Source organism: Centruroides vittatus, unplaced genomic scaffold, assembly GCF_030686945.1.
Source record: "Centruroides vittatus isolate TY-2023 unplaced genomic scaffold, ASM3068694v2 contig_743, whole genome shotgun sequence".
NCBI classification, from domain to species: Eukaryota; Metazoa; Arthropoda; class Arachnida; order Scorpiones; family Buthidae; genus Centruroides; species Centruroides vittatus.
Window position 1 is genome coordinate 226,171 of NW_027122479.1, and position 131,042 is coordinate 357,212.

Here is a 131,042-nt window from a genome sequence, read left to right on the forward strand (position 1 = left end):
ATTAATTTCGTGAAATTTATTTTAATAACATTCTTTCCTTGTTGCTCTAACAATTAAAATGGATTTCATACGAAGTTTTTCAGCATTATAACGAATGACCATCGTTAACTTCCATCTAACAATACAGGCCTAGTTATACTATTGTACAGGTACTGTACAGTACCCCTACAGTGCACAGCTAGTCTACGATGTTATGTATAGCTCGAAACTCGAATAAAATCCATTTAAGTGTGAAATATAATTATTATATTTTTTATATTTTAAGCAAAATTTTCTAAGTGGTGTTTAGAATATGTAAAAAAACTTTTCTTATAAACCTAAATGCAACTGAAATATGTATTTTATACGCAGTTGCTAGTTAAACCCTATACCTGTATTTATTTATAACTGTGTTCTAAATGTCTTATGTTGTTATCATGCCTTATGTTAAATGTCATAGTTTGTTGCTCCCCTTTATATCTAATTTCGATAGGGTGAACTATCCGATGTCTAATGAGATAACGATTGCATACAAACGCATTTGAGCTTCCTTTCAATGGCATTAAACAAAGCAATTCGTACAAAACATGGAGTCAAAACATAATGTCGAAGGTATATTGAAAGAGGATCCGCAGCGGTAGGCAACAAAATAACCATTTATCCCCCTTACCAGATGACGTAACCGCCGGATTTATAACGGAGGTGCGGGTCACGTGACTAACCGGAGGGTATATTATAGCGCACGTGACCGAGAGGAAATTAAACGTCAAAAACCCTTCACGACGTAACCATAACGTAATACGCGGTAGAGGCATACATTTAGATATTATTACATTAATTTTTATCGAATTACATTATATTAATTATTCAAAGTGGAACTAATTCCGATTGTTTGATCACTTTGGATTCGAAAACTCCCGAGACATATAAATCTAACCGGAGTGCATAAATGTACGTTGCAATTGATTTACTTTCTCTTTCTATCCAGAGATTAATTATGTCACACCTCCAGGCGTGGAATCTGATGCTCCTCGAGGGAGAGAATGACCTCTCCGCTGCATAAAAAATGCCCTAGACTGATATATATCTCGTTCGATTGTATAAGCGATAGCCAACTTCGATTTGCTGCTTGCCAGACTTCCTTTTGTTAGTTGTGTGCACGATGCACGAGAGGATAACAAGTAGTTAGATCTGCAGCGATAAAGGACAGCAACTCGACACACTCCTACCGAATAGGCTCGAAAGATTAACTAATGGGCATTATCTACGAATTATACCGTTAAAAGAGATTAGTAGAAGAGGTGAATATGTCAATCACGTAATTAAACACGCCTAAGATAAACTTAATTTAAAACTAAATATAAGAAAATTATCAGAATTATATATTACTTTACGTAGGTTTCGTTAGACACGTACAGTACAGTACATTACAATAAAACAATTTCATTTAAACAAACTATTTTCGTGTTACGACAATCGGATTCACGTGTGCAAAAGAGAAATTGCCCATAATAACGATAAGTTCAAATATATACAAATGTACTACAACAAGAATAGTCGATTACAGTTATACAGAAATGTATGTGCATATTACAATCGGTTACACTTAAATAAATATTACATTAATACATCGCAATAATTGATTTCAAATAGTTACATTTCCGTATTACAGGACAGTTACGCGTAGACCTAACAATTAGATTCAAGTAAATACAAGAAATATTTGTACGTTAGAATAACGTAGATTCGTTTACACGTGAAACGTTGATAATTTTACACGTAATTATGAGTAAACGACTCGGTATCACGTGTGAATACCATCGGCGACACACACGCAGTACCCTAACTCGGTTATAAAACCGTACGAATTGTGTGTAATTCGTTAAGTTTAGCATAAAACTTCTAAAATAATTTAACATCCCAGAAAAACTTCTCGCGTCTATTAAACATATTGTATAAAAATAATTAAGTCGAAAATGTGACATAAGACTCGAGTATTGTGGAAAGATTAAATTTGCCAAAAGCAATATACTTGTTGATCTGGGTATAAAAGAGAATTACAAATTGGCTGTCAGATAATTCGCTGGCTAGTCACATTAACACAGATACTCTTTTGTTATTCGAGTAAAATTGATGCGGCACACTCCCAGTGGGACATCACCACCGTTAATCATATCCTCGAAAATTAACAATGGACGAGTATCTTCTTCGGATTGACTACTCTTCTATTCTAAAAAGTTTTCAATTTTCCGGCAAAACGAGAAGGGAACATAAGGTTCTTTTCCGTGTCGGGTGTTACGGACCACTGACCATGCGTGTAGCCCTGGGGGGGGGACGACCAAATCACTAGCCAATCTCGTATAATAGACTGTAATGTAACAATGGATGTCGACCACTGACGGCTAATCGCGTTACTTCTGTAATTACTATATAACCAGCGTGTCATCTCCCTCCAGCTTTTTTTGTTAGTCCTCCGGAGGATGCAGGATGCGAACTTTATGCACTTCGCACTCGGAAGTCGCTTGTTACCAATAGGAATAATGTTTTTATGGGAAAGCTTAGTTTCCAAGGGTGTCTTGCTAAGTTTTTTATGTTTCCCGAGCTTATTGGTTACTCGACTACGTCGTAAATTATAACGAATTTCTAATATGTCTGTCTGAACATTCTACAGCACAGTCGGAAGACAGTCTAGAGCAGGGGTGTCCAACCCGCGGCCCGCGGGGCCCCGCATGCGGCCCAATAAACGTGTAAACAAAACCGACAATTTTTTATATTTTTTTATTATTTATTTATTTCAACAGCATAAATTTAACAAAGAAGTTTCACAAAGCCGTAAACGTTTATACATATTTTATTTTTGAGTGGAAAAGAAATATTTTCAAATATTTGGAAATGTGTAAATGAGGAAGGAATACTAAATAAAGCTGGAGTTGTGACTGAAAGGATTATAGACCCCAAATCAAGGAAAAACAAAGAAAGGCCAAAAGATGAAAAGTAGTGAGAAAGGTTAAATAGATCTTCTGTTATGCAAATATTGACAAATATTAATTTTCCAACCTTCCTCACTTCTTTATCTTTTGTTTTTCCTCTCCTTTCCCTGCATTTGGGTCCATAATCCTTTGAGTCCCAACTCCAGCTTTATTTAGTATTCCGTCCAGTATTGCAAGATTTGGCTACTTTGCGCCAAATTTGGCTACCTTTTTCAGTTTGGCGTAAAAATATCATTTGGCGCATTGGCTACTTTTTGGGCTATATATTATTTACAAATATATTAGTCGAATAAAAATGCACTTTAAAAGGGTGTTTCGTCGTTTTTTATTAATTAGAGACCCAAATAAAACAAATATTTGTGTTTTTCAAATAAATTTTTGTTTGTCTCCTTTATAATAAATGAATTTATCTATTTCTAAGTAAAAATCGAAAGTGTCTGTAGAAGTAATTTTTTTAAATATTTTTTTTCCTGATAAAGTTTTAATACTTATTACTACAATCTAAATATGTTAATCCTTAAATGGCCCATAACTCCATGACTTCTTCCAATGCGGCCCAATGAAACAAAAAGGTTGGGCACCCCTGGTCTAGATCATTGCAAAACTAATTGCAGTAGTCCTACACTTTGATAATCATTATATAGGCCTAAGTGTGAGCTCTCGACGCGCACGAAAGAAAAAAATACGAAACAATATAATTATGTGTATTTGTGTGTATATATGACTTTATAAAATTATTATTTATTTGAATATCAAAACTAAAATATAATTTTTAAAATAAATACAGTGGTGTCTCGTACTTCGCATTTAATTCATTCCGGGAGGTCGTTCGAACTCCGAATCAATTTTTCCCATTAGAAATAACGGAAGGCGAATTAATATATTCCCAGATCCCGAACGATAGCCATTTTGATAAACAAAAACATGAAATACACGTAATTTAAGATAAAAAAAACAATTAAATGCCCTAATAATAACTTAAAACACGAAAGCAATAAATAAAATACGTAAATACTACGTATAAAATGAAAATTGCATTTATTGGTCGCACACCGTCGACTTCCGCATGTTAACATAAATGCGTGATTTAATTATAACAGATGTAAAATTGAGCATATTACAGTGTCAGATTTTATTTTTGTTTAGAATCTTTCTTTAAACTGTTTACTTCACATTTTGTTTGAATAAAATGAAGTAATGTCGGATAAAAAGCGTGTGGGGTATATTACACTTTACGAATTTCGAAAAGGCTATAACGCCGTACAAACAGTAACAAACATTTGCAATGTGTACGGGGAAGATGCTTCTAAACTTCGAACGGGCCAAATGCGGTTTAAAAAGTTCCGTTCGAGAAAATTTTCAACTAAAGGATACGAAACGTACGGGCTCCTAAAAGCGGTCGACAAAGAAAAATCGACGAGTAACACACAATACAGTAATATAGATCACCAAAGACGCCGAAAATAAAGCGATAAAAGCACGGAAAACATAGAAGCGTAACGTGAGAGAGAGACTAACAGATTGCGTATATGCTACTAATGCATTTTTCACTGCGCGCGCAGTTCGAACTTCGAAGCATCGTTCGAACTCCGAGGCAAACTTTTATCGAATTTTGCGTTCGAACTCTGAAGTTAGAGTGGTTCGAAGTACGAGGTACCACTGTACAGTACACGTAAATAAGAAATGTTTATATTACGGATCAACGTAACGCTCGTCAAAAAAATGTAAATTAATAGGCTTAATTTATTCTTACAAAATAAAAATATCTTCATTCAAATTACAGGTTCCCCCATTTTACAAGAAGTTGTGTCTACTGCAAGTTCGCGTCGCATCTCTGCGCGCAGCGGATGCGACGCGACGTGTTTGCTCGCAGTTATAAACAAAATGCAGCCAGAGCAAATGGAGCAAAGATAATTAAAAAGAATATTTTCCAAATTTTTACCTTTCGATTACGACTAGATAATTAACCAATAGCATTTTCGGACGAGTCGATTAATCGCGTTCGGTTGGTTGGATAATACATACTTTTACGTCAATTTAGCGTCGCGTACAATGAGAAATTCTAAAGGATGACGTCAAGTTTACGTCAAAACGGTGCTTTATCTCAACCGTTCGAACAGACACGGTGTGTCTGGATGAAATTATTAATGTCGTAGTTAAACCGTGGAAAAGAATAGAAAGAAGTACAAAAATTAGTGGTAACGAGGGAAGAAATATATAAGCTATTGTACGCAAAGGCATCATCATTACACTCCATAAACCTTTGTAGTGGAGTCATCAATCCAGAACGGTGTAGTGGCGTGTAATGCTTGTCAAACGTCCACTAATACTTCATTTTACCATTGCCGTGTTTATTCGTGTGAAAGTTACTTTTCATTGCAGCGAAGGGGAATAAATATTTATCAGTTCAGAGAAGTTGAGGAGTGCCAACTGGCCATGTATCAATCGGCAAGATAAATCCGATTACGAGAAGCGAGCGCCATTCGTCACTCCAGCTAACCTAATACACGGATGGACTCCTCCCAATCAATGAAGCACCCCACACGCCATAAACATTTCCCCGAAAGACATTAGTCCTCTTCTCTCGAGGTGTCGATATTCCTTCTCTCCCCTCTGTTGTGTACACACACACATCGAACAACACCTTCTACGAATTTATACAAGTTTTGACTCCGCCACTCCCGGGGGTGCCGTTCGTCATTTGAACTACACGCGTAGAACCCGGCGGCGGAAGAAAAAACGGGGGTTATTAAATTGTAATTATCCGGTGTGGAAAATAAAGCTTTGATTCTTCTCTGTGTACATTTAGAAAATTGAGCTGGGTTGTTCTCGATACCTTGATAACCGAAACGGCTAAAGAGGGGCTATCCATTATCGCTTCTGGTAAGCAGACGGCAGACAAATGCTGCACTATGACAGGCAATCTGTACAGACAACCAAAAACTTGACAGTTTCGCAGATAACCAAGTGTCGTCGTCAATTGCCGGGATTCTGACTAGGGTCGGGCGTGAGATAAATTGTATAAATCCCCCGCTGGATATCTTTCCCTCTTCGCTATCTTTAGTGATGCTCTCATCCGTCTCTGTCAGGCGTCATCCCTAATGTATCCTTGGAACAGATGAAACTACACTTCACTCTGCCAATCTGCGGAAGCCGGGGACTTAGATAGGATACTCTGTGGGTTGTCGCGATATGGAAGTGGATTTGTCATTTGATTCTTCCTTAACTAATTATTTGTTATGGAGTGTTGTCGCTGGAGTATATCTGTAATTAAATGCATTGTTTCGGATCATTAATTTATATTATAATTGTCTTTTCGGTTTTTACTGACAGATAATTGAATTCTTCCCGCCATTCCTCCTTTGCTGTCTCATTAAGTTTAAACAATATTTAAAAAACAACACTAACAAACAAGATAGTAATCGCAGTACGTGAGTAGGTCCAACGTTGGTATAAAATATTAATTAACGTTGTTAAATTATGCATAAGTTAATTATTTTCGTATTCTCTCGTTTTGAATGCCAAAATTTTACTTGCTATTCGATGCAGACAGATTGTTCCCGTAGATCGTCGAGGACGGACAAACACACTCCTTTGCGTATTAAAAAAACTAAACTTTATGCGCTAAACAGTGAATCGAATGTCACCACGGTTTCCGTTGGCAAAATTACCTTTTGACAAATATTACTAAAGTAGCACATTCGGTGGTGTGTAGCTCTACACGGGGGTTTAAACGTCACAAATGCTCTTCGCGTGACAGAATGAGATAAATATTGCTGCGAGATTGGTTGTTTTCAAAATAATATTGCTTTAATTGTAATAATTTGATATATTTGGTCCGGAGTAATGTGTTTATAGCATGAAAATTGTCCGGTAAAGGTTATTAAAATGTCTCATCTATCCGTATGCCACTATATCAAGTAGAAATCTTTGTTTTTTAATTATAGAAGTTTATCGATTGTTATGATTTCTACAAGGCTCGACAGTGATGACTTTCCTCCTATCAAAAATTCATGTAGAGTGGCGATTAATACGCAATCGTGCAACTTTTGGCATGTTTTATCTACAGATTATCAGATTTCTCGTTTATACTATATTACATTATTATTGTTTCTGATGTGCTATAGATTTCCTTGATCATTTTTCTGAAACTTTGCAAATTATAGTGTAAAACTGCATTTCCGTACGATGGTAAAATCCGGAAATTATCGCATTTCCTCGACTTTTTCATTAATTTCTTAATGGTTATTTAATCGCTTTGAATTTTCTCACGTTTTAAACGAAACACAAACTATACGGAATGAAATTCCAGTTCAGTAAGCCGAAAATTTATTTCGATGTATTAAAATGAATTTATAACTAATTTATTTCAATTGCGGTAACTTGTATATTTTGTAATATCGTGTTAAAACAGCGATAAACCAGATAATTTACACGAACTTTTGCCTTCAAAACTGATAATTTCTTAGAAAGCGCCCGCATCGCGTTCAAAAACTGCGTATTTTTGCAGATTGTCGCACTTCCGACACCCCGAAATGTGTTTTAAACACAAATTATCCGTGGTTTATAGCAATTAAATGCTAATCGCCACGTGCTTTAATTACTCGAAAATCAAGATTTATGATTTTAGATTTTAATTAAACTCTAAAGACAATTTATTTTCCTCCCGTCATCGTCATTTGAACATTACAATCATCGAAAACATTTTAATTTAAATCTTCTCGTTCGAAGAGACACATTCAATTAATCGTAAAGTAATTAATAAATTTATAAATTCATAAATTATTAAATATAATAACAATTTAAGTAAATTAAGCTTTAAAATCCTTCTTCTCCTTCTCCCGCTCCCTCCTTTCACCAGGGACCGGTCATTAGGACCCGTTTATAAAATAGAAAAAATCATTAATAAGTCATTAAGTTAACGTCATTTTGAAGAAAAGAAATTAAATTAATAAATTGAATTATTCAGAATTCATTTTAATTTAATAAAATTACTATTAAAGTTGATCTTAATAATTCATTTTTATTTTACTTGTCCGCGATTTAGAAATGCCCTTATAAAAAATTGAATGAATTCACCGAAATCTCCTGAATATTTATGAATTTTTTCAATCTTCATAATTGGGTTTTTAAAGTAATTTATTAATTAAATATTTGTAATATACATCAATAATTCACCTTAATAACCCTAAAAGTGGAAAAAATTAAGAGAAAAATAAAATAATTTTTCGTGAGGAATAAAAATTAAAATGAAGTTTTGCCGTTTATGAAATGAAAATCGTTTAATCCGAGCTTATAAAAGTGGCGTATGGAATTGCGAAAGCGAAATTAAAGCTAATCGTAGTGGAAATGCGGTTAAGTGGTAGGTTAAACCATCCTGCGGCGGAAGTAAACAACGGCTTAATTTAAATAAAGGTTTTAACGCCGAGGTACGGAGAGGAAAAAACCCTAATGGAGTGGCGATTTAAAGCATTTAAGACGGAGTAAAGAGTGAAATTCGAGAAGGAATTACAACTCGACTAATTAAGTAATACAAATTGAATGCCAGCAGGCGGAATACAATCTCGATAACATATCTAAGCGCCAAACTATCTTGTAAAAGCCAACTCGTCGTATCCGAAGTGGGAATTCCATTCAATGACCCATGGCATCATTATAGGCAGTGCTTAGCTGCGACGAAACGATTTCGTCCCTTAAGGATCAACGGTTCCTGCTGCGCGCGATATATCTTGCGCCGAATTACAGATGCGAGGAGGGAGCGAAGCGACGTGGTCCGCATTACGCACCGACTGTGGGAGTTTCTCGCAGATTTACGACACTCGTATCGACTAACGTTCATCTCGGCTAACTGTCTCATCACGATTCCAAACTGCTACCCATTTTAGACCAGAAGGGGAGAAGACGTGATTAACTGTGGCTACAGTTTTAGTAATTTGTATTGTATGCAGATTGGAAATTATACAATAGTCGACAGTTTTGAAACCCGGTCGCTTAATCGGTAATAACGAGACGTAACCTTATAACGCTATATAAGAGATGTCGTTTAGTTTAACCTAATGTCTGCACGGAGTATTTTTTTACCTCGCGCCTCCCGCAATCTAATTAATAAATACGTATACAAATAACGTATACGACTAAAAAAGGGCGTATTGCGATTTACGCTTTAATTGCCAGTTCGATCAACCGGGCTAACTTACCGACGTATTTATAGCTTCCTTGTAAAGCCCGTAATATAGTTTAATAACTGCATAATTTAGGATTATACAAGTATAGAGAGGAAGATAATTAGAGAATCCATCTCTTTGGTTGTATGCGGCTGTATATTTATTCACCCTGCGAGAGAAAAAAGAGTATGAGGAACTTTTACGATAAAAGTTAATTCGGCAAGTAATAGCAAAGTTTTGGAACAATTACATTAATTCCAGTGGAAAGATGATTTTCTACATAAAGCCAACGAGATAGGCATAAACAAGACAATCAATTAAGTTTTTTTGTCGGAGTCGAAGGCTGGACGTTGCCCGTATCGGCGTAGACTCGACAGACAGATAGGGGGATGATGTATGGTGATTAGTGGCACACGCTAACGGCTTTTCCCTCATTACAAACAAGCTCATATTGCTGTAAAATTTAAAGATGGCTCTTTGCGATTTTTGAGGCCGTCCACCCTACTAAAGGCATGCGCGTATCTACTTAATTGCTTTTATTCTTATCTGGTTACGTTCTTCTATCGAAATTTTTGGTGTAAACCGGTCGGAAGTTGATAAATGTCTTCATTAGTATTCATTAAATTGACCATTCGTCGATATTTCTCTATACTTTTTCTTTTAAATTTCAAATATTTTTAACTGTTTTAATGTAAAGATGCGATGGTTGGTCTCTAATTAAGTGTAATTCTTCTTGTAAAATAAACCTGCCACGGACCTTTTGTGTGTTTAAAAACTCAAGTAAAATTTCAGCTTTTTGGGTGTTCGAAAGATTTTCTAATATTAAGCGTAGTTAAAATGTTCTTATGCCAATTTTCATTAAGAATTTTTTTTTTTTAAATTTCAAAAATGACGATAATTTATAAAAATAACTAAAAATTAAGTTTTTTAGTGTTTTAAGAATTGAATTTCGGCCTTATCGAAATATTTTACAATTAACTCTTTCTACATTTTTGCCAAATTTCTATAATTTTCTAACAAAGTTAGACCTTAATTTAAATCGTTTGATTCAATGATTAAAAATAATTAATCTTTTATTAAACCTTTGGCAAAACGTTTCTTCTAATAAATTTCAATTTTATTTTCACAAACAGTTTTATCGTTTTTCAGATTTAGCTCCATTTATAAGCGTAGTGATCCACGCGAGTTTTCCGAGGCTTGTAGACAAATAAACCCGAGTTACTGATGATGCGGCAATTATCTTAAGTGTAATAGCTCGATGCAGCCTCAAACAAAGTTTTCTTCAAGTTTACATAAAAATCATCCATCATCTTATGTACCATTTCTACCCCCGAAAAAGCCTTTCCCATTGCTCCATTTCTGTCTGTAAGCATTAACAAAACACGCCAGCGGATGTACTCACGAATATTGTGTCAACAGTACGGATCCAATGGCGAGTAGACGTGGCCAAACTGTCATTGTCACGTCATTTTGTCCAACATTAGTTATTGTTTGGTCGTAGTACGTAGGCTGTCCCCCGTAGGTGAATAATGTTTAAACACCATAAAAGCATTTCAACGTCCTTCGAGGTAGTCGAATTCGCAAAAAATAAATAAAAAATATGGTTAAAAAAGTCGTGGGCGATGGATAAGTTTTTTTCGATATTTAAACAATGAGTTAAGTGAGAAAAAAACAGGAAAGTGGTGCGAAGAGGAAGCACGCAATAGGGATATCCATTATGGAAATAAATTTCTCGTGGAAAAAACATAATTTTGTGAATAAAATGTACTAAAAAGTTAGAAGACGTAATAAAAATTCGTTTAAAATACATTTTATTCCCAGAGTATTTACCGTTAAAGAATGGATCTAACTTATTAAATAATTACCGAAATTTTCGGCAGTGTGTCCAACTAATTACTTTATTATCCGAGGGAAATCGGTCAATTATAGGATATCACGTTAACGGTTTTAGTAATGGCTTACTGCGTATAGGATCTGCAATTTTCTACTTAATCTGTCCCCGATCTAATTCTGTATCCACATCAGGATCAAAACTCATCCCGGATAAATCCCCAGAGCATCTAGAGGAAGCGGACGTCACTTCTAGCCACTACTTTTTCTTTTTTTTCTTTTTTGGAAAGGGACTTCCCCTAGCAATTGTCACAAACTCTTAACGTAATTGAAGCTGTCCTCTGTTCCCCCTATCTACGCCACTTAATAGGTTCCCGCTATAGCCTCTACATCTAATGACAGTAGATCGATTCCCGTCAGAGATCTCGAGCTTAATGGAATAACTATTATGAAAATGCCAAGTTTTGAAGAGAACTGATATTATTATAGGCACAATGCAAAAGATGTGTGTTATCTCATTGTATTTTCTAGCATTAGAGAAACGGTTAATGCTACCGAAGTAATAATAAAAAATCGATTACGTCACGAATAAATGTATCTTTTTATACAGATTCGTGTCCGGAAATGCGGTTGGCTGGGTGAATTTCACTTCGAGAGCTTTTTGTTCAAAAAGTGAAGGGAAAACATTTTTTAAAATAGGAATTTCGGTGTTAACACGCCTGTTATTTCGCCAACCCCTGTAAAAATTTTCATTTTAAATCATAACTTTTCCATTTGAATTTTTTGACCGAATCGTGCGTACTTTTTTAAATAAATCTTAGTTTTAACATACGTCAAATTCGCATCACTACTAACAAACGGCTTAAAATTCATTCCGAAATAACTACAGTACGTCGGTACTCGAACAATTCGGTTTTGGACAAAATTAGGGAAAAAATCGACGAAACGATCACCACCCGCTGGAACAGATTTTCTATTAATAACAAATACAGAATATCCTTTTTGTTAAATTTCGCGACTTATTAAATCACGCCTATTTCTAACAGTAACGACGGTTGTTAAAAATATCCGAAAACTCTTCGTTGGACCCAACGAAATGACTTTAATAGGCGTTTTTTGCCGCTTAGTATTGCCTACGGATATTTTTTAGGATTCTTGCAGGATTTGTGCCCGCCAGGCTCGTAAGCTTCTTGTTAAATCTACGTTTAATCTTAGTTAAAATGCTTTTATGGGTGCGGGGCGGATTAATCTAATTTACGTTATACCTTAAGGGAAAAATTCGTTGGGCACTCCGACGGTTTTCCGGAGCGAATTAATTTGGTTCTCAGATACCACCGTGATTTCAAAATTTATTAAATAATTTTTATGATTTAATTTTATAAATTTTGAAATGACAATGGTACCTGGGTACTCCAACTTAGGCCTGACGTTAAGAAGGGCCTTACGACGTACAGTACAGTACCTTCGTAAAGCTGTAGTTTATTTACTTAGGTGTAAATTTGACTCTAGTGTCAGAAAAATTACCAACGAGATAGCGACGATTTACGGGAGAAATTTCTTATTTTATATTGAAAAACTATAATTTTTAATACAAAAACGTAGACAAACAACGTAGAGTATCTTTAAACCCGTTTTACTTTACGCGTAAAGCGCTATCTTATCGAGAAAATTAACGTTAACGAAGATTCTTATCTTCCGTATTGGACAAATAACGAAGGTCATTTATTAGAAAACAAGGGTTTTAATCGTATTCCCGAAATCCAATGCTCGTCTTCTGTGATTTCCGGGAATAAAGTTATTTTCGACAATAAAGAGAGATGATTATCGAATCGTGATCGTTCGGTATGGGAATCTTCTTTCGTGAGTCCGGTAATGCTATATAATTATCTGCCATTGTAACGCTACTGTTTAGATTACAGTTTTATATTAAATTTATTACTTTTTCGATTAGTCGGGACGTTACCGAAGCGCATAACTTTTCCCCTGTAAATAAGAGCGGAATGATCTACCGTTTAAATTGCCCGTTTCTAACGACATAAATTTACAAGAATTTCGCTCAATTTTACCGGCACAAATCCGAATAAAATATCTCAATTTTAATAGCATAAATTTATTATAAATTCAATTTTAAAACGACTACATACCGAATATTAACAAAGAATTTTATGGAAAATTTCGTCGGTTTTTTTAATAAATTTAATTAAGTTTGTGATAAAAATAATAACAATTAGGTCGATAACATAATTACGCTTAGGCTAAAAGAAAATATTCTTATTTATAGGCGGAAGTTAAGGAAATTATCGTAATCTTTGCTCTCTCTACTTTTCAATATATAGTACGCTTATAAATTATTTAATTATAGGCCCATACATTATAAATTCTTTAAATATTTTATATTCTTTATATAAAAGTGATATCGAAGTAGCGTATTAAATGAATAAGCTATTTGTATAGAACCCAAAGTTACTGCCTCGTCGACAAATGGACATTCGAGGCCATTCATCAGGATATACGTCAAAACTACTCGTTTTATAAGCTGCAAAATGAGACTTTATGTATACGAAACTATCAGAAATTCTCGGTATCGGATTAGTCTGTTTGCAAAATTTATTAAAAGATAAATAAGGAGTCGTAATTTAATGTTAGTATCCGTTGTAAGAATATAACCACTCGAATATAAATTGGTTAATAGTAAACATCGATTTAAGTATCGATATTTTCCTAGTAAAAAGGGGATGAGAATATCGCACGCGACTTTTTAATCCTTCAACTTCAATGTTACCGATACAAAGACTTGATTTATTACTGTATTTGTAGATCTGGATTATATTAATCGTGTATAAACTGGAGTACGATGCGTTTTAATATTTAATGGTTTATTAAAATACATACAAAAGCGGATGAGTTTATTTAAAAATAGTCGATAGCTGCGATAAATTACGTCTAAAAAATTTACAAATTTAAAAGAAAATGTAACAGTGAGATTTCTTTCGCGTTATAAGTAAATAAATATCTTTAGTTGGGGATTGAACCCGCATCATCGAAAGTCGGTTGAATTCCTAGTTTTTGAAATCGAATTTAAATCACCGAAAGAGGGTTCTTTCCCTACATTCGTATCAGCTGAGGGTCGAACCAATATTATTCATATCGAGTTCGGTTCCTATCTACATATCACTCTTATATGTGTGTGTTTTATGAAGAGGAATGGTGTGATAGAAAGAAGAGAAAGTACAGTACGCTTTACCTCCATTCTTTCATTTATACTTGAGAATTCCGCAAATTAAACAGTAAAAGTAATATTTAAAAACCGAAAATAGGAAGAAAATATCGTCTAAGAACTTTAAACGGGTTCGTAAACAAGAATATTAGAACGTTATCCGAGAAGCTACGCTTAATTAAGAAAGTTATCTTATACACTTGTAAACGGGAATAGAAGTTGTACGATAATTGACTGAGTTTTTCACCTCTCTGGAGTTCTCGAGTCGCTCCTTTCTCCGATCAAATGAGTTTGTTTTGTCCGTATTTAGGCTAATTCGTGTCCAATCTAAAAAAGAATATAAAAACAATTTAAGAATTCGATCAATATTGCTTTCGAATCATCAATAGATTCTTCCATTATTAACTAATTTATTAAAACAATAGCTATTTGATATTTGTTAGCGGCATATCTGATAGATATAAATAAGCTCTAATCTCTTTCGAAATCTCAGTCATTATTGTTTATATGGGTTAAAATTAGTGATCAAAACGGTGAGTCATTCGACAAAAACTGCTAACGTTACTAAATAATCGGTCTGTGTTTAAATTGATACTGCTGTATTATATGCCGGGTCAGCCCAGACGTCGGTTTTTCGGGCCTTAGACAGAGGCCAGCACTTTCAAATTTATACCAGGGACGTTCAAAAATTTCCTGGAAAATATGAACAAAACGACGAGAGTGATTCCAAACCGATATAACACCACGCGTAAGTATCGTGTGGCGGCAAATATTTTGGGACCCCACTAATAACTTTTTCCGGAGGTCCCGAAAAACCTGCGGCCGATCCCGATTTTACGTTTAACAAAGCATCTAAGATAACTTTTTACGACGGATTCGTGCCACCTCTTTAACCAACGATACTAAAATAACGTGACTAAGTTGGGCGTTTATGGGCAACTAAAGTGTCGAGAAATAGATTACGTTACGTCATTTCTATATTTAAGTTATATACGCCCTTAATTTAGTCTATGTGGGCATATACTTACAAAGTTAACCGTTACAACCCACTTCTAAATAGTAAGGTCATTCGACAGTAAGAGATGCTCGGACGAGGCCGGATTAACGCTTGTTACGGTACCTAATCGATAGTACGTAAGAAGCTGTACCCTGGCCAAGTGATAAATTTGTGCCAGGCCCTAAACTTTACACGCTTAGCGCCAGGCTTTAAGATGTAGATTTTTAGCTTATATATAAATCTGGCACTAGGCAATTCGACAAAAAAGACGAGAATTTGTTTCTCATAATACACAAGAAATGCATCGAATAAATAATTTTTGAGGCCTTCGCCGTAATGGGGCCTACTCTACAGCGGACTAATCATCTCGCAGACACGTTTTTCTGTGGATTTAAAGCGTGCCGAGTATCGATCCATAACACAAAATACTTCTATCTGCATCTTCCGAACGTTACATACTCTTTACAATTTTTTTTTTTTTATCAGTCACGTTAACATAAATTATGCACGTATGTAAGCAACCGTAGTCATATATAAGTGCTCGGTTAATACACGTGTAGGCTTTCTCACGAACTACAACCCAACTTCTGCCCCCTAACTCTCTCGTAACGCCCCTACAGTGGAACGTTGCAATTACATCTATTCGTGGAAAGCCACCTTCCTGTACCGATTTCCACCGAATCTCATTCTCTATTATACGTATGCAGTTGGGGGCTTTTACTGAGAAAGCCTGCCTATCACGTGACTGAAAGTTTGGCTTTTTCTGTTACAGAAGTACCTGTTACTATATTCTGTTTACATTCGTTGGCTGCGGGAGGATAATTCGCTTCCACTCTTATCTCTGTTTTTATACTCGATTGGGATCAAACTTTTCTTTTATGTACGATATCCCCTTCCCACGACCTCCCAAAATATAAGTTAAAAGCCTATTTTTGTCCGGCTCCGTCTATAGAAAGTTGGCCTATTTTTATGAGAAATTCTCATAATATTTTAGGAAACTTTTGGAATTTTTAATTAAAAATCTTTATTATTTCCATCTTAAGTCAATTCATTCCTATATAATTTTACTTCAAATTTTTATTATATCTAATAAAATTTAACGCATTACGTATGACACGTTCGCCGGATTATTTAATTATCTGGCAAAATTAGTTAATTAGCTCATTAGCTTAAGTTTATTTCTTCATAAAAAATTGTTTTCTATGACCAAAATCGAGAGATTTTTAAAATTACTGTTATAAAGTTATAAAGTAAGATTAATTGATCTTATTTTATTGTAATTAATTATATGTATTTTTTATTTAATTTATAAAAATTATTTATTAGTAAATTTTAAAAGAAATTTTATAATTTTTAAACAGTTTTCTGCCGGAAGAAATCACGAAATGCTTGGTTTTAAAATATTTGGTATCAAGTTCTCCATCGCGTGGACTGGTTACGTCTTCATGACTACCTGAAGGCTCTGAACCGAAATGTCCAACAGTAATTCATTCCTATCAATATTCAAAAGGAGAGGAGTTAAAATACTTTTAAAAAATAAGAATATATCGAATCAAAGTGGAAGAAAAAATCCGTTAAACAGGGTATAATGTCGTGTCTGCAATTTAAGCATCGAATAAATGAAGAATTTAAAAAAGGGGGAAAAGTGTTCGTGTAGGCCTTAGTTTATACAAAAAAATGAACAAATAATATTAATAATTAAAAAAATTCCGGAAAAACTAATCGAAGGCCCGAGAATTCTGTAAAATTCTTCAGAAAAATGGCTGTAAATTATGCTATAATTGTTGTTATACATATTTTTTACCGATTTATTATTTAATCGCCTTATTGTGATTTTAAGTAACGTGTTACCTTTTATATTATATTTAAAAATAATTAAAAAAATATAATAATACAAATTATATCTATATTAATCGTGCAATTTATTATGATATATATAAATTATATGTTTTATTTTTATTTATTTATATTGATTAAATAAAAAAAATTTCTCAGAAATACTTCGAATTATTTAATGTTTTTGTAATTTTTATTAGTTTAATAAAGCAACTTTTTTAATGGAAAAGGAAAGTATAGTAGGCCTATAGCCAAGGCCCTCGAGAGGAGAGATCGGGAGATTTTCCCCGGACCTGGGTTCGTAGTGGTTCCTTTCCCTAGAAATTAATGCTCTTTTTTACTAACAAAAAAAATTGTTTAAGACTGCGTTTTATTAAATAAAGAAACACGTTCTTCTAAAACAATGGCCAAAGAGACCCGCTGTATCCTACCCGTATGAGCCCACCGTGGCCCCAGGACGACTCGAGTCGGTTAACCGCCGTAAGGTTTAAATTGCTGCCGCTTTATTTCGTAACTACTTGTATCAAAATTGATACATTATTCGTATTCACAAACGTACTGTACTGTACTCGGGAGAAATAAAGCGCGGTTCACCGATTTTGGAGCCCATCCTTAGTTTTTAACTCTACCAGTATTTATAAGTAGGCCTATGGAATCCGAGAAATAACATTATAATAATGTTTGAACATAAAATAGAAACGAATGCGGGCAACACGCTGTTGTTTGACATTAACACGAGAAGGCCAACTGTTTTATAGCCTTATGCCGAGAGGAAATTGTCCGTATCCTATTATTGTCCCGTCGTTACTCGATAGATTCTATATCGCACGTAACTTAACAATGCATCGAGCGATCGGACTTTTATCGGTTTTATTGCGTAGTAATACGTACGTAACATCGGTCGACACGGTGATAAATTTCCGTTTTAGCGTCGAAAACCTTATTTTTTAAGCAAGGAAACGGGTAAGTTAACTTAACAATAAATGCGTTATATTATCTATAATATTTGTCTATATTTAATTAACGAATTGGTAGATTTTATAAAATAGGCCCTAATCTAAGTGTAAATATTGATAGTCTTTTCTTCTTTGTTCGTCTATATTCGTGGAATTTCGCTCCGTTTCTTGGTTTTTTATCCACGTTTAGGCTACTGTTACATATAAATGTAAACAAACAGGGAATATGTATGTAAATGAGTTTAAACAATTATTATCTGTTTATTTTTTCGGCGTGCGCCGTTTCATTAACAATTTAGAAGAAAAAACGTATATAAATTATTAAAGTGTTTAATTTATATTATATAAATTAAAATAAATACCTTTATAATTTAAGCGTTTATTTGAATAATAAATTAATTAGGCCTATTTTAAGTTTTTTCTCATAATTTTCTTCATCGTATATTTTTAAATTTTTATATTCATAAAATTTAAAAATACATACAAAAAATTAAAAAAATATGAGACAAAATGAAGAGAAGCGTTTCTTCAAGTAGTCCTCTAAAGTCTTCCTTAAAAATCCAGCAATCGGTTGCTTAACTTTCCCGGTAACATTTATAACCGCGTATGTGTCGCCATCCGTTACAATATTTTTTTTATTAAAAACTTTTTATGTTTTTATTATTATGAAATGGCAAAAAGCTTACTTTTGAGAGTACAAACGGGTTTTATAAATGTAAATGCTAATAACGAGTAGAATCGTCATTAATTCCCACCCCTCGACTTTTAACCACAAAATTTAATAGCATCGACCCCCGCATACGTAACTCCCTGCAAACTCTAAGAAATTTTCCACAAAACGCGCAGGAGTTATTAAGCTACAAAGAGGGGAGCGGAATACTGTAGCTCCTGTGAGCTTTTTGCGCGTCAAACATTGAGAAATGCGAAAAAAGAAAAAACAAAGATTTTGTGTCTCACGAGGTTTCGAGGCCCCCGAGATCAAAAATGGAAAAATCTTTGGGCGTCATTTTTTGACCGATCGTAATACTGTCCCTCTGTTAAATATATGACACAGCCGGGGAAAGTATAAGGAGTGGCGGAGAAATTCCAAATTTTTTTACCCGATCGCCCGTCGAGATCACCGTGTCTTCGGCTAATCTTCGAGAATAATGTATATTACGTTTAAAACTTTTCTAATAAATTCTACAAAGGATCTTCTATGATTTCAATGTTAAAAAAATGAATAATAAAGACAATTAAGTGAAAAGAATACTTTTGTATTAGAATTTCTATCAGGTTATTTAACGGAAGCTTCTGAAAAGTTTCCAAATAATTCGACTAAATTAATGAATTCTCTATCGATTTTAAAACAAATTTAACTCGTTCCAATTTTTGGTATACAATATTGAAGAAATCGTTACGATTATTTGCAGGGGGGAGTAGAAAGTAACGTTCGAAATTTAACGATTTATATCTATTAGAAAAAAGACAATAAATCAACAGTTAGACCCGGACGGTGGTAGTTTGCTTAACCGATTTATGCAAAAATCTACGGAAACTTTAGAGGATGATATGCAAAGTTGCGGCTTTGTAAATATTCTAATCGCTCGAAAACCATTCATTTTACTTCGTATTGAACTGTTCAATGTCTATTTTTGACAACCTTAACCGGTAATTTATGTTTTTAGATATTTAAATCGGCGACAGTTAGACTCCTCCTGATCAAACCGGGATGACTAATGTCATTTTTTCCATATTTTTATTTGCTTAATTTCTTTAAAATTGTTTTCTACGCGGAAATAATGATTTATTTAATTATTTATTTTGAATTTTCCAGGCATTTTGATAAAATTAAACTTTAGGTCATAAAATGCTCTTATGAATTTTTAAAATAATTTATTGCATTTTAATTATTACGGTATAATATTTTTTTTTTTTTTGTGTCTAAAATCTAATTGTTTAACAATTATCAATTTACCTTTATCGTTCTTCGATTCTTGACAAACTAAAATAAAGTTTACCTATTCTGAAATTACGTATTACTCCTACTAACTTCCTGCCAAACTACCTGTTCGACCGAGTTAAAATTGCTTTCTTTTATAAGTCTCCAGACACACGGACGGACCGACCGAATAAATTGCTTTAATGTCTCGAGACGAAAGATTTGATGAAAAAATCTGTACAGTTAATAGACGAGCCATTTTCGTCGATGTGGTGTTAAATTTACATCGTATTACTACTATTTTTGGTTATTTAGTTTATTTTAATCTTACGTATTGCCACTTTTAATGTCTCGACTTACCACTTTCGTTCCTTCTAACGCTACAATTTATCTTTTTTTTTTTTTTCATTTTTAATGCCCTTCCCTATTAAATTTACGATTTTGATATTGCCCACGATTAGATGTATAATACTTTCCTACGGATAATTTAAAGAACTTATAGACATTTCGACGATAATAACAATTTTCAAACGTAACCTACGGGAAATGCGCCACACAGAATTTCCCATATAAACTAAACTTATTCGCGTTTAAAATTGCTTCAAACTAACACTAGATACACTTATGCCTATTAAGGTTTTGCTCTACGGCTTCAATTTTTCAAATATAGAATATTTGTCACAAAAATGTACCATTATGCATCAGATTGGAAAGTTTCGTGACAGCATTATCTACGTCAAAAACTCGACTTCCCAACGTTATCGATTCGCGATGTTACACATAACCAACTCCTTTTCAACAGTAAGTATTGTCAATTCGCAACGGAAATTTCGAACGGTATTTTGGACAAAAATTTATTGTTTGTCCATTGAAGAGATTGATCGAATGCGTACGAATTAAGCTACACGAGTTATCATTTTATTGTTACACCCTAAAAAGATATTTACGAAAGCGTAGCCCGAAACTGTCGTACAACGTTCTGAAAATTTCGATCACAATATTGTGTAGTTGACACGACCAGAAACTTTTTGTTATCCCCAAAAAAAAATCTAGCAACGAGTTGCTTAACTTTCCCGGCAACGTTTGGTAGCGCCATCCGTTATATTTCGTTTAACAACTTTTTATATTTTTAACTGCTATAAAATGGCAAAAACATTAATTTTGAGGGTACGGATGGGATTTATTTGTTGTAAATGCTAATAATCAGCAAAATCGTCATTAAGTCCGACCCTTCACGACTTCCATTATTTCTCCATTCCCTCGACCTTAAACTACCAAAATTTAATAGCATCAATCCCGCTTATACACAAACCTCCCGGCAAAATTTCAAAAATTTTCGTCAAAAATTACAGGAGTTATTAAGCTTCAAACCGAGTGAACAAAATCGTGCCCACATCATACATACAGAAATTATCTCCGATTTTTTTTGTTTTTGTTTTGCATTTCTCGATATTTCCTGAATCTAAAAAAGCAAAAAACTTGGGGGTTTTTTTCGACCGACGGGCAGACTTTTTCTTTGTTACACATAACAGTCGGGAGAGTAAAAATCCGTTCCGGAATATGTATTTTTCTACAGTTTGCTTAAGCCCTGGTCACACTATGCGATTTCCTATTTTACAAAATCGAGATTGATCGAGTTTATTCGGGCTCACAAATGCCTGTGGGATTTTAATTGTTCGTTTTATCGAAGATTTTATTTTTCTGTGTATTTTCGCCAGCTATATCAAAATAATTGCCTTTTTTTATTTTATTTATTCCAGAAAAGGAACTGTTTGCCATTTTAATAAGAAAAGTGGATAAAATTCCGTAAATACTCTGAAGTAGAACGTAAAATGTCGGTAAACTCACGAAAGTAGACAAAAACGAGCTACTGTAATTTTATTGGTTTATTTTAGGGTCACGTGTTCCGAGTTGCAACGTCAACGAACAATGCGTGACCACGAGAAGACGCGCGCGACTCGCGCTTGTCGCGGTTGCAGTCGCCTGCGCGGCCCGAAATCGCATAGTGTGACCAGGGCTTTACAAAACTTGGAAACTTCTTACACGATTCAGAGATCGCGTTATCGTGAGGAAGTTTACGGAGTCACTATTATAAATCATTCGTCGATTTGAGTTAAAAGCTGTTCGTAACGCAGCAAATACCTTTCAAAACTTGCAAAAATTTCTCAATAAATCAACCTATGGAAAGATTTATCTTAAATCTTAACGCTAGTCGATGTATCGAATATCTCCGTGAATAGTCTCTTCGCAAAAACGCCCTCCAGATTATTTCCCGACTGTGGGCTAACTTTTGGGGCTAAAATCTCGGAGACGACGTCATCGTCCGCCAACATTCTCCCGGGAAAAGAACAGACGGCGCAAACATTTCGCAAACGACAACTTAATTCAGTGTTACCGTTACAACGAATATCCCAAACTCTCGGTTTGGGATATTCGTTGTAACGGTATTTACAGAAAATTGTCGAAATTTACAGAAAAGTCGTCTCTCCTTATATCTGTAGAGGCGATTTCGATCCAAAACGTTGCGGATCGTGGTCGTTTCTAACGAGTCCTCGGTACGAATCGGACCCGCTCTACAGTACACCACGAGCAAACTTGCGGTCTACCTGAGCCCGAATCTGCAACGTACAGTGTTTCACCTACGTTAATAGATTATCGTATTTCCCTACACGTCATTCGCAAGTTTTTCGTGTTTAAAAGGCAAGACGAAAGATCAGTGCGGGTTTTACACTTATTTTGGATTTCTATTACAAAACTCGCGCTTATGGAACAATGGCTACAGTTCGGTCACAACCGAACCCCCGCGCCCCAAACAAATTCCTACAAAGTCAGAATTCTACCGAGACAAAATTGTTCCACCTAAAGAAAAAAATATACGGGATGTTCACTTTAACATTAATCTAGATCTTTCCACCATTTCGCGTACTGCGTAGACGCATTAGTACCACCGCTATCGACGGTGGGATGACCGAGCGGTCGTGGTGGCCGCCTATCGCTCTGGGGATCCGGGATCGAATTCGGAAGGGTCAAAAAATCCCCAAAAATTTTTCGGGATGGTTCGTCCGGATACGTCCGGTCCCGGCCGTCCCGTCGCGGCCTGGCCGGACCCATAATGGGCTGGCTTAAAGAGTTTAGTGCCCGTAGGGCGAAAAAAGTTTTCAGAAAAGTACCACTGCTACGTTTACGCTAGAATAAACTAAATATGTTCGAAGAAGGAATGGCGCGGTAGACACGTAGAATAGATTTTTCCCGTCTCTGCTAAGCACGATGGCGGAATGAAATCATTTTAATCAAGAAGATTAATCATAACGTACTAAGAATAAAATCCAAGATTGCGTAAATGAATGAGAAAACAGCTTTATTTTGCTATAGCATACATTTAAAGCGATCCGCTCAGAGTGCGGCTGGAAAGCGCTGGTGGAATATACGCGCTTGTTTCCGAAGCATTTCTTCTCGTTTTCCCATAAAATATAATAATTACTGTAAAATAAGCGCAAAGTATTCTCCGGGCGCTCTACCGATTAGTAGAATGCTCGACGTTAGCTCTTTTATAAGGACACCGGCGCCGCGCGTGCCGCCTCATTTGTCCGCATTTCATTTTTAATTTAAATCCGTCTGGCGTAGGTGGAAAATTTACGTATTGTCGCCAAACTTTCATCGTACGCTTTTACGTTTTTCCCCGTCAATAAATTGCGCTGTCTTACACATCATCGTTTTCAACAGCCGAGTAATTGGGATTCCAATGTAATCTAATTTTGTCAATTTGTCGTAATAGTTTTAATCCAGTTATAATTTTTACCACTTTGATTGTAATGGATAAAACTCGAGTACGTATCTCTTGGCCTTCGTCTTAACGAGTTAAGTTTAACTCCGATATTTTCGGTAGCACCTGAAAAATTTTAACACGCTGATAATACAAGAGTAATCGGCATTTAAGGCTTCTTCGTCGAGTTTGAATTACTTCCTTTGATATCTTTGTTAATAATTAATTAATCGAAACAAATGTAAAATGTGTTATAAGCGACATTCTACCATAAACTTTTCTTTAATCGGTAAAAGTGCTGTTGGAGTACTCTGATAATAGATTTAAGATATAATACTTTTTGACAACAACATATTTTTGTATTCTTTTAGATAGAATAGTATCAGCCGACCGTTAACATTCTTCGTCGATAACTTTCTTTTAAATTAATAATAAACCGAATGTCGAGTCCCGTCCCTCACACCCGGCCAGTCCCACCGTGGGGCGGGAACCGAGAGGGTCTTTCCGGCCAACCGCAACGGGTCGGCTATAAGATCCTCCGAGTGTCCCCGGCGCAGAAAAACAAAAAAAAAAAAATGATCATATTCTCTTATTTTAAATGTACCGTACGATATTTTTCCACACATTATAAAATCTGTTTAGGCCCGCGACGGAGCCGAATGGGTCATTCCATCGGCAGTTATACTAGTTTAATATTTTTAAAAACTTCGTAGGGTAGACTCTGGCTAATCCGTCCTCTTAATTATTCGACGTACTCTTCGGTGCGATTGCCTAGGTATTTCCGCTTAGTCGCGTTACAAATACCGTTTTCCTGTTTTATTTCTTTCCGCAGAATCGTGAGTCGGCGCGCCGTATTACACACCAGCTGGCCCGCAAAAAGCATCGGTAGCGAAGGGTCTCCACCTTTGCCTTCCCTTTAGGCCTATAAACTTTTAGTAATCCGGCCTTCGACCAGTGACCCCACGAGCGTAGGTAGGCATAAACACCAAAATGTAACAAATAACGTGTTTTGTTAACGCTATCATTTAGAAACTTTTAAAACTGAATTTATTATTTTTGATTTTTCTATAGCGAATCCGAAAGTTTCCTTTCGGTTTTCGATACTCGCCACAAAAATTAAAAAATTTTTCTAAAATATTTAAAAAACAACATAATTTTTTTATATCAATAAAATACCATTTACAAATAAAAGATATTTATTTTTAATCAATACAAATGTATCATTTCTTTTAATTTACTCATTTGGCCAAGCGTCAATCATTGAAAAAAAAAACAAATTCAATCTGGCAGCATCAATTCACTCTCGCGCCATCTATTACCAAAATGGAAAACTAATCACCGCACGTTCCCTCCCGGAGGAAAATGGTGTTGTTGGAGAACGAAGCGGTAGGTTTTTGTCGATATTACTTATTGTAAATTAGCTGTAATTTAAGTAAGACGGTTTTCGTAAATTCCAGTTTCTCAGCGAACTGACCAGGCTATTTCAAAAAGGCAGAAACAGCGGCAGCATGTATTTGACCATGAAAAGATGTAAGTGTTGACATTGCACGAGGTGTGTTGATGAAAAGTACAAATGATTATGTCCGTTGCGCAGATGATGGAAGAACCAAGCCCAAGCCCAAGCCGTCGAATGTGCCGGTTTCTCCGTCTATGCAAGTAAACGAATTCAAATGTCTGATAAAAGCCAAGCTGGGAAACAAAAAGTTAACTACCGTGGTGAGACACTTCTCTATTCGACATTATAATTGTTTATCTCTTCCTTGAAACCGTGTTTGCTGATTTGTTGGACTATGAACCCAAAGTTGAGTTTTAAAATAAACACTTGGCTTTATTTTAAAACTCAACTTTGGGTTCAGAGTCCAATTATAATTGTTGTTAATAATGAAATTCGTAAAGAATCTCTCTTGACTTCAAAATTTATCTCGTATACTAGTACTCATATACTAGTATAGTATCGTATATTATAGTCTCTAAATATCTGCATCCATAATTCCAGTATAATAAGTCCTGTTAATTGATAAGAAAGTACTAGTATGTGAGATAAATTTTAAATTACGATAGAGGACGCAAAGGCATAATAATTAATCTCTCTTGACGTTTGCTGCCGTTGCGTGATATTTCGTGGGCGATCCGCCCGCCGTCGACGTTGCCGGATGCGGCAAAACGGCCGTTTGCCCGATTTTGATACGGGTTGTTTTTACGAAAACGACCCGGGTTGCGTCGTCGCGGCTAGAGTGGCGAAGGCTCGATTCCGTCGGAGTGCCGGTGCAATCGCCCGCGTTCCGACGCCTTCCGTCTTTCTTAAATGTCGAAAAATTAAATGTGTGACGTTCGAGTACGGTAATTCGAACGGAACGTTTTCGGTACGATATTTATGCGGAGACTTATTGCCGAAGTAGTGTCGATCCGAATTAATCGCGTGGACGGACCGGACCGTGACCGTTTTCGAATCGGAGACGGCGGTGGCGAATGCCGCGACGGTCGATCTAAGGAAAGTTTCTTTGCCGACGGGAGCGTCGTCTTCGTCGGATACGAACGAAGATTCTAACGAGAACATAAAGAAAAACAAACACTGGATCTTGGGATTTGACGGGATGCGACCGTGCACCGACTGGCAATCTACCCGGGGAGATGCCTCCCGGGAGGACTTTGGGTAAAGGGTCCCTATTTAGAAGTTACGAATGCGAAAAACTCGGAAATTCTGCTCGGTCGTTCCCGGACCCGCGGCGAATTGCTGGTGTTCGTTAGTTCCGTCTAGAATGTCTTACAAAATTTGTGCGGATGTGTCGAACGATATAGAAGCCTTTAGCTGGCTTACGTACGTATTTTGACTGTTATACGTATAGAGATAAAATATATATAGTTGGCCGAAGGGCGACGTCCTCGACCCGCCGCTTTGGGTGATTCGGGATCGAATTCGGGCAAAGAATCTCGGGAATTCTTTGCGAACGGACGTGTGTGGCCTCGTCTCTTGCTGCTCCTCCGTCCCTTTGTCGGCCCGGACGGTACCGCGACGGGCTCGGAAGAGACTCGATAGTCTGCGATGCGAAAAAGTCAAAAATGAAAATTGCGTATAATTTTTAAATGTTTTTGAAGTTTGATTTTACTTCTAGACGTAGAATTTTTTTCGAAGTATATTACCGTATTTACTCGAATATAAGACGATCTTGCACGTAGGACGAGGCGTGACTTTCGAGATCAAAATAAAGAAAATTACATTTATTAATACAATTCTAATTTTATTTCGTTTAATTGCAAATTAAATATCAAATGCACGTAATTGCACGCATTGTCCCACAAAAATCACTGGCATTTTAAATGTGTAAAATCGATTACGTAATTTGTTCACATAAAGCTGGACTATCGGGAACCTTTTTTGCCAGTTCTTAACGGTCGAATTCGCTTTTTGTCGATTACGCTTACGAGTTTCTTCGAATTCCGATTTCCAAATGATCGTCTGTTTTCACGTAGGTACGAATTAAAACTTATATCGTGTTTCCGTGTAATTTGGAATTCGATTCAAAAGCTTTGCTTTTCTTATTGCTATTCGTCTTTACTCCCGACAATACACAAGAACGATTCGAACGACCCGGATAAAATACTTTTTCTTTTATACACCGGAAGGTGAGAATCTGGTAAAAAAATGCAAATACGCGGTTTACAAAAATTATACAAAAATGAAAAGAATCCTTTGCTCGTGCGTATAGGACGTCCTAGGTTTTCGAAGCAATGAAAAATGGAAAAAACCTCGTCTTATGTGCGAGTAAATACGGTATGTAGAAATAGGTTTCCGCCTAATCTTTTGACATTTCAAATTCAGAATGTGCAAAATATAATTCGGAAAATTTCTCCACGACTCTGCTAATTAATCAAAGTACCACGACTTTTTCATTGAAAATGTTCTAAAATTTAATGTTTTAAAATTAGTTATACAAGACAGAATGCATGTACTTTTAACAAGTAAGAAAACACAGCATTAAAAGAAATAATTAGATAACCATTGAAGGCAGAGCTTTTATCCTCCTGTTGATGACCTGTCGGAATTGTGATAGCAGCAGTTGCATCATTTATCCATTTTATTTCATTCTGCAGCATTTATTATAGAATATGTTTTAAGGAAAACAAGTCATAACACTGAAATGTATTATTTATTTATTTAAATATTATACTGCACTCTTAGAACCTATAACTGGTGTGATATAAAAAAATAAAAATTAAAGGATGTTAATCACCACAAACGTTTGTGATGATTAACATCCTTTAATTTTTATTTTTTTATATCACACCGGTTATAGGTTCTGAGAGTGCAGTATTTTACACATCCCGGTGTTCTCTAGTGCAGTTTAGTGTATTTAAATATTGAAAATCTTTTCAAGCAAATTGAAATTTAAGTAGAATTTGAACCTGAGATTGCAAGGAAGAGCACATTGATAATCTCTCCACAGTGTAAATTATTTATAGTAATTTGTTGTTTTGGGTACATTAGACTCCCACTTTTATAACCTAATTGATTTCTGGAAAACTATCGTACCGTATGTCGGCACGTTTCCCGTAATTATCTTGGCGATAACGTTTGCAGAAATATAGTTTTAATTCTGTAATTTTTTCCAAGTGGTGTATTTGAGCATTGTGTTATTTTGTTGGCCATTAACAAAATAGCACAATGCTCAAATACACCATTCCATACAATCATTACAGAAAATTTATACGTTTACAAAAATGGACGACGACGTAACTAGTGGTTTTAAAGTAGGGATCCATCGTGTCATTTTTTTATAGTTTTGAAATTAACGACATGATATATAAATGTAACTGTTAGTGTACTGTACATTGTTTGGTATAGTACTGTAATAATAAAATAGATAATTAAACAAGTTTTTGCTAGTTTATCTTAAATTTAATTTAGAATGTGTATTTAAATGTTTGTTCCATTCTGTTATTGAATAGACCCAAAGACAATATATAATTGGATCAAAAACAAAAGGCATCAGGGTCCAAATCTACAAAAGGAAACGTTTAGTTTACCGTCGAGTTTATACGGCTCCTTTGGACTCGTTTATGTCCTTTCCAGAAATCCCACGTAATTGCCGATTCCAAATCTAACGAGGTTCATTTATTACACAAAATTGGATTTTTTGGAATGTTCCGCGGCGGTAACGGATAGATCGATTTGACGGAGACGTACCGAGTAAATTTTTGCCAGTCGACACGGTTAGCTATACATATAATACGTTAAATTAACATAATTAACATAACTATACATTAAATTAATATAATTTGTCAATTTTTTTTTAAATTCTAGTATGTTACACGTATTTTATAATATATTATTGCATAATTTTATTTTCGAGGACAAGAAACAAAAATCGGTATATTTAATCTATTAAACTGTCCGTAGTTGCCGATTCTAGCAGTAGATTAGTTTTAATTCTTAATCATTTTCGTGCAGTGTTAATTATTACTTTTCTATTTCTGTATTTAATATAATTAACTGTAATTCTATTCTAAGAATATTATTAATTATTTTTGTTTAGGTCAGTGCCAAAGATGTTAATAAATTTCAATTAGTAAGTAGTCATAATATTATTATAATAATTTAAATAACCAAAAGATGTTGTTGTTAGTATTTAAGATAATAAATTAAGAATCTTAAGAATGAAATTTGGAATAAACCAGAATTTGAAAGAAAAATGGTAGATTTGATGGGAGAAACTTATAATCTTTTGTCTCTCAATAAATTAGAGAGGTTATAAAAATTCATAATCTAACTGGATGGATAGATCACAAAAATCACACCTTTAAAAATCCAGCAATGAAGTTAATAAAACAATAACATTTTCGATCGGCTTTGCGGTTTCGCCGCTCGACTACATTTCCGTTATTTATTTTAGAATTCTTGTTCTCGTTTTTAAATTTTTGTATTCACGTTCTACTTTTTCGTTCTGTTGTAACCGAAGGTCGTTGGCGAAGCCATTCAAAAATGTTATTATTTCGTTAAATTCGTTGCTGGATTTTTAAAGGTTATTTTTGTGTTCGTAATGTGACTTTGGTAATTCCAATTTCTTTTTGAACAAAGTAAAAAGATAAATAGCTTGACAAGATGGAATTATGAACTTGCCCAAAAAATGGCAAAGGTAGGGGAACAAAACAGTAAATACTTCGTTCAATCAGGTTATTGCCGAAAATGAAAAATGTCTTATTTTTATTTGAAAACCAAAACAAACCTTTCGACCAACCCAAAAGTAGCCAATGTACAGTACATTAGATACAGTGGAACATCAGATAAAACTTGACTAGGGTACATGTACCAGTTTTGGCCAGTGTACCAGTTCTGGCCAGAAAACAAATTTAACTTAAAAATATAATCACAAATGAAACAAAACTTTTATTGTTAACTGTTCACACAGTTAACAATAAAAGTTTGTTTCATTGGACAGATTTGAATATGTGGTGATTATATTTTTAAGTTAAATTTGTTTTCTGGCCAGAACTGGTACATCTACCCTACTTTTGTTGCATATGTAAAGAAATCAACTTAAATGCGTATATTTTGACACAAATATTTAATGAAATTTGCTTACGTTAACTGTGAGTATAACACAAATTTCAACACTGGATGATAATCCTTTGGTGATTAATATGCACATAAAATAATGTTATATACCCGGTAGATCGTCCGAGACGTTGCCTCGTTTTATTTTTCTCTATTTTTCGTCACTACTTTAATCCATTACTACGTGAATTTTACCACAGTATTATATAACCGGTTGCATTATTTTTTACAGGCTTACGCAAATCTCTTGAAAGGCAACATGGACGGTCTGAAGAAGAAAGATAAAAAGAAAATAATATCAAAATCTAAAGCTACTCAATAAATTCTGTTCTCGTAAATGAATTTTGTAACGATTAAAAACTCATTTTGTAAACAAATATTTTCTACATTCTTAATTCTCATCACACTTAAACTGATCGTTGGTATTTATTTGCGTGTTTGAATGTTATGAAAATTTTAGATTTTCAATTTTGTACCTGAAGAAAACATAAATAAAATTAATTATCACGAAATGTTTGCTGGCAATCCACTTTTATTTTAAATAATATTTAATAAATTACCGATTCCACGTCTGTGTGCTCGGCAACAATTAACGTACGGGTACTTGCCAAATTATTAGACCCGCTTACTAAAATCATACTTTTTGTCCTATTTCCTTCTCTGTTTCATAATATTGTTTAAGGAATGAGTATTTTTTTACTATATTCTCTATACCGGTCAATAGCCCGACGAAGACCGCGATAACGATCGAAAACGTTAGTTTCGTTTAAATCTGTTTGTACTGGGATATAAAAATGATTTTATTTTGTTGATAAATTTTTTATATGGCAATGTTAAATAGACAAATCATCTTTCTACTGCAAAGAGAGAAATTGAAAGTTCTTACTTAAGGCATGGCACCATAGTCCATTGATAACAAAAATAAAAAAAATATATAAAGTGTATTCATTGTCATGTAGAAGTAACTGGCTGTTAAGGGTGGTCATACAAAATGAACCATTGTGGGGCAAGTCCATTTTATGCTATTGCTAGATATTTAATGGTTTGCATTTGAATAAATTTAAAAATATTTGTAAGCAGTAATAGACTTATTTTATATTTTTTTGGCCTTTGTAAATTTAATATACAATAACGATTATCCGTGTCGGGTGAAAAAAATCACGATTTTGGTATGCGCCAGTGGACTTGCCTCACTTTCAAAAGCAACGATTTGTCGAAAACGTCGATTTTCTTCGAATGAAATGTAATTATAATAACAAAAAATTAAATATTTTATTTCTACATTTCGTACTTCTTTCGAAAAGCTACAATAAAAAAAAATAAATTTATTTTTATAGGAAAAAATGGATAAAGTAAGAAAAAATATTCGATAATAAGTTGCATGCATATGATTATATTTGTTAGTTTAGACGGTGCAGATTTTTAAAGTATTCGTGATGAATGCGTAATACACAGGGAAATAAATCCATCATTATATTTTTCTTTAGAGTGGACTTTCCCCACCTTTCAAAATCAACAGCTCAAATAATGATTTTCATTTCTAATTTTTCAATTATAAAATTTTTATAACCAAAAAGCTACTTTTTATTATAAAACACATAATAAACACATTTTAAATAATTCTTCCAAATAGTACGGTTACGAACTAATGGGATTTTGAACCGTCTGAGTTCGAATAAACGAGAATTTCCTTTATCGATTTTTTACGTGGATCTAATAATTTGGCAAGGTGCACCGGAAGTTTTTTCGAAACTTTGTGTTATTTATCGGTCGTGCTTTTAATTTGGTAATTCCTAATCTTTTAATGCATTCGTAGGCAAATGTTTGAGAATTTCTTTTAGTGATATTGCTTTCAAATTATAATAATTTTTGTCTTTGAGAATTTTCCACCTTTGTATAGCAAATCTTAATTCTTTGAAGCAGAATTGTAATTAATGAAAAATTTTGAAATTTTTTTCAAAAGTAAATTAAATGTAGTCTATGTACTGTGGTTTTAAAAGTTATATGTAAGTATACATTAAAAAAAAAAATAAGGCATGGGACATATTTGTTCAAATCTGTGTCGACGGTATAAAAGCATATATTGTGAAGATCCATACCAGAAGATGAATTTATTACTTAGAAAGTCTAAGGAACCTTTAAAATTCGGTAACAAAATTTTAATAAAAACATCCAATGAATGTTTTATTTAAAAAACACACGGTATCGGTTTCACGTATAGTTCGAAGCAGTTTCTGTCACCGGTCGAACACAAACGAACTTGGCAAGTCGTGCAGATGACATTTGTTTGGTTGTCAATGTTTCTCTGGGTGCATTTTTTGCAGAATTTTTTCATGCATGTAGTATCTGGTAAGTGATGACTCTTTTCCTGTCCCTCCCTCCCATTTTTTGAGGTTAAGCGTGGAGAGCATGCTTCTTTTTTGAACAGGTCTAAGTCCTCGTGCAAGAGATATCCAGAAGTTGACGGACTTCGTTTTTGAATTCGGATCGAGTCTTTGCCAAACAATGAAAACGTTGTTCGCAGAAATATCAAGATCATTGAAAGGTCAAAAATAATACTTTATTTTGGATTTCCTGTCTATCAGGTCCATTCCACCCATAAGTTCATTGTAGATCTGCGCAATGTTTGGACACTTTAGTTTCTTCTCTTTTTCCTTTCTCCCTTTTGATGTCTTTCTCATCCAAATCATATTCTTCATAGCTCTGATCAACACACAACAATTCATCAACTTCTCTAATAAAAGTTTGAATTGTCTACTGCACTATTTACCTATCATGGTTTCATTTTTCAATGTTTCATGTAAAAAACACTAACACTAAAATTTAATAAACCATAATAAACATTGACAAATCTTACAGACAGAAACTTTAATCCTTCTGTAGTAATACGTAACAACCTTTCACGCAGAATGGTACGGCCGTGTACCAATTAGTTACTCCGGTGATAAATCCTGCATTTCAATATTTCAAGAATAAAGAACCCACTGGGACTGTCCCCTCAATTCTAAAGATAACAACTTCCATGATTATTACAATAGAAAAACAATATTTAATTTTAAAGAAATGGGACATTATCTGCTTCAAAAGGTTAAAACAGGTATCTGTTAGATGCTCTCTACTATTTTGTTGCATATATAGATTCACTTTTTCCCAAACTACGAGGTGTGTCCAGAAAGTAAGTACCGTTTTGGAAAAACTCCATAAAAAATCTTTTTTCGAAACAAAAGTTATTTTTACATGAAAGAGCATGTCAGAAACTATTTTTCTACATAGTTACCACCATTGTTCAGACATTTGTCATATTCGGGAAACCAACTTGTCTATATCCTCTTCAAAGAAAGATGCTGCCAGCGAAGACAGCCACTGCTGTTTTGATTCTGGAGTGACACGACTAACCCGAGTTTCATCACCGGTAACAATTTTGTTTAGGAAATCGTTACCCTCTTCACTGTATCGGGTAACAAATGTCAAAGCACTTCCAAGTCGCTTCGTTTTGTGCACATTCGTAAGCATTTTGGGGACTCGACGGGAACACAATTTGCTATAATTAAAGCAATTTGTGACAATCTCGTGCAAAAAAGTTTTTGAAATTTGTGGAAACTCATCACAAAGCAATCTTATTGTGAACTGTCTGTTTTCACGAATTTTCTCGTTCACTTTTGCAACCAAACCGTCGTTGACAACAGAAGGCCACCCACTCGGTGCTTAGTCACGAATATTGGTGCGTCCATCATTGAATTGTCGAACCCGCTTTCTCACCATTCCATCACTCATTACATTTTCACCATAAATCTCTACAAGTTGACGACAAATTTCAACTGGCTTAACATTCTTTGTGTTCAAAAACCGTATTACAGAACGCACTTCACAGTCGGCGGGATCGGCAATCGTCTTAAACATTTTGAACGCTAAACACGTGGAAAAACAACACAATCTGGCCGTAATGGCATCACTGGACCGACAATCGACCAGAAACACGTACGCACAGGCGCCGCTGCGGTGGCGATAGAACAAAACCGTACTTACTTTCCGGACACGCCTCGTATATTCTATAGTCAGAGAAATGCCGAAGACATTTTCTCTCTCTCTCCAATGAAAATTAACCTAAAACGACGACCTAATGAAATGTCGACGTGACCGAACAAAATCTCACAATTTGTACATTAACTATTTTAAAACTGCAGATAAATGTTAACAAATAACTTGCCATTTTCTACACCCTTCAAATTTCTATGTAGATTTGATAAGTGGCTTTGAAATTATCTTTGTCTGCAAGTTTTATGTTGGACACTAAATAGACTGCATCGTAGAGGGTCTCGCAATTCAACAACACCCGATCTGCAGACATTGCTATCGAGCTTAAATAATATTTTTTCTTTGTAAATCTTCAATCCCCGATAGCCCTAAACGGGGGAGCAATAATCTATATTATAATTTAATATCTTATTAAATACATTTTTAACATTACAAAGTTGTTCTGTTAATTTTAAGAGGTTGTGTTGTAAAGGAAATTCTAGACTATTTTGTGTATTAATAGGCATTTAATAGTACTTTGTCTTCTGGTGAATGTTCTCTTTAAAGGAGGGTATGCAGTGCCTCTAGCAGAGAAAAATCACAAAACTAGCGACAACGAATGGAGAGTAACAGGAAGGCTTGTTTATTCTTTGTAGACTACGGTCTGTATACTCTATTCTATGGGTCGTGCAACTCCCCATCCCCGCCAAGTTCAAATTTTACTAACTCCTCTAGTTCCCGACGAGCCCCGAGACGGCCGCTCGATTACTTTTCTGCTAGATTTTGACAGCCGTTTACATAAATAAGGACTTTAATATGTAAATATTTAAATAAATTTATTGTTTTGTAATTTTTTTCAAATGCAATAATGGTTCTTAACCGATTTCTCGAAGATAGCAATTTTTTCTGCAAATTAACTATAAACAATATACATATATAGTAGGATATATACAGTGTATATATATATTATATAAATAAATTGTTCATCCTGCAACAGAACCCGATAGTAAGGGTATTTAAAATAAGTGGCTCAGAAATAATAAAAACAGGCTACTACATTAAAACAAATGAAGTGGGATATTTAGTTGTTTGTTTTGACATAATTCCCACATTCTCCACTTTTGTAAAAAAATGCAGTCCGATTATAACATACAAATGAATAACTTTTGCCGCAAGTGCACTTCTACAACCGTCGGCAGAACGTCCAACCTCACTAACCACGGGTCGGCTAGGACAGAATTCACAATGTTCAAAAAATATTTTAATCACAAATTATTTCGGTCGTATATTTAACTATTACATCAATATACATATTTTTGTATATTATATAACTTAAATAAATATAAAATGATTCAAGTTATAATTACTGCATAATGTAATTATTTAAAATATTTAAATGATAAATTATCATTTAACATTTAAAATTTTTATACTCATTTTAATACTTAATTTTATTTGTGTAACAAATAATTTATTGTACATAAAAATTTATTTTTAGAGTAAAAGAGAGAATGTTTGTTGTTTTGGTTTTCACATTTTGAATAATTCATGATTAGATAGGTAACATTTTCATATCTTTTCTTAAAATATATACAGATTTTATTTTATTATTATTTTGGCGTATTTAGTTCGGTGTTTTCGACGAGAAAGATTATTATTTATTCTCTTAACATTTTAACTATAATTTAGAATTTTGTTAAATCTTCAATCCAAAATAATGTAAATTTCCCCCGAGAAAAAGCGGGAGTCGATTCCGTAAAATTTTAAGTTCTCGAACTTGGACGAAAAATAAATTGAAAGAACAGACAAAATTACAAATATCGATCGTATTGCAATATTTATTAAGAGTTCGGCAACTTATCTCAAAATAAAAGAATCTCGTTCGTTAATTTATCGACCGATAGAAACAACTATTAATATTACAATTAAGAATTTAATAATGTAATAATAAAATAATATATTTAGAAATCTAAAATGAAAAATTGTTTTAAAAATATAGAAACAAAAATGCATTAATACAAATATAATTTTTATGTTAAGACAAAAATGAGTTTGCTTATGTTTATAGTGAATGTATATCAGTTATATGTATCTTCACAGACTACAAGAATGTTTAATTAGTACACTTTTCATAACTTTATATATTATTAGCCCAACAGAAAGTATGGGTAGAATAGTACCAAAAGTTTTCACATAATGCGATTATCTTTTGAGATTTGGAAGTTAATTTATCATCTAGTTTTGTCAGATTTCCCAGTGTTAATCATAGACACTTGTAATTATTGTCAAATTCATCAAAAAATTAGTTTGAAAGGTTAGTATATTTTGTATTTAATCAATCATTTTTCTGTTAAGAAAAGTTTCATTCACACTTAATTTTTTTATGGATTGTTTATCTAGAAAAATAATACATCTTTAGTTAATTGGCAATAAAGGCATCATATATAACACTATTGCATTAATTATGTGTGAAAAAATTAAATTACATTATAAAAAAGTTGATTTATATAAAGTCAATATCGATTGAAATATTAAAAGCATTTTTAAACATCAGACTTTGATAAGTGCTTATCTGAATATTTGTGATCTTAACATTAGATCTGAACGGGGATATTTAATTAAGGGCACCTGGTTAAAACCAGCGTAAACCAGTTCTGGTTTCGATTACCTTTGGATTTCTTTCTATGGATTGTTACATGTTTTGTTGGTAACTTTTGTTATTTTGTAAGTGTTTATTGCATCTTCCTGTGAATTGATTATTTTTAATTCTGAATTTGTGAATATACAGACCGTGGTACGACCGAATAGGGCCAAACTAGTAGTTTGGCTGAAATGTACGTTGTAAGATGTTAATAAATAAAACATTTCTAGACTCAAAAATTAATTTTTACATTAGCAAATACAAAATTAAATTTTGTATTTACTACCGTACGAGGCTCTCCTCTTGGAGCAATCGTCGACTGCAGTGCCACCCACCTAACGGGAACAACTGTCGTCGGTAACTTTTTCGTGGAGTTGCACGACCGGCAGAATATACGGACCGTGATGTAAGTCGCATATGTAGATAGTAACATTTTAAGTCACGAAATCGATCAAATAACGTCGTCACACCCTATATTTCCTACTTTAAATTTTTAGGCCGTCCCATGTTGAAGTTCAGAAAATTTGGCCACTTTATTTTAACCGAATAGTTGTTGGATGTTGACTAGCTAAAACTAACATGATTATTGTGTAATTTGATATCAATTTGTTGTTGTTATGAAATATTTTCGAGTTGTTAACGAACGGTTTAGAACGGGCCCGGCCGACCCACGGGCCGCGTGTGGCCCGTCACGTTAAATTGCGTGGCCCGCTAAGCGATATTATATATCTATTAAAACCTTTGTTTCCTGTTGTGTATACCAAAACAATTAAATAAATGAAAATTTGTGTGTCATTATTATAATGCGCAAGTGCCAGTATGAACTCTTGGTATAACAATAAAATCTTATTCATTTTGTATTTGTTTTACTTTTTCAAAGGCGTGTTTGCCTAAATTGTGGCCCACCGTAATGTTACGTGTGATCAAAGTGGCCCGCGAAACAATTTGGGTTGGCCAGGCCCGGTTTAGAATGTACAACTATTAATACTAACACAAGGAGTTATGATTCATATTCTACTTGGAACAGATTTAAAATTAGATAATTTTGAAATACCTATTAAACTTGTACAATGCTAATTGTTATTGTCTCTTGTCACAAATTCTCTGAATATTAATTTCAATAAACAGCATAAAAACAGCTTGGTAAAATCTAGCAATTTAATTTATTGTTTGGCTAGCATAGAACTGAACTATGTACCTATTCTACATCACTATTCTAAATTACAATTTCATTATTATTATTCTATGTTTGTTCATTTTTCCAATGGTCTTATTATTACACTATAAAATTGCAGCATACTAATGTATAGATTTATACATAAGAAATATTATTTAAATTAATGCCAAATGATTGGTAAATTTACACCAGGCTATATTAATGCTGCTGATTACTATATTGAGTAACCAATATGATTATATCTAAATTAATAATTCTGGAAAGTGGAGATCAGACAGAGGTCCGGATGGCTTAACTGGCGATGCATCCGTGGGAGTTGCGGGTTTGAGTCCCGCTTCTTCTAGAATCTTCCGAATTAATTATTAAGTTTATCAAAAAATGGCACATAACACATCTAGGCCAAGTTACTTGTCATTTAATTAGTAATTAGTAGTATTAATATAACCTGATGTAATCAGGCAATTGTTTGGCATTAATCTAAAAATCAAGCTTAGATATTTATATTAGCAATATTTAAATAAAGGAACACGAGAAAATGAAGAAATTTTATGTAAATTTTATTTATTTCCACTTAAATGGAAGACTTGAGCACATCATCTATTCACATATTCAGAGAAAATACATTGTATTGATATATAGTGAGAATTAGCAGTCTCAAATCAATACATAATGAAACAGGTAATTTGATGAAATGTACTCTTTCATTAGAATTTAATACATGAATTCAAACCACCATTTAAAATCTTTTAAAGCTCGTATATATTTTATTTAAAATATCAATGGATCATTATATAAATTATTTTGAACCAAAGTATACTAAATTGGCATTAAAACAGGTAAATGTGTACAGTACATTACAAATGTATGCAATCACTTCAGAAAACAAACTTTATTTAAAAATGATTACAATATTGTGTATATTTATGCATATAATACAACAGATTCTGAACAAAAGATCTCACAAAAATTTGCATGTTTTAACAATTCTAAATATGTATAACATATAGTGATTTCCAATAAAAACTTAACAAATAAAGCTTAAATTGTGCATTTTCGGGACACGTTAATGGTCATTATGTTACAGTTATGTAAAATATCTTAAAGATAAAAATATATTAATTCATAGCAATGGTAAAGTAATGATTCTTTTTCTGTTAGCATACTGTTTTAATTAAAGTATAAAAAGTTTATAAACACAGAAATGCTTAAAAATATAAAAATTATAAAACAAGAATTTAGTAACAACAAATTAACATTCTATGAAAATAGTAAGGATTTAAGTTCTGACGTAACTTACTTTGACGTATCGAAAATATATTGGTATGCTAATTTGTCTCGTCGAGAGTAACGATCCCAATTATTAATTAACGGATCGAATCGCTTTTCTATTAATTACCTTTTTAAATCGTGTATCATAAATATAATTCTTTAACCCGTTTCGGATACCAAGGTCATTTTGACCCCAGGCACTTTTAAAAGTGCTATAAAAATGGAAGTGGTTAATTTTCCAAGTTTATTGCATTATGTATTTTCTTTCTGCCACTTCAGTACATATACTAATGGAGACTTACATTGCTTTATCAGTTTAAGATATTTTATGGTTTTTATACTTTTGAGGTCACACAGATCTCAAGATGCTTTTTCTGTTACATAGCATTTAAACTAGACATAATTCCTTGCACGACTCATTAGTTATCGCAATGTAGAACTATGTTTTTGTTCTGATACAACCTTATTGTAAAATCTTTTCACTTGACGAATGGATTTCTATATCATCAAGCAATGTCGGATACACGTCACCGAAGAATGTGTCTTATTACAGAATTAAAACAAATAAGTTTTGGCGGGTATGATAACCGTAGAAAAAAAATAAGTGCTCCAGATATCACCTATTGGTATGTTTCGACAATAAAGACAGAAAGACAAATAGTCAATGCAACAAATTAAATAACTACATTTACAGTAATTGCATTAAAATCATCTGTAAGAATCAATTAATAAATAGGTTTTATACTTATAAATATTTGTAAGTGATAAAATGTTAAAAGTAAACAACATCAATGTAAATTATGTAAGAATGTAAACGATAATTGCTATTTATTTTTGTGGGGTCGGTATGACCCTAAATTACCGAGATTTGTAACCTTTTTATGGTACCCGCAGGGCCGGCCGTCTGGGGGTGCGGCGGATACTATGCACCGGGGCCCCGTGATCAAGGGGGCCCCAACGTTATCGAGAACTAAACAAATGTACTCTTGCACATGAAAACTCGACAATATTCCTATCATCAGTATGACAAAAAGTACATTTTATCGAAAACATTATTATTGTAAATCTCTGAATTTCTACAATCTTCAAACTAATCCTTGATGATGCGTGTGTTTAGGTTTTGTTATTTGATTTGGGGAACTCCCGAGGATCCCCACCTAAACTGGACTTTTTAGAAAAAATCACAATACCATATAGCCCGTGTTAAGAAATGAAAATAACGCCATGACCGTCGGCCATATAAAATTATATGTATATTTGTATATAGTCATAGTTTTAATGTTTCTTTTATAATTTCTTCTATCTCTTTTTGTCTGTCTTATTTCTGGAACTTTTGGTGGTGACTGTTATTGCCTCTGGGTAGGATTAGTCGTTCCAAGAATCAAAGAGAATAGGTGATGGGGTGACTTGGGAAAAGCAACGAGCAAAACTGGCACCTTTTGGACCCGATGCCGAAGGAATTGGATGTGCCAGGGAAGAGATTAGAGTGAAATCTCGGTAAGAAAGACGAGATAGGAGAGTTCGTTCAGAAAAAGGACAGAAGGGACGATGTCCTAAGAAGGAGTCCTAAGGAGCCTCCAAGAAGCTGTGAGAGTTCAAGAGTTCAGCACAAGAAAGAAAGATGTGTCTACTCATAGAGTTGGAGAGGAAGGCTGATATTCGAAGAAGCCTGAGAACAGAAAGAGAAAATAATAAAAATCGTGAGTACAGGAGCGACCATCGCCAAGAACACATCCTACCCAAGGCACACACCGACCGAGTATAAAGAAATCCCGGGTGACTCAATTCTGTTTTTCCAACTTACCCTTCTATCCCTCTTCTTATTTCCCTAGATATAAGTTAGTTTTAAGATAGATGTAAGTTAGGTATCAAGTACGTGGCTAGATCAAATTGGTTGTTATGCGCCTTTCTTGAATAATATATCCGTTGTTTGCGAAAGAATTAAGTGTGGTTTTGTACGGTACACTCCATATTGTATAATATTACAAACAGTTGGGATCCAGCATATAGTATTTTGATAATTCATACTATAAAATGTTTAATATTGCCAGATCTAATCATGTCCATACCAAGGAAATATCCCTCTGGGTGTCAAAAAAAGAAAATTACCAGAAAAGAAAAATGTAGAAAAGCTAAATTTCAAGAAATCACAAGTAGATCTTTTTTCTTGACTACGAAATAATTCTAGCAATAAAATTGTTTTGACTTCAGAAGTTATAATTCAAGCTTCAACTGGAGAAGAAAGTTCCGCACAAACTACACAGTCTTGCAATGAAAATGTTGAAACTCTGAAATTTGTTGACGAACCGTATGTTTATACAAATATGATTGAATCAGAAAATAATGTCAAAAATGATAACAACAAATATGATCAAGTGAATATAAGTGATCCAGGCTTATGGCCAAGTATTATAACTGATAAGTTTAGAATGTTTTGTGTTAAAACTGGACCTGTACAACACAAAGGAGTTTTTGCTAAGAATGCTGAAGGTAGATCATTTTCCACTACATACTACTTTAAAAAAATGCCAAATGGTGAAACCCAGCTTTGCAGCTGGTTAATTTATTCAAAAATACAAGACTTGGTATTTTGTTTTTGTTGTATACTATTTTCCAAAGAAGAGGAAATGTTATACATCCACAAGAGCCGAATTATCGGGCTAGAGTTGGCTATAATAAATAAATAATTAATAAGACAATTTGGCACTAGAGCTTGGCGTTAGGCGCCATCTCTTACTAAACTTAATAATTATAATTAAATTAAATAAATAATATTAATAATTTGGAACTGGAGGAAAAGAAATCGGCCCGAAGCGGGACTCGAACCCGCAACTTCTGCTATCCGTGCAGACACGTTACCAGTTACGCTACCCGGACCTTCAGTCTGATCGCCTCCTCCAGTATATATAAGCTAACACGACGACCATCGACGGTCATTACAATGCCGGCTGGGGACACATCAAGTGCCCACGTCCTCCCAAGGCACTCAACTGGCCATCGCAACCCCGGCAAGGTGTATAAATATAAATAAATAACAACTAACCCGTTACAAAGCTATACATCCACAAGAGCATCGATGGTTGTCGTGTTAGCTTATATATACTGGAGGAGGCGATCGGACCGAAGGTCCGGGTAGCGTAACTGGTAACGTGTCTGCACGATAGCAGAAGTTGCGGGTTCGAGTCCCGCTTCGGGCCGATTTCTTTTCCTCCAGTTCCAAATTATTAATATTATTTATTTAATTAATTATAATTATTAAGTTTAGTAAGAGATGGCGCCTAACGCCAAGCTCTAGTGCCAAATTGTCTTATTATTTATTTATTATAGCCAACTCTAGCCCGATAATTCGGCTCTTGTGGATGTATAGCTTTGTAACGGGTTAGTCGTTATTTATTTATAGAAGAGGAAATGAACAATCTACATAGTTTATAGGAGGCTATAATAACTGGAGAAAGCTGTCAACTGTAATTCAAGATCACGAGCATTCTATTTGTCACTTTAATTCGTTTATTGCTCGAAAAGAATTACTAAAACGACTAAATTTATGTTCGACTATTGATAAAACTAATCAAGTTAAAATAAATAAGGAAACAGAACGACTTAAATTACCATTTCAAAGAATTGTAGATGTGATTCTATTTTTAGCATGTAATAATCTTCCATTTCAAGGAAGCCACGAAATAATAGGAACGCCTAATAATGGAAATTTTTTAAGTTTAATTGAATTATTAAGTAAATACGACTCTATGCTAATTGATCATATAAACAGAATAAAAAATTTGAAAAATAGAATTGTGCATCATTTAGTACATAGATCACAAAAACAAATTATTTCTGCATTAGGAGATGAAGTCCTTAACAAAATTAAAGACAATATAAGAGCAGACACATACTATAGTACAGGGGTGGGCAAGCAAGAGTTCAGTGGGAGCCGCAACGTAGGTTTTGCAAAATGCATGGGAGCCGCAGTTCTGTACCGTCGTGGTGGATAGTATGGTAAGGTGCAGCGATTTTATTATATAATATAAATATAATATAAAACAAATATTGAATTTTTTTAATAAACATATTTTCACAAAATTATAAAAATTGTAAAAATATTAATAAAAAACAGAAATTAACACTTTCGGCAAGAGCCACACGTAACTCAAAAGGAGCCGCATTTGCCCGTGCCTGCTATAGTATCCAAACGGATTGTACTGTACTCCTGATATTTCCCATACGGAACAAACTTCAATCATTATTAGGTATGTAAATTTTGAAGAGAAAAGATTGACTATAAATGAGTCATTTATAGGGTTTATTGAAGTGACTGATGTGACTGGAGAAGGACAAGCAAAAATTCTATTGAAAACATTAAGTGAGCCTGATTTAGATATTATGAATTGTAGAGGGCAAGAATATGACAACAGTAGTAACACGAAAGGGAAATATAAAGGTGTACAATCTAGAATAATTGCTCTAAACTCTCATGCAATCAATATATGTGCCCTATCTATCACACTCTTTTAATTTATTAATTTGTGATGCTGCTGCAAGCAGCATCACAAATTAATAAATTAACCGAATCCAGGAAATTGGTTTGCTACGGGATTTGATTTTGAATGAAAGGGATGTAAATAACACATAAGACATATTGCAATACATACTAAATAATTATAATGAGTTATTTCTAAATGTATTAACTGTGTTAAAACTTTTCTTTATGTTGCCAGTTATTATAGCAAGTGCTGAGTGCTCTTTCAGCAAATTAAAATTAATAAAGAATTATCTTTAGTCAAACATGTATGCAGAATGTTTAAATGCACTTGCTATATTAAGCATCAAAAAAGAAATTGCAAAAATTGTAATTTTTCTGAAGTAATTAATGTATTAGCAAAAACAAAATCACGCTTTAAATGAACATGCATTAGTAATATATGTTCGTGTTTGTAATTTTTTTTACTTTACAAAAAATTTAGGGCCCAAATGGTTTTTTGCACCCGGGCCCCTTTACAGAGAAGGCCGACCCTGGGTACCCGACACGGGTTAATACTCTGTACAAATCACTGGGAGAAAGATTTTGACCCAACTTTTGTTCAAAGGGTCGTACATATTGTTGAATTAACACAATAATTACAATATAAGAAGCTTATCATAACAAATAATAATGAGAAAATTATTTTCTGAAAATAGAACTATTTTAAAATAACAGTAATATAATAGGCATATCACTTATTTGACATTAGTGTATTACTTTTTTGTTAGTACACAAAATATATAATGTAATAAAACTTCACTTTTAGACACTCAAGAAACATGCAATAATTCTTGCAATAGGAATTGAAAACTTATCATTGTTCAAGTGGTAATGTAATTTATAAAACAAATACCTTGTGGGTGACTTATATTAGTCATGTGCAAATTGTATTTGAAGGCTTTAAAACATTTCAGTAAGTTCAATAAAACAGTTTTTCCCAAAATCCAAAACACTGTGCCATACACTAGATCCAATTTTTGTCCATTTCTAGAAGCCAGACTGGCAACAGAGTTGGCCAGCACAGTAGAACCCCCACTGCCACATCTATTAATTAATTATCCATTATGAATTAAAGGTATGAATCAGGTATAAATTTATATCAAGCTGGCAGTTTAACATGTCATCCAACTACCATAAAGTATAGTAAAAGAAAATAAAACCTCCATTATGAGAATACAGGTTTAATTTCCATTAACAATAGGATTAATCTTTTCTCCCCAAATGTATGCTCCCAAAACTTTAAATTACTTCAATAGATAAAGGATAAAAAAAATTTCATTACACTTACTAAATGTTTTGAAGTTAATGAAAGAACAAACTGGAGAAAATTAACATTGATATTTATAGAACTAAATCTTTATCAATATAAGGAATGTTGATATCTACACTCACTACTATATATATGTTACCTGGCAAAACCCGATTTTACGCCAAACTAGTTTTGCCTAGGCCAAACTAGTTTTGGTGTAAGCGTGTCAGGCCAAACTAGTTTAAGATTATTATTCAAGTATATTAATGGTTAAAATAAAATTAAAAGGCAATCAATTAGATGAACAATATTTATTCAAGCATAGTCTACTTAATAATTATGGTAATTTATTAGAATAGATTAGTGTAAATGTATGTCTCTTTAATCTGAATAAATAAATCTGGTAGACTTCCTCACAGCTATTGCTGTGAGGAAGTCTACCAGATTTATTTATTTGGATTAAAGAGACATACATTTGCATTACGTATATACAGCTACCACATCTGACATTAAGAAGAATAGGTTAGGTTAGAACTGAGCGTCCCCACTGTTCCCTGTCTTCTGATTGCTGGACTCGGAGACGAGCCACCACCTTCGATATGTAGGGTAACGTTAACCACGTTTTTTATAATTAAGTAGACTATGTTTGAATAAATATTGTTCATCTAATTGATTGCCTTTTAATTTTATTTGAATCATTAATATACTTGAATAATAATTCTAAACTAGTTTGCCCTGACATGCTTACGCCAAACTAGTTTTGCCTAGGCAAAACTAGTTTGGCGTAAAATTGGGTTTTGCCGGTAACATATATATATAATGTGAGGCATGTTGTATTAAACTAATATTTGGCATTATCATTTATGTGATATTCAATACAATTCTTCATGCCAAAAATGTTGCATAAGTGAAATTTTGCTAATTACATCTAATAGAAAACTTACTACAGTTTTATTAATTTTATAATGCACATATATAACAACAGAATAGAACTGAATAAGAAAAAAATTATGATTAATCTCCACTTAAATGGATGAGTGGGTGTCTAAGCATGATTCTGGGATAAGACAACCAATTTTCTTGAAAAGAACTTTTTCCAAGAAGTAGGTGGGATGGAGCTGTTTGCTTACTAGAGGTCACAATGGCCATACTGGTTTATGTTTTTGGCTTAAAGATCAATCTAAGGCATGTGACATTGGAAGGAGGATCGAGCGGCCCAGTTAAAGTGGACACAATAGCAGATAGTGCCACAATTTTCACGCCCAGCTATTTCTCCTACAGTGAAAATGCACAAAATCATTTCCAAGTGCATTTCTCCCCAGTACGAGACTTTACCAGCTTGTGTTCAAATGCTGCTACCAACCATTGAAAGAAAACTACAAGCAAAGTTAATTAAGAACAAACGAGAAACTTTGCCAAAACGGAACAAAAGCTCTATGACGCTCATCTACAGTTCACAAAAATAAGCACTATTCTTTATGAACAACTCAACAAAATACACTCCAATGCATTCAACTCTACATTCTCCAAGAAAAATTGGACAAGCTCAATTGGTTAATCTCTTCTTCCCAAATGCAGAAACACAGTCAACATTCCATATTATAACTATTGTGGGAAGGTGGTTCCAAGGAGCAATCCATCAGACTTTACAACAGGGCCCCAAATTTATCCCTCCTACTAAAACAAATTTGGGCCTGTTAATTCCAGTTTCCTTCGCAGCTCTTAAGACTTGTGAACGTATAGACCTATAATCCCAACTGAAACTCTTCGTCTTTACAAGAATCACACCTGCTAGATCACTTCCAAGGACACCAACTTTCTCCATACGTGGTAAACTGTTGCACAGTTTCTCACTAACAACAGTTAAGACTTCTCATCTCAGACAAAGAAGTTTGTGCTTTGTGAGGAGAGGATATTTCCTACTTAGCAATAGAGTTTCTGTGCCAATCTAATTCTGTTTTGTTAAACAAAGACCTTATTCATATGGTGCTAAGAAAAATTGTGGCACTACCTGTTATTGTGTCTACTTTACCTGGACCATTCGATTCTTCTTCCGATGTCATATGCCATTGTTCTTTAAGCCAAAGCATAAACCAGTGTGGCCATTGTGACCTTTAGTAAACAAACTGTCCCATCCCACCTACTTTTGGGAAAAAGCTCTGTCCAAGAAAATTGGTTCCGTAATCTGGAATTGTGCTTTGTTACTTGTTCATTCTTGGAAGCTAAATCTGCCACTAACAGAACTATTGGTTCATTACCTTCAACCTAAAAGTTTTCTTTTTCCAAATACTAATATTTCTGGATTAATAAGGTTAAGCTTCAAATTTAAAGCATACAAACAATTTAGAATTGTGCAGTTAATAATGAAAGAAACAATAATAATCTCTAAATCATATTAATATTAAATTAAAATATATGTAATGATGCTGTGGTCAAACATTTGACAAAAGTATATATATTTCTCAAGTGTAGGTTGAAAAAGCATTACTCTCCTCATTATACACAAAAAGAATGGTTTAAAACAAAATGTAATGGTCCTACATTAACTGGTGTCAAACTAACAATTTAATACAGGAAATACAAACTTCTAAAATGTAAACAGATAACCTTAAATATATAAAATAACATTAATAAACTTTTCAAACCTGTTACCAGTGCACTCTCCTACTTCTACACTGCCACAAATTAAATACCTCGTTACTATCCTAAGTGTGTTATGAGTACATATTATATAAAATGGATCACAAACCACAACTTTAATCAAGTAATGTGATCTAAAAGTATATTTTAAAATTGTAGCAATGCAAGGTTAAAGTTTATTATTTTAGTTTTAACACTGGCTTAGTATCAAATTAACATCTTACTTCCTAAGTGTGTTATGAGCAGATTGGGAGAAAAAGAATAGAATTTATATTAAGCAAGAATTGAACTCATATCTTTCCATAAAAAGTAAAATACACTTTCATTCTCCTATCCCAGTTGATGATGAATCAAGCTATTTAGTTTGGTTTTAATTATCATTTTATCTGTAATATATATACTTTAACATAATGGCAAACTATTTACACATTGCATATACTTAAACAACCACAGACAAAACTTATCTTTAAGAGTCGTCGAGCCCTTTGAAAGTGGACTATTTGTCCACTTTCAAAGAGCTCAAACATTAGCTTTCAACATCAATTGTACTACATTAAAAGCATTTAAATCTATGTAGTGTGCATATTTGTTTTTCAATCTTAACTCTAACTGTGCAAAATACTTAAACATTATTTTAATAAAAAAAACAACAAAAATATATAACAATAGGAAACAATTCTGTTAAATGTCTCAAAATTTCTTTCATTAAATCTTGAGATTTCAATAACATTTAATTTCCTTTGGACTAGAACAAAAACATTAGAACCTATTTTGAAGTGCATGAGCCAATTTATTTTTCATTTTATCAAATCAAATAAAAAATGGATTATTATTTAAATGTTATTCACATAGATGTTGCATGATAAGAAAGACAATTTTAGGTCAATTACTGCAAATTTACTCTTAGTTTAAAGTTTATTTTGCAAATGAAAGGAATATTTTCATTTTATGTGCTTAAAAATACTGATTATTCAACAATAAAAAGTGATTCAGCATAGAAATTATATATATATATATATATATATATATATATATATATATATATTATTTCTATGTCATATCTCATTTTATATGCTTATATATTATATATATATATATATATATATATATACAGTATATAAAATGAGATAAGACATTCTTACATTTGGCTATCCCAGAATCTTACTCTGGAGTTACTTGTGGAACAATGTAAAATATATTGAGTGTGTTGTGAATTTCTTCAATGAATAACTTCATTACATAAATTCATACCACATAACAACCTCAATACATTTGTATTGTTATACTAAGCACCATAATAAGACATGAGTACTGAAAGTTTTGTGAAATCAACTATAGTGAAAACTATTTGAACAATACAAATACATTAATAATCTAAGAAAGATCCCCCTGTAATAACTAATCATTAAAATTTTCCTGTTTAAAATTATAAAATGTCTATTATGCATTCACAGAATGTACTGCATTTTCAATAACAAATATATTAATTTTTAAACCTCAGCTGTTTTTTGTGTATCACATCATAAAACTTTCAGCATTTATATCTCAATATTGCAAAATCACAAGAAAATGTCTTTGTCAACATTTTATGCTTATTAAGAAAATCTTTCAAATAAACATGAAGTAAACTGTCCAAATGTAGCAGATACTTCAATGTTGAATTTTGTTATGACTTTGTCTTGAATTAATCTGTTTTTGTTATGTTATTTCTAATTTAAAATTTTAATCAAAACTTTACAAAATTTTTCATTGTAACTGTGAGAATGTAAAATCTATTTTACATTCTCATAGTTACAATGAAAAATTTTTTAAAGTTTTGTACATGAAATTGATATTCTTTAACACATCATACCGAATCACCGTGCCATACTAATTTTGGTTATTGCAATGCCGGTGACTACAAATTTTGCAATTATTATAAACTATACTTAGAATCCATAGTAGAACAAACAAATCTCCAAAACTTCCTTGCAAATTCAGTTCAAACTGATTTTTTGGGATAAAAATGTTTATAAAACTCAAATACTTTCAAGCTCTATGTCCATCATCAGAAAAAATAAAAGATCAAACTGAGATGCAGGATTGTAAATAATGCATCCCACATTAAGCAAACATAAATAAATATGACAGAGTGTCCTTGCAGCCACTTCCCACAACACAAACAAGAACAACACACAATAAAATAAATGGGAAAAGAATCAGAATGACAAGAAACAGCAGGAACTGAAGGAAGTTACTAATCCATTAGTAATAATTTGACATTTTTTTCAATCATTATTTTTCTCTTGTTAGCTCCCAATGATGAGTGTAAAGACTAAAAATGCTTAAATTTACACTCCAAGAAAAGTAATCTGAATCAAATTTCATTTGAAGAGATTCCTTAAGTATTTTCCATGTATTTTTTCTGGTTAAATATATAAATCCTTTGAAAAATGATAATGAATAACAATGCAAGATTCTTTCAAATGTCACATCATTAATGAAAACTACAAGATATTTTCAAATTGTAAAGATTTTATATGTTGTAGCCAGTTTCAGCTAATTGCTATAGCTTTCCGATACATAATGAAACAAAACTTAATCAAACATTGAGTTGCCATCACCTAAATATCATTAGAATTTATATTTAAATAAATCTTGATTCATTCACAATAAAAATATCCAAATTCTTTGTTACTGCATCTGTTATTTTGACAGTTTTAATGTTTTGTATAAATATTTTACTTTTTTCAATTCAATTCAAACTGCTTTTCTCAAAGTGAAAACTTTCTAGAAAATTCAAATACTGTCAAGTTATTTTCAAGCTTTTGCTAATTTCCTGACAGTGAGTCTGAAAACATTCAAATTTTCTAAAAATTATTTTTGCTCAATATAAAAGTAATAAGAATTAGATTTATGTTTGAACAGATTCTTTGACAAGTATGTTACTTTTCTTTTTAATAACATAGAGAACATTAGAAATTTTATATGAATAAATATCAAATTAAATTTTGCATATTATATCAAATCTGCACAATAACAATGTTTAAAAATAAAACCATCATCAAATAATTATATTTTTTGCACTTTGCACTCTTTCCACTCCTGGGCACAAAGAAGGCTTTTTAATCATATCCATTATGTATTTAGCCAGGTATGGCTGGGTGGTGAAGGATGGGCCAGAATATACAGACAGACCACCCGTGAAAAATTCCCGGGTTGCTCACCCATATTCGATCCTAGGTCTTTCGGGGTAGTATGCCGATACCTCGGTCACCTCAGCCATCCAAATAATTATATTAGATTTATGTTAAGTATGTAGTATTTAATTTAACTGATGTAATTATACCTAAATAAATTAATATTTGTTACATTAATAACAAAGTAATTCTATTTGCATCTTTTAAACATGAATCTAATTCAAAGAGCTTTTCTACAAGCACAGAAAACTCCAGTGTTTAAGCTATATGTCAGGAATCGACGAGAAAAATTTTTCTTGTTGATTCCATATAATGGACATATAACTGAAAGTTACAGAACTGAGATTCTGGAAAGTTTGATCAGGTAATCCATAGATCTGTCTAGTCATTTTTCTGAAATAAAATTTTATGCTGTTTAGCTAGAGGAAAGAATATTTTTAGCACCTACGGTAGTATTTCATGATAACAATAAAGCAAAGATAGTTTTCCATATCTGTGACTAGATTTAAATGACTGCAATCCATATAACCGTTCTAGAGTTTTCTATGGAATTTTTGTCATCAGAAATATTATGAATTAGATTTATGTTTGAAATGCTTCGTTAACAAATATATTTAAATACAAGTTTAAAAATACATTTCTTTTTCTATCACAAAATCAAAACCAACTTATTTTATATCAGTTACTATATCAGTTACTATATCAGCTAAATACTTTTAGAAATCTCAGTAAAATGTTTTCCTATGTATTTCAAAAACCGAATAATTGAAATGCTTTAAATTACAGAAAACTTTGTGTAAATAGAGTTAAAATAGAATTTATTTTTATCATAAATAAATTCAATTAAAAATTAGATTTTAGAAAGTTTTAAGGATTCTTTTCTCTATTATTTACTCCATTAATTATATATATTTTATAATTTTATCACGCAACATAATACCTGAATAAAAACTTAATATTTAATAAAAATAACTTTCTTATGGTTTCCCACAATTTCTCAATATCTTGATTTACGAACGTCTTTCGATGCTGTCGACATTATATTGTTTGATATTTTTAAAGATATTAAATTTTGTATAAAATATTTTCACAATGCATAACCACGAGTTGCATAAAAATAAAGTTTCAAATATATTTTTCTTGCTTTTTCTCTCAATTTTACAGGTCAATAAATATTTATAATACAAGGAAACAACATTAAATAGATATTTACACATTTAACAGTCCTTTAACAAACAATTATTATAGAATATATCTCGGCATAAATGCAAATTTTTTTAATTATTTTGGCATTTTGACGTCACTCTAAAATATTACGCAACAAATAAACTTTTGCGAGTGTTTTCTGTGTTTTTTTCCTTTTTTTTAAATTTTCATGTACATAATAGTTTTTTATAATTAATATAAGCAATTTTTTTATATATATTTTCCAATTTTAAGTTAAATATGATATGAAATTTATGAATATTTTCACTTCACCGACTATAATACACTCTGAAATAAACTGTTTTTGATCTCCAGAATGAATAGGAGTTATCGAACTTCAATAAATATGCACCCTGGCCGGGATAACCGTGACTGCCTGCATGAACTTCTTCGTGACAATCTCGACGGCAAATGGGTACAATTATGCTGAGAGGAAGGAAGTCGACCTGAGAAGATCCTTTTTCGACGTCTGCTGGGCTTTCGTCGAATTCTATAAAATTTCAAATGGCAAATTAGCTGATTATTTTTGTATATAAAAATTTGTGTATGTTGTTATTGTCAATCATTTACCACATTGTATATAAACATTATTTTATTAATATTTATGAATTTAAAAGTTGTTCTAATACTGCTACTATTATTATTATTATTATGTTGGGTTAAGTGAGATATACTCGGTTAACACCGGTGGCTGTGTACTATGCCGGACCAAAGTCGAGGCATAGTGACCAAAACAAAAATTAATGAAGTGTATCAGTGTGTGTGTCTGTATTCAGGAATTTCCTCACAATATAACATGTATTCAATATAGTGGCCTTCTGTAGTGTGATGTATGTATTTCTATTCAATTGTAATGTGCCCAGGCTTTTGTGTAGTGTGTGTGGTATGACACCTGTAGAGAGAGAACAACAGGTACTGTACAATAAGCACCCTATCCATCCTCCACAGATGCCTTATTTCCTGGGCGAGTTCTGTGTACTTGCTAATTTTTTCAGCGCATGCGTTTTGTATATTGTGAGTGTTTTGGAATGGATATGTCTATAATGTATGTGATTTTATTGTGTTTGTCAATGAGTGTGATGTCTGGTCTGTTGTGGTAAATTGTTTTATCTGTGATTATGGCTCTGTCGTAGTACATTTTGTGCGTGTTGTTTTCCAATACTGTCTGTGGAATGTACAGTATTTGTAGTATGGTTCGTGGATCTCTAATAATTTGTGTTTCTTTGCAAGCTCTTGGTATATTATATTTACTACTTGATTATGTCTGTGTAAATAATCTGTCTGTGCCAAGAGCTTGCAACCAGAAGTGATGTGTTGTATAGTTTTCTGGCATAATGTGACATTTTCTGCACGTCATTTGTGAGTGTTGTATCTTTGAGTATGTGTTTTCTGCAGTTTTTAGTATTTATGACCTGATCCTGTATGGTAATCGTGAATCTTTTCGTCTCCCCAAAGAGGCATCCCTGAGCTAACCAGCTGTTTGACACAGTTTTGTCAACAAAATTCTGAGCCAGGTCGTAAGGATGCCTGCCATGGAGTGCCTTTTGAGCCCATGATTGCTTAACGGTGTCTATGCTTTTTATGTGTTGTGTCGTGTCTATATGTTGTGAGTGTAAATTTAATGGTGCGTTATTCGAGTCTGCTTTATGTAACTGTGATGTTTCTTGCTTTTTGTAGAAAAACTCTCGCAGTGTCTGTGTGAAGTTTAACTGTTTGTAGTGAAGGTTAACTATGTCAATCAGGCCACGTCCGCCATCTTTACGTGGAAGGGTTAATCTTTCTGTGGCGGATTTAGGATGACGACGTTTATGCTTTAGTGCTGTTCTTGTTTTCTTTGGAGTTGCTTGAGATCTGTGTGAGTCCAATGTATAACTCCAAAAGGATATGTGAGTACTGGGATGACATACATGTTTATTAACCTATTAACACTTGCTCTGGAGACCGTCAATTCACGACTCCACCAGGGAACAGAGTGCCTATACCATTTTTTAAGTGGAATACTTTTGTCAGCAGCTTTTTGAATAATTTCTATGTATTTTTGAATAATGTATTCCACCGGATGATTATGATGAATTTAATTATTAATCTCTGGAATATCTTCAGAGAATGTTCCGCTAAAACTGCTCCAGTCAGCTTTATGGACATTGTAGTTTTTACTAAAAGGCTCGCTAGTTTCTTGAGTCCTAGCTGTACATAATTCAACGTCAAATAAAATATACCTATGGCCTGAAAGTGACTCAGCAAGCGAGACTCTCCAATTTTTGATATTAATGCTACCTTTAGTTAAGGTCAAATCAATATAGCTTTCTCCCTGGTGGGAAGAGAATATAGGCGGTCCCCCTAAATTATGAATGACTAAATCTAAATCATATATTAGTTCGTAGGTTTCAGCGATCTTGTGGTCCAGATCATACAGATTTTAAGAAGCGTTATCTAGAAGCTAGGCGAAGCTATCAAAATTTAATTAAGTCTTCAAAAACTGAATCCTGGAAGAGATTCTGTACAGACAAGGGCAACATTGATCCATGGGGTCGCGTTTATAAATTATTAAAGAAGAGCTTTATTACTAGTTCTTCCAATTTAACTATCAAAAATGTTCAAGGCAAGACTCTGTACGATGACAGAGAAATTGCCAATATGCTCTTAAATCATTTCTTTCATATGGATAATACTGATAATGATAGTGATTCTCACAGTGATATAAGGAACTGTATTCAGCAACCTTACCATATGGGCAATGATCTGCCCTTTGTTCATTCGGAAATTAAAGAGGTCATTCTGGCTCAAAAGAATAAGAAGGCGCCTGGTCAGGATGGGTTGAATGCGGAGATCATAAAAAATGCCTTTAACACCTCGCCCGACTCCCTTGTTAATATTTACAATATGTGTTTAGCTGTTGGTGTTTTCCCCACAGCATGGAAGCATGCAGTGGTGAAACTCATTCCGAAGCCAGGCAAAATTCTGGATAATCCGAAATCCTTTAGGCCAATTAGTTTGCTCCCTGTATTAGGTAAAATTTTAGAAAAATTAATGATCAATAGGATAAATTACCACTTAAATCTTAAAAAATTCCTAAATAAAAACCAATTTGGCTTCACTCCTCAGATGAGTACTGTTGACCCCCTGATTAAAGTTAGGGATATTATGCAGCATGCCTTAAGTAACAAACAAATTTGCATTGTTATCTCTCTGGACATTTCTTCAGCATTTGACACCACCTGGCCCGTCTTCATTCTACGCGAACTTCGGACTGCCGAAGTACCAAAGAATCTGTACGATCTCGTGGTTAGTTACTTTCAGGACAGGAAGGTATCTTTAAGGTATAATACTGTAGTATCCACTAGGGATGTTTTGCTGGGTGTTCCTCAGGGTTCTGCTTCTGGCCCAGCTTTGTGGAATATTTTAATGAACACTGTTTTTAGAATCAAGCTTCCCGCCAGTAGTGAGCTCTTTGCCTTTGCCGACGACCTGCTTGTGACGGTGACTGACAAAAATATTTATTCTCTTAAAAAGAAAGCTAGTTCCATACTAGCCAGTCTTCAAAATTGGGCTAATGATACTAAATTAAATTTTAATACTGACAAGACTAAATTACTATTTGTAACGAGGAAGCGTAAGATTAGTAAACCACCTTTGACTTTAAATGGGAAGGTCTTGGAGTATGTAAATTCAATTAAATACCTGGGGGTTACTTTACATGACAAGCTTAGCTGGTCGCCCCATATCCGTGTGCAGTTGGGGAAGGCTGAGAAACTGCTACACATGTTTAATAGAATTGCGACCCTACGTTGGGGACTTGCTTCTAAGACTTTAGATGTTATTTACGAGGGTGCTGTGCTACCGTATCTGGGATATGCTGTAGGCGTTTGGGGGGACGCTCTCAAGTACCAAAATAATAGGGATATGCTTTTAACCCTTTCCCGGCCAGGGTACCGATCTATCGTTACCCTAATTGTTTCGCAAAACGGCCAGGGTACCGATTCATCGTTACCCTGTTTAAAAATCGATTTTTATAAAATTTATCGACAACAGATGTCAGCACTTGATGGTATCGTCTTGTTTATCGTCTGTTTTACATATTTTTGTCCAGGTGGTGTTCTGTCGATTAAAAAAACTTTTAATTATCGATAGTTTTTCCTGAATTTTTCATTTTCTAATTATTTTTTATTTTATTTTTAGCATATCTATGCAATAATATTACTATAATAAGTTCATTAATGCTATAATAAGTTTATTCAGCTATGATATGTTAATGCATCATAAATATTCAAGTTATGACCTTCAGTTTTGATATTTTATATATTTTTTTTAATTTTTAATTTTTAATTATTTTTTAAATTTAAAATATCCAAAAATGTTACATCTATTGCTACTGGTAATCATATGTTTATTACGAAAATAAATAATCTTGTTTGATATAAAATGAATAAAGTATATTAGTTCATTATATTAGTTGAAAGCAGAATAAAGTTCAAATTTTAAACAAATGTTTGATATAATGTGCGATAATTTCACAACGAATAAACGTACATGCATAAATATTATATCAAATTGTACAGAACAATATTCTACGTCGTATTGGCTCAGTGACAATAAGAATGGAGTAAGCAGGCAATGTTAATTTTGACAAATAGTAACAAATTTTCAAGTCTAAATGTCAGTTATCATATATTATTATTTTTTTCTCATAAATGTTTCAAACAAACTTTATTGAAATATGTTGTATTTAAAACTAACTATATTGATAAATATATGTAATTTTTTTCATATGAATAAAATAATAATTTAATTTTTAGTGAATTTTTAAAATAATATTGCCTGATTCACCTATTTTGACCTTGACCGTTTTACAAAATAAGGGGGCGTAACAAACGGCAAGCTAAGGGTTAAAGTTTCAACGGCGTATTTGTATTAAAATAATTAAGGGGTATAGGACTATTTCAAGAGAAACTGCTTTACTTTTAGCTAACAAATTACCATTGGATCTTCTGCTTAGAGAGCATTATGATTATTTTAACATTAAGAGGGAAGGTACTGTACATTGCACCTTAATAATTATTGTGTTCAGTATGCTATCCATGCTGGTGTGGAGCAGCTTCCTCACCCTGCATATTCACATGAAGGTGCATTGATCGATTATGCTGACCACCATCTGCTTAAGATATTCACTGATGGGTCGAAGTCCGAGCGTGGCACGGGGGCAGCTGTGGCTTTCCTGTCAGGCATGCAAGTTTTGCATTGTTTAGACTTTAAGTTACATCAGGATTGTTCCATTGTTCAGGCTGAAATTTTAGCTGTCTGGCATGCTTTAAATTACATAATTAAAAACAAGCTGAACCAGGTGTTACTTTGCATTGATTCGCAGACTGCATTGGCTTGTTTAAAAAAGCCTAAGATATCCACCAAGCTAAGTTTAGACATCTACAACTTATTCAAAAAGTGCGTCGCCTTGTACAACACTAAGGCCTCTTGGATTAAGGTACACTCTGCTTGCCCTGGGAATGCCTTGGCTGACCTCCTGGCTACTAGTGCACATTTAAATAGTAATATAGACTATTCTATTCTTCCTTTAGGGCATGCTAAGCATATTCTACGGCAGAGTTCAATTCAGCTGTGGGACTCCAGATGGCAAGCAGACACAAATGGTGCCGTTACGCATAGCTTCTTTCCTACTGTCAGTCACAGGATTAAACTTAATTGGGAGCATCATGACCATTTCACTACGACTTTATTAACGCAGCATGGTAAACTAAATAGCTATCTTTACAGATTCAAGATCATAAATAACCCAAATTGTAACTGTGGTTGCCAGGTTCCGGACACTATTGAGCATATCTTGTATGACTGTAGCCTTTTTGATATCTGTCAAAGAAAATTGATCACCTTCCTTTACGACCGGTTGCAGGTCTGGCCGGCTCCTCTCCACGCTTTAGTAGAGGACACTGAGGGTTTTAACTTACTAAAGTATTGCTTTATTCAGTGTGCTAGTCATTACAGTCCCCAATAAAACTCTTTCTGCTGGCTGCGGCTTACTGTCACTGTTCCTGGCTGGGCTATTTAGTGCTTCTACAGGGTCTATCTTGGTATTATATGTTTCTGTATAGTTGTTTTATTTAGATGTATGTATTTGTTTCTAGCTTTTGTGTGTGCTTTTGTGGGTGTCGTATGCTCTGTTCCAACTCCAATATTGAAATAGGGTATGTCGCTTCACCCGCTGTCCCTTCTTTGTGCCATCATATTATTCTCATGTGCCAACTATGCCTAGGCTTTCCTGGGCCTCTTAGTGCTCTCTGAGCGGAAAGAGGCCTTTTCTGCATTAAATAAAAAAAAAAACTACATGTTTATTGCTTTAACTGTGTGTTTAGAATTTAACTCTGTTCTAAGAATAGTATTTAACCGTACTATTAATTAAAGAATGGTATTCTTTAATTAATCTTTGCTTTATTTGTGCATGTTCTGTTAGTTTGGCCTGTTGGAATCCTAAATACTTGTAGAACTCGCCCTCTTCCATGGATTCAATAACGTCTCCATTTCCAAATGCAAAATCTTCTTTTTACAGGATTCCTTTTTCTATGTGAAGTATTTTGCATTTGTCTAGGCCTAACTCCATTTGTACGTCCTTGGTGTATGAATGTGTGATTTGTAGGAGTTGATGAAGTTTTTTTGTGTGGATGCATAAAGTTTTATGTTGTCCATGTACATGAGATGTGACAGTGTAAACTGTGTTGTTTTTTCATGTCTGATATTGTAATCATATTGCGTGTTGTTTAGCATGTTAGATAATGGGTTCAGGGCTAAGCAGAACCAGAGAGGACTCAAGGAATCTCCTTGAAAAATTCCTCGCCTAATGAATATTTGATTTGTTTGTATGGAAGTGTTACTAACCCTGAGATGTAGTGTTGTTCTCCAGTGCTGCATAGTGTTTTGGAAGAATGTAATGAGTAATGGATGTATTTTGTACATGTGTAGAATACGTAGCAGCCAACTGTGTGGAACACTGTCGAATGCTTTTCTGTAGTCTATATATGCCATGTGTATGTTTCTGTGTTGTTTGTGTGCTTGCCGTAGAATGACTGAATCTATGTGTAACTGTTCTTTGCATCCCCTGTGATTTCTACAGCAACCTTTTTGTTGTTCCGTTAGAATGTCGTGTTCTTCAATATGTTTGTATATTTTGTTTGCGATACAGGATGTCAATAATTTGTACAGTGTTGGAAGACATGTAATTGGTCTGTATTGTGTGGGGTCTGTGGTATTGTTGTTTTTGGGTTTCATGTAGGTGATGCCCTGAGTAAGAAAATTTGGCATGTCTTATGGATTGATGATGAATGTGTGTTAGGTGTTTAGCTAGTTCCTGGTGCAGTGATGTAACCTTTTTGTACCAGAAATTGTGAATGTTGTCTACACCAGGTGTCTTCCAGTTGTCTGTTCTGTTAACAGTGTATTGGAAATCGTGTATGTTTATTTCAGCACAGGGCATAGTTGTGCAAGTTTCTGTTCTCCTCCTCGATCCAGCCTGCATCAGCATTGTGCATAACAGCACTGGACCAAAGAGAAGACCAATAAGTTGTGAGTTCTTCTTCTGTTGGTGTGCCACTGTGTATCAGTGTTTGTTTTGGTACCGATTTGTCTGTAGAAGAGTTTTTCATTGCTTGTGAATAATTTATTTTGTTTATTTTATTATTATTATTATTATTATGGGTTTAATGAGTTATACTCAGTTGAATACTGGTTGCTGTGTCAAGGCCATCTAGATCATACAAGTCGTAATACTAGTTGTGTGACATCACATGCTGAGGCCATGTTAGTTTATCACGTAACCCATTTACATTTTATTCTAGAGGTATATCTCTTAAATAATACATCATATTTTACTGTAATTGTATATATTGGGACCTTAAATAAGTTCTCGCTGTTTTACAGCAGGTGGCGTTACTAGAACTGTGTGCATGTATTTTTAGATGGTGATGCATCTGTAAGGAAGTACAATAAGCGACCTTGAAAGTCAGTATATGTCATTTCGCCAAAGTGTAAACAACTTTTTTCGTGGTGTTAAAAATGTCTCATTTTGTGCCAAAAAAACAGTATTTGCGGGGAATTTTATTGCACTATTTTATTCAAAAAAAATCTGCAGCTGAAGCATACAGAATTCTTGTTGAGACTTACGGTGACCATGCTCTGTTGGAAACAACATGCAGAGATTGGTTTAGATGCTTCAAAAATAATGATTTTGACATTGAAGATAAAAAACGTTCTGGTGCACCAAAAAGTTTGAAGACGAGGAATTGGAGGCATTACTTCATGAAGACTCATGTCAGATGCTAGCTGAACTTGCAGAATCATTAGGAGTTGATCACACAACAGTTTCAAAACGTTTGAAAGGATTAGGAATGATTCAAAAGCAAGGACATTGGGTGCCGTACGAGTTGAAGTCGAGAGACGTCGAACGGCATCTTTTCACGTGTGAACAGCTGCTTCAACGGCAGAAAAGGAAAGGTTTTCTGCATCGTATCGTGACTGGGGATGAAAAGTGGATTCACTACGATAATCCTAAGCGTAGAAAATCGTGGGGTAAGTCTGGCCATGCATCAACATCATCGGCAAAGCCGAATATCCGTGGCTCAAAGCTTCTGCTCTGCATTTGGTGGGATCAGCTAGGTGTAGTTTATTATGAGCTGCTCAAACCGAATGAAACCATCACAGGAGATCGCTATCAACTACAATTGATGTGTTTGAGCCAAGCATTAAAAGAAAAACGGCCACTGTACGAGCAGAGACATGACAAAGTGATTTTGCAACATGACAATGCTCGGCCACATGTTGCACAACTGGTGAAAACCTACTTGGAAACACTTAAATGGGAAGTCCTACCCCGCCCGCCGTATTCACCAGACATTGCCCCTTCCGATTATCACTTGTTCCGATCGATGGCACATGGCTGGCTGAGCAGCACTTCCATTCTTATGAAGATGCCAAAAATTGGGTTGATTCTTGGATAGCCTCAAAAGACATATCATTTTTCCGATGTGGAATTCAAATGCTGCCAGAACGATGGGAGAAAGTAGTGGCTAGTGATGGACAATACTTTCAGTGACATGTTTTTTATGACTTTTTTTAAATAAAGGATTAATTTTTACGAAAAAACAGCGAGAACTTATTCAAGGTCCCAATATATTGTTCAATTCAATAATTTAACATTTTATCAATTATAACTATTTAAATAGGTGTTTAAAAAATTATAAGCACGAATTGATAATTTTTTATATGTTAAATTTTATTAAAAAGTTTAAATTACATAAATAAAACAATTTTAGTTACAGGATATTTAACATGTTTTTGTTGGCTATGAACACAATATAGTGCTTACGATAATCACTTGGATTTTCTTTTCCCTGTTATTTAGTTGAGACAAGCATTACGTGCGTATGTAGCTTGTTTCGGGCCTAATATACCCCTCTTCAGTCAAGTTGACTGAAGAGGGGCATATTAGAAGAAAAGCCAAGTGATCATCGTAAGCACTATAGTGTGTTCATAGCCAACAAGAATCAAGCGCAACACGGTTTCTAGTCATTAATTTAACATGTTTATTAAACAAACAACTTGACACCTAAATACAAATTTCAGTATATAATGAACAAAAAAACTTTAATGTTCAAACATTTTCATTTTCGGCAGTCTTTCGGAGGCCCTCGTCAGGAAAGAATGCACAAAACAGAAATCTAATAAAACATGTTTATTATTTACAAAGCTGTTTATAATCAAAGTAAAGTTCAAAACATCCGATGCGTACACTATTGGCGACTGACCCGGTGCGCCAATAACATCAGATGAAGTTCTGTAAGTTCGGTCAGAAAACACCGTTGATCAGGTTTGTCGGGAAGACACCTTGCGACAATTTCGGTACTTGAAAGGTTCACTCGGGTCCAAAACCGATCGTAGAATCTTCTGCTGCTCACCAACCATCCAAATAGCGTAACGTCCCATAAGCGTAACGTGGGCGAACTACTTCACAACCCACCTCTATCTCTCCTTTTTCTCACATTCCGAGCGTCAACTCCCCTCTTCCTGCCTCGACCTTTACCCTCCACACTCGTCGGATGACCACCCAGTGTTTACCCATCCACATTCCATCAGCCTCTCCCTCAACCGTCTTCTTGTAACAATGATCGTTACCAGACCAAAGGAAAAGGGCGGGAATCATGTTTACTCGATTCCACCCCGACACCTCTCCTGCCGAGGATCAAACTGTGCTCGCTTGAGCCTGTTTGATACCCTGCACCTTGCCGTTACAACCTTACAAATCGCGGTGGTCCGTTCTGATCGAACTGACCCGTTCTCCGGAACATCCGGGAAGAGATTTGCCCCCTCCATGCACAGAGATGCGATCTTCACCATCCGACTCTAAACGTGAGAGAGCGTCCGCGTTACCATGTAGTTTCCCCTTCCAGTACTCGATCCGCATGTCGTAGCCTTGTAACGCGAGTGCCCACCATGTAAGTTTAGCACTCTGTGGTGTGGACAACGTCAGATATTTCAAAGGATTGTGGTCTGTGACCACTGTGACTGGTCTCCCATAGATCCAGTAATTAAACTTGTGGAGGCCCCAGATAATTGCATAGGCCTCTTTCTCGATGGTAGCCCATCGGATCTCCGCCCCCTTTAACTTCTGACTAGTGAAGGCTATTGGCCTTTCCTGCCCTTCTGGCGAGAACTGCGCCTGACAGACGCTGATAGCGTGATTCGATGCGTCCGTGAATAGGCCGAAAGGTCTTTCCGGATCCAGAGAGAATAGTAACGGAGCTTGCCTGAGCTTTGTCTTTACCACCTCAAATGACCTCTCGAGCTCCCGATTCCATTCGATTGTTTTCGGTGCTCGGCGAGCGAGCAGATTGGTGAGAGGGTTCGTCAACTTCGCGAAATCCGAAATGTAGTCCCGATAATATCCACATATACCCAAGAAGCTCCTGAGTTACTCCTTCATCTTGGGCAGAGCTAGAGTGGTTATTGCTTTAACATGTTCCGGATCCGGCGTGTGTCGTTCGGAGCCGACAATGTGTCCTAGATATAGAAGGCGTGGTCTAGCGAACTGACATTTGTTGGCATTCACCATCAGTCCGGCGTCTCTCAATGCCCTTAACACCGCTTTGATGTGGATCAGGTGTTCTTCCCAACTCCGTGAGTAGATGACCACGTCGTCAATGTACGCCACGGTGAAGTCTTTGAAAGGGGCCAACACCAAATCCATCAGTCTTTGGAATATCGCGGCTGCATTTCTCAGACCAAACGGCATCACTTCCCATTCATACTGACCGCGATGCGTAACAAACGCTGTAAGGTGTTTACATTCATCCTCTAACCACACCTGCCAGTAACCTCTACAGAGATCAGAGCGAGGTTATGTATCTGGCCTCAGCTAACTGATAGACTAATTCGGCTAGAGGGCACCATCGGATATCGATCAGGCACTGTGGCGGTGTTCAGGTGCCGATAATCCACGCATAGGTGCATTCCACCCCCCTTTTTGGCTACCAGACTATTGGGTGAGCGCATTCCGATACGCTAGGCCGGATTAACTTTGCGTCTATAAGTTCCCCAATGGTCTCATCCACCTTATTTCACAAAGCTTGCGGAATCTGATATGGGGCGAACCGTTTCGAAGTTCACCCCTCGGTAAGGGTTATCTTATGCATCACTAGGTTTGTTTTTCCCGGCTTACTCCCGAATACCGAGTGGTATTCCTCTAGCACCTTGCGTAGGCCGGTCTGTGCCGATGCCGGGAGGTGTGACGGAATCTCCCCAATCTCTCCGCTCTTTCATCCACGGTCGTGTAACTGCCGCGTCAACGGTGTCTTCACTATTTCCCCAAAACTCGCGTCCGAATCAAATACCACTCCAATGGCACAAATTTGCCTTTGGTATTTTCTGAGTCGGTCCATGTGGACCCACTTCGTCCTACCGTCCTCTAGTCTTATTCGGTAGCTGCCCTCACGCTCTCGCCTTTCCACTATGGCGGGTCCTTCCCACCGATCGTCGGATTTGTTATCAGGATACGTTTTTCTCACCAGGACCGTGTCCCCAATACTAAATTTTTTGGGCCGTGCCCTCAAATTATAATTTGTTGCGTACTGATTTTGTTTCACGGCCGCATGCTTGGTCGCTATCTTGCTGACCGCCTTAATACGCTCCACTAGGGTCTGCAAGTATGCCGCGGCTTTGTCGTTCAGACTATCGGGTGGCGTTACCGATCCGGTCCATACCCCTTTTAAAATGGCTAGCGGCCCTACTGGAGCCCTTCCGTACAGCATTTCGAAAGGTGATATACCGGTAGTCTCATGTGGTACCTCGCTGTATGCCCATAGCAGAAAGGGAACGACCTTGTCCCAGTTCCTCTTGCTTTCCGCTATGGTGTGGCTTAGCATATTTTTGAATGTCTGATTCCACCTCTCCATGCTTCCATTGCTTTGTGGGTGTTCCGGGGTTGAAAATCTAATGCGTACTCCTAACATTCGAGTCATCTCCCACGTTAGCCCTGCAGTAAAGTTAGTTCCCTGGTCACAGCAAATGAGTTCGGGAAAGCCTGTCTGCGTAAACACCTGTAAGAGTGTCGAACAAGTGGCTGTCGCTGGATGTGATCTCATAAGCTTGACTTCAGGCCATCAAGTGCATAGGTTGATCATACAGAGAGCGTACTGGTGACCCTGGACGATGGGGTCTCTATCGGTCTGATCATATCTATATTGACCACTTGAAACGGGGTAGAGGGTTGCGTGAGCGGTGTAATTGGAGTCCTATCTAGGATACGTGCCGGCGCCTTTACTTCGCACCTGTGGAAGCTCTGGCAGTATTTCCGAATATCCGTCGCCATTCACAGCCAATAGAAGACCTCACGAATGCGACCCGCTGTCTTCCGACTACCTAAATGTCCTCCCCACAGAGTCTTGTGGGCTAGACTTAAAACCTCTGCCCTCCGCTCTTGGGGCACTACCACTTGTTTAATGGGCCTGCCGAACCAACTATCCCGACGGTAGAGTATTCCGTCATTGACCACCAGCCCATCTTTCCCGTGTTTGGCGGCCTCCCACAATCGGGAGAGCGAATCGTCTCGGACTTGGGCAACCCGCAGATCCGTCCCGTTCCCCTCACTGTCTTCATCTCGGTCGCCCGCCGCACCCGGGTGGGGTTCCGGTTCTTTCCCTTGGGAGAGACCACTTCCCTTTATTCTTACATTTCTTATGTGTCTTTCCCCTTTCCCTTGGACCTCCCTCTTCCGGTCTAACAACGTTCGGTAATCTTCTTCCGATAACAGCGCGTCCGTGGATTGATTTAACTTGTCCGTTACGGCACACGTTACCAGCACCGGCCCCTGCGATCCTGGGCTGCCTTCCTCCCACAACCCTATTGGGATCGTTACCAAAACCGCGTTGATCCGGTGACCAAAGGTTCCAACCAGTTGGATTTCGCCCTTCGTTTCCATCACTGACGTCAGGACCATTGCTTCCCTTATGACTGAAATCTTCGCTCCCGAGTCGACTATAGCCGAAAGTCGATTTCCGCCACATACTAACTTAATTCTATTCGGCGACTCCCCAGCCTCTGGCCGATCGTACGCCGTTACTCTTGCCACTAAGTGGTTCTCCGTCTCAGGCATCTTGCTCGTGGACACGAGCCGTGCCTGTTTGGGCTCGCTAGTCGCCTTCCGATTAGGGCAATCTCTCTTCCAGTGCCCGGTCTTCCCGCATGAGTAACAGCTAGCCCTGGGTGTTCGCTCGCTAGTATTCCGGGTCACCAGGTCGGGCTTTCTCGCCATCTCTCCCTGGGTGTCCTGTTGGTTCCTATTCTCCTCTTTCTTGCTTCCCAGATTACCGCCAGATGCCTCCGCGAACTTCTCGATGAACTTCGCTAATTCCGCGGGCTTGCTCCATCCCTTCCTCTCTTGCAAGGTTACGTACTTCCTCACGTCGTGGGGTAAGACTGTCTTTAAATGGTCTGCCACCGTTAACTCGATAAGTTCTTCCCTCGTCTTAACCTCCCTACTATCTACGTAGTATTCATAAAGGTCCTTCAGACGCAACGCAAACTGGGGCCATGTCTCCCCCACATAACGTTCGGCCCGCCTGAATCCCTTCAAATATTCCGCAGGGGAAAGCCTCAACTCTTCGAGAATGAATTGCTTTAAGGAGGGGTAGTGTCTGACTTTATCTACCGACAATCTTGTTAGCGCCGCTTTGCATCTTTCCGATAGTACGCTCAGAACTATTTGCCCCTGCAGTTCTTCCGGTACTTCGTAGGTCTCCAGAACTATTTCGACCATACGAAACCACGATGGCACTGCCTCCTCTCCTTCCGGCATTTTGGGAAGGGCCCCTTTTACTCTCCGTGCATAGTCATCAAAATTTTCCTTGACTGCACTGTTCTCAGAGTGTCGGGCCTCGTTACGTTGTCTATTCCGTTCTAACTCGATTCTCGCCGTTTCCTGCTTGATCTTTTCGAGTTCGATCTGCAGCCTAAGCCCTTCAAGTTCATCCTTAGATCGGTCTCTCGTCACGTTTGGCCCGCGTCCCATGGTCGGACTGCCTTCGCCTCGTGACCCATCTTCCTGTCGGTTTCCGTTATGATCGCCCGACGTTCCCGGCTCATCGATGTCCCAATCCCTTGCCTTAAAACCCCGCGATTTCCCGCGTTTCGGCATCTCTGTGCGAAAGGGAGTAAAATGGTGTACCTGGGTCTCTGATTGCTGGCGGTGCTCTGTCTGTTCCTAGGTTCGCTTTCTGCGTTGTCTTGCGTTGCAGCTCAGTCTCCCCAAGGAGGTCTTTTCCAATCCTGTTGATTCTGCGCCAGTAAAGTTCAAAACATCCAATGCGTACACTATTGGCGACCAACCCGGTGCACCAATAACATCAGATGAAGTTCTGTAAGTTCAGTCAGAAAACACCGTTGATCAGGTTAGTTGGGAAGACACCTTGCGACGATTTCGGTACTTAAAGGATTCATTCGGGTCCAAAACCAATCGTACAATCTTCTGCTGCTCACCAACCATCCGAATAGCATAACGTTCCGTAAGCATAATGTGGGCGAACTACTTCACAACCCGCCTCTATCTCTCTTTTTCCTCACATTCCGAGCGTCAACTCCCCTCTTCCCACCTCGAGCTTTACCCTCCACACTCGTCGGCAACGGGTCGGATGACCACCCGGTGTTTACCTGTCCACATTCCATCAGCCTCTCCCTCAACCGTCTTCTTGTAACAATGATCGTTACCAGACCAAAGGAAAAGGGCGGAAATCATGTTTACTCGATTCCACCCCGACAATCAGTATTAACACGTTGACTGCCATCTACGAGATGACTTGTAGTTACCATTTCTGCCTAGAACGCCACCTACAAGTTATATCGTAGTTTGTTTCCTTGCCATATTTGTGCAGCTACGATGTAATTCGTAGTATATCAGTGTAAATATGAATAGATATCTTCAGGGGCAAGAACAAAAAATCAAGTTTGGCTTACATGAACAGAACATTTATTAATAAATGAACAGAAAATATAATCATAAAAAGTTTATTCAAAATCGAAAGCAAAACAATATTTTTATTGTTTGTAATAATTTATAAAACAGAAATATAAATTTAAATAAACAGAAAATATCATAAAAAGTTTATTCAAAATCAAAAGCAAAACAATATTTTTATTGTTTGTGATAATTTTTAAAACAATCTTCTACGCAAAGGGCTGGCTTCTCTAGACAGATTGGACAGAAATAACGCGTTTCTCGGCGTTTTTTAGCTTTGGTACAAATTCGACATGGCTTTGTCAGATGTTGTTTTTTCTGAGTAGGTGGGATACTCTGTAAATAGTGAAGCTCTTGCAATTTAATTTTTTTTGAAACTGGTTGAATCTCTTCTCCAATCAACGCTTTGACGAATGCTTCTCTAAACTTTATAAGTTTTATTTTAGAAGAAGTTGCTTTTTGAAAGAGTTTGTGCGCATTATGTATATATATTTCTATAACATGTAATGCAACCTTTTTGGGCCATCTAATAGTCTTTCTTAGAGCTGTGTAGTACGATAGCATTTGATCTGATCGGTCAATGCCAGACATTCCATGATTATAATCTCGAATTATATTCGGTTTCATCGAACATTTTCCATTGCGATTGAACACCTCTACCATTTCAACAACGTGCATGTTTGAAATGGTAAGGACTTCTCGTTTGTCTTTCCATTTACATACAGTAACAGGACCATTTCGCTGCCAAATAAACTCCCCCTTTTTCAGTTTTCGATTTACCACATCTCTGGGATTCCCCTTTCTGTTATTTCGCAGAGTTCCACACACACAAGTTTTTCGTGTAGTCAGTAATTTCGTAAGAGCAACAGAATTATAAAAATTATCCATGTATACGGTATATCCCTTATCAAGATAGTCTTCAAGTAAGTGTAAGACAACATCAGTAGTGTGGCCTAAATTACTGTCAATTCCTTCAGATTTTCCGCTGTAAATTGATATTTTCATAACAATACCATCGGATTCACATAGTTCATACAGTTTGACACCGTATTTGTGTTTTTTATTTTTTATGTACTGGCGAAAATGCAATCTTCCACGCCACAACATCATTGATTCATCGATACACATATTTTTATCAGGCACATAGTTTTGGTGCATAATATTATTGAAATGGTTTAGTATAGGTCTTACCTTATATAATCTGTCAGAAGATGGTATTGAGCTATCAACTAAATGAAAATAACGCAGTAACAATTGGAATTTATTTCGACTCATATGTGATCGCCAAAACATTATATTATACAATTCGTTTGTGCTCCAGTAATGTTCTATTGAAAGAAAAGAACAAGGACCCATTTGTAATACAAGTCCAATAAAAACTTTCATTTCTGCAGTGCTGACGTCTTTCCACTGTGATACCCTTTTAGATTTTTTTATTTCTTTATGTTTTGCAATTTCTTGTGCAGCATACAAATTGGTTTGTTCGACCAGTAATGCAAGAAATTCTTCCGAAAAAAATAGGTCTACCAGCATTTGCACTGTAAGGTTTGTCGTATCCAATTTCAAACCAACATTTTCTTGGAAAATAAATAGTTCAGGATTTTGTTGAGTTTCTGTCCACAAATTATCGTTTGGATTTGATGTGGTTGCTTGAGACGCATCGTCATTGCCTTCAGGTTCGAGAATAGTCTCATCTTCAGGTTCGGAGACGACGTCTTCATTACATCACTAATCAGGTACATAATCGCTACTGTCGTTACCATCCTCACCAAAAATTTTGTCAGATTCTGAATCACTTAGATTAGTGTAGTAATCAAGTTGTTTTTTAGTCAGTGGTCTTTTCTTATCCATATTGGGATATTTATAATTTGATTATAAAAATAAATAAAAAATAACACTCTCAAAAAAGACGTAAATGTGATGTGCTCGCCTCTATATCCGATTTATTACTAATGAATTTAGACGCACATCTCCGATTGGCTGTAGCGAAGTGACAGGACGAATCGTGTCTGTGCACGAATTAACTCGTAGTTTGGCTTTAGCGAAGAGCTTTCTGTTACATAAGCCAACTACGAGATAATTCGTAATACCTTTATTTTAAGAAAAACACATTCTATATGCTTTTTGATTATTACTATGTACTCTGATTAGAGTTTTTAATAATATAATATAATTAAATTAAGTTGGCGTTTTACAGCAGAATCCTGAAAAGTCACGTGGCAGTCAACGTGTTAAAGTTATTTTTTTAAATGTCATTAACTTTCTAATTGGTTTCATTTCTTTTAATTTATCATTTATAATTTTGCAATAATTATTTAGTAATATGTTGGACATTATTTCAACACAACATTTCATCAATTGAATTCTATCTTTCTTACAACTGTAATTATTATTTTGAAAACAAAATTCATTATTTTCAACTAATTTATTCATTACTAAGCTCACTAAAGCTTTCTTTCCATTTTTTAGTGCTAAAAATTCACATTCATACTCATTCAGAATGGTCTGAAATATCTGAAAGATATTTATGCATATTACAACAACAAATTCTTGTGGCCATTTTAGACCACCTCTGTCAATTATCTTCAGATGTTTTGCCAAATCATCATCTGAGCATTCATACTTTAGTGGAGAATCACACACTAGTAATAATTTACATTGTTCACAAGAAGTTTTCTTAATTACTGAATATGCAACTTATCCTGCAGTGTAAATCAGAAGTGACATTATTATTACAGAACAGAACATGTCATCAGATTTTTCTATCCTGCCTTCAAATGCTTCTTCAACATCAAAATCAAATTTATCCAACTCTGCACTATTAGCACAAGGTTCAAGAAATGCTCTAATTTGAAAATTTCCAATTTTGGATGATTTCATATTTAGCAGAATTATTAATTTCAGTTTTCTTTCTGATTCAATAACTTCAGAAACAGAAATATGATAGTTACTTCCTGACATCTGTGTATACTATCCAAAGCGAGCTTCCAGCATATCTGTTTGAAATTTACCCAATAACACATAATATGCTCCAAGTTCATTTAATATAAATTCTGTAAGTTCATACATTGCTTTAATTGTATGCTCTAATGCTTTTTAAGTTTCTACTGTTAATTTCCCATGTCGATTACTGGACATCTGAGCAACCCGATATTATAATTATTCCATACTCGGAGCCATTTAAACCTGTCTTTTAAAATTTTCTCTTTATGTGGATGATTAACATTTACTATTTTCCACAATTTGGAGATTATATCAAGAAAGTAAGAAGTTTCCATACTGTTTTGTATTTGCTGTTTGATTCTCAAAGCAACTGTATTTTTTCATCACACTAGTGCTACATTCTGTCTCTCTAACTTTGATAGATAAAGTACCTTCTTAGCTAATTTTGGAGCTAATTTAACAGTACTACTTTCTTCTTAAAAATGTATTGTTTTTAGGCACTGCAAATTAGCAAAACATATGTCAGGAAGTGAATTATTATAATCAAATAAAACAGAATTTTTTAATTTAGGGAAAAAAAATGTTTGCCTACAGTCATGCTGGCTTAACCAGTTATTTTTAATACATTTTAATAAATGTACTGAATCAAATAATAAAAATATTTTGTTTGATGGCGAATATGGATTTTGAATATTTGTTGTTAACAAACCATTACAAAATTTTTCAAACATTATCCGACTGATTCTATTATCAGATATAATTGTTATCACTTTGTATCCACATTCTTTTGACAATTTTAACACACTACGTGTCATTTCGTGTAATTTTATGCCAGTTAAATTTTTAACGGGAAATAAATAATGCAACTACATCTTTGTTTTTGGAAAATACTTAAGATATCATAAAAATCTGCATTGTAGTTGCGCCAGTGTTTTCAATATTTTTTGACATGCCTTCAATTCGACCATCTTCGTACAATAATTTAGGTTTGACATAAATTTCATCCAATAACAAATTCACAATGCATTCTTCCTTATTTAAAATTTTAGATTTTTCATGCAGATAGGTAATATGTGAATTACTTATTCCAGATTGATAATGACCTATATCCATTACCATATTTTTAAGATAAACAGGATGTGACAGTATCAATATTGAGAGATTTCGAATTAGTCCGTATGCTGCAGGATATGTGAAAAAAATTTACAAGAAAACATCAGTGTTTCTGATGAGTATTTTTCATTGTAAGATGATTTATTTGTTCACAAATAAAACTTAATTTCATTGAAAGACTGAGATTTGGATTAGTTCCTAGACATTCAGTAATTAAAATGGATGCATATTCCAATTTATCACTTATATCTGACTTATATGAATTCAAATGACTTATTAAACAATCCAACTTGCTCCATAAATCACATTTCATGCTATCACTTAATATCCACTAAAATTTTGACAGAGCAATTGAAATTTCATTTTGTATTTCAACAGATAAATCTTCCATAACTTTGATCCCAATAATAATTTTTGGACATTGTGTAACATCTATTTTTAAAACAGAAATATATTGTAATAAATCCATTTCAGATGGTATTGTAATCCAATCTACAGGAATTCTTTTCCTTCCAAGTTTTTCTAACTCCTTAAAATTAATCTTATCTGTAGATAACCAATTTTTTTACTTTTTTTCTTCTCTTTCAAGCAATTCAGCTGATCTTTCTTCTGCATTGCATCTTTTGTTGGAAGTATAGTAGATAAGTATGATGACTGATTTGGAAATTTTGTAGGAAATGCATCCTTTTTTAGACTAGGATATCTATGTTGAATAGTGAGAACGGTACCATCATCACACACTGCACTTTCTTCTCTAATAATAAACTGTTCATCAAAATGATGTATGCATACTACAGAATTAGTATTTGGTTTGAAATCTTTTCTATGTATTGCTTTAATCCATTTTTTATGTCAAACAAGACCTTTGGGAAACCTGAAAACATTAGTCTATTCCTTCTAGTGTACCATAATTAGACGTACAACCTAGTACACAACATTTTCGTGGCATCTAAAATTAAAGAGAAGGATTTAAATTGCTATTTATAAATATACATATGAAAAAATCTGAAAAAGTATAAATTTTGAGTTTTGAATACATAATATATATAATACATTTGTATACAGTATATATGCATCTTATGCTAGAAACTTGTCTTTGTTTAAAAATGTTAAATATTAATTTAAATGTAATCAATCTAAATTGTGTCTATTACATTTGCACTATGGATGTATGCACAGTAATCAATTACATTTCTATACATACATGTACAGTACAGTACTTAGATTTAGAAACTGTATTTTTACCATTATTTTTTGTTTGACATATGATGGTACTCTTGGAACATACTGTTTTATTTTTTTGTTTGTAAGAATTTTTATAAATACAAATTTATACATCATATTTTCAAAAAATATAGAAAATATGACAGTCATATTGTTTAAATTTTAGAATAGTTTAAACAAGTTTAGTATTATATTGATCATTCGCTTATATGTATATTTACATCTAAAAATGATAAATGTATATAGTTCTAAATTCTTATTTTATTAATAAGTTATCTTATTTACTCAAATAGCAAAAAATTAAAATAAATAAATAAATAAATAAAATAACCAAACTACATTAAATTATTAAAGTATGAATTTTTTGAAAATCATTTGCATTGCAAACATCAGTTAGGCTTAGCGTTCATGAATAAAAATAACTCATTTTCTTTAATTAAGATTTAATATGTGAACATCAATCTATTGTATTTCAAGTTTAACTTACTTTATTGATTTAATATTAATCCATGGAAATAGTTTACAACTAATAATTTTTATAACATTTGCAACTAACCACAGCTAATTCGATCACAAATGAAGTCTCGTTCGGGTCTATCTTGTTCTAATGCATTTCTAACGAACCCAAGGAATGACGTCACCAAAAGTTTTGGCTTCGGTTTATGACCTGTATAATGTAGACGGCCTTGACTGTGTACTACACCAGACCAGAGTCGAGGCAAAGCAACCAGAACAATACAAAAAATTAAGTAAGTGTATCAGTGTGTGTATCTGTATTCAGGAATTTCCTAACAATAAGTATTCAATATAGTGGCCTTCTGTAGTGTGACGTATGTGTTTCTATTCAACTGTAATGTTCCCAGACTTTTGTGTAGTGTGTGTGGTATGACACCTGTAAGAGAGAACAACAGGTACTGTACAATAAGCACCCTATCCATCCTCCACAGATGCCTTATTTCCTGGGCGAGTTCTACGTACTTGTTAATTATAATCATCATCATTAATTAAAATTAATATTGTTATGTGAATGATATATATATATATATATTATATATATTGGGTTGTTCGGAAAGTTCGTAGCGATTTTTGATAGACTTATAATTATAAATAATATTTATATAATATTATAATTATAAATAATTAATTTAATAAATATTATATATATACAGGGTGGGCCAGCGAAAACGAAACGGCAGAGTGTTCGTGTTCGTCCAAGCAAAGCGCTCGGACAGGTCGATTTTACTCTCGAGGGGACATCTTTTGCAATAAAGTTTTTGCGATTCTGAATTCAACAGACAACAAAAAATTTTAAAAACTCATTTATTTTGTATTAACTAAACAAACATTTATTTCGAAAAAAATGTTTGTTTAGTTAATATTCAGAATCGCAAAAACTTTATTGCAAAAGATGTCCCCTCGAGAGTAAAATCGACCTGTCCGAGCGCTTTGCTTGGACAAACACGAACACTCTGCCGTTTCGTTTTCGCTGGCCCACCCTGTATATATAATATTTAATAATAATAAATAATAATTTATTATTATTAAATATTATAGTAAATGAAGTGAACTTTTTATCTAAATTTAAAATACTTACTTTTCATTATTCTTTGACAAAAAAATTAGATTGATTTTCTTTAATTTTGTCTGTATGTATGAGAATTGAATAGATATGTGATAAATTTTTCTAGGTTAGTAATGATAAAAATTATTGAGAGATATTTTACAAATAAAAAATGCAGCTTTTCTACAACAAAAATAATTTTATAACGAAATTAGAGGATAATCAGACAAGTTTACTTTAAGGAGTAGACTTGACAATTAAGGAGTAGGTATTCTTTTCCATCACTAAGAGAAATATGTTTATTAAAGCAATCAATAATTAACTAACAATCATGATTAAAAGTATTGTAGGATGCTTTAATATGAATTTTAGTTAAAAAGGGCATTTTCTTTTTACACAGTATTGTCATCTTCTGAGCTTTTTGTTTATCTCGATCAGAAGTATCAGCAATGTCTTCATTTTTTTATTTTTATCATAATTTTTTATGGATGACAAATTAAAATAAAAATATTATTAATCGAAAATTTGTTCTAGAGGGTCACGTTTGTTCAGCCAAGTACCTAGAGATTTTTTCTCCAGAATTTGTGTTTGAATATGGAACTGTTTGAGTTGAGAACTGAGATACTATTGTATTTCATTTGTCATTTTTGTGAATAAATTAATCATTTGTAGATAAGTAATACATAGTTAAAGAAAGTTTAATAACACTTACCTAAAAATGTTTAAATAAACTTTACTAAATATGAAGATTAATCTATAAAAAGAAAACACAGTGACAGTCTTAAGAGCTAAAGTCTGAAAGCAATGACGAAACCTGGTTGATAGGCAAATTAGTTTAGCATTTTTTTTCTTCCTTGTCCTATCAGTTTTCATTAAAGTAAGCATAATGCAAGGTACAAAACAAATTGAAAATGTTCAATATTCTAAAATCTGCAGGCAAAGTTGAGACAACATGCATACTTACTTGGTTAAAAAAAAATATCAAATAATTAAAAAGTTTACTTAAAAATTATGAAATTTTGTATAGATGATTCCCAAAACCATGTTAGAGTGAAACTGGAAGTCATTTTGTATGGGGAATATCCCCAATTTTCAAACAGTCTTAAAACAAAACGGTGTTGTAGAAGTACCATGTTGTATGAGAGATACCTGTATATACAGGGTGCAGCGCCAAAATCCGGACAAATTACACATTTTTTTCAAACATATTTTTTATCGAAAAAACGAAAAGGTTTACAAATTTTTTTTAATCACATTGTTTGCAATGTCATACAGAATACATTTATTCAATATAGCCCCCTCCTGCTTGAATGACCGCCTCTATTCTCGGTCTGAATCGTGCGCATGCGCGCTTTAATGTCTCACGGTCGATATTGGTGAATGCCACATCAATAGCGGCTCTCAACGATGTGATGTTTGCATGTCTGGTCTTGTTTGCAACCCTTTCAACTATGCTCCATACGTAGAAGTCCACAGGATTTAAGTCTGGACTGTTGGGAGACCAGAATTCTTTCGACCAAAACATGTCGACGTTGTCCGACAACCAATTTTGCACCAAATGACTTGTGTGGGCGGGCACACCATCCTGCTGGAAAACATACGGCTTTCCAGATGACACAGTTTCCATCCATGGCTTCACTACATTTGACAGAGCATGCAAATAAACATCTTTTGTGACATTTTCCCCTTTGTTAAAGAAATACGGTGGCACGACATCACCCTCACTGGACACAACACCTAGCACATGAACATTTGCCGGAAATTTCGTTTTTGCAATAACGGAGACATCTGGGTCGTGGGCAAGCCATCGGTCATTCCTTCGACTGATTTTCGCATCAATAGTAAAAATTTTCTCGTCAGAAAAAAATCTGAGTCGTCCGGCAGCATTGTTTTTTAAGGATCACAAAAGCAGGTTACAGCGTTCAACTTGCTTTGTCCTGGCAGCTTCAGAAAGCATCTGTCTCACTTTAATTGTGTAAGACTTGTAGTGAGGTCTTCCTCAACAATTCTACGCATAGTTTTCTCGCTCACACCAACAACCGACGACAATTTTTGGATCGACCGACCTGAATCCTCAAAAATCAGCTCCTGAGCCCGTTGAACGATTTCGGGGGTTCTGACAATGCGCTCCTTCGAGTGAATTTTCCTTGCCGGTGTTGCAAAACCTTCATTGGACTTCTCCGACTGATTGTATTTTGCAACGACACCATAAACAGTCGATCTCGGGTATCCGAAGACCCAAATAATTTCTGTCGCCGAGCACCCAACGCGAACACTTTCGATAATCGCGGCTCTTCGGTTATACTCGGCACTGTTTCAACATGGCAACTGTTTTGCGGCTAAAATGATTTAGTACACATGTCAAGCTATTTGAACGCCAAACACGACATCTACCGGTGGTACAGAATGGCGGGAATTTGAAATTGAATTTTGTCCATATTTTGGTGCCGCACCCTGTATATTTGAATAAATAATTTTTATAATAATAAGCTTTTAATAAAAGAATGGCTAACTACTTAGTTGAAAATTGTAATAAATTTGATTTTTTAAAATATTCCCACTGTAAATTTGCACTTTGTCTCAAACACTTTAACTCCAACCTCTACATTTACTATTGGTAAAATGTGAAGTTAGAAAAATACTTTTTAATTATTAGTTTTTAAACACACCTATTCAAGAGCAACAACACATTTTATAGTAACAGTTCCTTATTCCTCCTTAAAATAGAGAATTTTAAGGAGGAATAAAGTTTTTTAAAGTTTTTGTTATTTTCTAAAAAAAATTTTTTATCTATGTATTTTAAAACTTATCTTGTTATAGAATTTTGTCTTGAATCAAATAATCCTATGAAAATGCAAAGTTGAACATAATTTTTCTCCTTCAAGTCTTTGTTTCTAATTTTTGAAAGCTGTCAGGCACAGTTTTTACACTTTAATTTCAATTTTCTTACTAAAATTTCCCATTTTATAACAAAAAACCTGTTTTCATTATTTTTTATTATTCATATTTCAAACTTTACTTATTTTGAATTTTAATTGTTATAAATAGAATTAATTTAATTAAATTTTAATTAATTTATTCTATTTCTTCCGAATTTTAATCTATAAATATTTTAATGGCATAATATACAATTATTGGCTCAGGTAGAAAGTTCCCTCCAGAATAACTAGATCGTGTTATCTACATACCCCTTTTTATCGATTAGTATTAAGTCACAGACCCTGTTTTTATCGTTCCATTGATCAATGTCACCCATCGAACTTCACCTTCAAGATTTTACAAAATATAAACAATTATGCCAACACTTTCTACATAATGTATGATCTTTATTTCTTTTTAAAATTATTTTACTTTGTTAATTTTATTTGTTATTTTTAATTATATTTTGTTGTATTTTTGGGTAAATTGTGTTATTTGGGGGATGGAAATCTTTTGCCTAATGATAGTTCCAATTAAATGTAAAATAAACAAATAAAGTGTAGTCAGTTGATATAAAAACAAATGCAAGTGACCATAAACAAAAACTAGAAGACATTGAAATATTTGAAAATGCTCCACATTTTGTCGTCACACTGAATGGAGTAGATCTGATGAATTTTTAAGTGTAGTATTGTATATGGTTATATAATTTATCAAATTGATTTTTCCTTAATAATCACCATATTTTATAGCAGAGATGCAGATTTTAAAAGTGAAATTGAATTGTTGTTTACTTTGTTTCTGATCAATTCAATCACTTGTTGCATCGCTGCCTACTTACAGTCAGTACGAACAAGTTACTGAACCACAGTTTCAATTTTTACAAAAAATCTGAACAAAACTACAAAAAAAATTTAAAAAAGAAAATTCACTTTTTATTTCAAAATGCTTTTTGACACTAATTAATGGGTGAATTTTGTGTTGGCTTAAATTAAAATGAAATATTTATTCAATCTCTATAAAAAAATTTGCAAATTAATAAACTTGTTTAAAAATGTTTTCTGAATTGTCTCAATTAAATAGCTAAACATAAGTTTTATCATCATTTTATAAACATTATTTCCTCTTTACTTTTACATATTATTTTGTAGATTTATTAAAAAAGTAAAAAATATTAATGTGAAAATGTATTTTAAAATATCATAAAAATATGGTTGTCTTTAAAAAAATAATAATAATAAGAATGAAAATGTAAGTAAGGTTTATCTTTTTGCAAAAACTTTGTGCATTTATTAAATCATTTTTCAGAAAAAATTGTACATCTTTGTCATTGTAAATAATTTTTGCATTTATGGATGTCAAAACAACTGTTAATTATCATCCCATGCAAAAAACAGGCCATTTGTAGCATTGGTGATGATTTCAATTTTAATTCTGTTAATCAATTTATTACATCAAATTTACAATTGTTTGTACTATCCTACAATGATAATGGCATTCTTTTAATTAAAAATTTTTATGTTAATTGATCAGTTTAATGTTGTATGGCAAATTATATGGTAAGTCTATTTAATTATTTATCTGATTTGAGTTTTCCATACTATATAGTAATAATAATTACCATATTTTTGCAGATTGTTTGGTATGTCAGTCTATCCGGGTAGACCATGAAATCGTATACAGTCGAGTCCGTGTAAGTCGATACCCCAAAGGGAAGTGGAAATGTGTTGAGTTACCCGATATGATGACTAAAGCGAAGTTGAAAAAACCACAAAACTACAATTAGGAAAATACAGTAGTATTTTATACAGTGCATGCAATGTATATCTCTGACCATCCATCACTGGTACTGAAGTTGGTTTCTACTCCAAGTACCACAGCAATTTCCATTGCTTTTTGTTTCAGTATCGGCCACAAAACAGGAAGATTCAATGAACGAATTTGCTTCGGCCAACGTACCAGAGCATCTTTGACATCTTTGTACGGCATCTTTCTCTGGCGTTTGAGACAGCTGCGACAAAGATCCAAGAAAAAGTTTCTTAATTTCCTCTTTTTTCTTCAGAATTCCAACCAATGTTATTCTTGGAAGGTTTTCTTGTTTTGAAAATTCAGCTTGAAAAGTTTTATTATGTTCAAATTCAGATACAAGTTCGTATTTTTCTTTCAGCGTAATTGTTGTTAGGTCTGGATACTCATTTCTAACAGAAATGTGAAACACTTGCTGCAAATAACACATGAATGAAAGGTAAGAAAATGAAAAATTGGATTCTGCTGTGACATTAAGCTGTATGGTATTTTTTCAGGAGGAGAGTCAACTTATCAAATGTCTAAATGAGTGTGGGACAGAAAAAGTATGGCAATTTATCCAGTGGCGACGAGTTAAACGGTGTCGAGTAAACCAGAGTTTTTTTAACACTAATGCCTATGTAAGTCGGCCGGGACCACAGAAAACTGACTACTTAACCGACGATGTCTAGTTATACCTATGACAACTTATGAGAACTCGACTGTATTTTCGTATGGTAAAAACCTGCACGCCAGTTTAAGTGAGATTATACATCCCTTTCCAGAGGGAACATGAAACTCATAGATGCTAGTTTTCATTCTAAAATTGTGAAACTGTCAGCATTAAATCAAAAGTTAAATTATATGTTTAATTTCTGCATTTTGTCTTCTTTCTAATGATGTAAAATACTCATGGAATGCTGAAAGTGCTTTTTATGTTTATTTTATTGTAATTTGATCCAAAAACACAAAAATGAACATATCAAGTTTCAGAATCTATGTCAATTATCTCAACTTATGCCAATTAACATCTGCTTTGTATTTGATAGGAAAGTGTTATCTTTCAGGATTAAAGTAGCCTGTCATTGCAGCCTACAATAACTACAGTACTAGCATTACTAATGTCAATAAGCGGCTAATTGTTTTATTGCTCTGTAAACAAAAACTCTCTTCTGTCAGTCAAATTAAAACGTTATTTTATTGTACTCGGAAGAATATTTTCTTTAATAACTAGTTTTGTTACATCTGATTAATTTTATTTTTTAGTCACAGTTTAGTCAGCATACTGATAGCCCTGGGGTTTCTGGCATGCTGGTCTCTCCAGTTATATGCTGCATGCCAGTCAATCTGCAAAAATACAGTATTAATTATTTAATAAATTGCTCTTTTATTTCCTGAGCTAATGTGCAATAATTTTCAGAGAAATTTTGAGTCCTGAAAACATTCTGCATCTCTATTTTATGACACAAGATATAATTTTTGTCCAAAAACTTGTGATTTCCCATAGGCTAATGAATACCCTAACAGCCTTCAGTAGACTACAGGTAACCTCTATCTAGCTCAACTCTTGAATAAAAAAGGTTATTACTTAATTAAACATATTGTTTTTATTAGCTGTAGCTAAGCAGCTTTTGAATGTATTTATGTTCAATATTTTAATAATAAATTTTAATTATAAATTACTTCTTTTAAACTCCTCTTTCTTTCCTTATAAATAAAAGTGTGCATTCCAATTTTCCTTTTTCATACCAGAATACAGTAAAATAATATTGAATATTTGCAGCAAATGCCAAAGAAACGGGATGACTTACTTATTAAACATAGAATATTTAGAGAAAAAAAGGATTTACTATAAGTTAAAATGGACTGCTTCTTATATGCCATAAAATACAATATATTTGTGACATTCCAATAAGAGTGATAATTATCATCCATAGAAGTATAAAATTACAACAAATCCAAGAAAAAACATTTTTTTGGTTTATCTGTATTATGTTAACAAATGCATTGAGTAATAATTTAGCAACAGTTCTTAAATTTATATTAAGTAAGGATATATATGAATAATTTTTTAACTCATAATTTTAGTTTCCAGTTACAGATTTACACTAAATATTCAATATAATTCAATTACATAATGTTCATGAATAATGAATTATATCTTTAACTAAATTATTTGAATAATTACTCAAGCTAATTATTAAATTTTATATCCAATTATTACATAGTATTTTATACAAACAGTATAATATACATACAGAAGATTGAAGTAGACAAGAGCATATTTATATTTGTAATTGATAGTTTCTGTTTAATTATTATGCCTTTGTGTCCTTTATCATAACTTAAATTTATCTTTGTATACTAGTACATTTACCAATTAACAGGACTTACTATACTGGAAAATTATGGATGCAGATATTTAGTCTTACAGATCAGAAATAATATTTTTTCAGCTGAACTAAATACAAAATATTATTTCTGATCTGTAAGACTAAATATCTGCATCCATAATTTTCCAGTATAGTAAGTCCTGTTAATTGGTAAATGTACTAGTATACAAAGATAAATTTAAGATAGTTTCTGTTTGTTTACTTATTTTACATATAGTAGGAAATGTCAAGAGACAATAAATTTCCACTTCCAAATAACAAGAAAATACCAAAAATGATTAAAAAATACATACATTAAACAATAAAGATATAAAAAAATAATATATATGTAGTAATAACATGTGTAAATGATAAGACAGACATATAAAAGTAAACATAAAAGAGAGTAAAAAGAGATAATGTTAAAATGACATTTACTAACTTACAAATTACATAAGAAACACTGACAAGCATGCTTATATTGTTTAAAATTATAAAGAAGATAATGTTCCACTATGGACATAAGATCTGCAAACCAATTAATAAAACATTTATGGATTATAGATAAATGATGGAAAGAAGTGAACAAATATGATATGTCACTTGTTGTTTTGGTGGAAACTCTTAATTTTAACCAGTTATTATTTATTAGTTTGTTAAAAAATTTAAAACATAAGATGTGATCAAAGTATTTAATTCTTTCATTTAGAGGGAGAAGGCCAAGTCAGACTCCAGCAACATCAGGGTTATGAGTAATGGCCAGATTACTAAATTTGTTTAATAAAAAGTAAACTTTGTTAATTTCTTTATTAACTTTGTTAAGTGCAGAGGAGCAGCAATAGACCAGATTGGCAAACAGTAGTCTATTAAAGACTGAAAATTTCACAAAAAAACAGTAGTAAGAACTTTTTTAGAAGCAATTAGGTGACAGAATTGTAATAGTATTCCCAGACAAATTGAGAGGAATTTTATGATCTTATCAAAGTGAAGTTTAAAAATCAGTCTATAGTCAAAAATTATTGCCAGGTCACTGTACAAGTCAACATATTTAATCATTTGCTTATTTAAAAATGGGATGGGAGGATTACAGATCAATGAAAAACACATCACTACTGTTTTCTGAATATTGATTTTCAAAGTTACCTTACTAAAAGCAGAAGCTAAGATGTTGAGATCTGTTTGTAATATCAGAGGGTCATAGTTTAAAGCTTTATGTCATCAGCATATGCAATTATTTTGTATTTATTATTAGTAAAAAAAAAATTTCAATATATACTGAAAAGAAAAATGAGCTTAAGATTGAACCCAGAGGGATACCATATAGAGGAGAAAATTCTAGGAACTCAAAATTACCAACCAATTTTTTTATCTTATGTTTATGGGACAGAAAGTAGTTATTAATCCTTTAATGATGAGCTGGGTTGATATTGGAATTTTCATATAAAGTCTGTAAAAGGGTATAAGGCAGCACAGAATCAAATGCCTATGTAATATCTAAATATACAGCATAAGTTGCTTTTTTCTTTCAAAATTTTCTAAGATAGCACAAGTAGTTTCAAGTAAATTAGTGCTTGTAGAGTAGTCACAAATTCCAATGTGTTGATTTAGTGATAATTTTGATGAGAAGGGTGCATAAATTTTTTGATGACCCAAGCACATTTTCGGACAAATCCCAAAAAGTGCACGAGTCATCAGAGCAAAGGTAGACATAATTTTATTAAAGTAATTTAAACATGAAGTGTGACATTGTTTGTAAACTGATTCTGAAGTATTTGGTGAATATACAGGTCACATGTATTGCCACTATGTTTATATTCAATAAATGCTACTAAAATATTTATATACAGTAAAATGTCATTTATGAATATAAACTAATGAATGATCCTATACATGAACCTGTTTCCGGTTTTAGTTATTTTTATTTATTTTTGATAGAACTTCAATATGTGGAGTATGATAGTACATAACAGTAAAGAGAGTAACAACTTGTATTTAGGTTCTTGATCATGTATAAAAAAAGCAAGATTCAAAGCCAAGAACTTCCAACAATCAAACATGGAAAATTCCAGAACATGGGAAAAAAATTAAAATTTGTGCAGAAAATAAAGAAGAAAATACACATAGTGCTACACAAAAATATAAATTCAAGTAATGTTTTTAGACTGTAAATAAATAAATAGTTTAAATGAAATGGCAACATGTGTCAATTATTTTACTAATAATCAAATTCAAGAAATAGTCAGAGTTGAACGAGCAAGTCTAGCAGCCCATTTGATTTTACTTGCTGATAACTTAGATCAAGTTGCTAGTAAACAAATCTATCTTTTGTCATGAGATGATAAACAACATTTTCTTCCAGGACCCTTTTTAGCAGCTCCATCAATTCAACATTTTATAACATTAGCTACAATACATTGAGAACAGCTAACTGCAATAGCAATTTCCTAGTGGCTTGCTCCACTGCCATGAAATCTACAAATCTGTCTAGTTTCAAGTTCTCTGAGTCGACATCCACTTGGCATGTTTCTTGTTCTCTCAATGATTATTACAAGTAATGTATCTCTTTGTACACTATGTGAAAATGTTTGATGTAACTTCATTTGCGTACTTTGTCCCATGATTGTGCATGAAATTTACAGTGAACTTATAATTTTGTCTATGTAAAATTTTGATTTTTTTTTAAATATTTTGTTTTCAAATAATTTGTAAGTATAAAACTGTTTAATATAATAAAACAATAGATATAATAGATTATTTTTGATTGTTCTCATCTCATTTAAACAATTTACTCATTTACAGTCTAAAAATATTATTACACTTATATTTTTGTCTAGCACTGTATTACCACTTCTGAATAACATGCATAGGAATTCTATGGCTGTTCTTTACTTTCCTAATTATATCAAATGTACTGATTAATCAGGAAGACTATAGAACTTTTTAATAATGATGGTCTTCATAAAATCTTCCAATGCATCTAAATAGGAACTGAATGACTACATATTATATAGTTTTTACAAACAGATTAATTAAACCAATTGAAATTTTCTAATTTAATCAATCTTAGTGTATCATTAAAAAATCAATTAGAAATGACGTTAAACAGTGTTCAATACAGTCATCTTAATTAATTCTTTAAATTCAATTTCGCACTTACCATCATCGTCATAATCTTCATCTTCACTATCACTTATATGAACAGAGACTTGAGTACCAGGATTATTGGTCCATTCAAAATATAATCCAAATCCAATATCATAATTGTCTGTTGCAAATTCCCAAAAAATGCAGCTGCTATCAGATCTGGTGGGAACACGAACAGTCATTGTCTCACCATGTCCAACTTTTACTATTCCATCACCCCCTTCTTTACGTAATAGTTCTTTAAATCCTTGAATATCTTTACGACTCCACATAGATACAGATGCAATTGGCGATACTTCTGACAAATAACAATTTACTTAAAGTTATTGAGACTCATTTACTCAATACTTTTAAAATTAGAAATGTAACTAATTCCAAGGATTAATTATTATTAAAATTACGAGTAAATTTAATCTTATTTATTAAAAACCGTGTATATAAACACTTCATTAATCTGTTTAATATACACAATACTGAAGTGATAAACCTTACAAACTTACATGGTGAATTGATGATGACAGCAATGATTCTTACAAAACTGATAAAGCATTTATTGAATAGAATATATTAACAAAAGTATAAAAATAAAGTTATTCATTAATAATTTTAATTTCAGTATTTTCTACTAACATTACATAACATTAATTTTTCATATAAAATAAATAAAAGATTAGAAATTTTGGTAATTATAAATATTGTACGATTTTGTTTTATGAAATCTTACTTTATGCCATTTTAAAATAATGCATCCTCCTCTTTCATAATATAAATGATGATGATAAACAAATCTTATTATGTGCTTATACACAGGGTTATCCAAAACCTAATTAACTGAAGGTATTGAAGAACCGATTACTGCAGTAATACATTGTAATGTTTCATCTTCAATTATTTTTGTAAATTTTGTTTTAAAAAATTTTTCCTATTTTAAAATGTTTATTAGATTATTGTTCCATTCTATGTATATGTACAGAATGGCCAATAATCTGTTAACATTAATCTGTTAATTACTGATACATTCAGCCCTTACCGAATGTATCAGTTCTCATCATATTATTGAAGTTAAGTAATGTGAGACTCAGAGTCCACTCCAGTTAATTATTGTTTATTCCCATTCAGAGTTCTGTGATTTTAGTTGGTTCCAAAGTTTAGATAAATTCAATGGGTTGCTAACAGGAAAGGCATTTTATAATAAAATGTATGACAAACTAATTGGCCTGTCTAGAAAAAAGCATCAGAAATCCTATAATACACAATAATAATATGTTAAAGAAGCAAAAGATAAGTTTATGCAGAGTTTAAAAAACTCAAATCAAACTACTTTTCTTGGAGAAAAAATTTTTTGGAAACTCTTTTTTTATATTCTACAGGTAATTTTTAACTGAATTTTTTATGAAAATATTTTTTCATATATATAACAGATATATTTTTGTTACAAATTTCATCAAATGTTATTTTATTTTCATTAGCTGAGCCATTCACAAGTGAAATCAATTAACTCCATTCATAGATCTTCGTATGAGTGTTATTATTTTTACATTTTTCACATAACTAATTTTGTATATTATTACAGCAAAACTATACTTTAAAGTAATGACATTCTACAATGTTTATCTCAATTTAAAGCTTAAAAAATAATGAATATCATCAATTTCTCTACTTTTTGTTTTGTGGAGTTAATCAATTTTGCAAGTGAGAGATAAATAGTAGTAACTGTTACTACTATTTATGTATGTATGGAAAACTACATTCTGTATTCACAGAATGAAGTTTTCAAAATATTTAAAAAACATATTTCTATAGAAGATCTTAATTTATGTAAATTTTTATTAAATATACGCTCCAAGAATGCAGTCATTTATAAATTAGAATCGTCTTGTAATTAATTTCCATTAAATACAGAAAAAAATAAGAGTATTTATTAGACAGATGATTATTGTGCTAGCATTTAAATATTTTCATAATCTGAGTAATTTATTAATTTATATAATGTAAATTCATTCACAACTTATTTTTTGAACATTTTTTATTTTTATTAATTAGTATATTAAATAATGATTGATTATGATTACTTATCTTTACACACAGGCTGTCAATAAAAATTTATTAATATGTATTAATTAGTTAGTTCATTAGGTTAATTAATTATATCAGTTAATTGTTAGCAATTAGATGGAAATAATTTTTCTATAATTTACAGTAAATTTTCATAAGGTTTTCATTAAAAACTTTTCCATAAAGTTTATTGATATAGAACTTGATTGAAGAGTGTATATACATTAATATAAATAATAATAGAAAAGCAATTTCAAAATTATATTAAATGTCATTCCAGCAGAAAACACATGCAATATTCTTTGATGCATATGATTCTTATAGATATTGTAATTATTAATAAAATATTTATTACATATTAAGTTTTACATTATTACTCTGTTTGTTAGTCTGAAAAGGTCACCTTAATGCAGTGGTTTCCAACCTGTGGGGCGCGCCCCCTAGGGGGCGCGAAGCTGTTGCAAGGGGGCATGCAGCTCAACCATCGCATTAAATTTTTATAATGTTGTATTAATTATATATTCTTTTTTTTGTATTTTTGTAAGATTTGTTTTTATTACATTTAAAATTATTATTTCTTATAATAAATAATTATTTTTTTATATATATTTTTACATAATATTGTATATTATTTTGTAGCCCATTAAATAAATTATAATATCAGTTGAGTATTTATGAAATTAGATTGTTAGAAAAATTAGGGGGCGCAACAATTTTTTTGTTTAAAGGGGGGCGCAGGTACAAAAAGGTTGGAAACCACTGCCTTAATATCTGTAATGCTTAAAGTTTTTTTTTAACTCTCTGCATTACAATCTGGGTCATTTAGAACAGGAGGCTTAGACCATTATCATCTCATTCATCCAGTCATTAATATTAACGTATTATAGACATTAAGTTACAACAAAATAAAAATACTCTTTTTAATTACCTGTTTCAAAATCTTCATTCTCAAAAAAAGTATTTTCTGCTTCATTGTCATAATATTCTGCACTTCTGTTGTTAGTCATTGCAATTTTTAAAGCAATAAATTCTGAAATTAAATCATTGTAACATTAATACAGAATTATTCACAAACATTCTTTAACATTTCAAATGTTACTTATAAACTGTAAATACGTTGTGTATCTTTGATTAAATTCAATAATAATATCTGTCTAAAAATGCATGTCTTACTGTTACCAAATAAAACTAGATAATAGCAAGGTAAGCACAGTCAACTGGGCAATGGGCAATATTCAACTGGGCTACCGCCAAGTGGATATGGGACATCTGGGCAACAAAATAATAGACAAATAATTGACAAAATAAAATTTTTTATTGTTTTCTTTATTAAATTCCTAATCTTTTCTATTGATTTTACTACCCAGTACATTTAAATATTTTTTTGAGGGAGGAGTTATTATATATTTAGATTGTTCTTTTATGAAAAACCTTGCTTATAATCAAGTTTATTTTTATTGTAATTTTATTTAGAATTACAAAATTGTATAGAAGTTTTATTGAAATTTCCTATGCAAAAAAATGAGTCAGCTAGTTAATATTTTCATTTATATCATGTGTCAAAATTTGTAGAACCATTTAAAAATTAGATGGTTAAAGAAAGTGGCCCAAAAATAATTTTAAAATGAAAAGGTATAATTGTATGATATTAAAATAAAGAAAAAATAGATTTTAATGTATTTATTAATAATATTTTGTAATTAGCAAATATATTTACACTTTATATATATATATACATTAAAACAAAAAGTATTTGAAATTACACATCTTTATCTCCATGCCAGAGAATATTCGGAAAGCAGATAAGCGGATAAATGGAAGCGTGCATTCGAAAGTTATAAGGTTTGAATTTCGTTGTCTAAGAGCAGCATTCCGTCGGAAATTTAGAAAAATTACCTGACGAAGAACCGTTGCTGTGATTCAAAAACATTTGCAACCAGTTATTTATTTGTGTAATTTAGGAGAACGCACCAGTAACAGGTTTGAAGAGTTTATTAGTATTTGAAATTGAAAACAAAATTTTTATTTAAAATTTATTAATTCATATTATAGTTATATGCAATACCACATAAATATTCTATTATATTTTTCTCACCATACTTTAAAACTTTTATCAAAGTCCTTTGGTTGGTTTCATTGTAACATCTACATTTATGCTGATGTTGATAACCTGCTATTGCTCTTTCATAATCAACATCATATGTTTTTAAAATTTTTCATAGTCCATTCATAAAAATCCATAAATTTGGATGACTTGTGATTTATATTTATGCTTATTTTACAGTATTTACAAAAACAAAACAATCTGCCAAATTGTACAGTTGCTAGGTATACAAAAATTTTTGTCACCCAATTAACCATCACCTACTTGACTATCAGTCAGTTGATCATTGCCCAGAAATGTATCTCATACATATGAATATATTTATACCTACTTAAGAAATTAAATACTATGTTAAATCTAAATTCATGGAAATGATACGGATGTTCAGAAATCTACACTAAAATAAATAACAGTGTATCTGTATACTTCTGATTTCAAGAAAAATTAGTTATGAGATTACTCATATTCAAAAAAATGTAAAATACTTTTTATTTGAGAAAACGCACTCACTTTTAAATTTATTTAATAGTTCAGAATAATATTTTAACCATATCATTTTTACCACAAGAATTCATATCTATGATATTATCAAGCTATGCAAAACAGAAAACTAATTCAGTGTATTTATTACACTGAATTAGTTTTTTTGTTTGCTTAGAATGTAAAATAGAATGAAATGAAAGATTGTGAAACATATTCTTTTTATAATGCTACTCATTAATCCAAATGATCATATCCTTTTATTGTAGAAAATGGCACTAAGATAAATTTAAACTATACCACATACTTATCTAAAGTATATTAATGAGTTTGTTAATTTTTTTCCATCATGTAGACACTAAGAGGGGCAGTTTTTAGCCTATCATGGGTTCAGTCAGGCCTACAATGAGACAGCTTAGTGATGAGGGGCAAAGCCCAATATATTCAGATCAAACCAAGGTCCCTCAGAGTGGCTGGCTGATGCCTTTACTACTTTAGCTACTCAATCGTTTATTAATGAGTTATTAGAATGCCAATGTGAGAATCCAGACTTCAACATAAACAATGTAACAATGTAACCAACTTGGTATGTAACATTGTAATATCAACTTTGTCAACTATCTGTCAACTTTCACATCTGGGAGTATATCTTCCTTTTAAGTTCTCAGCATCTATAAAGATGCTTTCATGCAACCTTCTGACCAGTTGTTCCAATTTTGTCATTTCAATATAACAACTAGCTGCCGACTATTGGCAGTCATCGCCAGTCCCTTTAGGATTAGTCATTGAAATTTTCCTATGTCGGTGCCAATCGTACTCTATCTGATCTTCACGTTATCCTCAACTGTACCTAGAAGAAAAACTTTTCCAGATCGATCCAGAACTTTCCTGATCCAGACCTATCCCAAACGATCCAAATCCGGATAACCTCAAGACCCTAGACCTCAGAGTCCTCACGAAATCCAAATCAAGAAGCATCACCGTCAGTGCAGGTGTTTCCCGACTCGCAAACAATTGTAAACTCTTTCTCTCACGACCGCTAGATAGATAGGCTAAGTCGATAAAACACGATATATATTGTATATTGTATCACGTACTCATTTTCGTTGAAATTAAATGGTTATTTAGTTGTTAACTTTAGTGTCAGAGTACTTCACTTCCGTCAGGCTCTCTCTCGGTTTCCATTTGGAACCCGATCGCTTACTCACGTGGCCGCTCGCACGACCTACTTTTTAACCCAAACTAAACTCGCCGTCGTGGCTCCCGTGTCAACGGAGACGTGGTGATTTGTCCTGACAAGACATCAAAGAGGTGCTGACCCTCTGGTCACACCTAGACAAATTATTATGTTAATTTACAATAACTTTTTAAAACAAATCTTCATACTATATTAATTATACTTTGCGAATATAAATAAATAAATAAAATAATGTTACTTATAATTAAGTTTAAAATTTATTTTAGGCATTTTGCAAGAGAAATTACACTGGTATTTTAAAAATTACTTAATAAGACAAATAACAGAGTAATTTACATTATGATATATTATTAACTTACATTATGATATATTTTAAATTTCACAAATGTGCTGTAATTAAAATTAACATATAAAATATTCACAATGTTACTAAAGCATGACAAAGAAGTTTGTATGAATATATAACTAGGTATACATTATGATACATAATTTCTTTTATTTCTAAACTCGTGCACAGTTCAGACTACAACACTGGAAAAAGTTTTCAAACATCAACAGCAATGTAAAAATTTTGATTGCAGGAATCTTTTATTTATTAACAAATAATCCTAGAGTAATAAAAATTCCTGAGTTTATTTCTAATGGTAAGAGTTTTATTATGCAAATTATCACACTGAAAAAATAATCTAGAATATAAAAAAAAGAAACTTATCCAATCCTAGACTGGAAAAAAAGTGTCTTTGAAAATATAGAAAAACAAAACATAGATTCCCATAGAGACAACATAAATGTACAAAATAGAAACATAATACATAATAAAATTTTAAAATATTAAGATTATCTTTCTCTCATTAACAACTATTTTCATAAACTTTATACAGTGGACTCACCTTAAAATTAATACAGATAAAGTGAATTTTTGCATTAAAGCAAAGTTTGTCATCACCTTGATAAAATACCATTGTCATGACATTAATTTTCACATGATAAAGTGAACAAAAATTTTACAGAATTTGTTAAAGAACTGTACATTACCTTCACATCCATTTAAAGACATCCACTCCCTTAAGTGGATGTAGTCCCATGCAAACACATGCTAGTTTGCATATTGGGAAGAAAGTGATGCCAGGTTTGGCTACTTTGTGCCAAATCTACCTTTTCAATCTATCTTCAACAGAAAAAAAATCACAGATTTCTTTTAGCTTTACTTTATTTAACCACTCTGATATACTGCTCGATATTTAAATGGCAAGTACCATCTTCTCCTCATATTGTTTGATTTGAAAATTGTTAATGTATTTTTGTAAATAAATTTAATTTTGGTAAATTAATTCAAAATATTATAATATAGACTTCTATCATCTATTAAGTCTTAACTCCTTAAATTATACAACCTTGACCTTGACCCTGAAAATCGTTAATACGAATTTTCGATAAAGCAAACTAACTACTGTTCCCAGAGCAATTCATATTAATGCGTGTTGTCTGTAGTGATATTGTATCTTCAACTAACCATCCAAATATTTTCTTTATATTCAGACTCTTTCTAATGTTATCTGTTCTTCATTAGAACTAGACTTCCCAATAACTTTTGATTACTTTTGCTTTTAGCTTCTGATAGTGAAGATGTAATTTTCCCATCCTGGTTGGGTTTCCATATCCGATAATTTTTGAATCAGAAACAACAAAATAAAACTGCTTGCAGAATTTTTATGAAAGTACAATCAAAAACTTTTATTTGGCATCACTGTATCGATACCACTGTGGAGCCTTGATGTCTGAGAGATAATATGACGTCATACTTCAAAATAGCAACTGTTAAACAGAAAGCAATGTGCATACTTTGATGTTTTGAAATAATGTCCTTTATCACAAAGCAACCGTCATTAAAGAAATCAGCATTGAAAAGATCCCCTTCAGACAATGCTATCCAAGGTAAGATAAAGCAATTTCAAGATAGGAGTACTGTTCAGCACCTAAAGAAATGGATAGACTAAGCACTTCACAGGAAAATGCCAATCACATTCCAGAAGCATTTTCTCAAAGCCCACAAAAATTAACTAGGCTACACAAGTTTCTTTGCTGTTTGATATAGAGCTTGTAGAAGGAATGGCGAAACAAGGTCGAGGCGTCTCTAGCAGCGATGCCGGGTAACAGAATCGGGGCTACAAAGTTGGCACCAGTGTTGTTCCACCTAGTACTTTTGTACTAATCTAATACCTTTTTACTTCCTCCAGTACCAAGATACTCAACACCATTTTCCTAGTACCATTCATGAAATCCTAATACCTTTCTTTTCAATTTAGTACCTTTCAAAACATTCATTTTTATTCTATATTTCTATATTGTTTTATTTTACTTTGGCAGTAAATAGATGTTTTTATTGCTTCCTCATTCAAGTGCAGCAGTTGAACGTAATTTTTTGCAATTAAATTTAATAAAAACTAAACTACAAAATCAAATTCTGATTCCGTGAAGTACTGTTATTAGCAAAGGAGCTACTTAAAAGCAACGATGATAAAATGTTACACTTGAAAACCATCATCTGCTTCAACCATAAAAAAACATTCTAGTGAGGAAGATTCTGATGATGATGATCTTACCAGTGATTTTTCAATGTGATAATTTTAAAGTTTAGTACTTCATGTTCATTACTTTTGTTTCAACATTTTATTCATTTGATTGTTGTTGAGGAATAATAGCATTCTTGCAATATATGAATTTATCCTGTATGAATTTTCTATGTTACATGTAACACTATATATATTTTAATAAATAGAAATTTGATAAATTATAAATTTATATATTACAGTAGAGCATCGATTATCCGACTTAATTGGGGACTGGGGTTGGTTGGATAACTGAAAAGTCGGATAACCGAAAAGTATGAAAAAATACATTATTAGTATAATGTATTAGGCCTGGTTTAAATACTAGCCTCCCTTTCATGGTCGAGCCAGTGCTGCCAGCTAAAACATGCAAAAATTTAACAAAAATAATATTAAAGTAGCCAAGACATAACCAAATATTGTAGCGCTACGTCACTAGCGGGCATTTGAATTTGCCGACTAGAACGTGGTCGGTTAATCGGGGGTCGAATAATCAATGCTCTACTGTATTTATAAGTATATATATATATATACATTCAGCAGTTTACAGTCAAAATAATGCCTGCATTAGTCAATACAATCACTTCTCGACTTACGATGGAGTTCGGTTCCACACTTCAGACGTAAGTCGAAAATGGTCATAAGTCAAGAAGTGACTGTACTTAACAACAAAACAGTTAGCCATCTTACACAAGCACACATGAAGGGTAACTAACTGCACAACAAAACTAAAGATGACACAATCAATTGCAAGATATGTACGTATATGATATATATTTGACGAAAACTATAAAAAATTGATACATTTTAAAAAATTTTTATGAAATTTTTCATCGTAAGTCGAGGTGATTGTAGATCATTTTGATTTAACGTATTGATTCTGCACGTACGTATGTCATATTAGCGATATTAATATCGATTTTTAAAAAAATACTATCGCAAATTAGTGGTTAACTTTGTACCTGGCAGTGCAATAATATAGGTAACACTACAACCAACCACACAACAGTTATTTTTTGAAGTTTTGTGTGGCAGAAAGCTGTGGTTCATTATCACAGGAAGAAAACAAGCACCGCATTTCAGTATGTATCCAACCCAAAGATGCACGTGTTTTCCCAAAGCAGTTTTTTTTGCCTGCATACAGGTGGCACTCAACTCAGTTCGATTAGCTCTATACCACAAACAACTGTTTGAAAGATTGTTAACTGGAGAGAATTTCTTGATATGCATTTCCTGGTTGCTGAGTTGGGCATGGTGGACTGATTCCATGGCTTTTGCATTCATTCAATATTATGCCAATTGATTTCTTCCTGTGGGGATATGTGAAAGATATTGTTTCAAGCCCCTTGTGACTTTCTTGAATGAAATGAAGCTAAAAATTGTTTGTTTTGATAGAAACAGTTACATTGCAAATGGTAGCACACGGTTGAAAAAATTTACTGCTTGAAAATTGTACTTGTCACAAAAGGCATGCTTGAGATGTTCAGCATACTGAAGTATTGTTTCTATACTAGTTAAATTTTTGAATTACTCTTTCATGCTCTGAATCGTACATCATTGTTTTGTCTTGATGTAATAATACAATTACTAAACAAAAACAATTGATATCTAAACAAAAACATCTGAGATATAAAGAAATTATGTCAAGTAAAAATTTGTGACAATTTAGACAACGGTCAAAATTTTTCTTAGCAGCTTTTCTTTGGTAAAGATAAGCTTGGCACTCAGAAGCGTACCCATAAGATTTTTAGTATTATTGTTTTCTACATTTTGCCTTCAAATGCCAAGCTTATCTTTACCAAAGAAAAACTCCTAAGAAAAATTTTGACTGTCATCTAAATTGTCACAAATTTTTACTTGACATAATTTTTTTACATCTCAGATGTTTTTGTTTGGATAGATGTACTTCAAAGATGAAACCGCATGCTGCAGAAGGTTTCGGCATCTATGTAATTTATTCAGTGTTCCAAATAATAGCTTTGTAAATTTCAAGTTTCTCCAGATGTTTCAGATTGGTCCAATTCCTAATTGGGTGTATGAGATTGACTTCATTGAGAAGTACCTGTACATTGTTTTCAATGGCAAATGTTGCTAATGCTGTGGTCAGCAGTATCTTCTGGATAGAATAATAATGCTGCTTGATATGCATGTTAAGAGAATGATTTGTTGCTTTTATATAGACCCTTTATTTTTTTGAATTGTGAATGCCCTTCACAATTAAAAAAAAAGGGTCTTTATGGATTTTCAACTTGTTCATGACAATTTAAAAATTTTCAATAAACATTTGTTTTTTTGTGTTTAGAAGTGATGTTTGGTATTATTTACTGGATATTACTAGTCTCATTTCATTATTTGATCTATAAAATGATCCAGATTGTTTTTATAAATACATGCCTTCATTGTAAGTATACTCTACTTTTTGAATTAATTTCTCTTATAAAATGAGTGTAGCTTTTAAAATGGAATGTTGGAACCTCAGATTTCAGGACGACATACAGGAAAAAAGCATGATGTCGGTACAGATATCTGTAATAGTTATAAAATATAATTATTATTATTTATTGTACATACAAACAAAATCATCAAAGATTTAGAATGGATCTAAAAATAATATTTATCTGTAGTCCTTTTTGACTTCAATTTTTTTCTTTTTTATAACCTTACTACTCTGAACTTTTCATTAATCCAAAGAACTCTGTGCAACATCAGGATTATCAAGAGTGCACTGTATAATGAATATTGTAAATATGTAATGTTGATAGAATATAAATTAATTTTAATGTATGTCAGTAGTATCAATATATTGATATTACTGATACAACTAATTATTCGGATACAGTGCATAAAGCAAAAACAAACTCTTGATATTTACATTACTAACAATTATATTAAATCCACATACATATTTCAAAGACAAGTCATTCAATGATTTCAAGATGTTCTAATAATAATATATTGCATTTTCTTCTCAGTAAATAATCAGTGATTTAATGTATAATAATCATTATATGTGCAACATTACATTACATGTAGCTTTTGGCAATAATAATGCTTTTGTTAAATCTTATTTTTTTATGAATTAATGTTTACACCATACAAAGAGTTTAAAAGAAAAAACAAGGATGCTTTTTTTGCAGAAGTGAGAATAATTCAAAATTTTCCATAAATTTTAAGAAACTGTGCAATCAATATTCAGAAGACATTGTCATAAGTAAACAACGAAAAACAAATATCAATTACGTCGTACTCGGTACAGTTTGAGCTCGAAAACTCTCGTGTCACTAAACAAAATCAATTCAAATCAAATATTACTCTTACATATTAAGTAAACAAGCAAGGTTTTACTTTTAAATGTATCATAAGAGATGGATGTAAAATACAGATTACAAAGACAAAAAAGTTAAAAAATAGTAGATCACATTTCTTTTTTAGTATTCATCACCACTCTAGTCGGATCCGTTACGAGAGGGCGGAATAGCAGAGAAAACAGACTAACGTATTTAGGCCACACGGCCTCGGAATATTTCAGAGAATCTAATTCTAACTCGCCGATTCTTCGGAGCGGCAAGCTTCGTCTTACGTGCCCCGTCCGTCCGACCGCGAATCAAATTTAGGAAAAGCCAACGATAGATTAATGCCGCAAAACAAATTACAATAGCAACGTAGGCACGTAACCGGTGGCGTCCGCGCATCCGTCGGTCCGGCCATCGCCCGTCCACAAATTGCCCTCACGATATTTCTATTACGGTACCGGTAAAAAAAATACGCTCTCGGTCAACTCCGCATCCGACTTTTTTCGTTCCGACCGAGCAAGGTAAGGTAACCGCCGCACCGGAGCCACCGCACGGGGCGGAAATCTCCCGTACAAAACGGCCGCAGAACCCACCGGGAACCAAAGGCGACGGCGGCGAAAACTTTCCGGGACAGCAAAATGGACAACAAAAGAAGAATAAAGACCAAAGTTGCCGACGGTAGTTTCGGAGCTTTTAAAAACATACGGTGCCGCGAGTAGCACGAGCGGGGAGCGGCGAGAGTCGAACTCACCGCCGGGCTCGGGCGGTCCAGAGCGGAAGCGAGCTCCGTTTCGAAACTTTGGTGCCCGTATCGCGTGCACCAAAGTCTCGAAACATAGGAAAACGGCTCTCAAGCAATGCCAACTCAATTTTTCTAAGCCGTCGCCGCTCCTCCGCAACCGTCTTAAAATACAAGACTAATGTTCTAAATATAATTAAACGTACGAATAAAATAAGCATTAACGGTTATTATTTTCTTATTAAATCCGTAGAAAGTTAAAATATTCCCATCACGCTCAAGTTCGGTCAAATTGGAAAATATTCGAAATTGTCAGTTTCTAGAATTATTGTCGTCAATTACACAAAACAATTATATTTCGACTATATTTTTCTTTATAACAGAACAGTAATTTTGCTTTTACTTAATCTGCTTTTAGAGTAACATACTAACGATGCTTCATTTAAAAAGATAAATCAGTAAATATCAGTTAAACGACACACATCAATCCACGTACTTTCGACTACACATTAATTATTCTCTAATAATTCAAAATCGATAAGCATTCGATTTTGACAAAAACATCGCTTTTATTTACAAACCTTTTCCAGATGAAAACAAATCCAAAACTGCAAAAGCGCCACCAAACGCAACATATCGTTTCTGTGTTTCCAGATTTTTATTTATTTATGATTCATCAAAATATTTCATATTTAATAATAAATTATTTTTTAAAATAATTAAATATAATTTAATATATTACTATTATGCTACATTAAATTGTTTTTAACTTTCGAAAAACTAGAAACTATGAAAATATCATTTTACGTTTGTAATTCTTCGGAGATATGGACGCGGCCGCATTAAAATTAAAATGTCAAATGATTAAATGTTTAAAAAAATAATTGTGTTCTTATAAGTATCACTTTAATATCTCAAAGTGAAAACGTCGGACTTGTCGCTCTTTCGTAATAGTGGATCGGCCACCACCGGATGGCCGAGTGGTGGAGGTGGCAGCCTACCGCTCTGGGGAGCCCGGAATCTAATCCCGACGGTTCGAAAATTCCTGCGAAATTTTTGGGTGGTGGTCGGGCCCCGTCCCTCGCCACCCGGCCCTGTCCAATCCGTAATGGGCTGGCTAAAAGAGGCCTTCTTAGTGTCTACGGAGCGGAAAGAATTTTAAAAATATAAGAAATAATAATGGATCTGCATTCGAATTTCGTCGGGAACACAACCCACGCTGTGAATAGCTTTTTTTAAAATATTCCTAAGAAAAAGAATATTAATGAATTAAGAATTACTCTTTTAAATTTTTTATTTATTATTTAATAATATTTCGTAACAAACTGAAATTTAACAATAAAAATAATAGGTAGTTCACTTTTATTGTACTGTACTGTATACGTCTGATTATTGACGTCAATACCCGAAAGTGATGAGGAAAATTAACCAATTGAAAGCTACGATTCCAAATCAAAGCAATATTTTATACGAAAAAGGATACCTGATTGATTCTATTATTGGTAAAGGCACTTTCGCTACTATAAAAAAGGCATTTTCTGTCGAACGTAGAGAAAATGTAGCTATAAAGATTATTTCTAAGAAAGATTGTTCTCATAGATTTAAAACAAAATTTTTATTTCGTGAATTACAAATTATAAAATGTATTAAACATCCAAATATTATTAATTTCATTAAAATCATCGAAACTACCAAGTTGTAAGTAGAAAACACCATTTAACTTTATAATATATTTTAAGTATTTAATGAATTTTAATGAATTTAGTAATTTAATGTAGTGTATATATAATAATGGAACTTGCCGATAAAGGAGATTTGCTTGACTTAATCAGCAAGGAAAAATATATTAATGAAGAAAAAACTTGCAAATGGTTTCATCATTTAGTAGATGCTATTGATTACTGCCATAATAAGGTGAGTATTCGTGGAAATTTGCTAAATTTATAAATGCATCTGTCAGCCAGAGAGCCGTGGAATTGAGTCTCAACTTAGCCTTACGAAGAATCCGATTCGACTCGGTCCAGACCACGATTTGTCACGAGTAGTACAGGCTGAAGTGTCGTTTCTATGTGTTATCCATGTTTGATGATTTCAATGGGGATTAGGCTCGCCTTTATGGGCGTAATTTGACTAATGGTATAGCTCAGTGTTTTTTAATTTTTTTACTCTCGTGACACATTCACCAAAGAAGAAAAATTTCGCGGCACACCTACGTAGTCATAGAAGAAAAAATTTTTAAATTAAATGAATAGAACGAAAAATAATATTAACAACTTTTTTATTTATACTTGCATTATATTTGTGTTACTCAAACAATTCTTACAACCGAAATAAAATATAAAAATAAATAAATAAATAATTACAAAAAGAATGTATGCCTTCAACAAAGCTTTAAATTATTCAAATATTTGATATAAATCAAATGAACTTTTATGTAAAGAATTACAGTTAATGTGAAATATGCGACTGACGATATTTTGTTATTTCTGCTCTATCAGATCTTATTTTAGACCGAGAAACTCGCAGTTCATTTTCGACATTTTCCAATCTCGATCGTTTCTTATTTTTCCTGTTAGTGAGAAGTGAAAATCCTAACTCACATAAATACGAGGTAGAAAATTAGAGAAAAGTATTTATTGCTCTTTTAGATAACTTCAGATATTCATCTCTGACCGAAATCCAAGAAGTATCCAATGAAATTCCGAATGTTTGAGTTCCAATGTTCGATCGAAAGAGAAATCAGTTTTTCCTCTTCTTCGAGACAAAAATTCCCGTTTAATGTACCATTAATAAAAGGATTTCGAATCCAGTCATATTTTTCCGATTTAATAGATGGAAAATATATTTTCATTGTTTCCTGATGTAAATCCAAATGGTTTGTCACCACTGATGCAAGAAAATTTCTCATCTGTTCAGGAATCTTAGAAAACAGCTAATTTATTGTCATCGAGGTTATTCATCCACAAGCATAATTTTTTTTATCAAAAGCAATTAACTTACCTATTAATGTTGAGATATTTGTGTGAGTACCAAAGAGGTATGACGACGTCGCACCTCCTTTGATCGGCTATCGAGTCGGATGGACTTGCCCACTAGTCAGAGATGGCGTGTTTACGTTAAGTAATAGTCCCGAGGGGACGGGATTGTTTTGTCCAGTCGAGTGGAGGGAGGAAGAGGAGTTCGTCGACTCGGCGCAGGTGACATCCGAGTAAATGATGACACCATTTAACAACGAAATAATGATTTATTGATTTTCTAAATAGGAGTTACAATAACCTAACGTCCAGGAATTCGGAGTGAATTAATTAAGTCCCTAAACCGCGTAGGGGCCGAGAGAGAGTTTACAGAAGCTGGTTCCATACCTCTTTGATAGTCCGTATCAGGGCCGGATTATCGAATAGGCAAAGTAGACAAATGTCTAGGGCCCGTAATTCGGAGGGGCCCGGCTTTAGTGCAGAAGATTCCTCTGGTTAAAAACGAGTTACAAATTATTTAAGAAATTCGATAGGACAGAAAAGGGTGTATTTAACAATTGTTTTCTTACTAAGCTCCGCTCGACTGGCCATTACCTAAAAAAAAGAAAAAAAAAAGGTCAACAGCCACCCGTGCATCAGAAGTAATGTACTGTACAGTACGCCACGGGATCTCTCCCGCCATCTGCAAATATTTTTAGGGCCGCGTCTCGTGGTAGTACTGATGTATGGATGGTTATGATTTATCTTCTAAATCTACATTTATACGTCGCGACATCGCATATTCGATATAGCGTTCAAGTTGCTCGAGTGCGAAGATATTACAATTCAATAGTGTTTTATAAAAGAGTTAAAAAGGATGACACCACGGTGTGACTTGGGGTGACACCACGATATCCGCACCGGGTGTCACCCATGCTAGCTACGCTAATGTCACATTATATAAGATTTGTTTAGAAGCAACTTATTTAAATGGGGCCCCAATTTAAATTTTGTCTAGGGCCCGCTAGAGGCTTAATCCGGCGCTGGTCCGTATATAATTTCGATATCCAGGCAATCAGAAGTTAGGCACAATGGTAAAAATTAATCCAAAGCGACTCGTTCACGGGCGATGATCGACTCCACTGAGGGGAGAGAGAAATGGCTTTTATAGTTTCGTGGTGGGAAAACGGTCACGTGATTAATGATCTTGGAGGTAAAGGTGTGTGTGGAGGTCATAGTTGTCCCCGGGATCTAAATAAAATGACGAAGTCGGATGGTAATCATAAACTTTAAGTCTTGTGTGGGAATAAGTGTCGAGATAGGCGAATGTTTATTAACAAAGGAGAGGTTAAAATTTCTTAGTAATATCGTTTCTTAGTGTTTCGCGTTCGTTAGAAAAAGGGAAATTGATCAGGGAAAAATCGGTATAAATTCCCGGATTTCACATTCGCGTTTCACCCTGTAAACTAGTTTTAATTAAAATATTAACATGTGAAAATATATGTTCTATTTAAGCCAGTTTAGCATACCACAATTCATTTGTTTTTACTCTTTCCTCCCTATATGCACTAATAGGTCCTCTTTTAGCCAGCTCATTATGGGTTCGGTCAGGCCCGCAATGGGGCGGCCGGGTGGTGAGGGACTAGACCCGTCATACGGACGGATCACCCCCATTAAATTTCTGGAGATTTTTCGTCCCAGTCCGAATTCGATGCCGGGTCCTCAGCAGCGGTAGGCTGTCACCTTGACTGCTGGGCCATCGGCCGTCCAGTACAATTCATTGTTAAAACAACCATAAAATTTTTGTATTTGTTTGGCACTATTTATCATTAATCGTTCAAAATACCTTTTGTCTTTAGATATCAAATTTTGACGAACTTCTTCCATACGGCATTTTAGCTTGCTAGGAACTATTGCTGTTTGCTTTTTTATGTCCACATACAACGCATAATGATAAGGGGAAATTTATGTTTGTAAAACCAAAATTCAAGTAATCTTCATTATATTTTTTGTAGTAATTTTCGATCTTTTTGGCTGAGATTCATCGTCACTGATGTTATTTATATTATCACTACTTTTAATGGATATATTTGTATCTGCTGCAGAACTACTGTCACTGATATCAATAGTTTTGTTTTTATTTAAAAATTTTCGTATATCCACTTTCAGTTTTTCATAACAATAATAATAAAAAGTTTTTGTAGAATTTTTGATTTTTATATACAGTTAAATTACCTTAATTAATAAATCGCCTAACCCTAAATTATTTACTTTACAACACAAACACAGTTTAATACGATAATATTAACACGATATATATAAACACGTAATACGCCGCACGCCTACGCGTACTGTACAGTACAACTCCCAGAGAACTAGAGACTAGAGACTGGATCCCGTAGTTAGCCTTTCTGAGATAATTCAGGAGTGATCCACGTGGTCTGCGAGCGAAAGATAATTGATCTTTATTCAAATAGTGTTGGTGCCTGAATGCAAAAGCTCCAATATTCGGATATGTCAATTTCAATTCGTCATAAAAAGATCCTTCGTGTACTTTGTTCTTATTGATGGTAATGTAGTACAGTACAGTACGTATATTTGGTCAATGATGTTAAAATAAAAACGACGATTTTTTAAGATTTTTCGGCCTTCGAGAAACACTGATATAGCTTATAATATATTAATGCCTGGAGCGTAAATTACTCATCGTAAATACATTTGAAAAATTCGCACTTCATCTTTTGTACCATTCTTTAATATTACTTTTTACCTCTTGGTCAATTTGTGATATAGGCCTATTATTTATCATTGATTGTAACGGTCCTAAAGGGTCTAGGTTCGAGTTCGGGTATGGTATCGTCCAGATATACAATACAATCTTGTTCCTTACCCCTGACAGTTTCATTCTAGGCCTGTCCGATCCCGCGATAGATATGAATAAAATGTCTTGCTAGTATATTAGGGTAAATAAAATACATTATTTTTTACTTACATTAATAGTTTATTCTCTCTTAATTTTAGGGCATAGTTCATCGCGATATAAAATGTGAAAATCTTCTTTTGGACAAAAATGACAACTTAAAGGTCACTGATTTCGGATTTGCAAAAGAATCTATCGTAAATGACGAGACTGAAAATATTAGTGTAACATTTTGCGGTAGTTTTGCTTACGCCTGTCCAGAAATTTTGCAAAAAATTCCATACAAAGCCCAGCTTTCTGATATATGGAGCATGGGTATAGTACTTTTTGTCATGCTTCATGGAACCTTTCCTTTCGAATTCTCCAATCGAAAAAACTTCATAAATATGGCAAAAAAAGGAAATGTAATATTTCTAGAGTCTATTGTAATATCGAATACTTGCAAAGATTTAATTTTAAAAATTTTAAAACCAGAAAAAGAAAGAATTCTTATGAAAGGAATTAAAACACACGATTGGTTTTGTAACTTTTACGATCAACATTGGGAAACACACGTTCGCAGGTCAAAAACCATCATGAATCATCTACAAGATAAGGAAGCAAGTCAAATTAGCATTGATAAACCAAGTAAATTTTGGTGTTGTGGATAAAAAAACAGAAGAAACGAAGACCTATTTCATACTGCACTGTATAGCGCGCAAATTATTTAAATCACTCCATAAATTGTTATTAAAATCTGTATACTGTAAAATTAAATTTGTTTCGTTTGTTTGTATGTAATTTTTGTCTTATAAACCGCTAATATATGATTTATATTTATATATAATATTTAAATGTAATTAATTTAAAATATAGTACTAAGTCTGTCCTTATAATCAAACGTAACGTTCTCTGTTAATTTTAAGAGAATTGGATACATTTTTAACAAGTTTTATTTAACCTGTTAAAAAAGGTAAGACGTAGTACTATATATTAAAATTAATGCATTCAGATACAGAGTATATCTAAATTGGTGTCCATAAATGTATGGGTGTGTTTCTCAAACCAAAACATTACAAAAAGTTCATAGGAACGTCTGTCCGAAAATCATCCGTCAGGAAGTTATAGTGTTTATTGCTAATAGTACAGTACATGCGAGGCATTTAACAACGTAGATTTGCAAAAATTGTTCCAAGTGAGCTCCTCCTGCTTTGATGCATCCCCTGAGCCTGCGTTCCATGCTTTGCCGTACTCTGTTGAAAATTCCTGGAGTGTTTCCAATTTGGTCAAAGCCATTTTGGATACGCTCCCTCAGAACATCGACATTAAGTACAGGAGTTGAATACACCAAGGATTTTAAATGTTTCCTCTAAAAATCCATACGATTTAAATCTGGCGATCGGGCTGGCCGTGCAAAAGATCCCCCTTCGACTAATCCATCTGTTCGGAAACTGGTTATCGAGATACTGGCGAACTCTCAGAGTAAAGTGAGGTGGAGCACCATTGTGCATAAATCACATTCGTTATATGACGTTTAGAGATACAGTACATCATTAAGTAAATGAAGTAACTCATTTCAGAGAAACCGTAGGTACAGTACGATTGTCCAGTAAGACGTTGCGGGAAGAAATAAGGGCCAATAAAACGATCATGGATGATTCCACCCCAAACGTTGAGGCTGAATTTCTATTGATGCGTGTCCTGTTGTGCTTCGTGAGGGTTTTCATAAGCCCAAATGCGATTGTTATGATAATTGAAAATACCATCACGTGTAAAACCAGTCTCATCAGTCTCATCAGTAAATAGGGCAAATGCTAAGAAATGCATGAACATAGAACACTGCTGTAACATGCGTTGACTGAAAGTTTGCCGCATTTAATCTTTGCACTCGTTGAAGGTGATACGGGTACAGAAGGGTTCATGCAGAATTTTTCAGATGGTCATGTGACTAACGCCTTCCCTTCTCGCAATTCTTCTTGTATTAGTTTATGGGGTTTGTCCACAGTACAAAGAACTCGTTCCCCAAGCGCACAGCTTCGTACCTCTCGTGGTCTCCCGACATCTGAAATTCTCCTCTCAAATGCGCCTGTCTCTCGCAAGCGTTAGTGGAGTCGTGCAAACGTTTTTACACAAGGTAACTGCCTCTAAGGGTACCTTTCTGCATAAAGTTGACTCGCTGCTACCGTATTCCCATTTACTCGGCCTACGTGTAGCGCATATCCGTCATTTCACTCACTGAATACATCGTCCGGTAATGTTATGGAAGCTACTCCGAATAACACAAAACAAAAAAAAGGACAATCAGACAAAACAAAACAAATGCCATGACCAACTGTAAAGAAGAAAGTGCGTAAAAATGCAAGTTTGAAGTGATTTACATAATCAGGGGTCGCTACAGGGAATTCTTTTCATAACTCCCTATCGAAGGATTTTCGGACCGTTGTTCATATGAACTTTTTGTAATGTTTTGGTGTCGGAACACATCCCTACATTTATGGACACCAACTTAGATATACCCTGTATACGAGAATAAACTTTTTTACGATACTCTAATTAAGAAAGAGTTAATTATTGAGCATTTTATTTTATTACAAAATAATATTTATCAATATTTACTAAAATCGACATTTTATTACAGAAAAAATTTTAAAGCAAAATAAGTTATTACTGGAGCCAAACGAAATTCCTTTCTATATCTAGAAGATGAAGGTAAATATAAATAAATATCTTCATTCATTAATCTTTATTAATGAAGAAGGAGAAATAAGAATGTCTAATTTTTAATAATTCTTTATCATTATATATTAAACAAACTTAGTTAATTCGTATGAAAATTAATTAAAAATATAGAGTGATTCGGGGGAAGATGCCTAATTTTTGTCATTTTCAAACGATGACGTCAGATATTGTTACGTGTTTGTACGGATCACTGGGCCAATATTGAGTACGGAAAGCTGTAGTTGGCTAGCGTTACCATATTTTCTACATCTGAGAAGAATAAAAGCAAGATAGAACGAAGTTTCCTGTTGCGAAATGTTTCTAGAGTCATTTTAAAACTAAAAGTTAAAATAGAATTTATTAAAAGTTGAGAAAAACAATTAATGTGTGATGTAGTTAAGGTTCTAGAGTTTCCACTGTCAGCTACCACCGATCCCGATCGGACACGCTAGAACACGTGACTCCACTAGGCATCTTACCCCGACAAATGGGGAAAATGCCACATTTTTCTTGTGGAATGAATTCCATATGCCTATTTTTAAATAAATTTTTGTTTTCTCGTTTTATTGCAGGATATGCATAGAAATTATATAAGGACTTCTCAAAAAAGTTCCCGGATTGAAGAAAGCTTTCAGCTAGTTAGAACGGGCGGGGTGAACTTAACAATACTTATACTGTGTTGTTACACTTACTATAAAGTACTTTGTACTACATATGCAATAAATTAAATCTGGATAAGATATAATTGCATTAAATTAATTTTCGAATATTTATCATCTTACGCCAATCTTTTAGGCATCTCACCCGGATACTCGGGGTGAGATGCCTAAAATGCCAGAGAATAGAAAAGTCGTCATTGTAAACAGAATGAATAATTATTTTCGATATACTCCAAAGTTTTATATGAAAAACACTCAATAATATGATATTTTCGTTAGAGGCCCCAAAACCCAAATTATCGCTATAATTTCCTTCATAAGCAAAATGTTAGGCATCTTCCCCCGAATCACTATATTTGAAATATTATAAAATCATAGTAACAATTTCTTTATTAATTTAATAAAATATTTTATATTTAAATGATAGGAAAAATAATTTCTTATCTATCTCAAATTAAATAATGTAGATTCTAGTATATATTGATTTTTAAAATAATAATGATAAAAATATATAAATTTTTATAAATTTTCTCATAAGAAATTAATTTAAACTTTTCTTTTAAATCTAAACTTTAGCTCAGTATATTTTATACTTTACATTCAGTGAATATTCTTTTATAACTATTTCGCTTTTCAATACTTTAAAAAAAAAATTGTTTAAAAAATTACAATATATAAATTCAAAGATTAACGAGGAAATTTGTTTGATAATAGACGTGATCCAAATTTATTTTTCCCGTAGGAAAGTGCAAAAAGAGGATTATTGTAACTAGATCATCTCATTGGGAGGCCAGCATAACCGTTTGAATGGGCCTCGCATTTAAGGGGGCTTCAAAAACATTTGTTATAAGTTCATCATTATTGCATTTCTTGTATAGTAAGAAAGTAATATTTATATTCTTGCCAAATGTTATTATTTACAAAATAAATTTAACCCTACTTTCTTTTTTAATAGGCCTATATAACATCAAAAAGAGAAGTAACCCAGACCTTTCAATCTCTGATCGGTTATGACTCTTCCATTAATGTATTTAGTAAACATTTTAATAGTATTTGACCATCAACTTTATTAATAAATTACGTATTTGAAATATTTCTATTTTACTTTTACGTTAAATCTTAATTTTCCCTTACAATTTTAAGCAATCTTTATCCTATTATAATTTTTCTCTTCCCCAAGTCCGTATTATATAAAAATTAACAACGTTTAAACATTTTATTTAAATTTAAATTTTAAAACAATTTAAAAAACTGATTTCGAAATTCATTAATTAAGTAGCTATATAAAAAAATATAAAGAATGTTGTAAAACTTTTTTTACAGAATTAATTTGCAAGTCGATGACAATTTAAAACTGTGGGATTAATTTAGAAACGAATAACGAACGATTCTTAAGCAGCAGATTAACACAAAAGATAAAAAACGAAACCTTTTAAGTGTATGAATATGAGTTATTTATCGCTTTGTTTCCGCCTCGAGTATAATCGGATATGGACTATTGATTATAAAAATTGATTTTTATGTAAAATGAATTGGTCCTAAATCGTTTCTAACGGAAGGAAAAATAATTATGGAACTATAATTTATCTTTTGCTTTTAATATATATTTTGGGTCTCTGAGTTAAGAATTTAATAATAAAATTCCTTTCTTTAACATTACTCTACACAAGCCTTAATTACGAGAAACAGTTAATTAATTTACACTAAACAAAAAACAATAAAATCATATAAAAATAAATTGTATAATCTAATTAAATTTTAATAACGAAATTCATTAAAAACTTAATTTCAATTATGTTTTGAAGCTATCGTATAGCTTAGATATAGGATAAAACTTTTCTTTCAATTTAATAAAATAAAATCGAAATATTTTTTCTTCCTAAAAATTACTTATTAAAATTACGTTGGAAACAATGGATTTATTAACTCTGTGAAAATTTTTACATCTTAAAATGTTTAATTTTATTTTATTAGTTAGCACAAAGCGATAAATAACGATAGATATGAACGAAATTTTATGGTATGAATCGTGAGAAGATAAAGATCTGTGGGTCTAGTAAGGATTCTAGATAAAGTAGATCTTTCTAATCATGCTTAATTCAATTCGCTTATCGCTTCTCTTCTAAAAATTCATCAAAATTTTAGTTGTTGTTTGTTTTTTATTTTCTGTGTAGAACTAAATACACAAAAATTCTACACAGATAAAATTATATCAATTATTAAAATCACTTAAGGTTAAATTTTTAAAAAAGTTTATTAATCTAGATTGCTAACCCTTATTTAATTACTTACCTAAACAAAAGAAATCTTAAATGACAGGTTGGAATACATAAGGGGTCGGGATACACATAGCCTAAGCTAAACAAATTATAACTTAGAAACTCATTCTATGAGACTATAAATTAAGACCTCGTGTTTTTAATCTTAGTCCTATTATTTAATGAAGAGCTCAGACCCACAACGTGTTTAAGTCTAGGCCCGATGACTGTTCGTCCGATTTAAAAAAATTTATGAAATTATCCATAATTTAAACTAGTAGAAGCTCTAAATAACAATTTCAGCTTATAATATTTAGATTTAAAAAGACAAAATTTAAAAAATTATTTTGAAATGAAAGAATAATCCAACATATCTCACGAACGACTAAACTCTGTTTGAAAATCGGCACAACACACAAAAAATCATTAAAACTGACCAATGAGGAAAATCGGATCGGATGGACGAAAGCCGAGATCCAATAGCGCGTCGTCAGGTAGGTGTGATTTAGAGTAACTCCGCCTAAATCCGACTTACAACGTTAGCAATTTTGTAATCAGCTCAGCGGCAGTAGTAAGCTCCTGGGATTAGCAGACCGATGCTACCGGGTTAGCAAATCTTTAACTAGCCTAGTAAAAAACTAGATAATCATTTTATGAATATGTCATTGCCTTGCGGATACGGTTTTCCTTCGTATCCGTGTTGTCTTATGTCGGAAGTACTTAAGTCTCCAACTTTAAATCGTTGTCAAACATATAATTCTGTCATCTCTCAATCGAATAGTGATGTTAATAACAGGCCTAGTTTATTTACTATCGACAGCATATTAGGAAGATCTTCACCACCCGTTATAGCACCACCTCCCATTCCTCAACATCCATCTTTCCATTCAGTCTGGAGTCCAGTTTTGCCATTACATTTTCATTATCCCGCTGCAGATTTTTATGGTAAGTTTTCGTACATTTTACTTCTTTAAAATTCAAAAAAATTGATTAAATTCTATTAGTTCATCTCTTCTTTATTATTACTCTCATTATTAAATTACGAAATTAGAAATGTAATTAAATGAACTTTAACTCTTGTCCTTTATATAGTATACAAACATGTTTGAGTTTCTGAAGTTGAATATAATCTTAAACAATCTTTAATTTCGATTTTATTCTTTAATGAAACTTAAAACATATTTTTTAATTGTTAAATATCGAAAACTTCATATTTGTTATGCGTTTAAAAGCCAATCTCGGTGCCAAATTAAAGATATTAAATCGCGTCATAATATAACTTTATGTAGTTTCAATATGTTAAAAATTATACAAAGTTTCCTATCACGAAGGATACTTTCGTAATTACGGTATGAAGTATAACAACAGCACTATACGGTTTCAGATATTATAAATTTAAACTTTGGATATTGAGACTCATTTAAAAGGAATTCTGATAAGTGTTTTCTGTCTGGAACGATTTTCAAAATGAGAAAAACTAAACAAAACGAATTAATAAAGTTTAATAACATTGTTTAGGTTCTCCTCAACCGTTGTTACCACATTATGTTGCATCTCAGTCGTCCTTGCTGGGTGCAACGGCTCAGGGGCAAAGAAGAAAAAGAAGACATAGAACCATCTTCACAGAAGAACAATTAGAACAGTTAGAAGCTGCATTCGACAAAACTCATTATCCCGATGTTCTGTTAAGAGAAGAATTAGCTCTTCGAGTTGATCTGAAAGAAGAAAGAGTTGAGGTATAACTTTTATAAAAATTTATTACTTTAGATCAAGAAAGTTTGCAAAATATAAAATTTCTTTCATAGTTTCTGTGCAATAACATTCGTGACAGATAAATTGTTACTGTTAAATTTTTTGTTTTTTATACACCATCTCCTTATAAAATTCAGTTTTATAAGTTATTGACTGATTAAATTAAGGTTTAAAGAAATAAGTTTTGAAATTTGGAAAGTAAAAACGGGAAAATTTCATTCTGTTTATTTGAGGTCTAAATTATGACTTATAAAAAATGAAAGGATAAAAATAATATAAGTTAGTGTTAAACTTTTTGCGCAGTACAGTACCTCATAATAGTGAGATTTTTTAATTTAATTTCAGTCATAATTAGTTGATAAGGCCTTTAAATTAAAGTCTGTACTATTCCATAAAGTTTAATAAATGAATTTTAGGAAGCGATAATGAATTAGGCTAAACCTCAATCTCTCAACAACACAAATACATTTTTGTATTAACTACATTTTTTCAAACGATTTTTCAATTTTAAATAAACTTTATTACGTTATAAATTTTACTTCAAAGTTCTAAAGTCAGATTTATAATTTAGAATATGATTCACACTTGTTTATATTTACTAATCATAGGCCTAAGGACAAATAAAAGAACATTTAAATAAGATTCTACTTCAGAAAATATTTCAAAGGAATACGAAGTTAACAAGTTTATAATCAAGAAAATAAAATTATTTTGATCCATATTTGTTACTTAAACATTTAAGTTTATTGTCAACGAGCGTTTTTTAAATTATGCTGCTAAATAAGTCAAAGTTTACTCATCAGAATCAAGTAGTTTTTTTAAATTTTGAATATATGTATAAAAATGGGTAGATTTACAGATACTTGTATAATATAAAGACTGCATCTATTCATTAAATTTTTTTAAAAAATTTCGTGAAAAGTGTTACCTGTAACGAGATATTTCATATATAGGACATAAGGTTTTGAAGTTCCTAAATAAAAAAGTAAGAATTTCTCATTTCTAATAAAGATGCTCGAACTTATCTTCATTGCTAAGTACTGTACTGTACAGCATGCAACTGCAGAAAATTACGTGATAAATATAAGATAAGCAAATTTTTATAAACAAAATATGTTATTTAAAACCATAGACATCGCGTATATTCTAAAACTTAGACATTTATTTCTATCATATAAATAAACTCAGCTTTACGTTATGTTTAAAAAGTAAATATTGTCAAATTAAAGTATAAATTTTGCAGGATCTATCACTACGTTATTTACGAGTTCAGTTAGACTATTATATTCAATCAGCGTTAAATACTTTACGAAATGTCATCTGCACTTAGACAAATATAAAAAAAATTATTTAAAAAAGGATTTATATTTCCATGATCTAATTATCTTCGATCTGCCTTTGGCTAGCAGACAAAAGACGAATGCGTCAGATTGAACAGTTCAATTTGCTCGGTACAGACATGAGAGGACCGTGGCTATTGTGCCCAAGACACTCCCAATTGATAGCGTAACGGTGATGTCCTCCACGTCTTCACCAGCACACTCCACTACTTTTCTCATTCAGGTCTTGTGCCGCTTCTGACGATTGGCCGAGTGTCCTCGTGACGTCAAGAGGCACGGAAGTAGTAAGCGCATACACTTGAAAATCGTTCTAAATTCACGCTTACAAATTGACTCTAATGTAATATGTGAAAAGATGGAAATGCATTAAACACTCTGCTGCTCACCCTGGTAAAGCTTGTCCCGTGCCATAACTCTTTCTGTACTTATTCAAATAGCGATTCGAACCTTCAATCCGTCTAGGATGAAATATAAAGTAAATACAATTATGATACAAAATGTAAAGAATAAATGATTTAGGAAATTAAACGATTTTACCGTCGTAAGTGTCCTCTGTGATACGCCTAAGATATCAATTTTAAAATGGGCCTATTCAATTAGACATTGGCGAGGAAATTGACGAAGGCGTGAAAGATACGCCTACTTCGTACTTACACACTTAACGAAATATCATTAATATAATAATAAATATTCTACGAGTTTAAAACTCTTTGTTATAAATATTTTACTTAGCTTATATTACAAAGAACCACTTGTATATTTAACAATTCTTTAAATTGTAATTTTTATCGAATTTTTAAATATCATTCTTTACAACACAGTTTTTTCTGCACGAGAACATTAATTTATACTCTATGCTTTTAAAATTAACAGGTTTGGTTCAAAAATAGAAGGGCCAAATGGAGAAAACAACAAAGAGAAGAACAGGAGCGTCAACGTCACCTTCAAGAAGATTCTCTAAGACGAGATTGCGACGGGCACGTAGCTTTAACATGGAACGACACAACCATAAACAACTGTCTAAGGTTAGAAGACGGAAAATCGAATTCGGCATCGCAAAAATGATCGAATTACTTGGAAGAATATTCTTTAAAATGCGCACAAAACAAACAAAATTTAACAATTAAAAGATAAAATAAATTCCGTTATTAGACAAACTTAAAAGTCGGTCAAGTAACGGAAAAAGAATGCGTTTTTTAAAATAAACTTATATAAAAATGGCGAAAGAGGAAATCTATTAATGTGCAATGAATTTCGAGATGTACAGAATGCCTATGCACAATAATATAGGCGACAAATAAATAAATAAATAATTTTTTTCTTAATATGGACCAATTTAGTAAATTTATGTTTAATGTAAGGTTTTACGAACGAAAAAGACTTTTATTCGTTGAAAATTGTACTGTGATAGTTCTTTTCATTGTTTAATTCCATGTCTGAGAGCAATCATTTGTATTTAAAACATCTTTAGACGTTTAATAAATGTGATAGAAACGAAAAATAATGTATTGAGATTATTTTATAAACTAAGAAAACAGATACAATTACATTAAAGTACGATTTTTTGCTTCCTGCATGTGTTAGAAGATATAGAAAATTTGTCACATTGTTATTTGACAGTAGACACGCGATACCGTAGAAATGCAGCAAACGTGGTGCCACACGACCTTTTATCATGCGATCACTTGTTTCTATCCGATCCAGGGCTCGTCCATATCAGGCTTCTATATGAGAGAACCTTGCGAGAAGCCCGTTCAGATCGGATTCTATACAGCATATCCGGCTAAGTCCGTTCTGATTAAAGTATTGGTAATAGCTGTTTTAGAGACGTGGAAGCCACAAATGGTTGGTTTTTCCTCCTAAAAGAAATTCAATTACTGAATTATAGTATTGTAAGTAGTTCCTAGTCTCTAGTTTGACATTTTTTTTTTTTTTTTTACATATTACACTTCAATTTATTTACATTAAAAAAGGAGGAAAGTTTCATTTAGGCTTATATAAATCGGCATCTAATGTGATCTAAATCGCTTAAATTGGTGTTAATATTTTGTAGTAGGATCTACATACGCATTTATTTTCATCGATCTCTTATAAATTTAATATTTTAGTAAATTAAACAGTTATAGAACGAAGACATTTGGAAAAATGAAGATCTAGGCCCTACACCAGTAAACGAAATATCATTTTTTTCTCTCAATTTATAAGAGTATATTCCCTCTGGTGCTAAATTTAATACCAAAACTAGTTGTTTTAACTTCAAATTCAATTATCAAAGCTAATTTTATATCAAAATAATAATAATTTTTAATGTATTCGTTTTACGTTTAGATCAAATTACGACTTCCAATCTAATATCGGTGGGTTAAAACTGCACCGTTAGCTTTAAAAATGATATCTTTAAACAAGAAAACGTAATAAAAAGATTAAAATGACTCAAAGTAATCAAAATCGAGTACAAAGCAGGCAATTTAACTTAAAGGATCAAATTAATTTGCAAAAAAAATAACTTCATAAATCTTCAAAGAGATTTTTTGTTGGTACCAGACGACCACCTCGATTGATTTTTAAGGTCGATTCGCTTAATTTCTCCCCTTCGGATGAGTAAAACCGATTTAGAAGCTCGTCTCTATGTAGCTGTAATCGCTTCCGGATTATCAGCCCCTCATCCCCCTTACTAGAGTGAAGACTGTTGTTCATTTAGAAGGTTCGCAGTCAAAGAAAAGCGCAGATAGGGTGGTGTGCGGTCTGTTTAACACAAAATAACCTTTCACATGGTAATAGGCATCTGCTACGGCCTATAGGTATACGGCACGAGGTAATCTCTGCCCCGGGCCCGACTGCGCGCATTGTGTCGCCGGTAGAAAGCTGCTTACATCGGCGCTAACCGTGAAATGGCCGAGGCGGATAAGTGCAGCGATTAAACGATTCTTGCTTGGACATAACTGCGTTTTCCAATAGCCACAGCATTTTATTTTGTCCTTTTGTCAGCGTTTTACGACTTATTTGTTTATTCACCTGCTCGTTACCACTTTTTTCTTATTATAAGTGCGATAAAAGTTACTGTCGCGTCGAAGGATAACGCGCGGACAACACTCAACTTATTTCTCCCTAAGTTTTTCAGATTAATACCTGAATAAAGAACAAAAAGGTTTACAAAATTAAGTAGAAATGCCAGTTTATATCCGTTTTTATTACCGAAACAGCGATAATATTTTGTCTTGATCTTCTTTCGTTAGCAAAATTAGTCGCCAGTCTTCTGCAGAATGTCGCGCATTTCGAGTGAATGGCCAAAACTGCCACGGAGTGTAATGGCTGACGTTCGAGCAACTACATTTTCCCGAAAAGGATTTCGTCAAATTTGAATTAAACTCGCAAGATTTATGTCGGCGATAGTTTGACGTTTTTGTCATTTTCAATAGAAAGTTTTCTTTACTTTTTATAAAAATTTAGCCTAAATTTTTATTTTAAAATATATAAATTAAAACATTAAAATTAGAGACGAGAGAAAATGAAATATTCGTTTATCTTTTATATTTTATGCGGTTATGATCATTGAAATTTAATGGTTGAGTTTACTTAAGATTAAATTTATACGCCGCATTCTTTCAATTCAAATTTAATTAAATTTTTTTGTTATTTTATAATAAATTGATAAAACGATTTTATATTAATATTATTATTTTTTATTTCGAGTATTAGCATAAAAAATTATAAAAAGAGGTTTTAAACAAATTTCATTAAGATTATATAATTTGCAAGAGTTTATACGCCGTACATTAGTAAAAATTCGTGTTTTTAGTATTAAAGTTATTTAAATTGTTGAAAATATGGAGTAAATAGAGGAATTAGACGGCTCGGCTTTCCCGCATTAGTCTAGTGCTTTACGAAAAAGCCAACAGTTTTTAATCTTTTAAATTAATTTTTAGAAGCGAATTTTATAATTTTAAAAACTAAAATCATTGGATGGGGCAGAGTAGAATATGGTTAAGAATATTATTTCTATAAACAATTATCTCATAATAAGTAGATTATTATCTTATGATAATATTATGATAGAGTTACGTCAGCATCGTCCATCGACGATCATCGATTTCTTTTATTATCCAATTGGCATTATCAGATGTGCCACTTCAGGCTGACCGCAACAATCCAGACGTTGAATAAAAGAACCCGTCGACAGACGGGGATCTTGATCCTCGATTGTATGTAGGTGGTCCCGGGGCAGCCCAAGGGCAGTCTGCCCAGCCACGGGGAGGTAGGTTTAAGGAGATTTGTGTCATGTGCATGTGTAAGAGGAGATTAAGCTACATGGAAAACGATTTGCTGCAGCCTTTGTGCTATACTGATTTACTCTGAAAGCGGCAACCTTTTCAGCAAATATTTTGTAACAAATATCCATTCAGAATCTCCTTTTTCGGGTTTTCTAATGCAAATATTAAAATTTCTTCCCTCTGGGCTCGAACTTCGTTGCACTTTTTAAATCCTCGAAACTCTTCAAAGGTTCTCGTAAGCTTCCACACGCTATGCCTCTTACTTCACTTGTGTAGGATACTTCTTTTTAAGTTATTAATATTGTTTTAAACTTGTTTTCCGTCAAGTATTTTTATAAGTTTTTATATTTAATGACGTGTATAATTACTTCCTTCTATCCGTTATAAAATTATTTTGGGTTTTTATAATTGATTTAAGGAAATATCTTTAAAAATTGTTTGCTTATCTATCGTAAAATTCATTTTAACGTTGTGTTCTTTGTTTATCTTGCCTTAAAAATATAGCATTTCTTTCTGTACCTTTAAAACTGCATTCTTTTATAACTTACACGAACGATCAATTCTCAAAAATATATATGATCCCGTAAAATCGAATAGATTTGTGTCACAAATGTCTTATAAATTAATATCCTTAAAAATACTCCTTCTTTAAATATAAATGACTGCGCCGTAAGTTATTTACTATCATATCCTAAAATTATAAATTTATTATAAATTTTTATGCTTAATGATATGACACATAACTTTCTTGTAAGTGTAGTCAAAAAACATTTTAGGTTTTCAAGGGAATGTTCTTTATGGTTTGCTTATTAAAATACACCGCGTGTTAAAATAATATCTCGTTATTTGTTTATAAGTAGGCATTACATTAAGAGTATAACGTAAGTCGTATATACCTCTAAAATCGTATCCTTTTCTATTCTATACAAATGATAAATTTTTAAAAACACTTACATCTACGTTATAAAACTGTTACAAGTTAGCATCTCCTAAAAATATGATTTAATTAAGTATAAATGGCTGTTTAGAGTGTGAATTAACGCAGCGGGAAGAGTAGGGGACTGTATAAAAGATAAATTAGATTTCGGAGGTGTTTCCATTCCGGGGACATTGTTATCTCTTAACCTATAGGGAGTGACACGGATAGAAGTCCTCCCCTGATATAGATTATCTTTCAGCCATCACTTTGGAACTCATTCGTCCGTATTGCCACCTGCGGTTAAGTTTTGTGCTCGATTAGTTAACCTAATTAGATACCTCGACCCTTTTTCAACGTCTGAATGAGAGCGTAATACATTTTTCACTCGATATGTCACTCCCGGGGTTTAAGGTGAACTCTATGTCAATAATCCATAAGATAGTGGTCTAATTCTCGTTAAAAATTATCGGGCAAGCTCTAAACTCGTTATAAATTTCAAAATAACATCGATTTTTATATTTTAATAGATAAATGCAATTTTAGCGGAAATAAAACAAAAATTTTGTAACGTGACTTTAGAATATAGAAAATTGTACCGTACGAGCATATATTTTAATTATTAGGCCCTATAGATTGATCTATAAAAGTTAAACGTCTTTCTATGCTCAAAAGAATTAAAGAATCATTTTAAATACAATGTTAGAATTAAAAATAAGAAAGTAATTTTTAAAAAAGAAACGAAAAACTACTTTGTATAGGCGTAATACTATGAATTATGCACATATAAATCGTAAATATGGCGTATAAAAATATAACTGCATAGTACACGAATGACGAATAATATAATTTATTAATATACGAATTAATTGGAATTAAATTATATGTAGACAATTAATTTCTATCGAAGAATTATCAAGTTAAATTTATTCACTTTCACCAACATAAATGTGCTTTAAAAACGAAAAAATAAATTAATAATAGTTAAAATAAACAGCTTCCAATAAAGTTATTTCGGTTCCCGACTTTTGTTTCCCCCACGTTCGAAAATATTTAAAAAATCAGCTTTGTTTGTGAAAATATGTAAATTTATGTATGCGTAAATCGTTCCTACGTGTTTAAATGACATTATTTTCATTGTAAATTTTAGTTGTAGAAATTCTTTTTTTCTTTATAAAAAACTATGAAGTTTAAAAAATATACATAAACTTTTGAATAAACTATTTTCTTTATACAATATTAACATTATTAAAAATTTTCTTAAATAACTATTTACGATAGTGTTGCGAGTCTAATAAGAAAATTAATTTAAAAAATTACTTTATTGTACTTTTTAACAAGTAATAAATTTATATTATTTATTACGCTATTTCAAAGTAAGGTTAATGTTACCTTAGGTAGCCAAGATGGCGGCTCGTCTCTAATTCCAGCGAGGAAACAGTGGGACGCGCGTTCTAACCTAACCTAACCTATTCTAATAAATTACCATAATTATTAGCAACCGAATTATTAGAATAGGTTCGGTTAGGTTAGAACGCGCGTCCCACTGTTTTTTTTGCTGGGATTAGAGACGAGCCGCCATCTTGGCTACCTAAGGTAACATTAACCCAAAAGAATAATATATAGAGTGGCTGATAAAAATGAACTGTTACGAGGACTAAATTCTCGTCTTATTTAAATATTAAATCATATATTTTTTTGTTACGTTTTTGTAAAACATAATTTTAAGTCTGGAATTCGCGCAAAATAAAACAGGGCTAACTTGTTTTCGAATCACCCATTTTGTATACGAAACTCTTCCCGTTATACTGTTTTAAATGGAACTTTTCCTTATCCCTTAATTAATATTTTCATTTTAATATTATTTTAAACTAGGCGCGTAATAAAATATTAATATAATTACAATTTTTAAATACAAAGAATAGAATTTCCAGTTTAAAAATGAATAGAATTTGTCATTTTTAAGCAAATAAAGTGATAATATATTGTAAAAGGAGGTTAAAGGAACAATCTCTTAATCTATAAATGATTTGACTGCTTAATTCTATTTTGTAAACACCTTAAATACTATTTATCCGATTAAGATCACTTTCAAGCCGAAAAGGATTAATTTATTTCAATTCTTATATCGGCAAATTATATTGTATCGCTTAATTGTAGTATTTTAAACATTTCATATAATTAAGTAAAGTTTTGAAATTAATTAATTTTTATTTGTTATTAACAAGTTTGGTTCGTTTATATTGTATACGCTTATTATTAAAAGATCAAATTTATTAAAATTTAAATGTAATTGGATTTAAAATTTTTATATGTCATTTTTAAATTTGTGGGGTATTTTATTTCGAAAATTAAACTTAATACTCAACAGACGGAGCCACAAGTATTATTTTTATTCGTTTAATTACATTAAACGAATAAAATAATATTTATAAATTAAATTACGTCGATAAAATTAGTATTAAGAGTTTAAATTTTTTTTGTAAAAACTTTCAAAAAATAAATAAATAATCGCTAAAGCCGAACGAAATTTGGCTAGGTGAATTTGTAACGAGCACGTGGCTCCATCTGTTAATACGTAGAAAGTTAGAAACAATGTGAAAAAGTACACAATAAGTATACAAAATGTTACGATTAAATGTATGTTAACACTAGGACAGTAACACAACAATATTAATTTGTGAAATAAAGTCTTAATTTTCTAACCGGAAGTGCCGTGAGACCGTCAACCAGAGTTTTTTGGATTAAAGTGACTATATACAGTACATACAGAACTTGAATATACAGCATCCAGATCATATTAAGAATATTAAAAAAGTTCAGTAAAAATCTTGTGACTAGTTTTTTGTCTCGTTTATGGTTACGGTAATTTTTATTCTTCTGTCTCTACCACATTTGTTAAGTATAGGCCCTACTGCTTTAATTCTTCTTCTTCATTTTTCTTATGATTACGGATGATCCTACACACGGTTTTGGTTTTGATTTACAGATACACACGGTTAGTTTAATCAGCACTTCGAATACAATAATACTGCGACACGTTTAAAGCTTATACCTCTGCGGTAGAAAGTTTAAACATAGATAACAACCACTCGGGAGAGTGGATAACAGCCACTTCCCACAATTCCACAAGTCGGATTTTGCACTGGCGTCTAATTACAGAACGATTCCGTAGCCGTAGTTCTGTTTTTTACCACCAGATGTCGCTACTTCGTGACGTCAAGAAGCTGGACAAGCCTAATTTTACCACCTCACCGAATCACGTGACGGCACGCAATCGGTGTAAATACACCACCGTCGGAATTAATTTATTACAAAATTTGCTACCGTTTGTTTCTCGAACGGCAAATTTGTTTTTTGTCTGATATCCAATGTTTATATCGTAGCTTTAAAAGACGACTATCGTTCGTTATTTTTATCAAAATATTTAAAATTATACAGTATATTATAAAAGTTATTCTACAGAATACGTAGACTTTCCGTCTTAAATTCTTTTAATCTCAAGATTTTTCCGCCGAATTTTCAGTCTCTTACTCGAAATTTTTGTATCTGTACTAATAAAGAGGAAATGTTTGTAAGTTTGTATGTAACAGGTAATCTCCGAAACTACTCGCCCGATTTCAAAAATTCTTTCACCAATATTTAGAATGGACCTTCAGGGTGGACATAGGCTGTATATTAATCCGTTAAACATTCGTATAAATTATATAAATTAAAAGATATCATCTAGAATTAAGGCTTTTTTGTCCAATAGATGGCGCTAACTCCGACGACCTAAGTTTTGCTTGGTTTGCTTTACTGCGAGGCATTACGCTTTTCTGTGAGGATGAACTAAAGCGGATCATCTTCTATCTATCTATATAAATAAAAATGTAATGTTCGCTTGCTCCTACCGATTCCTTTGAAATTTTGACACAACGTTGCAGTTGAATACGCACTTGATTTTATATAATATACGTGTCGAAATTCCCCACCCACCGGGGGAGATGGACGGGATTAAGGCTTACCGTAAAGAACTCGGCTTCTATTATACTATTTTAGATGCGGTTTTTTTTTGCGTTTTAATAGGGTACGTCAACAGAATATACACTAAAAAGGTATTTTCCGATATTCCCTCGCGGGGAGAGGCACAGGAATAAGACTTACTACGAAGAACTCTGCTTCTATTTATACTATTTTGGATGCGGTTTTTTGCGGTTTTGATTGCGTTTTAATAGGGTTCGTCAAGAGAATGTACACTAAGAAGGGATTTTTTAAAATTCCCCCCACGGGGGAAGTTTTATACATTTATAATAAATACATTTTGAGCCACAACAACGCGTGGCCGGGTCTGCTAGTATTTAATAAAATTATTCATTGCCTTTTAGAAATAATTTAAACGTTTTATATTACAAAATTTGCAATATTTTATTTCACAATTAACGTTTATCTTTGAAATGTTCCACAAAACCAAGCTCAATTTTTCCCGTAGGCATCCTTATTTGGTTTTCACCAGTTTTTTAAAAACCTAACCGTGGCCAATACCAAGAGTTAAGTTATCTCGCGTAATTCGAGTGAAGTCTTTTGAATCGATAGTTTAAATCCGCCAACAAATTATCATCGTCAGTAAAATATTAGTGAACTTTTTGTAACCTCATTTAACAGATCTGCCATGATTTATTCGAATGTTAGCTAAAAAAAAGATTTATTGAAAATTATACATTTGCAACCTTTTTATATACACAACCTGTTATTGAATGTTTTCCTTTTGTAGGTACTGTACATTTCTGAATTGAGTGTAGTCATAATCCCGTGTAGGGACACACCAGTACAATTTATAAAAGTTCCACGATTTTTTAGACAGTACGACGCGGTTAACTTTAGTTGGTTCTCGACTCCTCTGTGGCTTTCCATTGGTAGAAATCTGTCAAATACGGTACATAATATTTTTATTTACTACCGAACGAGCCGTTAATATTCACGAAAACAATTATTTTAAGATACATTAATTAAATACAGCATTTTTATAATTTCGGAACAGAATTTACTCGCCCTTCGTATTTTTGAATTCCAGCTTCACAATTTCGCGGGCAAATCCACGTACGGATACGGTACAAATCTTCTCTCACATAGACTTAATCGAGGCCTATCGTCAAATACCCATCTAACCACCGCACGTGCACAAAACAGCTATAACGACACCGTTTGGTCTTTTCGAGAGTACCGGGATGCGATTCGGATTGTGCAACGCATCCGCAACATTTCGACGGTTCGTCGACGAAGTAACCAGAGGACTCCCCTTCGCATACGCTTTCGTCGATGACATTTTAATAGCGTCACGCTTCCAATAAGAACGCATCTCGCATCTTCGCGCCTTATTCCAACGCCTCCAAGAATATGAGTTAACCATAAACCCGTCGAAATGCACCTTCGGCGTACCATTAATCGAATTTCTCGGATTCGAGGTCTCGGGAAAGGGTCTGGTACCACTCCCTGATAGAGTCGGAGCCATCGAGAATTTCCCAAATCTTCGTCTCTCACTCAACTTAGACGATTCTTAGGCATAATAAATTTCTACGGGAGATGCATCTGTCGAGCAGCACACACCCTCGCCCCGCTAGTGCAGCTACTAGAAGAAAAAAAGAACGTCACTCACTCGGAAAGCAGAATCACGATCTCTGCAATGGTCGGAAGCGGCGGAACAATCCTTCGTATCGGCTAACGAAGCACTGGCCAAAGCCACACTTCTCCACCATCCGATACCCGGAGCTAAACTATGCACTTGGGTAGATGCGTCGGACGTAGCGGTTGGAGGAGCACTGATGCAATATAACAGGAAATGGGAACCCATCGCCTTTATCTCGGCGAAACTGGCACCAAATCAACGCAACTGGTCGGCTTACGACAGAGAACTATTAGCAATATACACATCAATAAAACGATTTCGCCACATGTTAGAAGGCCGTGAATTCACGATCTACACGGATCAAAAACCGCTTACATACGCCTCCAAACAAAAACCAGATAAATGTTCACCACGATGCGGCATCTCGATTTTATATCCCAATTCCCTACGGATATACGTCATATTCCGGGCACAGCTAACACGATAGCAGACGCTCTCTCCCGCATCGAGATAGATTCGATCACCTCTGCTTCTCCTCTAGACTTCCGAGAGCTAGCCACAACGCAAGCTACAGATTCGGAACTTCATCGATTGTTAAAGGATCCAATGTCGCTCAAATTAGAACCGAAATCCTTTCCACCTAACGAAATCGACCTATACTGTGACACATCACCCGGAATACCTCGCCCCTTCGTGCCGCATAATCTCCGACGAACCATATTCGACCACCTACATGGACTTTCTCATCCGGGAGCAACAGCAACCACTAAGCTAATTTCGAGCCGCTATGTTTGGCCGGGCATGCGAAAGGACATCCGTCAGTGGGCGCGACATTGCATCCCCTGCCAGAAATCGAAAATTCACCGCCACGCCTGGACACCAATAGGAAAGTTTACACTTCCGGAAGCAAGATTTTCCCATCTTCGCACGGATCTGATAGGACCACTTCCGCCAGCTGACGGGAAACACTACTGCCTTACAGTGATCGACCGTTTTACCAGATGGCCAGAGGTCAACCCAATTGCCGACATATCTGCCGAGACGGTTTGCCGAGCCTTTTTCTCAGGTTGGATGGCAAGATTCGGATGCCCTACTACCATCACACCGATCAAGGACGTCAGTTCGAATCAAACCTCTTCCGAGAATTGACCAGACTTCTCGGCACCGATCGCATCCATTCGGCAGCATACCATCCCCGATCAAACGATTTAATAGAACGATTACGTAGACACCCGAAGGCATCGCTAATGGCACACGAATCCTGCAAATAAACCGACGCTCTTCCGGTAGTTCTCCCGGGAATTCGTTCAGCACTAGCCGATATAGGCGCGACAGTAGCCGAACTGTTATATGGTACCCCGTTAAAATTACCAGCCGACATCATTAGCCCCGACACCCCACGAATTTTCTGCGAATCTTTTGTCAGTCAACTAAAAACCCACACGGCCAATCCGCTAGCAACTTCCGCTCATTCCACAGAGAAAATTTTCATTCGTCCAGAGCTAAAAGAATGTACACATATTTTCTTAAGATTCGACGCAAACCGACCTCCTCTTCGCCAGCCTTACTCGGGCCCATACCAAGTGCTAGAAAAACACGACAAAACACTAGTAATTGACATCCAAGGTCGCAAATCCACCGTCTCCATTGACAGAGTAAAACCAGCGTATATCTTACAGGACGAACCACTTCAGAAATCTACTATAAAACCCGTCCAGTCAAGACGGTCACAGAGACCATCTTCATCCGCAACAGCGAATAACAAAAAACTGGAAACGACCTCCAAAGAAAATCAAACCGTCACCACGAGATCAGGCCGTCGTGTTCATTTTCCTCAAAGACTAGTCACCATAATGTAACGTTAAGCGACTCGTTCGACATCAATTTTATCGCTCGTCCCTCACTGGGGGGATACTCTGTGGGGAACGTCACCCTCCACATCTTAACAGTTGTAACGAACCCCAGGTGGTAAGAGGGACCGGACTCACCCAGTAAGAACTCTACAATCAGTTGTTCTGTGTTAACCGCGCCGTCGAGTCACGTAACTGCTACGCGATCAGAAAATAAATTTAGTTTTTGTTACGATTCGTCTCATTCGTTTTAATCGCGCGCAGTGACGAGAAGCAAAGTAATAGCAGTAACAACGCTACAATGGCATCGATCGACTCAAAACGGCGAACACAAAGCGGAAATTTCGATGGAGGAAACGGGAGAAAGTCACACGGTGTCGTGTCGGGTGAATACGGAGCTCGCGGAACCGTATTTGTTGAATTTTTGGCCAAAAATTAACCAACAACGAGAGCGTTGTCAGCGGGAGCATTATTGTAGTGCAAAATCCGTAAGTTTTCTGGCCACAAGTCGGGTCGTTTTCTACGAATTGCTTGACTCAAAACGACGCAAAACTCCCATATAATATTCTTTGTCGACAACTTGACCAGTCGGAAGAAGTTGGCGATGCGCGACGATCGAAGAAAACAATCGACACGACCTCGATTTTCGACCGACCGACACGGTCTTTTCGATCTTGCTTCGCATTTCGACTGCCATTCAGTTTCTGTGTTAAAAGAGTAGATCCGCGTTTCGTCACCAGTAATGACGAGTTTTAAGAAAGCACGGCCACTGGAACACGTTGTCGTTTTAAAAAAATTCTACTTTTTCGGGGCGACTGGCAAGCCCAAACGAACTTTTAAAATTGCTCGACAAGATCCAAACGACACTGAAACATGTTCAATAACGTTCCTAATTGTTAAACGACGATCATCGATTACCAAATCTCCGACTCCAGCGACACGTTCGTCGGTTGAAGTGAGTGGTCTACCGGAGCCCGGTTCGTCCTTCCACGCGTTCTGTTCCTTCCTCCAACATTTTGCATCGTCGGAAAACTCGTGTGTTTGATAGAATGTCGTCACCAAAGTGTTTTCGCAACGCTTCCATCGTTTTCGTAGCAGTTATTCCGTTTCGAAAACAGAATTTAATGCACGTTTTTTGCTCAATTACACTCGATGTTCTAAAAATGGCCGGCGCAAAAATTCTTTACATACAAAATGAACGTTATTTTGCAGACAAAAACAGACGATGGCGTACGGATTGCTGCTACAAGATGTCGACGAAAATACGCAGTTTTTGTCGTTTCACGCGCGCAGTTGAAACGAACCATTCCTACACTTTTTAATCACAGTAATTTTATTAAGTGTTAATTTTTCTCAATTCACTTACTTTATTAAAATAATTATAAACCCGTAGTTTTTCCCCTTATCCAAAATCCCCCTTACTTTGTGTTTTATGGTATTTTCTTACACTGCTCCCATCCTAACCCAGACACGTGGTTTAATAACGAACTCCGAAAAGACTCGAACTCCACTATTTTTCTTTACTGATTTATTTTGTATTTATGATCCGGGCTTATAAATTAATAAATAAAATTATATTTTGCATATTACTCACGACCGATAACGTTGGTTAAACTCAAGGTCCTAGAATATATTCCTTGGGTTAAACGTCATCGATTGTGACATCATACGACAATGTTAATTAGTCTATTGTTGAGAAATTTGTTGGGTTGGCGAGCTTCCGAGAGTCTTTATCGGATGTCTTCAACTATCTTAGACAAATTTACTTAAAAGCTGAAAAGTAGAAGATAAAAATGAAGATAAAAGGTTAGATTTATGTATTTATAACACGATTAAACATTAAGACATTCCGAAAAGAAATTTGAAAAATCGGGATTCTAAATTCTAATTTCAAATTACCATTTAAGTAGTTATAAATGCTTTATTATTAAATTTTATTAATATATACGATGGATTTAATTAAATTCTGTTATATTAATGAAGGATTTTTAGAAATTTATAAATTATTTCATCCAAAGATGGTAACTTTTTGAATTAAAGATTGGTAAATTCCAAGATGGCGGCGCGAGTTACCGTTTCGAATACCGAGCGATTTTATAATAAAATCGTTTCGGATTTGAAATATTACAGTCAAATATTGATTTAACACGGTAAAAAGTTTTATATTTTATGTTTCGATTATTATATAATAGATCTACGGCTGAAATGATAAGAGGTAAAGATTGGTAAGCCTAGTTTTTAATATATTTATCCTTGGCCGGATGGCCGAGCCGGCAAGGTGGCAGCCTACCGCTCTGGGAGCCCCGGGATCGAATCCGAACGGGTCGAATAATCCCCAGGAATTTTTCGGGGGTGGTCCGTTCGGATATGTCGGGCCCCGTCCCTCACTACCCGGTCGCCCCATTGTGGGCCTGGCCGAACCCATAACGGGCCTTCTAAAAGAGGTCTTCTTAGTGCCCACAGGCAGAAAAAGTTAAAATATATATATTTACCCAAGGAAGCCGGAATACCAAAGTTTGGAAATCCCAGAAAATAGCCAAAGGAGGCTCACGTGACACGTCTGACATCATACGGCATTAGATGGATGATAGTCTCTTGTTAAAGGATGAATGTTTCTATTGATATAATATAGTATTTAAGCTTTTTAAAATATGATTTAGACAAACTAAACAAATCTAGATGGAAAGGAATTAAAATTGGATGTAGAAATATAAACTGCAACAGATTTGTAGGCGATATAGCTCTTTTGTTAAGTAATGGGACGAATTTCCAAAGATGGCCGAATACCGTATTTATTCGCATATAGGACGAGTGTGACTTTAAACATCAAAATGAAGAAAATTAGATTTATTAATACAATTTAATTTTCGTTTAATCACCAATAAAATATCAAATGCACGTAAATGCACACATTGTCCCGCAAAAATGACTGGCATTTTAAACTTTATGGAAAACTCTGATAAAATTGACAACATAATTTGTTCACTTAAGTTGAACAACTGGGAACCTTTTCCGCCAATTTTTAACAGTCGAATCCATTCTCCGTCGATTACACCTACGACTTTCTCCGAATTCTGATTTTGGAATTTCGATCAAAAGCTTTGCTTTTCCTATTGTTATTCATCGTTACTCCTGACAATATACAAGAACGATTCAAACGACCTAAATAAAATACTTCTGTTTTTAAATACAAGTGGATAAGCATCCGGGAAAAAATGCGAATAGGACTACACGGTTCACAAAAATTATTTGCAAAAACGTAAAGAATCTTTCGCTCGCCTGTATAGGACGACCTAGGAATTTGAAGCTGTGATAAATGAATAAAAACCTCGTCTTATATGCGAGTAAATACGTTAAATTAAAAGTACATTGTACACGATGTTAAGTCATAACTTCTGACAAACAACTAGGCATACATTCGTTAAACGTTAGATAATCGTGGTACTAAGTACACGGTACGCAGACTCGAAATGCTTAAAAAGTGGTATTCGGGCGTGATGCGTAGAGCACGGTACGTGGTCGTGGTACGTATTTCATGATACGTGGACGTGGTACGTAGCCCTAGCACTCTGTATCTTGTATACTTTGTGACTAGTACATGGTACGCGGTCGTGGTACGCAGTTCATGGTACGTGGACGTGGTACGGACCTCATGGCATACGTTCGCAATACTAACTGTTAAGTAGTGGTCGAAGTGCGTTGTACGTGGTGTTCGATCTTAACTTCTGACACACAACTAGGCACGCATTCGTTAAACGTTAGATGACAGTGGCAGTAGCATAGCTAGCTTGGATGACACCCGGTGCGGATATCGTGGTGTCACCCTTTTTAACTCTTTTATAAAACACTGTTGAATTGTAATATCTTCGCACTCGAGCAACTCGAACGCGATATTGAATATGCGATGTCGCGACTTATGAGTTTAAATCTATAGAATAAATCACAGTAAGATTTTCAGCTGGTGCGAGCTCTCGTGGCGTCTTCTCATAGCGAAGAAACTCATGGGGAGCGAGCCGTTGTTGACTTTTCTATTTTAGGTACAGGCCTACTGGGTGTCACCCCTACACGGGTGACACCAGGGGCGGGCCGCCCCACCGCCCCTCAGCTACGCCTACGGACAGTGGTACTAAGTACACGATACACAAACTTCAAACGCTTAAAATGCGGTATTCGAAAAGTGTCACAGAATCGCTCATTCAAGAGCTGATCATTACAAGGAATATTACAAGGCCATATCAAACAATGATTATTCGCGGTAATATACAATGATAAATTACAGAAGGAATGCGACTGGTTGTATTAGAGAAGAGGGTTAGCACGAAGAGAATTCGCTCGACGGTGTACAATAATAGAATAAAAACAATAAGAGAGATGCAGAGAATCCCTGTAACCACGACAAACATTATCATGCGAGAATGTTCATATACAATGTTTTTAAATAAAGGAAGATGAAAAGAGCGGCTATGAGACCAACGTTCAAGGGCTGCATGGGCATGCTGTCGCGAAGCATGGAATGATTGAAAATTTTCGATTTTTTAAATACAAAATTCAAGAATATCTTGCGAACGATCTTGTTACTAATAAGTGTCTGTGGATTGATTGGCCAGGAAGTTACAGCGATACGTCGAAGTCTGATGATTTCGCGCTTGGCATAATCGTAAATTATGTCATCCTCCGCTTCCAGATCCGAGCAGGTACAGAGTCCGTTTCCAATCTGGAGGAACTCGAGGAGATTGGCGTTGAAGTTTCCTCGTCATTATCTGGGTGAGGTGGAAAGAGGGAGAGAATCGGTCGGTTGTTCTAGCAGTTAAGACATTTGGCACGAATTGGTAGGTTAAATTAAATTAATTATTTTGATCAATTTGGAATATTCGAAACTGTTCTTAGATGAAGCAGAACCTTTTTATTTTATGGACGGACCATAAAATAATGACTGATGACGTTTTCTATTCATAGACTTCAAAGGGGACAATTTTGGCCGACAGAGGGTGCAGAGACCCAAGCGCCTAGCAACTGGCGTAAGAAGTATTACCGCCATCTGGTGTCAATTATCTTTTGATTTTTGTTAAAATTAAAAAATACTCTTAGACCCGTATTCGTCTATTAATAAAATTTACTTCTTATTAAATATTTAGCCTACGAAATCAAACGTATTTTAAGAAATAATTATTTATTCCTTTATCATATACGGTAAACGCTACTAGCTTTAAAAAACACCAATATATTATTTTTAAAAATTATAATATATTATAGTAATCATCTAATAATAATTACCTATTTTTAAAATCCATTATGGATAATTAAAAACCGTTTGGTGACTAATTTATATTTTGTCCGGCAGATGGCGAGGCGTTAAGGAAGAGTGAAATAATAATCGTTTAATAACTTGACTAAATAATAATTATTATATTAATATGATAATTTAATTAAGTTTCTAAACGAAATTTATAAAATCGTTTTAAGCCATTACATTAAACGCTTATAAAATTGAATTAACTTTTATTCTTATAAATAGGTCTATAAAAAAATACGATTAAATTTAAAAAATATATTTTTATTACTTTTATAGAGGATTTTATTTTATAAATAATTTAGGGTAGGGCAACGATAAAATCCTCCATCTTTCGATTAGTTCCTTAATGCGACGTGGAGTAACTAAACGACGGAGAAAGTAAACGAAGATAGAGATATTTCTGGCGAAAAATCGAAGGTCCTGGCCAATAATTATGTTTTTAAGATCTGCCTTTAATTTTAAGATCTGCCTTTAATTACTACGCGATAAACTGTAAATCTGCATTGGAATGTCAAAGTTTTGCCCATTTTATTCGAATTGTGTTAAGATGAGGTAAAAGATATTCCGGGAGTTTATTTCTGACTAATCGTACCGGTGATTTTTACAGACGGGTTAACATCTTAACTATTATATTTATTATAAAAGCCGACAAATCAAAAATTTTGTAGCGGCTCGGACGGTTACAAAATAACGAGTACTAAAATAATTATTAATTGCTTTAATTCTCTTATCCACCACGGGTGACTTTTATTAAATATTTATAATCGAAATTAAATCGGAAACAATACTCATTGGGTTAATATTTAATTGTATCGTAATTACGCGTTCGATTTGTAAACGTATTAAATTTATTCCATAATAATAATAAATTCCAATAACGCATCTTTGTTTTTACAGATTTTTGGAAAATTCCAAAATTTAAAACGATCGATACGTTTTTTGATTTACGGGTGCACCGTTCGGTACAGCCTAACAAATGGCTTTGTCCAAGTTCGAGAGGAAGAGGAATTTTCGGACGTAACGTGTTATGGCCAATATTCCAAACGACTTTAACTGGATTTGTACGAAATTTTTGCGGTTTGAAGTGTGCGGAACAGATTTCCTTCAATTCTATCGATCCTTTCTCGTGGTCAAGTCGAATCGATTTAACGATCTTTACACCAACTCTTATCACCGGAAGTGGAAATATACAGCCAACTACCGGAAGCTGTTACCATTCGATTGGTATTATCGAATTTCCCCGGCATCCATTTAAAATTATCCATTATCAAATTTCCCGACGCGCAGACCAACAGATGATAATATATTTATAACGGTAGTAAAAAAATGCTCGGATTTGAGTCGAGAGGAAGCTCCTTAGATAATTATTTCCATCTTTAAGGT

The 131,042-nt window shown here is 33.6% G+C and overlaps 4 protein-coding genes across 5 annotated transcripts; 3 read left to right on the forward strand and 1 right to left on the reverse strand.

Annotated features, from left to right (window-relative positions):
• Positions 1–24,949: 24,949 nt before the first annotated feature.
• Positions 24,950–30,718, forward strand: LOC136981090 (signal recognition particle 14 kDa protein-like). The gene is made up of 5 exons (XM_067277351.1): positions 24,950–25,039; positions 25,111–25,183; positions 25,248–25,369; positions 29,188–29,220; positions 30,439–30,718. Exons 1-5 carry the CDS (start codon positions 25,016–25,018, stop codon positions 30,526–30,528), a joined length of 342 nt encoding a protein of 113 aa, XP_067133452.1. The 5' UTR covers positions 24,950–25,015; the 3' UTR covers positions 30,529–30,718.
• A 21,122-nt stretch (positions 30,719–51,840) lies between these two features.
• LOC136981112 (Golgi resident protein GCP60-like) lies at positions 51,841–97,758 on the reverse strand. The gene is made up of 4 exons (XM_067277389.1): positions 97,726–97,758; positions 87,650–87,751; positions 84,680–84,964; positions 51,841–52,590 (listed from the first exon to the last, which is right to left on the reverse strand). Exons 2-4 carry the CDS (start codon positions 87,726–87,728, stop codon positions 52,370–52,372), a joined length of 585 nt encoding a protein of 194 aa, XP_067133490.1. The 5' UTR covers positions 87,729–87,751; positions 97,726–97,758; the 3' UTR covers positions 51,841–52,369.
• Positions 97,759–98,419: 661 nt separating this feature from the next.
• On the forward strand, positions 98,420–103,679 carry LOC136981091 (testis-specific serine/threonine-protein kinase 3-like). 2 transcript variants are annotated; one of them, XM_067277352.1, is made up of 3 exons: positions 98,420–98,842; positions 98,923–99,058; positions 103,120–103,679. In XM_067277352.1, the coding sequence occupies exons 1-3, from the start codon at positions 98,559–98,561 to the stop codon at positions 103,666–103,668; spliced, it is 969 nt and encodes a 322-aa protein (XP_067133453.1). In that variant the 5' UTR covers positions 98,420–98,558; the 3' UTR covers positions 103,669–103,679. The 2 variants fall into 2 exon arrangements, with proteins under 2 accessions (XP_067133453.1, XP_067133455.1); XM_067277354.1 differs by having other exon boundaries at positions 98,512–98,646.
• Positions 103,680–109,291: 5,612 nt separating this feature from the next.
• LOC136981116 (visual system homeobox 1-like) lies at positions 109,292–112,789 on the forward strand. Its single transcript, XM_067277391.1, has 3 exons — positions 109,292–109,577; positions 110,151–110,368; positions 112,598–112,789. The coding sequence occupies exons 1-3, from the start codon at positions 109,292–109,294 to the stop codon at positions 112,787–112,789; spliced, it is 696 nt and encodes a 231-aa protein (XP_067133492.1).
• Positions 112,790–131,042: the final 18,253 nt, after the last annotated feature.

Bases quoted from the DNA above. Each gene is read 5' to 3' on its own strand.
- LOC136981112 (XM_067277389.1), bottom strand. From the start codon at position 87,728: ATGACTAACAACAGAAGTGCAGAATATTATGACAATGAAGCAGAAAAT. The intron at 84,965-87,649 runs GTAATTAAAAAG...GTTATTTGTCAG, and splicing joins GAATGAAGATTTTGAAACAG to AAGTATCGCCAATTGCATCT. The intron at 52,591-84,679 runs GTAAGTGCGAAA...GAAATTTTATAG, and splicing joins TGAAGATTATGACGATGATG to AATTCGACGAAAGCCCAGCA.
- LOC136981116 (XM_067277391.1), top strand. From the start codon at position 109,292: ATGTCATTGCCTTGCGGATACGGTTTTCCTTCGTATCCGTGTTGTCTT. The intron at 109,578-110,150 runs GTAAGTTTTCGT...AACATTGTTTAG, and splicing joins TCCCGCTGCAGATTTTTATG to GTTCTCCTCAACCGTTGTTA. The intron at 110,369-112,597 runs GTATAACTTTTA...TAAAATTAACAG, and splicing joins TGAAAGAAGAAAGAGTTGAG to GTTTGGTTCAAAAATAGAAG.
- LOC136981091 (XM_067277352.1), top strand. From the start codon at position 98,559: ATGAGGAAAATTAACCAATTGAAAGCTACGATTCCAAATCAAAGCAAT. The intron at 98,843-98,922 runs GTAAGTAGAAAA...AATTTAATGTAG, and splicing joins ATCATCGAAACTACCAAGTT to TGTATATATAATAATGGAAC. The intron at 99,059-103,119 runs GTGAGTATTCGT...TCTTAATTTTAG, and splicing joins TTGATTACTGCCATAATAAG to GGCATAGTTCATCGCGATAT.
- LOC136981090 (XM_067277351.1), top strand. From the start codon at position 25,016: ATGGTGTTGTTGGAGAACGAAGCG. The intron at 25,040-25,110 runs GTAGGTTTTTGT...CGTAAATTCCAG, and splicing joins TGTTGTTGGAGAACGAAGCG to TTTCTCAGCGAACTGACCAG. The intron at 29,221-30,438 runs GTAAGTAGTCAT...TATTTTTTACAG, and splicing joins ATGTTAATAAATTTCAATTA to GCTTACGCAAATCTCTTGAA.